Below are 121,083 nucleotides of genomic sequence, written 5' to 3'. Positions count from 1 at the left end.
AGGCGCCCCCAGAGTCTGTAGTTTAGATAGCAATATTATATCAATATTAAATTTTCTGATTGTGACCATTGTACCGTGGTTGTATAAGCAATGTTTCTTAACTGGAGGCAGTTCTGTTACCCCGCGGACATTATTCGTTGGGGGGGGGGGGGGGGGGGGTGTGCTACTGACATCTAGTGGGTGGAGGCCACAGATGCTAAAAATCTGACCATGCATTGGACAGTCGCCCACAGCAAAGAATTCTCCAGCCCAAATGTCAACAGTGACAAGGCAGAGAAACCCTTTGTAAGAGAGTGTCTTTCTTATCAGGGAATATAAATTGAAGTATTTAGGTATAGGATGGGTCATATCTGGGAGAAAAAAATAATCTCTCTCTCTCCCTCTCTCTCTCTCTCTCCATGGATCCTCTTTATGTTCCTCAAACACATCAGCCACGTTCCTGCCTCAGGGCCTCTGCACTGGAATGCTCTTCCCCCAGATATCTGCTTGACTTACTGCTCTACTTAAAATTGCAAGCATCCCTCTATTCCAATAATTCCCTTTTTGGATTTATTTTTCTCCTTAGTATTCATCACCATGTAATATGCTATATATTTCCCTTACTTGTATGTCCCTCAGACACTGTTACTGTGTCAGGTCCTTGTGTTAGGGCAAGGACCTTTGTCCCCATTGCGTGGCACAAAGTAGGTTTTCAATAAATGTTTGATGAATGGCCTAAAAGAAGGAGGAAGGGCAGAGAGGAGGAGGAAGAGGAAAGTTGCTACTCATCATCTCCACATCTCCCCCTTTGACTGCTCCTCTGAATCTCTCATCTCCTAGGCCAAGCCCCCGAGGCCTCCTTGGGTGCCCCGCTGCCTTCCCGAGTCGCGCACAAGGGGTGCCTGGAGCACCTCACCTCCCTCCCGGGTCTGGAGTAGCGGGAATGGAAAGCCTAAGGGCCGCTCTCGGATCTGCCACCAGGGGGCGGTGCGGCGCTTGTGCGCCGAGTATCTGCGAAGAAATTTTCCTTCGGAACAAAGAATGCCAACTTAAATTTTTCTTATTGTTATAAAAAACTAATCTCTAAAAATTAACATATTCATTATAGATATTTAAGAAGCTAAAGAGAAAAACAAAAATTGCTGCACCAGCCCTCCTGGGAACTCAAAAGGAGATCTACCAGCATATTTTACTTTGATCACCATTTGCTCACTCGAAATTTTTATTTTGACTTTTATTTTGGAGAATTTTAAAACCAAAAAAAAAAAAATAGAGAAGTGTACTTCATGCCACTAAACTACACTTAAAGTAGTTAAAATGGTAAATTTTATGATATATATCTTCTCCCACAATGAAAAAAATATGTATATATATATAACATAGACACGGGGTTATCAACCCAATCTTGCTTCATCTCCTCCCATTTTCCCACTTCCTTCCCAACTGGATTTTTTTTTTAAGATTTTATTTATTTGCAAGAGAGAGCAAAGCGAGCACAAGCAGGGGAGCAGCAGAGGGAGAGGGAGAAGCAGGCTTCCCACTGAGCAGGGAGCCCGATCTGGGGCTCCATCCCAGGACCCTGAGATCATGACCCCAGGGGAAAGCAGTTGCTTAACTTACTGAGCCACCCAGGAGCCTCTAGCCACTTTAATTTTAAAAGGCAAAGCAAAGAAGGTAAAATTTATTGTGATCATTTAATTTTAACCCAACATATCCGGAATTTGATTATTCCAACACACAATCAATGTTGAAAATTAGTCAGGGGCACCTGGGTGGCTCAGTCAGTTAAGTGTCTGCCTTCAGCTCAGGTCATGATCTTGGGGTCCTGGGATCGAGCCTCCCGTTGGGCTCCCTGCTCAGCGGGAAGTCTGCTTCTCCCTCTCCTCCCTGCTCGTGCTCTCTCTCACTATCACTCTCTCTCTCTCAAATAAATAAATACAATCTTTTTAAAAATTAGTCAAATATTTCACATTCCTTTCTTTTCTTTTCTTTTTTCAGCCAAGTCTTCCAAATCTGGCATCTTGTTTAGAGCACATCTCAACTTAGACTGGCCACATTTCAAGTGCTTGTAAGCCACAGGTAACTCATTGTTGTTGTTGTTGTTTTTAAAGATTTTATTTATTTATTTGACAGAGAGAGACACAGCGAGAGAGGGAACACAAGCAGGGGGAGTGGGAGAGGGAGAAGCAGGCTTCCCGCCGAGCAGGGAGCCAGATGTGGGGCTCGATCCCAGGACCCTGGGATCATGACCTGAGCCGAAGGCAGCCGCTTAACCGACTGAGCCACCCAGGTGCCCCTCATTGTTATTATTTTGAATGGTGAACTAATTCTAGACATTTTTTCAGCTTCAAGTTTGATTTTTCAGCAAGGCAACTTTATCAGTGGTGATGCACACTTCCATGAAGATGTCCATGGCTGGGGCGCCTGGGTGGCTCAGTTGGTTAAGCGACTGCCTTCGGCTCAGGTCATGATCCTGGAGTCCCGGGATCGAGTCCCGCATCGGGCTCCCTGCTCGGCCGGGCGTCTGCTTCTCCCTCTGACCCTCCCCCCTCTCATGTGCTTGCTCTCTCTCATTCTCTCTCTCTCAAATAAATAAATAAATAATCTTAAAAAAAAAAAAAAAAGATGTCCATGGCTTCCTCTCTTCTGTCAAACAGCATCAGTAATATCCTAGTGCATGAATGTGCCCACAGAAGCCCTGCCTGAGGTTATTCATCTGTTTGTGTGTCTCTCACCAGCTTCCTTTCTCATAAACATGCTTAAAAAGAGAAATTGGAATGCCACTGGTCACGCAGTTTGGATTTCTCATTTAACACACCCTATATTTTTCCCAGGTTACTAGCTGCTTCCTTAAACTAGCTTGCAGTTTGAAAGTATGTTGCACTCTAGGTCTTTTCCCTAATGTTGAAACACTTAGGTTTTTCCTGAGTGTTACTGTTGCAACAAATCATTGTTTAAGGAAGTGGTGTAACTAGTTCATTACAATGTTGTGGTTTAGGGGGCACCTGGCTCTCCCTCTTGGGAGCAACTTTCGCTCTTGGGATCGTGAGTTGGATCCCAACTCTACTTTGGGCATAGGGATTACTTTTTTAAAATGTTGTGGTTTGAATCAAATATTTATGCATAAAAATAAAACCATAAATGTTTAACAAAAAAAGAGAGAATTATCTTGCAAAAGATTTTCTGTGACTTAAAACCCAGAAGTAAAAAAAAAAAAAGTTTCTTCTTTCTCTCTCACACAGAAATAAAACTTCTCTATGGCAAAAATATATTCAGAGCAGGCAACAGCTCTTTCTGCCCACTGGTTCTGTCCCCATGCTTTAATAAAATCAAGTTTTTGCACCAAAATACACACACACACACACACACATATATATTCAGAACAAAGAGGCACCTGGCTGAGTCAGTCTGTAGAGGATACAATTCTTAATCTCAGGGTTGGGAGTTCAATCCCCACGTCGGGTGTGGAGCCTTCTTAAAATAAATTTATTTATTTATTTATTTATTTATTTATTTATTTATATTTTTTCAGTATATATACTGAAAAATTATATATTTACTTATATATAAGTGTATGTTAACATATAAATTTATTCTTTATATATTTATATGTTAAGTATAAATTTATATATATAAATGATATATATACACATGTATATTTCATATATATGCAATTATATATATATGTATATATATAAACTGAAAAAGGTTTGCAATTCATATCCCAGAAACAATCTGACTGATAAGGAGCTGCTAGAAATCAGTAAGAAAAAGAACATGCCAATTTCAAAAAAAAAAAAAAAAGGATAAAGGAAATAGAAATGGCTATTAAACATTTGAAAAGATAATCTTGTGCTAAGATGATAATTAAATGGTGAGATGCCGTTTTCTGCCTATCAGATTGGCAAAAGCCCTGAAGTTTAGTAAGACATTTTATTGGCAATGCTGAGGGAAAATAAGTGCTCTCATACATTGTTGGTGCCAACATACACTGGCCCAACTCCATGGAGGGCAGTTTGGTAATATTTATCAAAATTACTAATATACATGCCCTCTGACCCAGTAATTCCACTTTGGGAAATTCATTCTGAAGGTCTAATTGCAAAGTGCAACATGGCAACCTGCAAGGTTATTTATTACTGCATGGTTTGTGGTAGCAAAAGATTAGAGACCTGTTTAAATAAATTATAGTACAAACATAAATGGAATACTATACACCCATAAAAATAACTGATAAGAACTCTGAGATTTATGTCAAGTGAAAAAAGATACAAAACAGTGCATGCAATATACTATCTTCTGTGTAAAAAGGTCTTGGATGTATTGCTTATATCTGTCTAAATAAACACAAGAAGGATAGAGAAAGCACTCTTGACACTGATTTTATGCAGGGAACTGAGCAATAGGGAAGAGGAGTGCTAGGGAAATTAAAATTAAAATTTGAAATTAGGGGCATCTGGCTGGTTCAGTCAGTAGAGCATGTTACTCTTGGTCTTGGGGTCATGAGTTTGAGCCCCACATCGGGTGTAGAGATTACTTTAAAAATAATAATAAGTACATAAAAATAATTATAATGTGAAATTTAAAAAAAAGATTCCTGGGGGTGCCTGGGTGGCTCAGTCGTCAGATGTCTGCTTTCGGCTCAGGTCATGATCCCAGGGTCCTGGGATCGAGCCCTGCATCGGGCTCCCTGCTCAGCGGGAAGCCTGCTTCTCCCTCTCCCACTCCCCCTGCTTGTGTTCCTGCTGTCGCTACCTCTCTCTCTGTCAAATAAATAAATAAAATCTTAAAAAAAAAAAAAAAAAGATTCCTGGGACATCTGGCTGGCTCAGTCAGTAGAACATGTGACTCTTAATCTCAGGGTTGTAGGCTAGAGCCCCGTGTTAGGTGTAGACATTACTTAAAAATAAAATCTTTATGGGGCGCCTGGGTGGCTCAGTCGGTTAAGCGGCTGCCTTTGGCTCAGGTCATGATCCCAGGGTCCTGGGATCGAGCCCCACGTCGGGCTCCCTGCTCAGTGGAGAGTCTGCTTCTCCCTCTCCCTCTGCCTGCCTCTCTGCCTACTTGTGCTCTCTATCTATCTGTCAAATAAATAAATAAAATCTTTTTAAAAAATAAATAAAATAAAATAAAATCTTTAAAAAAACATTCCCCCAGGGGCACCTGGGTTGTTCAGTCAGTTGAGCATCTGCCTTGGGCTCAGGTCATGATCCTGGAGTCCTGGGATTGAGCCCTGCGTTGGGCTCCCTGCTCAGCGGGAGCCTGCTTCTCCCTCTCCCTCTGCCCCATCCCCCTCATGCACTCTCTCTCTCTCTCAAATAAATAAATAAAATATTTTTAAAAAATCCCCCAAAAGAGGGCGCCTGGGTGGCTCAGTCGTTAAGCGTCTGCCTTCCGCTCAGGTCATGATCCCAGGGTCCTGCGATCGAGCCCCTCATCAGGCTCCCTGCTCAGCGGGAAGCCTGCTTCTCCCTCTCCTACTCCCCCTGCTTGTGTTCTGTCTCTCACTGTGTTTCTCTCTGTCAAATAAATAAATAAAATCTTTAAAAATCCCCCAAAAGAAAGGAAAGCATTATCCATTCAAAATCTTGTACATGAATGTCCATAGCAACTTTATTTATTGGGAAACAACCCAAGTGTCCTTCAACAGATGAATGGATAAAGACACTGTGATTGATCCATATTATCATTAAAAATAAATATACTACTGATCTCCACCGGGGGTGAATCTCAAAGTAAACACGCTGGGTGAAAGAAGCCAGACAAAAAAAGAGGGCATTCTATCTGATGGCATTGGTATAAAATTCTAGAAAAGGCAACATACTCTGGAGTGACAGAAAGCAAGTCATGAGTACACAGGGAAGTGGGAGGAGCCAGTGGGAGGGGTTCCCAAGAAATGCAAAGAAGCTTGGATGCGGTAGAAGCGCAAGGAAGCGTGGGTGTGATGGATACGTCCATTACCTTGATTATGGTGATAGTTTCACAGACATATTCATATGTCACTGTCAATTACGTTGTGCCCTTGAAATGCGCCATGTTATGGCCATGTCGATTCGACTTTAACATGCTATATTAGTCATCTTCAGCTGCTATAACAAAATGCCACAGGCCGAGTGGCTTAAACAACAGACATTTATTTCTCACAGTTCTGGAGGCTGGGAAGTCCGAGATCAATGTGCTGGTAGATTTGGTTCCTGGGGAGAGCTCTCTTCCTGGCTTGTAAGCAGCCACCTTCCGGGGGCATCCTCATATATGTCTCTCTGTGTCTCTTTTTAAAAGGGCACCAATGCCATCATGGGGACCCCACCCTCATAACCTAATCACTTGCAAAAGCCCCCATCTCCAAATACCATCACATTGGGGGGTTAGGTTTTCCACATATGAATTGTAAGAGAATACAAACGTTCTGTCCATAACAATTTTTTATTTTATTTTCATTTATTTATTTATTTTTATTATGTTCAGTTAGCCAACATATGTTTTTGATTTTTTTAATTTTTTTAAAGATTTTTAAAGACAGAGAGAGAGCACAAGCAGGGCGAGTGGCAGGCAGAAGGGAGAAGCAGTCTCCCCGCTGAGCAAGGAGCCTGATTCGGGACTTGATCCCAGGACTCTGGGATCATGACCTGAGCCACAGGTAGACACTTAACCAACTGAACCACCCAGGAGTCCATGTCCATAACAATTTTTTTAAATGAGGGTATGTAAACATACAAAAAACCCCTCAGAAGTGATGAGTAGTAAACCTGGATAAACATTCTCAAAACAAAGTTTTGTGTAGACATATGATTAGGAAGGAGGGACTTCTCCAGCATCTCTTTTTAGACTTTTTGGATTTGGGGCAATGTAAATGCAGTACCCTTTCAAAACTGCCACTTACAAAAAAAATGGCAAGATTTAAAAAAAAAAAAAAAGATTCAGTGATTTGGAACTAGAAAGAACTAGATTAAAATCTTGGCTCTTCCAAGCTGTGTGACTTTGGCTAAGTATCTGAACATCTCTGAACCTCAGTCTTCCCAACAGTCAGAAAGGGAAAGGAACACTGTCCTTTCCAGGGCTTGTTTGAGATTGACGTAATATGGACCAGTCCTGATGGTACAAAGATGAGGACTAAATAAAGGTGCACTTTATGGTTATTACTCCTTCCTTAGTGAGTTGAGAGTTGTTGGCTGCCAGGTTCACATGCACACAAGCTCCCAGGCTGGGGGGACTCTGAGACAGGATGCAGATGGGGAACCTGCCCCATTCTTTTCTAGGGGCCAACCCACAATCTGATTCATCCTTTTTTCCCTGAGCCTCTGAGCCTCCTGCCCTATGGCTGACCTTTCCTGTCAACCTGGCTGTGACCAGAGGCTGGTAGGAAAGGGCATGAGCAGTGGCTGGAGGTGGTGGGGGCCATTCCCTGGACAGAAGCCAGCAGCCTCCCTTGGGGTGTCCGCATACACACCCCCGGTGTCCCTCTGGGCTTGCCTGGGATGGACTGGGCACATGTCCCGGGCTATGGTGCATTTTTCATGCTCTCCCTCCAACCTGGGCCATCCATTCCTTACCCTCTTCCTCTGGTTGATCTTGTGGGATTGTTCCCTTTCCTGGGCTCTCCTAGATTCACATGCTTCACATGACTGACCATCCAGGATTAAATTTAAAGTTAAAATAATCACTATCAATCAAACTTCCAGTTATAAAATAAATAAGTCCTGGGGATGTGTAACATACAGTTTGGTGACTACAGTTAATAACACTGTAGTGCCCATTTGAAAGCTGCTAAGAGAATAGATCTTAAAAGTTCTCATCACAAAAACAAAAACGTTTTGTAACTATGTAGAGTGACGGATGGTGATTAGACGTATGGTGGTGATCATTTTGCAACACATACAAGTATTGAATCATTATATTGTATACCTGAAACTAACATAATGTTATACGTCAATTATGCCTCAATAAAAAGATAAATTTTTAAAAATCACAACGAACAGTGCTGGCAAGGGACAGACGGACATCACATGCCTCCTGATATGCACAGAGGACAAAATATCACTGCCAAAAATTGTCTAATCGGGAGGAAACATCAGACAAATGCAAAGTGCAGGACGTTCTATAGATAACTGGTGTGTAGACTTCAGAAATGTCGATGCCATGAAGGACAAGATTGGTCCAGATTAAGGGGAGGCTAAAGAGACACAAACAAAACTCAGCATGTGATCCTGGATGGGATCCCAAGAGAAAACACAGCTATAAAGGACATGGTGGAATATGGACCGTAGATTAGATAATGGCAATGTGTCAGAGTCACATTTCCTGATGTTGTGAACCATGCTGCGGTGCCCAGGAGAGTGGCCTTGTTCTCAGCAGAAGTCAAAGGCACACATCGTGCCGGCAACATACACTCACACCGTTCAGAAAAAATCAATGCATGTGTGTATGTGTGTGAAAGAGTATATATCACTTTTCTTTTTCCCTCTGTGTGCATATTATATCCATATCTATATCTGTATCTGTATTTTCTATTTATGGGCATGTGTATTATATATCTCTGTGTATATATATGTGTGTGTCTCTGTACATAAATGTGGCTCTCTCCATATATGTGTGGAGTTTGTGTTATACATATGTATCTGTGTATATTAATATGTCCCTACAATTTGTGTATTATGTATATATTTATGTATATATGTGTATTATATATCTCTGTGTATATTATCTATATATGTAGCTCTCTACATATAAATATGTGTATTATACATATGTCTTTCTCCATAAATGTTTGATATATACATCTCTCAATATATTTGTGTGTATAGGGGCGCCCGGGTGGCTCAGTTGTTAAGGATCTGCCTTCAGCTCAGGTCATGATCCCAGGGAGCCCAATGCGGGGCTCGATCCCAGGACCCTGGGATCATGACCTGAGCTGAAGGCAGACGCTTAATGATTGAGCCACCCAGGCGCCCCTAAATAAATATTAAAAAAAAAATAGAAGCACAGCTCACCAAAGGCTCACCAGGCACAGTCCCATCCCCAGGCCCTTGCAGTGGCTGTCCCCTCTGCTGGGTACATGGGTGCTCAGAGAACATCTTCTCGGAATTTATAGATAGAATGATAAATCTAGTGGAACAAGTTAACAATTGGCAAATCTCTATGAAGACTATACAGGAAGCCTATGACCTCTTCTTGCAACATTTCTATAAGTTGAAGTTATTTCAAAATTAAAGATTAAAAAAAAAGAAATTGCAGCGTCATGTGGTCTGTCTCCCCGGGCAAGCTTTTCCAAAAAGAGCTTAAAGCGTAAGCTCTTTTCAAACCCCTACAAAAACATTCGGGATTTGAAAACAAAACATACTTTCTTGCAAATTTGGAAAGAAAAAAAAAGTCTGCAATACTAAAGTTAACACGTTTAATTAGATGTCTACAAAATGTCACATGATATCAACTTGACTGCAACTCAGCTCCATGTAGATAATTCACCCCAGGGCCCTGGTCCCCCCACCGATTTGTGAAGTCTTGAGGACAGGACTGTGTTGACATGCCCTGGGTTGTATCCCCACTGGATGGCACAGGGCCTTGGCACATGATAGGTAATTAAGTAACATTTGCAGAATGTATGAAGCGAGCCAGAGCTGGGTCTGACCCCCAGAGCTGGGATCTCCATGAGGGCCATTACAGGATCTCGATGTGTGTTGAGTCCCTGGTACAATGGAGAAGTCCCCTCCAACATTTGCAGGGCCAGGGCAAAAGTACTAGTGGAGATCCATATACCATATATCTAAATATGTGAAGTTCTACATCAAGTTAACTGTGGTAGGGTGTTCACTAATGGCCCCCAATCCTTCATGCCTAGTGATACCCATACCCTTGTGTAGCTTTGGCTGTTGGGGCATCAGCAAAGGAGATCCAAGCAGAGGCTTAAAACATGTTGGGTAGGGGCGCCTGGGTGGCTCAGTCATTGAGCGTCTACCTTCGGCTCAGGTCATGATCCCAGGGTCCTGGGATCAAGCCCCGCATCGGGCTCCCTGCTCAGCCAGGAGCCTGCTTCTCCCTCTTCCACTCCCCCTGCTTGTGTTTCCTCTCTAGCTGTCTCTCTCTCTGTGTCAAATAAATAAATCTTTCAAAAAAAAAAAAAAAAATGTCGGGTCTTTGGTCTTATTCTCTTGCAACACTGTCTTGTCCATGCAAGAAGTTCAGTCAATCCTGCTGGAAAGGCTCTATAGAGGAGGACCCAGGGGTCCTGTCCGACAGCCCCAGCTAACCACCAGACACAAAATGTTCACCTTGGATCATCCGTTCCCAGTGGAGGTCAGGCGAGTCTTGAGTGACACCAGCAACACGAACTGCCCCACCAAGTCCCCTGAATGTAGTTTTGAGCCCCTAAGTTCTGAGAATGTTTGTTACACAGCAATAATAAGGAAACAAATGAACTAATTAACTCCTGTCAAATAATAAAATATGACCTATCCTAGTTATTAAATATATTTATTAAATATATCTTCAAAACCATATGAAAGGCCAGGTTCAAGTTTCTTACTTCTTTTTTGTCTTATCAAGATTTCTTTTAGATTTTTTTTATTGTGGTGAAACACACATAATGGAAAATTGATCATTTTATTTATTTATTTATTTAAGATTTTATTTTATTTAGGGTACCTGGGTGGCCTGATTAAATTAATTAAATAAGTAATTAAATTAAATAAAGATTTTATTTATTAATTTGAGAGAGAGAGAGAGCGAGAGAGAGCACGAGCAGGGGGGAGGGGCAGAAGGAGAGGGAGAAACCAGCTCCCTGCTAAGCGGGGAGCCCGATGTGGGGCTCAGTCTCAGGACCCTGGGATCATGACCTGAGCTGAAGGCAGATGCTCAACCAACTGAGCCACCCAGGCGTCCCCATTTTAACCATTTTAAACTATACAATTCAGTTATGTACGTTCATGATGTATTACCAGCATCATTACATAGTTCCAGAACTTTTTCAGCACACTAAATGGAAACTCTGTACCCCTGGTCTAGAGGGGAGTCTGTAAGCTCCAGTAAATACATCCCTGCTTCCACAACTCCTCACCTGGTTGGGGGAGGTCACCCTTTAAGTGCAGTACCCTCCTAGGAGCCCCTCTTGCCCAGGTCTGAGACTGGCACTAGCAATGGAAAATCACCAGCCCAAAGGCAATGACCAAAGCCCTCAGGGATGTGCTAAAGACAGAGCACGGAAGGGACTGTGTCACACGGCAGCGACAGGGTTGGAAGGCTTGCCCTGGCCAAAAAGGCCGCTTCCCATCAGCTCCGGCCCATTGCAAACAAGCAGGACTGCAGACCACCCTTGCTGGTCCTTCCAATTTTGCAAGGGAAACCAAAAATCTAGATTTTCATTAGAAAGCTCCTGATATTCAAAATTCTGGGCAGACCAAAGCAAGCATATCTGTCTTCAGGCAGGGTTTGGCAGTGGGGCCCAGTATAGGATCATGCAAGGTCTGTGCCTAAAACATGGGCAAGGGGTGGAGTGGGTGCCAGAGGAGAAATGGCAGAGGGGGCTTGGCTTCTGCAAACGTGGACAGGTGACAGGACTGTGACTCATGAGAGTGGCATTAACTGTACCCGTTGTCAGCCCCTGGCAGAACTCAAAACAGAATACAGTTGCAGCAGGGTTAAGCCCAATAAAAGCTCCTAGTCTTCCTGGGAGACTAGCCCCCTCACACCTCCTCTTTCAGGTCACGTGACCTCTCTGTGCCTCAGTTTCCTCTTCTTTCTTTAATTTTTTAAAATTCTGCTTTAATTTTTTTTTTTTTTAAGATTTTATTTATTTTTATTTGAGAGAGAGAGAATGAGAGAGAGCGAGTACATGAGAGGGGGGAGGGTCAGAGGGAGAAGCAGACTCCCTGCCGAGCAGGGAGCCCGATGCGGGACTCGATCCAGGGACTCCAGGATCATGACCTGAGCCGAAGGCAGTCGCTTAACCAACTGAGCCACCCAGGCGCCCTCTGCTTTAATTTTTTTAAAACAAATTTCTGTTTTTTTTAATTTTTAAATATTTTATTTATTTGAGAGAGAGAGAGAGCACAAGCCAACAGAGCGGCAGGCAGAGGGAGAAGCAGACCCCCTGCTGAGCAAGGAGCCCAATGCGGGGCTCGATCCCAAGACCCTGGAATCATGACCTGAGCTGAAGGCAGAAGCTCAACCGACTGAGCCACCCAGGTGCCCCTGCTTTAATTGTTTTTAAGTAGACTCCACACCCAACGTGGGACTTGAGCCCACAACCCTGAGATCAAGAGTTGCGTCCTCTACCATCTGAGCCAGCCAGGCGCCCCTCCTCTTTTTTTTTAAAGATTTCATTTATTCATTTGAGAGAGAGAGACAGAGAGAGCACACATGCAGGGGGAGAGGCAGAGGGAGAGGGAGAAGCAGGCCTCCTGCCGAGCCATCCAGGAGCCTGATGTGGGGCTCGATCCCAGGACCCCAGGATCATCACCCGAGCAGAAGGCAGATAGATGCCCAACCATCTGAGCCACCCAGGCACCCCCTCTTTTTTAAAATGGAGATTAAAACAGTACCGTGCCAACCACATAAGGCATGCTAAGTGAATGAACGTATGTAAAATACTTAAAATAGTGCCCGTCACTATTTAATCATTGGCTATTGTATTAGTTATCTATAGTGTTAGCTGCATATTGATTCTGGCTTGGGGTCTCATGAGGTTGCTAACACATCTCAGCTGAGGCTGCATCATTTGGAAGCTTGACTGGGGCTGCAGGATCTGCTTCCAAAATAGTCCCTTGGGGGCGCCTGGGTGGCTCAGTTGGTTAAGCGTCAACTCTCTCTCTCTTTTTTTTAAAGATTTTATTTATTTATTTGACAGAGAGAGAGATAGTGAGAGCAGGAACACAAGCAGGGGGAGTAGGAGAGGGAGAAGCAGGCCCCCTGCCGAGCAGAGAGCCCAATGTGGGACTCGATCCCAGGACCCCGGGATCACGACCGGAGCCGAAGGCAGATGCCCAATGACTGAGCCACCCAGGCACCCAAGCGTCAACTCTTGATTTTGGCTCAGGTCATGATCTCAGGGTCATGAGATGGAGGCCCCATGTCAGGCTCTGCGCTCAGCGGGGAGTCTGCTTCATTCCCTCTCCCTTTGCCCCTCTCCCCCATCTTTCTCTAAAAATAAATAAATAAATCTTCAGAATAGTTCCCTTGCATAGTCGACAGGCTGATGTTGGTCGTTGTGGGGGGAAGGGTCCAGTTCTTCATCACACCGTGTGGATCTCTCCAAAGGGCTGCTTGAGTATCCTCACAGCATGGAGGCCGGCTTCTCCCAGAACAACTGATCTAATCAAGAACAAGACAGAAGCCACATGGTTTTTCATGAGCTAACCTAGGAAAGTTGCACACACTATCATTTCAAGAATATCCTCTTGGTTATACCACGGGGATGAACTATAGAAGGGCATGGGTGTCAGGAGGCAAGGACCACGGGGCTATTATGAACAAAGGCGGCATCCCTCGGCTGCCAGGAACACAGTTGTCAGTCAGCAAGCCTACTTTTTTTTTTTTTTTAAGATTTATTTATTTATTTATTTGAGACAGAGAGAATGAGAGAGCGAGCACATGAGAGTGGGGGAGGGTCAGAGGGAGAAGCAGAATCCCCGCCGAGCAGGGAGCCCGACGCGGGACTCGATCCCGGGACTCCAGGATCATGACCTGAGCCGAAGGCAGTCGCTTAACCAACTGAGCCACCCAGGCGCCCAAGCCTACTTTTGTAGTATGTTCAGAGCAGGTGCCTCTAAGAGCTTTGGCGTGTTTTATGCCCTCCACAACATGGCACAGAGGATGAAGTCCCTGAAAAGTGAATCGAGAGAAGGCCAGCATCAGGTTGAGAAAGTAACTGATCATTTCTCTCAGTGCCAGAAGCCAGGAAAGAAGACAGCACACCCTGATACTTAAATCACCCACTTGGAGAGAGGCCAGGGCCTGGGGGATGGACAGGCCGGCTGCCAGGGCAGATGGTGGCTGTCTGGATCTACTCCTTGCAAAGAGACTTTCCTTCCTGCCCTTCCCATCTGCCTGTCACGGCTTCCGGGATCAGCCATCCTGGCATCTGGCCCGGGCCAGGGCCAAGTGTATGAGTGGTGACCTGCACGTCAGCCCCGGGGCTCGAAGTTTCAGATTCCAGAGGCTGAGCTGGCTCTGAGCCCTGCTGAGTCAACTCTGTTCTTGTCTGTGCTCCAAGCCAGCCTGCCCAGGGTTCTTCCTGGCATGCAGACTTTTCTTTGCCAGCCTCAATTTCCTGACAGGGTATATAGTGGAGCTGGTGGGGAAGGAGGGGGAGGACTTGAGTCAAAATTTGTGGAATGAGGGGCGCCTGGGTGACTCAGTCGGTTAAGCAACCTACTCTTGGTCATAATCTTAGGGGTTGTGGGATCTATCCCTCCATTGGGCTCGTCGCCCATCAGGAAGTCTGCTTGAAAGACTCCCTCCCTTTGCCCCTCCCCTTACTTCAGCAGGGTCGTGCGCAGGAGCATGCTCTCTCTCTCTCTCAACATAAATAAATAAATCTTAAAAAAAAAAGTTTGTTGAATGAATGCTTAGACTTTTGGAACGAACATGGTCCAGCCCCACAGCCTCACTTAGTTCTTCCTTTGTCCCAGCCTTGCCCCTACCCCAGGCTGAGTGTTGGACTCTCTCCACTAGCCTGGGAATTACTACGGAGAACAGAGGACTGTTTGTTGAATGAATGAATGAATGAGGAGGAGGAGCCCTTCTTTCCTGTATCAGCTCTTGCTGTTCCGATGTGTCTGCTGTGACACAGGCCGAGACTGAAGACACTGCAGACCCTGGGGTAGAGGGTGGACATGGAGAGTGAGCCCCGAGCTGGAGTCTGAACAAGATAGACCCGGGGCCATCCCTAGGGCACTCAGTTGTGGGAAGTGGGATGAGAGAAGTCAGACGATCCCACAAACACATCTGCAGTGACGAATCCTTGAGCGGGAAGGAGGGTGGGAGCCCAGAGACGGCTCCCAAGGGGTCCAGCCCCGTCTTGGGCTGTTCTCCGGGAAGTCTCCGGAGGCGGGGGTGTTTGAGGTGTCCCGGGCTCCATGCCCGGCCTTGCTGGACTCAGCGCACCAGGGCCTTTGCTTATTCGTCTCTCCCCGCCTCGGGAGTAGGCGCCGGGCGGCCCTGCGCGCTCAGCAGCCCGGCGGTGGCCTCACACAGCATCAGGGCTGCCGAAGCTTCTGATTTGGGGAGCGGGGTCCGGAGTACCCCCAGCCCCGTGAGTCCCCGCTGAGCGTGGCGAGTGCGGCGTAGAGGGCTTGGGATTCCAGCGCTTGGAAGGGGGCCGCGGAGAGTCACGTCTTCCATGGTCGGCAGGGAAGACGCTCCAGGGCCTGGTGGGGAGGAGCTAGAGTTTTGCACCCCCAAGGCGCACCCCCCACCCCCATAACTACCCGGCCGCCTCGAGAGCACAGAACCCCACCCCCGGCCGCACGCCCCGCCCCCGGCACTCCCTGCGCCCCGCCTCCGAGGCTCCCCTTTCCCTCTCGCACCGGCCTTATAAAAGGGGGCGTCCCGGGGACAAGCCAAGCCCAAAGGGCTGGAGGCTGTGCTCCGAGGCTTCCTTGCGGCTTCTGCACGCGACTGAGTCTCCGCCAGGGCCCCCGCGTCTCCAGCCCTCGAATCTCGAGCCCCCGCGTCCGCCCCGCGCCTCCGCGTCCCCGAGTCCCCGAGTCCAGGCCACCCCCGGAAGGATGCGCCGTGCTCCGACGGCTTCGGCAGCCCTGATGCTGTGTGCGGCCACCGCCGGGCTGCTGAGCGCGCAGGGCCGCCCGGCGCCTCCTCCCGAGCCGCCGCGCTTCGCGTCCTGGGACGAGGTGAACGTGCTGGCGCACGGGCTCCTGCAGCTCGGCCACGGGCTGCGTGAGCACGTGGAGCGCACCCGGGGACAGCTGGGCGCGCTGGAGCGGCGTCTGGGCGCCTGCGGGGCAGCCTGCGGGGACTCTGGGAGGCCCGCCGCGCCCCCGCGCGCGCCCGAGGGTCTGGTTCCCAGTGGCGCAGCTGCCCCCGACAGCCTCCGCAGTCTGCAGGTACTGGTGCTCCTACTTCTCCCCTAAACAGTGTGGGCGGGACGGGGATGCATCCGGGGTTCCCTGGGAGGGAAAGCTGGAAGGAGGGACAAGTGCATCAGTGGAGAGGCTTGCCGTACAAGGCCGGGTCCTCCCCACTGTTTTCACGCTCTCCCAGACTCAGCTCAAGACTCAGAACAGCAGGATTGAGCAACTCTTCCACAAGGTAGCCCAGCAGCAGCGGCACCTGGAGAAGCAGCACATGAAAATACAGAATCTGCAAAGCCAGGTGCCTGGTGCTTGCCCGGGGTGGGGCAGGAGGTCGAAGCTCGACCTGTGGCTGTGGACTTAGAGCCAGGTTAAGCAGCGTGAGCCAGCCAGACCTGATATCCTCCTCCTGTCCTGTCCAGGTGGGCCTCCTGGCCGCCAAGCACCTGGGCCACGGGATGGCCAAGCCTGCCATGAAGAAGAGGCTACCCAAGATAGCGCAGCTCGTAGGCCCTGCTCACAACATCAGCCGCCTGCACAGTGAGTGTCCAGTCCTTTGCTGCCCTCTGGCAATCCCCTCCCCCCAACCACCGCACACACACTTGCCATTCCTGTTCCCCTCCTGGTCCGGTCCACCTTACTGGGAAGAAGAGAGACCCTGGCTCTGGGTTCCTGTGGGCTCATTTGTCTCTCCCGTGAAGGGCTGATGGGAGTACCTCCCACCTCATCCCTGCCCCTGAGCAGCTAGCCCACCCCATCCTTCTTCCTGGCAAGCCATTGGCTCTCCCCAAAGCCTCGCTGGCCACTAACTGGAGCAGGGCTTGGGCAAGAGGATCCAAGAGGAACTTGAGCTGCAGGAATGTGGGGAAGGGGGTGTTGCAGTGCAAGGACACCTTCCTGAAGGTTGGAACCTTCTCTGAGGGCACAATGGTGGACAAGAGGGTGCTAGCTAGGGATCTTGGAGTTCTGATTGGGTGAAGAGAGAGGGCTGCCTGGGAGGGGGGCTCTGAACTTGGGTGCCCCATGGTCTCTTGGAGTGTAGATCTAGGACGGGGGGTGAAGGCAGGGAACCCCCATCTCCCTGGCCAGACATACCACTCACTCTTGAATCTCTCACAAATCCAGGGCTCCTGACCCACACACCTGGTCCCTCACCTCTCTCTTGGTCCCAAAGTCCCTGATTATCCCCCTTCCCACTCCCCCATTCCTGAAGAGAATGGGCCTTTGCCACTGTCACACGTTCTGGGTCCTTTATTGTGCATCCCAGATTGCCCCAAATCTCCCGCAGCATGTCTCTGTGTGTCTGACACAGGCTCCTAGCTCCTGGTGTCTCTGTTCCCCCCACTAAGTTCAGGGCTCCAGATGCGGTTGGCTTCCCCATAGTCCCCCTACCCCATCACCCCAGCCTGGCATCAGTGGTCATGTGCAGCCAACTGGGTGAGAGTTCGGATTCCCTCCTTCACACCAGAGGCTGGTTGCTGGTTGTCAGCCCTCTGGTCTTAGGGCTCCTCCTCCCTCCCTCCCCCCACTTCCCTCCCCCACTCCTCCTCCGTGCCAGCCAGTAAGGGTCCAGTGCACCCTCCCAAGCCTCCCCCCTGGGATGAGGGGTCTTGGAACAGGCCAGCAGGCATGGGTCTGGGCTGGGGGATGTGAGGGTGGGGGGTGCGTGGGTTTGGGGACTCCCAGACTCGGGGCCTAGCCCTGCCAAGTAGGGGAAGGTTCAGAGCTGGAGAGACAAACAGCTGGTGTTAATGGAAGCCACATTGGTGGTTTGGCCGGGTGCCGTCCAGATTGGAAGAGAGGAAAGTAGGGGAAAGGGGAGCTGCTCCAGGGGCCGGAAAATGTCTCCAGTCGCTCTGGGCCCACTCCCAGCCCCCCAGCTGCCCCCCCTCGCCCCAGTATGGACTTCCCTTCCCTGGGGCAACCTTTCCCCTACTTTCCTGGCTGGGCTGGGGGCGGGGACTTCCCCAGCCTCTGGACCTGCCCAAGCCATCTCTCCCTCCTCCCCTCCTTCTTTTCCTCCTTGGTTCATCAATCCTTCCCCTCCTGGGACCCAGGGGGGGCCTCTGTCCCTGCAAGCCCCATCCAGGCCCTCGGCATCCCCTGCCTGACAAAGCAGAGCCACTTCTGCTCAGCTTCCCCCCACCTTCCCCACTCTGGCCCAGCTTCTCACTCACTCATTCCTCCAGTCTTTATTAAACACCTGCTGTGGGCCAGGATCAGCCTGGGCACTGGTGCCAGACTGTGGGCAAAGAGCCACTCTGTCCCTGGCCCCAAGGAATCCTTATTCAGTGGCAGAGAGACCACCAGATGACCCCCCAGTGTTGGGAGCGGGAAGTCCTCCGTGCTCCTTTTGGGAGGCTGGCCTGGTCTGGGAGTGAAAGAAGGTATCCCTTCCAGAAGCTGGGATCTTTAGAATGAGGCAACAAAGGTCTGAGGGAGGAGGGTCCTGGGCAGCATGACTGGCATGTGCCAAGTCCCTGTGGCAGGAGCGTGCGTGGCGCAGGGAAGGCTGTGTGGCTGGAGGTGGGAGTGCGGTGTGGGAGGATGGTGGATGGCACAGGGGCCATCCAGGAGGGGGCCCTGGTGAACCCAGGATTGCCCCCTCATGTTCCTGTCACCCACTGCCCAGCCCCTAACATGCCTGTTTCCTGAGAACCCTCCTGCCTCAATCTCCCCGCCCTTCTCTTTTTCTGCCCTTCAGGGCTGCCCAGGGACTGCCAAGAGCTGTTTGACGATGGAGAGAGGCAAAGTGGACTGTTCCAGATCCAGCCTCAGGGGTCCCCGCCTTTCCTGGTGAACTGCAAGATGACCTCAGGTAGGATTTGCTGGCCCCCTGGGGAGCCCTGCATCATGCATGGGCCTTGTCCTCTTCTATCAAATGCAGCTCCGCACCACCACACGTGGTTGAGCCAGGTTCCGTGGGCCCAGAGATCTCTAGATTTCTGCTGCCCCTTCCCTCCCTGCTGGGTCCTCGGGACAATGATCTAGGCTGAGCCCCTTGCCCACTGGCCAGCCCACCTTTGACCACCTTCCTCCAGTCCTGCTGGGATGAATGAGAGGAACATTGCCCTCTTCGGATCTGGAGGCAGTTTGGGGTTTGGGAGTCAGATGAGGAGTCCAGGTCCCCTGCAAGAAGGGTCCTCCTGACGACATTGCACCTCTCTGGGCAGATGGAGGCTGGACTGTAATTCAGAGGCGCCGGGATGGCTCTGTGGACTTTAACCAGCCCTGGGAAGCCTACAAGGCTGGCTTTGGAGACCCTCAAGGTGGGTGTTTCCAGTGGGGCCAGAGGCATTGGGGGAAGGAGGGGGCTTGGAGATGGGTCTGTCTCACTGATTGGCCTCTCCCCGGTAGGTGAGTTCTGGCTGGGCTTGGAGAAGGTGCACCGCATCCTGGGGGACCGTGGCAGCCGCCTCGCTGTGCAGCTGCAGGACTGGGAGGGCAATGCCGAGTCATTGCAGTTCCCTGTCCACCTGGGCGGTGAGGACACGGCCTATAGCCTACAGCTCACAGCTCCCGTGGCCAATGAACTGGGGGCCACCACTGCTGCGCCCAGTGGCCTCTCCCTGCCCTTCTCCACTTGGGATCAGGACCACGACCTCCGTGGGGACAAGAACTGTGCCAAGAGCCTCTCTGGTGAGCAAGCTCTGTCCCTTCCCTCCCTTGCACCACAAGGGCAAGACCTCCCCTGCCCGCCTTTCTGCATCCCTGTCCGCCTTCAAGGCCAAATTCCATCTCTTCTCTGCCTCCTTTTCTCCTTACTTGCTGTGTGCCTTTGGGCAACTGACTTACCCTCTCCCACCTTCAGTTTGCCTGTCTTTAAAATGGGTGTAAGCACAGTGCCCACTCCATAGGATTATTTCGAGATGACATTTGTGCTGTAGGGGCTGGCATGTGGCAAAGCCACCAAGATAAACCCTGTTTTGTTCTAATGAAATCCGAGGCAGAGCCTAGGCCCTGTGAAGTGAAGTCTATGAGGTTGCTTTTTGGTGGGTCAAAACTGATGGAAAACCAGTAATTCATTTGGGCCAGTCTAATATAAATTGATGAACCAGAGGATGATCATATCAAGTCTTTAATAAAAGTCGCCATGTGCCAGGTACAGAGAAGGAATGTGCCACAGTCACAGACGTGAAAGCTGTAGTTACTGGGAGGGGAGGGGGCCCAGAGCCCCTGAGACTCCTTTGTCACAGCCCGGGGTTCTTCAGGACGCAGTGTGACAATCACTAGAAACATCTTCCCCTCTAAAGTTTGTAAAGTCCGACACCTCGCCTCCTTCCCATCCCAGTCCCAGCGGAGGCACAGGGACCCCAGCCTGACCAGGTTCTGTTTTTTCCGACCCCGGCAGGTGGCTGGTGGTTTGGCACCTGCAGCCATTCCAACCTCAACGGCCAGTACTTCCGTTCCGTCCCACCCCAGCGGCAGCAGCGTAAGAAGGGCATCTTCTGGAAGACCTGGCGGGGCCGTTACTACCCACTGCAGGCCACCACAATGCTGATCCAGCCCACAGAGACTGAAGCAGCCTCCTAGCCTCCTCCCTGGGGCCTGGTCCCAGGCTCGTAGAGGACAGTGACTCTGACTCTGGCCCAGCATGTGGCCACTCCCGGCCTCGGCAGGGGCTCAAAACATATGAATAGCTGTTGACACACTCGCAAGAAGGGTGGGATTGACTGAGAAGGGGCATGAGGCAGCTTTCTCCAGTGATGGTGATGTTCTGAACCTTGATAGAGGTGGGTTACTCCTCCATATGCCAAACAGGGGCCATCTGGAGCCTCATGGACAGAGAAGACGCTCACAACTGGAGATGCCCCCCTTTCCGAGTGGGGGGCTGCAGGTGATGGCCTCTGAGGACAGAGCTGCAGGGCACAGACTCCTGGAAGCGTGAGACTGAGAGGCGTTGAGACCCACTCCTTGCCCGCCTGAGGTGTCGGGGACAGAGAGGGACCATTTGGGGGCAGCCAGGCCAGCCCTCGATGGCGGATTCAGTCACATTGACTGGCTGGGGGACCAGGGCTCCCGTGGGCCCCCAGTACCCTCACAGTGCTCTGGTGTGTGGGTGCTGTGGGATGAGCCGGCGCCAGTGGTGTCCGGGAGGAGCTTGCAGAATCCTTGCAATAAAAGCAACCTCAGAACATTTCATTCTTCTTTGTTCTTCAGTTTGTTTTTAAAAGAGTGGGCAGTTTCAAAGTCCACAGAAATATGTTCCCAGGGTGGAGGGTGAACACTCCCAGATCTTTTGAGGACAACACTGGTTAGTCCTACCACCTGACAACTGATTTTAATTTCCTTCATGATTTCACAATGTGTGTCTCAATTTTTATTTTCAAAAAACTGAAACCCTCATTCAATCCTTCTGGAAGCAGATAATGGAGACAATGAGAACCCTTCTTGATCATACTTACACACATGAATCACAGTGAACTTTTTAGCATCCGGACATCTCATAGAAATATAATGTGCGTCACATGTTTAATTTTATTTTATTTTTCTAATAGTCACATTAAACAAAAAGGAAAAATAAATATACACACACCAAAAAAGTTAAAAAAAGTCAGGGCGCTTGGGTGGCTCAGTGGGTAAAGCATCTGCCTTCGGCTCAGGTTATGATCCTGAGGGTCCTGGGATTGATCCCTGAGTCAGGCTCCTAGCTCAGTAGGGAGTCTGCTTCTCCCTCTCCCTCTGCCCCTCCCCCTGCTTGTGCTCTCTCTCTCTGTCAAATAAATGAATAAAATCTTAAAAAAAAAAAAAAAAGGTAAAAAGAGGGGCACCTGGGTGGCTCAGTCAGTTAAGGGTCAGACTCTTGATTTCAGCTCAGGTTATGATCTCAGGGTTGTAAAATCGAGCCCCACAGTGGGCCAAGCTGGGCATGGAGCCTGCCTAAAAGATTCTTTCTCTCTCTCTGCCCCTCCCTCCATCCCTCTCCAAAAAAAATAAAAGAAACATATGAAAAGAATTTTAGAAATGTATTTTTATCGGGGTGGCTCAGTAGCTCAGTTGGTTGAGCACCTGGCTCTTGAGTTCAGCTCAGGTCATAATCTCAGGGTCATGGGATTGAGCCCCTTGTTGGTTCCACGCTGAGCATGGTGCCTGCTTGGGGTTCTCTCTATCCCTCTCCCTCTGCCCTCCCCATCCCCCCACATGCTTGTTCTCTTTCTCTCTCTTTCTCTTGCTCAAAAAATAAATAAATAAAATAAATGTATTTTTATCAAACCCAGTATAACCAAAATATTACCATTTCAACATGTGAGTGACATACAGGTTATTAATGTATTAATGCAGGATATTAATATTAGTATTATATTAAAGCATATACACTGCTTTTTTTGTACTAAGTCTTTGGAACCCAGTGTTTGTTTTATGCTTAGGGCACATCTCAATTGGGACTGTCCATATTTCTTTTTCTTTTTTAACATTTTTTTAAAGATTTTATTTATTTGTCAGAGAGCATGAGCAGGGGGAGTGGCAGGGAGAGAGAGAAGCAGGCTCCCCACTGAGCAGGGAGTCCAATGCAGGACTCGGTCCCAGGACCCTGGGATCATGACCGGAGAGGAAGGCAGACGCTTAATGGACCAAGCCACCCAGGCGCCCCAGGACGGGCCATATTTCATGAGCTCAATAACCACAGGGGGTGATGACCACCGTACTGGACAGCCAACTCTAGTATATACATTCATGCAGTGTTTTGGGTAAATTCTTCACATTTTAACCACATCTGCATAAGTTATCCTTTAAGTTGGACATGAAAATATATCTATAAATTCAACTAATATTTACTGAGCTCCTACCACATCCCAAGCCGTTGTACTAAGTGCTTGGCATACTCTAGTGAACAAAAAGATTCCTACCCTCCCCTCACCAAGCTTACCTTCAAAGTCCCTCCTTATCACAGATATGTTGGCTTATAATTGATGGTCCAAAATGAGGCCATCACTTCGGGTGGGGGAAAAACATGAATAGCTGTTGACACACTCGCAAGAAGGGTGGGATTGACTGAGAAGGGGCATGAGGCAGCTTTCTCCAGTGATGGTGATGTTCTGAACCTTGATAGAGGTGGGTTACTCCTCCATATGCCTTTGTCTCTGTAAATGCACACTTAAGATTTGTATTTCATTGTATGTAAATTTCACCTTAGAAGGAAAAAAAGAAAAGAGCCATAAACAAATATTGAACTCTGGTTAATGATATGCATGCTGAAGTGTTTAGAGGGGAAGTAGACTGATGTCTTCAACTTTATTTTTTCCAGCTATATTGAGATACAACGGACATATGACATTGTGTCAGTTTAAGGTGTACGATGTGTTGATTTGATACATGTATATATTGTGAAATGGTTACCCCCATAGTGTTAGCTGTCACTTCCATCACATCACAGTTATTTCTTTTCTGTGGTGAGAACATTTAATCTCTATTCTTTTAGCAACTTTCAAGTACTAACTATAATCACCATGCTATATGCTAGATTCCTCCAAATTTTCAACTTTCTTTGAAATTCATCAAAGCGTTGGGTGGGTGGCTAGAGAGATGGATATGTGATAAAATAAAATGTTAATAGTGAAATCTAGATATTTTCTATAAAATTCTTTTCATTTTTCTAAATGTTAAAAAAAATTTCAGAATAAAATGGCAAGAAAAATTCTAGCCAGATCCTGTTGCCTTCTGAAGGCTCTCAGTCAGAGCTCTGTATAGAAAGGGAGATGGGGGGGCACCCAGGTGGCAGAGTCGGTCAAGCATCCAACTCTTGGTTTTGGCTCAGATGGTGATCTCGGGGTGGTGAGATCGAGCCCTACTTTGGGCTCTGCACTCAGTATGGAGGAGTCTGCTTAAGTCTCTCTCTTTCTCCCTCTGCCCCTTCCCCTCCCTGCTCTCTCTCTCTCTCAAATAAATAAATCTTTTTTCAAAAAATGAGGGGTGCTTGGGTGGCTCAGTTGGTTGAGCATCTGCCTTCGGCTCAGGTCATGACCACAGGTTCCTGGATTGGGCCCCGCGTCAGACTCCCTGCTCAGTGGTGAGTCTGCTTCTCCCTCTGCCTCTCCCCCTGGCTCATGCTCCCCCCCTACCCCCATGTCATATAATTAAATAAAATCTTTTTAAAAATTAAAAAACGAAAGGGAGATGAGGGAGAGAAAACTGTTCAAGAGGTATGAGCAAGGGGCACCTGGGTGGCTCAGTCGGTAAAGCGTCTGCCTTCGGCTCAGGTTATGGTCCCGGGGTCCTGGGATTGAGCCCCACATCAGGCTCCCTGCTCCGCGGGAGGCCTGCCTCTCCCTCTCCCACTCCCCCTGCTTGTGTTCCCTCTCTCGCTGTGTCTCTCTCTGTCATACAAATAAATAAAATCTTTAAAAAAAAAGAGGTATGGGCAAGAAAGAGTAAGTCTCTCTCCTTGGTAATAAAATACGTCAGAAATGGGACAAGGGTACAACTTTCTCAGCATGTGGTTCAGTGCTATTTAATGCACTGCCTAAAATTACCACTCATATCATGTGGTCTGGAATAATATGATGCCTTGTCTCCAGGACACATGTTTGGGAAAAACAACATCTGCGTGTGCCCTGGGTCCCAGCTGCTGTTTTAATAGGAAAACCTATCTTTCCAATATGCTTTTTAAGTGTTCTTAGGGAAGTGGTGGGGGCCTCCTTTGCTAGAGGAAAAGTCTGTGCTTTTCTGGTCCTGTGGCTCTTCCTGGTTGGTGCTGGGGACACAGTAACTTCGCTGGGGCCCTGGCTGAGTATGGGTGATGAACTCCTCAGCCAGAGGCCAGACTGGATTCTCCAGAATCCTTGTTTGGGGGTATCCTATCCCAGGCAGGCTTGCAGAGTCTCCCTTGAGCCCACTGTGGCTGGAACTGGTGGGAAGTGCTGCCTATGGAGGTTGGGGCAGTAGGGGGTTCCCTCACCTCTGCCCTCTTGATCCTCAAACTCTGTCAAGAGAGCTTATCTCCCCAACCCTGTCGCATCTCCTGTCATCACAGCCTCTCCCATCCCGGGGAACAACACAAAGAATAACCACTAGGGCTGGGAACCAAACGAGAGCCAGGATGTGAATCCAGACCCACCCAACTCTGGAGTCGGAGTCTTCAACCACATCATTCTCCCGGTTGACTAGAGATAGTCTGTTAAAGCTCTGTGGCTTCAGTTTCTGCATCTGGAAAATGGGGGGGTGGGGAGCCTCTGGTATCCCACCCTCCCATCCCTACCCCTTTCTGTTCTCCTGGTGCTGTGAGGAGTTCATGTGGCAGTAAATGAAAAGCACTCCAAACAGTGTCTGGCTCATAGCACACAATAAAAACATTAGTCAACATTACTAATATTACTATGAACTATCCTGGAGAAAAGGCTTCAGGGTGGAGGTGGCTTTTGAGTCAGTTTTCAAAGAAGACCGGGGGGGGGGGGGGGCATTCCAGGAAGAGCACACAGTGAGAGCGCTTGTGACCTTGGCAGGAAGTAAAGCTCACTGGGGAACCATTTAATAGCCCCACCTGGCTGCAGCATTTGGGCAGGAAGCTAGGATGGTGAACTGGGAGTTGGGGGAGAGGGCATTTGTAAGGGAATGTGCAAGGCTTCAAGCCAACTGCCTGGGAGTGTGCTGACAAGGCCCTGGAGGGTCCACTCTGGTCTGGCTTCCAGTCTTGCTTTTTTCAACTTGTCCAATCTCTTGGCTCCTGGACCCCACTCTCCAGCCACCATGGCTACCCGGCTGTTCAGATCCATCAGAGTCTCTCTCACTTGCTGTTGTGTCCCCCTGAAATGCTGTTCCCACCACCTCCTCCCCTCCCCCAAACAGTGCAAATGCCACCTCCCCCAGGATGCCTTCCCTGGGTCCCTAGCTAAGGAGCGCCACCATCATCACATAATCCAAGTTATTCCCCTCACTGCTCACTTCCCATTCTGAAATTATCTTGTGCAGATTGTTTACTGGCTTCTTGTGTGCCTGACCCCATTAGATGCCAGGTGTGAGGGCTTGGACTTTGTCTTATTCAATGCTGCATCCCCAGCACCTAGAGCACTGCCTGGTACTTAGTAGGTGCTCAGTAAATGTTTACAAAGGAAGAACTGAAAGATTTTTGAACAGGTGAGCGGGACAATCTGACTTATGTTTTAAAAGCCTCCTCTGGGGCTCCTGGCTGGCTCAGTCGGTGGAGCGTGTGACTCTTGATCTCGGGGTGGTGAGTTTGAGTCTCATGTTGGGCATAGAGTTTACCTAAAAAAAAAAAAAAAAGACTCCTCTGACTGCAGACTGTGTGGGGTGAGGGCAGAGCAGGGAGATCTGGGGATAGACAACAGCTCAGGTCCAGGGAGTGATGATGGGGCCAGGACTGAGATGGTGGCAGTGGTGGGGGTGAGAAGTGGTCAGAAATTGAGAAGGGAGGAGGAAAACAGTAAGACAACTGAGGGAAAGGAGGCAGGAAGAAGCAGGGGACTAAAGGATGAGGAGAGAGGAATCCATGACCTTTGGCTGTGAGCTGAGCAGGAGAGGAGGATTGAGGTGCGGGGTGGCGTGGGGGACACGGAGTCACAGGAGGAGTGGATATGGGAAAAGAGGCCAAATTAGTGTCTGGGATGCCTGTTGGACAATGCAGGGATGAGGTCCACGAGGCAATGATAATAATTATAATTATAGTAAAATAACTGCCACAGAGCTCTCTGGTTACATTATTCGTCACTCATCAAATATTTACTGAACACTGGGGACACAGCACCAGCAGAGACAGACAAGAGTCCTTGCCTTCACGGGGCTGATAATCTGTTGGCAGCGGACTAGAGAAATTAATGGATCAAGAAATACATATATATATATATATATATATATATATATATATATATATATAATTAGCTCTACGCCCAAATGGGGCCCGAACCCCTGAGATAAGGGTCGCATACTCCACCGACTGAGCCAGGCAGGCGCCCCCAGAAATACAGTCTAATATCAGGTAGTGGTAAATCCTCCGGGGGAGGAAGGTGGAATATAACAGGGCAAGGGGATAGAGAAGGGGAGATCACGTTGGAGAGAGTCTGACGTCCAGGAAGGACTTTATAAATATTTGTTAAAGCCTCAATGACAGAAAGTGGATGGTTGATTTAGTATGTCTTTAGGTCTCGAGATGATCTAGTTATCTTCCAAAGATTCCACAAAGTGAGTTTCTCCCGTCATGTAGCGGAGGAAACTGAGGTAGTGGGGTACCTTAACGACTCACAAATACAGCGATGGAAATCCAACAAAGAACCGAGAGGGAACCCCCAGGTGGGAGAAAACAAAAAACAAAAACCCGCTCAGAGGCCCGGAAACGGTCATTTACTGGGGAGGGCAGAAGGAGGCGGGGTTGGGGGGGAAGCAGAGCCGCGCGCATTGACCTATGACGTCATCGGGACGTTAGCTAGCGTAACATCACCTGGACGTAGCCCCATTTCCCTTCCCGGACAGGTCCTCTGGTACTCCCGGACCGTCTGAATCAAGCCTCTCATTGGTTACTCGTTCCATCAATCTGTTTCATTCTTACAGTCTTCCGCCCCGCCTTCGAGAGCCCACCTCTGATAGGCTGATGCAGCCGTCACTTCAGAAAGGTCCGCATTCCTTCCGCCTTTCTCCAGGAGACCGAAGGCGAGGAGGGTGGATCCCAGGAGGCGCCCACCCTTGAGGCTCTGCTTCTGCCTGTGATTGGCTGCCCTGGGTGCCGGTCGCTACGCCACCCACCTCTGATTGGTCATCCAGCCGCCGCTCTCCGCGGCGCCGGCTCCGCCCCCGTCGGGTGTTTGTGGTGGGGCTGCGGAGTCGCCGATCCCGCCGGAAGCGCCAGGACAATGGGGACCAGGGACGACGAGTACGACTATCTATTCAAAGGTGCGGTCTGTGGGACAGAGACGGGCGAGCGCACGGCGACAAGGCGGCGGGCAGGCGGGTTGAGGCTGCGCTCCAGGCCGCTAGGCCCAGGCCGGAGTCCGGGACTTGGGGCCCAGCGGGTTAGGCAGCGGGGAAGGCCGGGGCAGTTTGGGCTCGGTCAGCTTTGGGCTGGAGTGCGCGGCCGTGCGGAGCGGGCGTCCCAGAGAGGCCTGGGGGCCCTGGATGCGCCGAGGCGGGGCCGGGGCCCGGAGGGGGTGGGGCCCCAAGCGGTGGGAGAGGCCGTTAGGGGCGGGGCCTCCGGGGGCGGGGCCTCCCCAGCATTTGGCGGGCCGGCTGGGTGGAAAGCTCCATTCGTGGTGGGGGCGGGGCCATCAGAGGCGGGGCTAGGGCGTAGAGGGCGTGTCCAAGAAATGGGCTGGCTCTGGGCAGGTGGGGGTGATTCTCTCACGGAGTGGGAGGAGCCGGTCCTGATTGGCGGCGTCATGTCTGGGGGTGGTGCCTGGGAAGGCAGAGGACGCGAGGGGATGAGGCGTGTGGGGGGAGACCTTGGATTTGGGACCCTGGATTGGGGTGCTGACCCAGAATTGCGTGGAAGGGGCGCCTGGCGGGGGGACTGTGTGTGCTGGACCCAGGCTTGGTGGTTAACAGTAACCACCAGTTATTATCTTTGAACTCTTAGAACTCTTAATAGAACCACCAAAGTACCTGCCCTTCTCTAAGCACTTCACTAATTCATTGGAATGCTCACCCCAACCCTGTGAGGTCGTCGATAGTATCCAGCCTCTCTCTGTGGACCTGGAAACTGAGACCCAGAGAGACAGGGCACATTTGAAAAGTGTTGGAGCGGGATTTGAACCCAGGTCAGCTCTGGGCTTTACCACCTAAGGAGTATATGTGGGACTAAGCCTGTTAGACCACCTCCCCCAACACATGGGCACCGATGGGCTGGCCTTCGGCCAACCTGCTAGAGGATCGTCCCTGCCCAAGGGACAGAGGGTTCTAGGAGCCAGAAGTGCGGCCGTGGCAGGTCAGACAGCCACTGCCGGCCTAGCTCCCTCGCCCTGCCGCTCAAGCTGGGGAGACTCCCTCCACATCGCTGGGGGTGTGGACTGACCTAAGTCCCTGGCTTTAGGGGTGCCTGGCTGGCTCAGTCTAGCATGCAACGCTTGATCTGTGGGTTGTAAGTTCGAGCCCCACTTTGGGTGTAGAGATTACTTAAAAACAAAATCTTAAAAAAAAAGAAAAAAGAGTCACTGGCTTCACAGTGCCTTCTGTGCCAACCTGGGCTTTGGCCAGGCCCGGGGCCGTCTGTTTTGAGCTCCCTGGCTGACAATGGTGGCCCTTGATAGCTAACCCCGGGCCCGCATGAAGCACCTTTGTCCTGCTGCCTGCCGTGTGAGGGTCTGCCTCCCACACCAGCGGTTGACATCGTCCCCTCGTTGGGGAAGCCTGGCTATCTCTGGGAGTGCGGTCCGTGTCCGTCACTGACCGTTGTGTCTGTGTTATCATCCCACACATTGGGGCCGGAAGCCTGGGGACCTTGGGGATGTGGAGAGCGGGGTGGAGCACTCCCTACCTAGGATATCCATGTGGTGAAAGGCTTCTGGGCTGGGGGAGTGCCCACACAGAGGCCCAGAGTTGTCACGTGGCACCGTGGGCCCCGGGGAGCTGTGTGCAGGCTCATAAGTCACTGGCAGGTGAAGCCGTGTGGTCAGCAGGTATCAGGCCAAGGTCCTGGTGCCGACTTGCCCTGGGGTCTCACGTTAGAGGCAGGGGAAGCTCTTCTGTCAGTCCCCCAAAGGGACTGGCCACCGGTGGACGGGACTCCATCCTGCTGTGGCTGGGGCCCTGAGGCCTCTGCTCCCCAGGTCCTGGTTGCAGGGCAGGGGGTCTTAACCCCAGTCGTCAACCTCCAAGCTTCTGGGGCCATTGCCCACTTGTTATTTTCAGCCGCTTGCTGTTATAAATAACCCAGCTCGAGTGTTTGCACTAGTCATCTTTTGCCCTTTGGGTTATTTCCTTGAAGTATGTTCCCAGAAGTCCAGTTACTGGGTCAGGGGCAATGGAGCGACTGTGTGCTTCCCGGGACTCATCTCCAGAGTCCTCTTCCTGGAAGCCCAGATCTGGCTTCGGCGGCAACTGGCACAGGGCGGGGGTATGGGTGGGGGCTGCCTGCCCCGCTGCCCTCCCCCCTCAGCCTACTTTTCTGAGTCATTCAGGGTTAGGAGTAAAAGTTGAACCCACAAGGTCAGTATTTCCCAAACCGCGGGCATCCGAGACCTCACGTTCACACGTGTGTCTTGTTGGAGGTCTCCCTATTATCTCTGCATATTTCTCTTGAAATCCACTCCGTTTTTCACTCCAGCAGGAGAAGGAAACTGTGTGGGTCTGGCACATACTCCTTACCTCGAGGCTCCCCAGCCCCATCACCTAGTCTGAGGGGCCCTTCAGGAGGGGAGGGGCAGTGATCATCATGCCCCCAACCCTGTGCTCAGCCTCCCCCAGGCTTTAGTCACCTTCTGGCCCCTCCTTTGGCACGGAGGCGCCACACTTCTCACTTGGGACGCTGACTGCCCCCTGCTTAGCCCTCCCGCCACTGCCTTGGTTGGTTTGGCCGCCACATCACACGGTGGCTCCCCTGACCTCCCAAGACCAAGGCCAGCAGATCCCCCTGGGTGTTTTCCCCACGTGCTGTTTATTTTCCTCACTGCGCTTTCCCCCTTCCCCCAGGAGTAAGGTTGTTTATTTGTACCTAATGATAGATCCTTGTGTTCAGCCTGCTAACATTTTATCCTGACAGCTATGGGCCATTTTCCCAACCTGCAGATCAGCCCCTGGGGGCTGCCCTGATCTCTCTTGGCTTGGACCAGGCTGCGGGATCCACAGTGGGAGCAGCTATGTCCCCAAGGGCCACCAAGGACTTCCTGGAGCCCCCCAGCCACTCACCTGGCCTCTGAGGATGTGGGTTGAAGTGGGAAGCTGCTGTGGTAGCCCAGGACCTTGTTCCCTGGGCTTTGTCCACCCCTGTGCCATCCATGAGTCCTTTTGGGAAAGGGGGTGAGGAGAGAGTAGCAGCCAGCGCCCAGGGAACAGGCTAGCCCCATGCTCGCCCTCCTCTGCTGAGTGCTCCTGAGGTAGCCTCCTTGCTCTCCAGCCTGGGCAGGGCCCCCACCAGACCCCCCGGTAAGGACCCGAGCATGCCATCTTCCCCCATTGGCCCATGGTGGCCTTGTCTGTGCCCTGGCTTTGGGCCCCGATCTGTCCTCCGCTCTGATTCCCCGGGATATAACTGTGGCAGGATTGCCCTCAAGTGCCAGTCTCTGGGGCCTGGGATGGTCAGGGCTGGCTTCCTGGGGTTGGGGGGGAAGCAGGGGCCTGCTCTGCCTGGAGTAGGGGAGCCAGCACCCCCCCCCAAACGGCCACAGTCTACCTGAGTGTCAGCGTGCGGGCCCCAGGGGTGCCACACTGTCATGAGGCAGGTCGGAGGACCCAGGGCTTCAAGAGGTGCCAGCTCTTTGTTTTTGCCAACTGGGCTTGCCTGCTCTGCCAGCCAAGTGGCATGTCCGGGGGGGCCGTTTCCCAGCCAGTGATGCCACCGACTTCTGTGGAAATTCTAGGGGCTGTGTCCTCAAGGGCCCTTTATTTCCCCAAGACAACAGATCACTTGTGCCTTGGACAATGCTGTTCTCATTCCTAGCCCTCACATGGGGCCAGCCTGGCCACTGCCCCACTGGCCACCTCCCTGCATCAGGCACCATGGGCCAGGGGCGGGCCGGCAGTTCATCTGTGCAGTGGCTGGGGGCTCTCATCTTGCTCTGGCCTCCGCTTTCTCACTGGGTGACCCTGGGCCAGGAACTTGGTCACTCCGGGCCGAGTGGCCCCCAGCTGCACAAGGGGAAGGATAATACGAACATTTGCTCCTGGGATGGCCCTGAGAACGCAATCACAAAGCCTTCAGGGCTGGGCCTGGCCCGAGGTGCTGAGGAGATTGTTGGCTCGGCCAGGGCAGAGTTGAGGGGGCCAAGGCTGGCAAGGGAGGGAGGGGATGGGGGTGGCCATACAGGGCAGAGCCCAGAAGGGACCCTCCTGCTCATTTCCTGTTCCATTCCCGAGGGCATACGCATTGTGAGCCAGCCTCTCCAGCCTTGGCCAGGTCCCAGTGGCCACGTGGGAAGGAGGTGAGGGGTTGGGGGTGTGCGTGGTGGGCTCCACAGCGTGGGTGAGAGCCACAGGCCCTTGTCCATCTCCACCTCTTCCACCTTCTCCGAGGTCGGCTCGCAGTCTTCCGTTGGGCACCTACATTGTCAAGAGAACACCTGCCTTGTTATCCCAGGTCATGGAGGCCAGGTCACATGGTGGTTTGAGGGGAGAGGAGAGGCCTGACTTGAGGGGTTTTGAAGGATGAGCAGGAGTTTACCCACTACTCCGAGGGTCAGGATGCCCCAGATGGTGGGAGAGGAGGAGGCTGGACCCAGATCCCTGAGCTTAGCTCTGGATGCAGGAGACGTGGGTTCAGATCCTGACAAACCACTTTCCAGCCAGGTGGCCCTGGGCAAGTCACTGTCTGGTGAGCAGGGTTGGGAGGTAGGAGCAGGCCTGCAAACAGGCATGCGCTCACAGTGCCTTGGGCTCGGCATTCTCCTGCTTCCTCTTGTAAAGGTTACATGAGACTTGTGTGAGGTGGTGCACATCGAGGGCTTTCTTAGGACAGACTCATTAAACATTCTTCTTGTTCTTAGTCTTCTGGGGGCTGCCTTACCTGCCCTTTCCTCTTCTGTGGCCTGAGGATGGTAACCTGGGTGGGGGGAGCTGTGGAGGAAAGGCAGGCGGGGAGGGGAGTGGGCTTTTAAGAGGATGGCAGCGAGGGCCTGCCTCCTCGATCGAGTGGCATCTGAGGGACCACACCGAGGAGGGGAGGGCAGATGGCAGGCAGGTACCCGGGCAAGAATGTCCAGGCAAAGTGCAGCGTGGCCCTGTCTAGCTTCGAGTTCCAGTGAGGAGGCCCCTGTGGCTGGAGCAGAGTGGGCGAGGGGGAGAGAGGGAGGGCAGGGAGGGCATGGGGCAGGTGGTGCAAGGCTCTGTGGGCCGCTGGGAGGGTTTGGACTTTTACCTCTGGGAGGTGGGAGCCCTGGAGGGCTGTGGGCAGAGCGGCGGTGGGAGCCACTCAGGTGCTCACGGGCGCCCTCTGGTGGCCTCCAGGAGAACAGCCTGGTGGTTGGCTACGAGAGTAACCACAAGGACCCCAGGAGAGGTGCCGGCGGTATGGCCCCAGGTGGGGCAGTGAAGGTGGTCAGAAGCCGTGGGAACTTGGCCATGCACATATACAACTTTCCATCGAGGAAAAACTTAACTGGGGCTCTGGGTGACCAAACCTACAGCCCCCGTGGCTTTCCACTGGACAGACCCACCCTTGGGTGCCAGAGCCCAAGGTCCACACGTGGGGGTCCATGTGGTTTCTGCCTGGGGTGTCTGGTCAGACAGCCGTGTGTTGTTTCTTCTCCGCCGCACATATTCCCACGCGTACACGGGCAGCTCACACACTGTGCAGACACAGACGTGAGACTCCAGTGTGCGCTGGGTCTAAGGACAGCATCTTGGGCTCACACTCTTCCTGGACCAGCTCTCGTGGCCCTACCACAGAGCCTGGGGCACCTTGGCCCCTAGAGGCAGTGCTTCTCTGGCTGGGGCAGAGGGATGCAGGGAGAGACTGGAGGGGCCTGCCCTGCCCTGCTCAGGAGGACTCTGTGCTCTGGATGTCTCTGCAGGAAGGGCTGACTCTGGGGGCGTCGGGGTGGCAGGCTCTGTGCCTTTGCAGATGCATCTAGAGGGCACATTCCTGTTCCGCATGAGCCAGCTCTGACGATGCCGGGGCTGAATGTGGGTTTGCTTGCGGCAACCCTCCATGAGGAAGGAGCGGGTGGGCGTGGGGGGGAGGCTTCTCATTTCCTGTGACTTAGAGCTCCAGAGACAGACCCTTGTAGGTAAGAACCTAGCAATAACTGTTCCCTGCCTGCCTTAGCATGCTAGATGCTACTGGAGTTCTGATCCTGCCTTTTCTCCTCGAGTCCCCCTTCTGCAGAAAAGGCAGCCCAGAGAGGTTAAATGACTCGCCCAAGGTGGCCCAGCCCTGAAGCCTTCTTGGCCTCTAGGCTGCAGGGGAGGTTCAGGGGTTGATAGATCCCCACTCTGCCTGCCCGCCGGGATGTCTGGGTGCGTACATCGGCACTGGGGCAGCCCTGCTCTGAAGGACCAGAGACAGCGGGGTGTTGCACTGTCCACAGCGGCTGTGTTTCCGGAAGCCCTGAGCCTGTGCTTGCTTCTGCACCAGCAGATGTGGAGCCTCGGGCTCCAGGACAGCCCCGCTGCTCTGATGTTGGCTTTCAAGTTTGTGCAGCACCCAGGGTGCCGCTGGTGGTCCTGCAGGTGGGCATGGGTGCTGTATGGGCCTTGGCTTGGGGAGGCCGGCCTGCCGAGTCTCACCTGTCTCCCTCCTGCCCCCAAAGTGGTGCTCATTGGGGACTCGGGCGTGGGGAAGAGCAACCTGCTATCACGCTTCACCCGCAACGAGTTCAACCTGGAGAGCAAGAGCACCATCGGCGTGGAGTTTGCCACCCGCAGCATCCAGGTGGACGGCAAGACCATCAAGGCGCAGATCTGGGACACTGCCGGCCAGGAGCGCTACCGTGCCATCACCTCCGCGTGAGTGACGGGGCCGGGGCGATGCAGGAAGCCATGCATGTGGGGCCGCTGGGCCCAGAAGGGTGGGCAGGAGGTGGGCAGGCTCGGTGGGCAGCAGCTCCTCGGCCCAGGATGGAGGGACAGGACCTCCAGGAGCTATGGGACCGTTGGGAAGACCAGTGCCCAGTCCTGGCCATGCTGTGACCCTAGGGTAGACATGTCCTACGGTTCCTCTGAGCCCTGGAGTCCCTGTCCCTTAAGGCACTGTGGTTTCACCGACGCTGGCTGCACCGTGAGGGTTGTTACCCTGGACTGGGCCCCTCTGCCCGCTCCCCAGCCCTGCCTGCTCGCCTGCCCTGCCTGTCTTCCCTCAGCTTCCCTCTGCGCTTCAGCTCAGACCCTGTCCCACCCTCGCCCTGTCCTCCCACATAGGCCTGGCATCCCTTGCCTCCCTGTGGGCCCCCGCTACCAGGACCCACTGGGGCTGCCTCTCCCTAGACCCTCCCAGCATCCCGCCACTTCCAGTCAGTCACTTGTGCCCTCGGGACTCCCTCCACTGAGGCCTGGTCACCTTCTCATGTCCCTAATCCCTCGGGGTGGGTGGGTGTCTGTCAGTTGCCTTGGTGGTCAGACTGGCCAAGCCATGGTGGGCATCGGGGCTTTTGCCCAGCAGCAGCCCTTTCCTTCTTCCCTTTTGTGACTGACCCCGTGAGGGTCTGCTGACCCCAGGTCCCAAGCTCCTTGCTCTGGCCCCGTAGTCCTGAGCTGAACCCGGGGAGCAGAGCCAGAACTTGGGGACACACACCCCACCCTCGAGGCCGCAGTGGCCACCCCTCGGGCAGGCTCTGTGCCCCCTGCACCGTGTGTGGGGGCCGAGGAGCTGCTACCCACCGAGCCTGGGAAGCCCCTGTGGGTAGCTCACGCACTGCGCCCATAGGTACTACCGCGGCGCCGTGGGCGCGCTGCTCGTGTATGACATCGCCAAGCACCTGACCTACGAGAACGTGGAGCGCTGGCTGAAGGAGCTGCGGGACCACGCCGACAGCAACATCGTCATCATGCTGGTGGGCAACAAGAGTGACCTGCGCCACCTGCGGGCCGTGCCCACTGACGAGGCTCGTGCCTTTGCAGGTGAGTTGTGCCGGGCCGGAGCAGGTGTGGCTGGGGGGGTGGGGCGTGTGGGTGTCACACGGGGCTGCCTGCCCGGGCCTCCCCCGGGGGCCACATTCCTGAAAGTGGGACTGTGACTGAGGCATCGGAGAACCATCTGGAAGGCAGGCCCCTGCCAGCTTCCCCTTCCTGAGGTGTGGGCATTTCAGTCCTGTCTCTTTGGCTCCCACCATTCATTTCTTGGCCAGGAAAGCGGGCAAGGAAGCAGGGTCCCTGGGAGGATGCAGGGTAGCCCTCCCCCCCACCCCCACTGCTCACCTGGGCGATACTCTTTTTGTTCCAGAGAAGAACAACTTGTCTTTCATTGAGACCTCAGCCTTGGATTCCACCAACGTCGAGGAAGCTTTCAAGAACATCCTCACAGGTGGTCACTGGGCCTGGCTGGGGCCGTGGTAACCCCAACATGCCCACTGTGGGTGGGCCTGGGAAGGGCACCAGCCACCCCGGTTGCCTGCTCCAGAACACAGTCCCTGAAGCTTTATTCTTGAAACCCGAAAGCCGGTCTGGACATGAGGACAGACATGGCGTGCTTCCTGGGATCAGGCCGGATCCTGAGGACATAGAGACCCCCTCTGCCGTGGCCCCACCCGAGAACAGCCAGCTGGGTCAGCCGCGGGGCCATAGGGCCCCTGGGCTCCTGGGCTCCTGGGCGTTTATTCTGAGGAGGAGGGGCCTCTGATCTTACAGGAGAAGAGGCGGGGCTGGGGGGGGTAGCTCTGTGACCAGACACGGGTCCCGCCCTCGCTGAGCACCCAGCCAGCACTTGGTGACCGGGTGGGAGCCTCCAGGAGCCCAGCCCCTGCTGTCATTCCCCCCGACATGATGGGGGGGACACACGGGGCACAGAGGGGGGCCTTTGAGAGGGGTCTTGGGCTCAGAGGACACTGAGGTCCAGATGGGTCACCCCGCATTCCCCCACCTGCAGAGATCTACCGCATCGTGTCACAGAAGCAGATCGCAGACCGCGCAGCCCACGATGAGTCCCCCGGCAACAACGTGGTGGACATCAGCGTGCCGCCCACCACCGACGGACAGAAACCCAACAAGCTGCAGTGCTGCCAGAACCTGTGAGCGCCCTGCGCCCCGCCCGCGCGCGCGTGCGCGTGCGCGTCCTCGGCCTCCGCCCGCCCCGCCCCGCACCGCGCTGCGCTCCCCTGCCCCGCCCTCTCCGCCCCTCCCATCGAGCTCCGCATGGCTGGCTGCGGCCCCGGAAGAACAGGAGTCGTCGAGTGGCAACTGCTGTCCCCGCTCGAGGAAAGCCAGGCGCCCGGCTCGCCGCGCCTGCTCTTGGGTCCCAGTGTGCATCTCGGCGGGCCAGGGAGGGTGGCAGGCTGCACGGGGCCGGCCGGAGGCGAGGAGGAGGGGCGCGCCCAGCGGGCTTCTCCAGTTTTCCACGGCAGACTCCAGGGAGCGACGGCCTCCCTCCGTCTGTGGCCAGTTGGCCCCACTGACCCCCCTCCCCCCCAAGGCCCCACCCAGAACCCCCTTCCGAGCTGCTGCTCGAAGAGCAAGGCGCCTGGGGGCCGGGGCAGGCGGACACTCTGGGCTCCCGGCCCCCTTGCCCCCCCACGCACAGCCGGCACCGCACACGCCTTCGACCTCTCCCGTGCGTGCGCGACCAGCTCCTGCCTGTAGATTTGTGCTGGGAGAAGACCCCGATCCCCCGTCACCCTCCTTTTGCACGCAGCGCGCTCTCCAGCCCCTTCCTGGGCCCCTCTCTGTCTTGTCTCCCGTCTGGTCAGGAACCTGTTTGCAAGTGAAGCAATATCTCCGTGTTTTGTATATACAACCGCTCTTGTAGCCTTTGGTTTTTTTGTTATTGTAGAGAAACACAGATTCTTTATACACTTTGTAAGATTGACGCCAAACCCCAGCTCTCGACCTCTTATTCTCCCTGTGGCCCCCGCACTGTTGCCCCGATGCCTCATTTCTTCCGCCCGTTACTAAAATGTATAATCCGACTTCCTGTACAGAAACCTGCCGCTGCGCCTTTGTCTTCATTCTCTCCGCCAGGCGGCCACGGCTGGGCCAGGGCTTCGCGAGGCACACGTCCCGCTGCGGGCTGCGTCGGCCCGGCTCAGCCCCGCAGGGAGCTAGAAGAGCAGGGCCAAGCGCCACCCGGGACAGTGCGGAGGCCCACGAGCTGACCACGGGGGCCTTGGCCTGCGGGGGAGGGGTGGGTGCCCTCTCCAAGCTGCCCCTGTGGCTGGGGGATGTACTCTACTTCTTCTCGGCCCGGGAGCTGAGGGTGCCTCCTAGCAGGGGCTGACCTGTGCCCGCTGCTCCCCATTCCCAGCCCTGGGGTTGGACTGTCCTCGCTTCCGTCTGCTGCCCACGGCCTCCGCCTCCCCTGGGGTCTCGTCAAGGACACGCAAGAGGGACTCGACCAGGGGATGTTGGTGATACGGGCGCCACCCCAGCTCTCCCCATCCCAGGCTGCCCTTTAAGGAGGGCCCAGTGGGAGGACGCTGGTGCCAGAGGGGAGGCAGGCGGCCTGGAGTTCCTCTGCCTCTCCCCAGGATCCAGCTTCTCCCCTGGCCTGAGGGCCATTTGCCACTATGGTGGAAGTGTTGCTATCCCCCTCGCCTCCCACCCCCATCCCTGCCCTGACCATGTGACCCAGTAACTCCTGTCTCACCTGAGTGCCTGCAGCTGTTCTAGAAGCTCTACCCTCTGGCTGAAGCCACTTATGCCCTTGACCCCTTGAAGAGCCACCAGAGACGGGGGTCTGCTTCTCCCAATGCCAGGCTTTGGCCGCTCTGCCTGGAGAGCTGGGCAAACCCAGGCAGTCTTTCCAGAAGGGCCCTGAGCCACAGGGGGCTGTTCCCATAGGGGAGTTGGAGTGAGGCAGGGTGTGTGCTCCAGGCCAGGGGGCGTCCTGAGCCAAGGCCAGCAACAGGACAGCGGCAGATGTGGTGGGGCCACAAACACTCCAGGGACCATTCACTCAGACCCTGGGGGTGCCGAATCTGGATTTGGGCAAGGTGGGCGTGGGGAGGTCAGAGGGTGGGCAGAGGCTTCAGGCAGGCTGGGTGAAGTAATGAGGCACCCTGGAAGGTTTCAGGTAGTCCAAAGATCAGATCTTTCCTGAGCCTCCATGGACTGGCCGGGCCCGAGGCACATACCAGGGAACGAGACTGAGATGACATTGTCCCCTTGGGGGTTCCAGTCCAGCGATGCTGTTTCAGTTACTCTGATTTCAGTGATGTAGTAAGCCCAGCATGTACACTCGGTGCCAGGCACTGTTCTTAAGTCTTTTTTTTTTTTTTTTAATGGTGATAAAATACACAACATTAAATTGGCCATCTTGACCACTTTTCTGTGTACAGCTCAGTGGCATTAAGTATATTCAGTGTTGAGCAACCATGCCCACCGTCCGTCTCCAGAACTCTTCATCTTGCAAAACTGAGACTCTGTCCCCGTGAAGCACCATCTCCCCACCCCCTGCCCCATCCCAGGCTCCCACCATCTACTTCCTGTCTGTGAATTTGACTCCTCTAGGGACCTATAAGTGGAATCCTACAGTATTTGTTCTTTTGTGACTGGCTTATTTCACTTAGTATAATGTCTTCAAGGTTCATCCACGTTGTAGCAGGTGTTAGAAGTTCCTTTTTAATAAAAGGCTGAATGATCGTCCATTGTATGGATAGTCCACTTCTTGTTTATCCATTCATCCATCGATGGATATTTGGGTCGCTTCCACTTGCTGGCCATTGTGGATCATGCTGCTGTGAACACGGGTGTGCAGATAGAGGTGTTCGGGTCCCTGCTTTCAGTTCTTCTGGGTAGATAGCCAGAGATGGAATCGCTGGGTTCTAGGGTGACTCTGTGTTTAATTTTTCCACAAACTGTGTTAACCTAAATAAATTATGTCATTTAAAAGTGGAGAGAGGGGCGCCTGGGTGGCTCAGTTGGTTAAGCGTCTGCCTTCGGCTCAGGTCATGATCTCAGGGTCCCAAGTTGGGCTCCCTACTCAGCGAGGAGTCTGCTTCTCTCTCTCCCACTGCTCCTCCCCCTGCCACTTGTGTTCTCTCTCTCTCTCTCAAATAAATAAAATCTTTTTTTTGTTTTTGTTTTTTTTAAAGATTTCATTTATTTTTTTTTTTTTAAGATTTTATTTATTTATTTGACAGAGAGACAGCGAGAGAGGGAACACAAGCAGGGGGAGTGGGAGAGGGAGAAGCAGGCTTCCCACCGAGCAGGGAGCCCGATGCAGGGCTCGATCCCAGGACCCTAGGATCATGACCTGAGCCGAAGGCAGCCTCCTAACAACTGAGCCACCCAGGTGCCCCTCAAATAAATAAAATATTTAAAAAATAAATAAAAGTGGAGGGCGCCTGGGTGGCTCAGTCGGTTAAGCGACTGCCTTCAGCTCAGGTCATGATCCTGGAGTCCCGGGATCGAGTCCCACATCGGGCTCCCTGCTCAGCCGGGGAGTCTGCTTCTCCCTCTGACCCTCCTCCCTCTCGTGCTCTCTGTCTCTCACTCTCTCTCTCAAATAAATAAAAAAAATAAAAATAAAAAAAATAAAAGTGGAGAGAATAGTCTAACTCCCATAAGCCCACTACCCAACTTCAACCAATCTGGTTTCACCCCATTCTCTTCCTGTGTGCAAATCCTGGACATATTCCCCCTCTAAATATTTCTCTCTTTTTTTAAGATTTTATTTATTGATTTGACAGAGAGAGCACAAGCGGGGAGGGGGGGAGTGGCAGGCAGAGGGAGAGGGAGAAGCAGGCTCCCTGCTGAGCAAGGAGCCTGATGTGGGGCTTGATCCCAGGACCCCGGGATCATGACCTGAGGCGAAGGCAGACACTTAACCGACTGAGCCACCCAGGCACTCTCTTTTTTTAAGGAGATTTTTTAAAAGATTTTATTTATTTGAGAGAGAGAGAGAACAAGCAGGGGGAGGGGCAAAGGGAGAGGGAGAAGCAGGCTCCCAGCTGAGCAGGGAGCCCCACACAGGGCTGGATCCTAGGACCCTAGGATCATGACCTGAGCCAAAGGCAGACGCCCAACTGACTGAGCCACCCAGGCACCCCATTCATTTAAAAATGTACATCCAGTGGTTTTAGTACATGCACAAGGTTGTGCAAACACCACACTGTAATTCAGAATTTTTTTTCATCACTCCAAAAAGAAACCTCATATCCATTAAGCAGTTCCTCCCCATTTCCCCTTCTCCGGTCCCTGGCAACCACCAATCTGCTTTTTGTCTCTTTGGACCATGGTGTTATTTCCCATGTGCCTTTGTCCCCTGCATTTCCTGTAAATGAATAGTTAGATCTAGAGATTGATCAGATTTAGGGCTGAGTGCTCCGTAGGTGGTGTGTGCACACACCAGGAGACAAATGATGTCAGCGTGTCTCTCATTTGTGATGTTTGCAGCTGCTGCAAAGCATCACCTAGATTCACAGTCCATTAGGGGTTATGAAATTCAAAATCTAGCCTTCTGCATTTATTTCTGGAATACATCCATAAAGAGAAGTTTCCCTTCATTTAATGTGGTTACCCTGAGGTACAGATTGTAAAGGTCAGCATAAATACTTAATTCTTTTTGTCAATTTCCGAATTTCATAATTTTCAAGATTTTGAGTTGGTTCCCGAGAAGCCTTCAAAAGTGACTGATTATTTTTTTAGTAAAATGCATGGATTCAGCTCCTTTGTTGGGGCCAAGCTTTCAACCAGTGTGTCCAATGGGAGTGGAATTGGTTAGGAGGTTTTTATCTGGGACTGAGTTTTGACTAGTGTATCTAGGAGTTAGGTTTCACATGGGGTGGGGGGAGTGGAAAAACGAGTAAATGCATTTGGGAATCCGGGAGTCAGGGAAGGAAGTTAGAAATATGAAGTGTCTGGGATAAACTTTGGTGTTGGTTTAGAATTAGGGGTATTGGTGTGCACTCATGGTTTTAAAGACGGATGGATGATGGATGGATGGACAGATAGATGATAGCTAGATAAATGTCTATATATAGGTACATACATACATATGTATTAGAATGAGAAAAGTAAGAATTGATAACATGATAGCTGTGAGCACACCTAGCACCCAGATCTTGGTTTTTAAATATCGTTCCCCATTAAAACCAGGGCTCCTTAGAGAAATGGTTGCTTCCAGAACTGAGGCAGGTAAAAATACAAGAAAAAGCCACCTTGGAACATTTTGTTGAGCCAGTATAAAAGGAAAAAAATCATCTTTTGACAACCATTATCTGATTAAAAAAAAAAAAAAAGACAGCCATGGCTAACACCTCCACGCCACTCCCTTCTTCCTGACTTGATTGAGGATGTGATGCCCGGAATCATAGCAGCCATCTCACTACCATGAGGAAAAGGCCAAGAGACTCTCAGGGTCATCATTTGACAAAGCCAATGCCAGCAGCCGTCCTCCTCCAGAATTCTTGTAAGTAAAAATAAAACCCTCTTTGCCAAAGTAATCACAACAACAATAAAATTAAAACAAAACATTGATTCAGTCAAGTGTCATCAATGGTTAATAAACCTAGTGGGTGAAGGTTTGTTGAGGAACCAGATATTTAATTTCAAAGTATTTTCCCATAAAGCACTATTGACAAGTACAACATACTATCTCAGGGTGGAGACCTGGCAGACACCATTTTATTTTATTTTTTATTTTTAAAGATTTTATTTATTTGTCAGAGAGAGAGAGCATGTGAGCACAAGCAGGGGGAACGGCAGGCAGAGAGAAGCAGGCTCCTTGCTGAGCAAGAAGCCTGATGCAGGATTCGATCCCAGGGTCCTGGGATCGTGACCTGAGCCGAAGGCAGACACTTAACCGACTGAGCCACCCAGGCATCCTGGCAAACACCATTTTAACCAGGCTAGCATACTCAGCAATGGAAGAAATCAACATTCTATTCTTCCTTGCATATGCACTGAGAACTCGTTATCACTTCTGCAGTTCCTGTTCCAAATGCACAAATCCTGACAAAACATTAGACAAACACAAACTGAGGAACTTTCTACAAAATAACTAGCTCATACTCTTCAAAAGTATCAAGGTCATGAAAGACAAGTAAAGATTGACGAACTATTGCAGCATGAATGACACTGGGAGTAGAAAAATACAAAGTGTGATTGGGAATGAATGCTGGAGCTTTAAAGGACTTTATTGGAAACTTTGAATGGGATTTGGGAACTACGTGGTAATATTGGATCAATAATAATTTCCTGATTTTGAAGGTGGTACTGTGGTTATGTGGAAGAGTGTGCTTATACTTGAGAAATATACACTGAAAAACAAAGAAAAATATACAGTGAAGGGGTGCCTGCCTGGCTCACTTGGCAGAGTATGCAACTCTTGATCTTGAAGTCCTGAGTTCAAGCCCCACATTGGGGGTAGAGATTACTTAAAAATAAACAAACAAACAAACAAACAAATAAACTTAAGAAAAAAGAAAATATTTAAAAAAATAAAGGGGGACGCCTGGGTGCCTCAGTCGGTTAAATGTCTGCCTTCGGCTCAGGTCATGATCCCAGGGTCCTGGGATGGAGTCCTGCATCTGGCTCCTTGTTCGGCAGGGAGCCTGCTTCTCCCTCGCCTGCCGCTCCCACTGCTTGTGCTCTCTCTCTCTCTCTCTCTCCGACAAATAAATAAAATCTTAAAAAAAACAAATAAATAAATAAATAAATAAAGGATTCGGGGTTCCTGGCTGGCTCAGTCCACAGAGCTTGTGACTCTTGGTCTTAGGGTTGTGAATTCGAGCCCTACATTAGTGTGGAGCCTACTTAAAGATTAAAAAAAAATTTTTTAATAAAAATAAAAATAAAGGATTCAGAAATACTAACAATTGGGGCATCTGGGCAAAGGGTCTATGGGAGCTCTGCGTATTACTTCTGCAACTTTTATGATGTAAATTTGACATTTTTTATTTTTTATTTATTTTATTTATTTATTTTTTAAAGATTTTATTTATTTGAGAGAGAGAGAATGAGAGAGAGCATGAGAGGGGAGAGGGTCAGAGGGAGAAGCAGACTCCCCACTGAGCGGGGAGCCCGATGTGGGACTCGATCCTGGGACTCCAGGATCATGACCTGAGCTGAAGGCAGTCGCTTAACCAACTGGAGCCACCCAGGCGCCCTTGACATTTTTTAAAAAACTAAACTCTATGCCCAATGTGGGACTTGAACTCACGACCCCAAGATCAAGAGTGACATGCTCTACCAACTGAGTCAGCCAGGCGCCCCGACATTATTTAAAGAATTTTTAAAAACCCCGGTAAATGGATTTTTTTTAAGGTTTTATTTTATTTTTTTAAGGAATCTCTATACCCAACGTGGGTCTTGAACTTGTAACCCTGAGATCAAGATTCGCATGCTCTACCAGCTGAGCCAGCCAGGCTCCCCCCAGTAAATGGATTTAAACATTTGATGGGTTTATTTATTTATGTATTTATTTCTTTACTAAGATTTTATTTACTTATTTGACAGAGAGGGACACAGCGAAAGAGAGAACACAAGCAGGGGGAGTGGGAGAGGGAGAAGCAGGCTTCCCGCAGAGCAGGGACCCCGATGTGGGGCTTGATCCCAGGACCCTGAGATCATGACCTGAGCCGAAGGCAGACGCTTAACGACTGAGCCACTCAGGCTCCCCTTAACATTTGATGTATTTAGATCTACTGCACCCATTACCCTTACTGAAGGGCAAATTATCCCACTTGTGGCCAGTGAGAGCTTTTTCTAGTTGACTCCCACTGACACTACCTTACTAGGTAATGTCTTTGAGAACGCCTGCGCTTTCTGGTATATCAGATTGTGTCAGGTTCATCTTGTACATTTCCTGCCCCAGACCCAGAATCAGGTATTTCCCCAGCGTTCCCTGGTTCGTTCAATTGGAAGTAGCGATATTTAGAGACTATGATCTGGGTTTAAGGAGTGCTGATGGCAACAAAGTCAGTCTTTGTTTCAGACCTTTTCAGTGGACAGAGCTAGGAAATGTTTGCTTTTTTGCAAAGATAAAATATATTGTGACGCTCCCAATTCAAGTTCAAGACTATAAGGTTTTTTTTTTTTTTTTTTTTTTAAATTTTATTTATTTATTTGAGACAGAGAGAATGAGAGAGAGAGAGCACATGAGAGGGGTGAGGGTCATAGGGAGAAGCAGGCTCCCTGCCGAGCAGGGAGCCCGATGCAGGACTCGATCCAGGGACTCCAGGATCATGACCTGAGCCGAAGGCAGCCGCTTAACCAACTGAGCCACCCAGGCGGCCAAGACTATAAGGTTTTTATTAGCATAATCAACCTTATGTCTGTACCTCCTTCACTCCCTCTGAAAATCCCAGTCCTTGACATGAACGTATTACTTTGTTTTTGCTTTATGCAAAACTAAATATGCAACAGACTCAGAATAACAATTGCAACATCACTATCAACAATATAATAGTGGTATGTAGGGTTAAATTGTCGTTTTAAAGTCACTAGACATTCATCTCTCTGTTGTTTTGTCACCAACTGGATACAGAAGTTTCTCTGTTTTATTTTCGTTTTTAGGGCTACCTTTACACTTTAAAATTTGTTTTATAATTATATGCAATATTTTACATGGTTGTAAAGCCAAATATATAAAACAAGGTATATTTTTAAAAGTCTAACTTGTATCTCTGTCCCCTTCCTCCTTCTTCTAACCTTTTAAACAATGTTATGATTTATCTTTTCACTTCTGAAAAATAAAGCTAGTACAACACAACAGAATGTAACTGAGGTAATCGAATTGCTCCATATATTTCATAAAGGCAGGGCAGGAGGGGAGAGGAGTACTGAGGCAATTCTCCATCCTACCTCAGGCCCTTTGCATGTGCCTGAACCCTCTGCCTGGGATTCTTCTCCCCTCTTTTCTCTTAGTTCCCCTCTGCTCTGTATCAGTTGTCAGTTCAATTGCTTCTTCCTTAAGGCAGTATTTTTGGACTTTCCAAATTATTCCATGATATGTCCCCCTCACTTGCTACAATTTATTACTTTTGTAATTAAGAATTACACAATTGGTTAATTCCCTAGGTTAAGGTCCATGAAGGCAACAGTATTTGTCTTAACCCTGTGTCCCCAGAGCCTATACAGTGCCTGGCTCATAACAGGCCCTCTTACTGATGTTTATTACATCTAGTGAATGAACCTATTGCATGAATGAATAAGTGAATGATGAATAAATGGCGTTGGCTTTAGGCTCTTCCACGGCCCCCTAACCTCTCTAGGCTGCCGTTTTCCCTCTGTAAAGTGTGATCATACGGTTCGTCTCTCTTTCCCTCCCAGAATTAATGAGAAGCATATGGGAGGTGATGAACACTTACAAATCCCTTAGCTGGGTGTCACGTTCAAGTTTGTAACGGTTAGCTAAGCACTGGTCGTCGGCAGGTGGCGCCACCAACCCCGCTCGTGCCCCCTGCCGGGATGGGGCGGGGTCAGGGTTGGGGGTGGAGCCGGAGCTGGGGGCGGAGTTAAGACGCGGTGGGGGCGGAGCCAGCAGCTGCGGCGCTGCGGGGCCTGTGCGGCCCAGGACGTCCCTGTCGCCTCCGGCCCCGCCTCCTAGGGCGGGACGTGCGCGGGGATTGGCTAGTGCGGGCGAGAGGCAGTCGCCATTGGACCGTGGCACCGTCGGCTCGGCGGGCGGTGTCCGGACGCAGGTGCCGGCCGGAGCCGAGCTGGCGGCGCTGACGGGACCGGCCGGGCCGGGACCGGGGCCGGGGCTAGTGGAGGGGCCTGCGCGGCCGCCCGGCCCGGCCGCGGGTCAGGTAGGCACGGGCGGGCTGATGGGGTGGGGTGGGGGGGGCGCGGGTCCGCGGGCCGGCGCCGGGTTCGAGGCCCTAGCCTGGCTCCCGAGCGGGACGATCAGGCTCAGACCCTCGGCCTCAGCCTTCTCCGGAACGAGGTATCGCAGTCCCCGTCTCGAGGGCGGCGGGAGGTCCCCGGGACCCGGCACACAGTAGGTGCCTCTCCGAGCCTCGGTTTCCTCAGCTGTGAAACCGGGTCATCCCAGCGCCAACCTCATGGGGCTTGTTGGGAGAATTCAGAAGGTGGCGGATGAGGAAAGACCCTTGCACACAGTAGGCTGTCAATAAGCGCCTTCCTCTACCTCCTTCCAGCGGGGCTCTGCCTGGAAGATAGTAAATATTATAATGACCCAGGCACTGTCTACAAAGGACTTGCTTAGCAGAGTGCCTGGCTGTTAGTGGGTGCTCAAAACGGGGTAGCCAGAATTTATATGATTCTCTTATTTAGTCCTCTAGGGACCTTAATAGGTGGAAGTACTAGAAATGTTCCCTGTTAGATGAAGGAATTGAGGCTCAGAGAAGTCTTTTCTCTTGGGGCCATACATCGAACGAGAGCAGAGCTGGGCTTAAACCTGGCCTCCAATGCAGGGCCGTGCAAGGACTGCAGGACACACAGGAGCCTCTCTCTGGCGAGCGAAGAGGAATGAATGCATTTTACAGGCTCCACATTTCTTCTAAAAATAAGAGCAGCATTTAGTGCACACTTACTGTGCCAGATTCTGGCTGTGCCTTGTCTCATCAAACCCTCTAACAGCTCTGTAAGCTGATGACAGTAATCGTTAAGAAGAGCTAATATTTACTGACTTCTTAATAATTAGGGGCGTATGAGCTGGGTATTGTTATGACCTTCATTTTACAGACGAGAAAACTGAGGCCCAGAGAGTGAAGCAGTTTGCCCGAATGGGCACCCTTAGGGCCCTCTGACTCCTCTTCCTGTAGTTTCTTGCCCTCAGGGAAAGGACGCTGGACAGGTTGCTTTGCCTCAGCGCCACCCCAAGTGGGCCTAGACAAGGACAAGCTTTGCCGGAGGAATTGAGCCTGGGGGCTCCTTCTCAAGAGTCCCTCAGCAAAGTCCATCAGCTCCATCAACTTACTTGACAAAAGAGAAGGATGAGGCCCAGAGAGGCAAAGTGGCTTGTTCCTGGACACACAGCATCAGTGACAGAGTCAAGATTTTAAAAAATCCAGGTCTTCTGAGTCCTAGACCCACTCACTGGACTAAGTTGAAATCTTGGTCCTGTCCCTTCTTAGCTGTGTGATCTTGGGCAAATAGCTGCCCCTCTCTGAGCCTCAGTCTCCTCACCTGTCAAATGAGGGTAATTATTAGATTTATGTCATAGATTTGTTGTGAAGACTCAGTGAAATCTATTCCCCAGGCATTGGGCCAAGTTCACTTGAGGCATCGGCTCACTCGCCCAGCCCAGCAGCCCCAGAGCTGAGTCCAGCCTTGAGTTTAGCCCCTTCCAAGCCCAGGCTTCTGTGGTTTGCACAAGCCTCTAGCCTCTAGACATCCCTGATTCCCACCACGGGCCCTGGCAGACCAAGGTATGGGGGTCAGGAGGGTTCTTCTCCCCCCCTTGCTCTTACACAGAGTAGGGGCTGAGAAATGAAACGCAGCAACTTTGTGCCCAACACAGGGCAGGCGCCAGGGACGACAGAGTGCATGTCCAACCTGGTCCCCCCTTCCCAGAGCTCACCGAGAGTGAAGAAATAAGAGCACTTCAGGGAGGGGTACATTCCATGAACACAATAATGTGGTCACGAACGGCACTTTGGCCAGGATGGTCAGGGAAGGCCTCTCCAGGCAGGTGATCTTTGAAGGGGACGCTTAGGGCAACTGTTTAGAGTTCAGCGAGCTTCTCAGTACCCAGCATGCGGTAGGTCCTTAACGAACTGTAGCTGCTGTCATAATTTTGTGATTTTCAGGCCTTGCTTTAGCAGATTTACTGATGAATCTCCCCCCCCCCACCCAATAGTAACAGAAATGGCAGAACATAATATATGGGAGCTCTGATGATTCTTGGAGCGCCCAATTCCTTGCAGGAATGTTAAGGCTGATGCTTGGAGGGGTGGGAAGAATGGATTCCCCTCTATGTGCATTCTCTCGGAGAGCCCAGAGGCTTCCCTGTTGACCTCTGAGCCGGAAGTTCCTCGGGAGGGATAGGAGCGCACACAACGTGCCAGGCCCCCCGCCACCGCTGCCCTGAGGATGTTATCTGGGCCAAGCAGTCTTCCTCCCTGCTTCTCCTGCCTCTGGGCTGATATTTGCTTATCTGGCTGGCAGCGGCCCAACTGTGGAGGCTCCGAAGGGCACGGTGGGCCAGGAAGGCTTCTGGCTGAACTGTTCAGAGGGTGCTGATCCGTGGGCAGATGATGGCCTTGGTGCAAAGCGTTAGTCAATCACTTACTCTGGCTTTTCCCCTTCTGTCTTAGGTGTCAGATTTGGCCGGCAGGGGTTGATAAAAGCTGCCTAGGGGGTGCCTCAGTGAGTGTTTCTGGCGTCTCTGGACTGCAGCTCCTGGAGACAGAGGCCTGAGGACAAGACCTCGGGGACCCCTGGCTCCAGGGTTCCTGTGTTGCCTCTGTTACTTCCAGGAAGTTCTCAGGGGAAACACACAAGGTCTCACTGGCTCCTTCTGGGACGGGGGTGAAGGCTGCCAAGGGTTCCTTTTGGTGGAACAGACCCGAGGGTAGGGGGGAGAATAGTGCTGAAGCCCCCCACCCAGAGCAGACTTGAGGTCGCTGCCTAAGTCTCCGGCCATCTCCCACTGCTTCTCCTCGAGGACACGGGCATGGCTTGGATCACCTGCTCCAGTAGGAACAGAGGCTGCCCGAGTCCTTCCCAGCCTGCGTCGTTTTCCTGAAGGCCTGAGGTGTCCAGGAGGTATCAAACGATGCCCCATCCTGGTCTGTTCGCCCCAGGTTTCTAGCTCAGTTCTGCCCAACTCCAAGGCAGGCTCACGTGCTGTGAGCGCAGCCCCGGAAATCCAGTCCATGGAGAACAAGTGTCTAGGTGGTCGGCGGGCAGGGTTCCAGCCCACGGAAGCCCCAAGCACAAGGCCTGGCCCACAGCAGGCTCTCAGTAACTGTTCGGGGCCCTTCCCGGGTCTGGAGAGGTGATGCTGGGGGTGGCCTGCAGGCCTTGAGGGCTGGACCTGGCTGGCCTTTCTCAGGAGGGTTAGAGATAATAAAACCAAGCCCCTACTGTGCGTCAGGCCTGGGCTGAGTTACAAGTGGCATCTCATTGAATCCCCCATTTTACAGATTGGGCGACTGAGGCTCCGAGAGCTGGATTCAAGCCCTGGTCAGTGTTTGGCTCGATATCCTTGCCCTTAACCTCCCTGCCGGCCTCTCCCCAGGCTCCTGGGACCATGGGCCTCAGGCCCTGAGGACACAGGGCTCCCTGTGGCCATGACGACGGGTGACTGCTGCCACCTCCCTGGCTCCCTGTGTGACTGCTCGGGCAGCCCTGCCTTCTCCAAGGTCGTGGAGGCCACTGGCCTCGGGCCACCCCAGTACGTGGCGCAGGTGACTTCAAGGGATGGCCGGCTCCTCTCAACCGTCATCCGAGCCTTGGACACGTCAAGGTGAGTGGCGCCCGAGCAGGGGTCTTTGCCTTCACTCGCTTTACTCTCTGGGCCAAGTGATTTTCTCCCAGTCTGGGGTCAGAAATCCAATCATCTAGAGGGACCGGGTGGGCGAATAAACCAGGGAAGGGGCCCCAGTCATAACTGCGGTGTAGATACAGAGGCCCCGGCCGGCCAGGTCTGGTTCTCCAGGAAAAGCGGAAATTCCAGATTGTCAGGTGAAATCTGAAGATTAGATGGTGGGGAGTAGCTCATGGTTTGGAGAGGCATGATAAGGAAGTGGCTCACAGTACAGGCCGTGGATTCACAGCACCTGGGCTCAATCCTGCCCTGCAGCCCCTCTCCCTCAGGGACCAGGGACAACTTACTTTACCCTCGTCTCTCGGAGATGGGGACACCTTCCTCATCGCATTGTTCCGAGAGGCTCTTGCTGTGGTCCACATACGGTGTCTGCCCGCGGGTTTGCCACCTCGTATGCATTCAATAAAAGTATTTAAGCCCCGGTGCGGGCCTTCCAGACCCCCATGTGAGCTCCCCTGCCTCGTTTGCCAATTTGTCATCATTTTCAAGGAAAAGAGTTTGAGGTAAACCCTTCAAATCTGAATCTGAATCCATTTTCACTCATTTGGATTTAAAACAGCCACCAGGTTGGCTAAGGGAACAAGACTCTGAGTGATATCTTTTTCTTTTTAATTTTTCAAGTTTTTCGCATTGTCGTCAGGTTTATCTACTAAGATTTCATTCCTAAGTTCTTTTCCAGTTTTTTTTTTTCATTGTGGTAAAATAGAGATAACCTAAAATGTGCCATTGTAACACTTTTTAAGTATACAGTTAGTTCAGTGCTACACTCACACTGTGGTGCAACCACCCCCACCACCCGTCTCTAGAACTTTCTTCCCAAACTGAACCTCTGTCCCCATGAAACACGGACTCCCCGCCCCCTCCCCCACCCTGCGCCCACCATCTCCTCTCTGTCTCAGCAAATGTGACTCCTCCAGGGAGCTCCTAGAAGTGCAATTGCATGGTATTCATCTTTCTGTGACTGGCTCGTTTCACTGAGCTCCATGTCATCAGGATTTATCCGTGTTGTGGCCTGTGTCAGAATTAATTCATAAGCTGTTCATTCCAACATCCAAAGAAGCAGATGGGAGGCCTTGCAGTGCTTTGGAGGGAGCTCACTGCCATTCACCCTCCGAGTCTTTGCTTGGCGTCACTTCCGGGCAGGAAGCCTCGCTCAAGCCCAGATGATATGGAGAGTTCTCCTGGGCCTCCTCCGGGGTGTGGGTTTTTATACTCGCATCTCCATCAGCCCCCTTGAAGGCAGGACAGAGTCTGTGCCGGGCAAGCCAGGCTGGGAGCAAGGGGACATTTGGTGGGGTAGGGGGCCTGGGAAGAGGCTGACCAAGGCTAGGGGGTCCCTACCTGGGGTGCCTGAGGGGCAGTGAGTGAGCTGACCCCGCTTTGCCCCAGCCTCCCTCCTGACACCTGAGAACACCGAGGCCCAGAGGGAGGCGGACACCTGCCAGTGTCAATGAGCATTGCTGAAGCTTGAACCCAGGGCTCCTGCTTGGGTTGGAAGGGGAGAAGCTCGTTCAGTCCCACCAGCCAGTCTTGCAGTCCTCAGAGGCAGGGCAAGAGGCAGGGAGCAGAGAGTCCCTCAGTGACCCCCGCTGATGGTAAGGACAGCCATGCCCGCAAGACCACTAGGCCCTCTTGATTTGCTCCTTGGCCTCTTTGCTCATGGCTTCTCCCCTCTGATTTTTTTTTTTTTTAAGTCATCTCTATACCCAACGTGGGGCTCAAACTCATGACCTTGAGATCAAGAGTCACAGGCTCCACTGACTGAGCCCGCCACGTGCCCCTCCCCTCTGAGTTTTGATACAACTCATCCCAAACCTGCCCAGGCTGGGGACCAGGGCAGAACCACCCTCCCAGAGAGAAGGCTGCTGTTTGTCCAAAGGGTTCTCATCCTCTTGAGCCTTCGGCGCTCTGCCCACCAGTCCGTGAGCGAGCCCAGGCCGTCCTCGAAGCTTCCCAGGGCATATCTGCACCCCCGGCCCTTCCTCCTGGCCTTCCCCTGCTGCCCCTTCGACGTGGCTTCTGCCGGCTTCCTTGCCCACACTCTCCCCTCTCTTGCTCTTGGAGTGTGCCCTGGGCAGCCCCACTGAGGCTCCCCCCCCGCCAACCCCTGGTCCATTTCCTTCTCAACTGTGCCATTTGCGTTATTTTCCTGCCAGAACTTCATGAGCGAAGCCCATTTCTCTTGTCCTGCCGTCTGGAACGGTGTAGGCAGTGTAGCATGGCCACTAAGGGGGGCCTGGGCCCCGGCTTCGCAGGCTACTAGCCATGTGAGTTCACGCAAACGGGGTCACCCCTTGCTGCCTCAGTTTCCCCATCTGTGAAAGGAGGGCAAAATAGCCCCTTCCTCGCAGGTTCCCTGGGAGAATAACAGATTCATCCACGTGCTGCCCTTGGAACAGGGCACGGTCCTTAATCAGTGCTTGGCAAAAAGTCAGGTTTCATTTTGTTTTCTTTTCTCCGAAGTGGCTTTTCCAAAAAAGTAGGGTTCCCCGGGACAAACCCCAAACTGACGTGGCTCTTCCTCAAGGTTCTGGTCCCTTCCACTTCCTGGGGTTGGCTTCCGGAGCAGGGATTCCTTTCCTGTTAACTCTGGGCAGGGGCGCTGTGGGATCAGGGTGGAGCCCGGTACAGCCTTTTGACATCGTAGGGGACGGCAGCAGCCCCGGCACAGGACTGAGAAGAAAGTAGCCATGAGGGGTCCGCTCAAGGTTTTGGCTTCAAAGCAGCCAGGCTCTGCCCCACAGCAGGAGACGCTGAGGAGAGGATAGCAAACAGTTTCTGAGGGGAAACTGGTGTTATCTGGAAAACGGCCCTCCTGCTCCGCCTCCTTCGTGTGTTCCTGCGGTCCACTCTCCGGGCAGAAATGTTTGGAAAACAATGACTCATGTGCTGGACAGCCTCTGCGCCCACCAAGGCCACACCTCCAGCCCTGAGCTGCCCCAGGAAGGACCCAGTATCCCCAGAGACCAGGCTGGGGCTGAGGCTTCCCTCAAGTGGCTTCCTGTGGACGCTTGTTATGTCTGTCTTCTGAGCCTACCTAGGACACAGGAGCAGGGGAACTACTCTCCCTGGATGCACAGGTTTCTCAAGTAGCGTGGCCTTCAGGTGAGACTAGATCCAGGGCCTCTGATGGTGTCCTTGAGAATCTGTCTTTCCCTGTTGCTTGGCTCTGCTTTCCTCTGTTTGGCATCATTCACGGACTCCACATGGGGACCAGACTGCTGCCATCAGCTCCAGACTTACATCAGCCTTGCTGTCTCTAGTTCTGGAGTTGAGGGGGTGGGGAGAATTTCAGGAATTAATCACAGTGACTCTGATTGCTTCACACATGCCTTTCCCTGAATCAGTCCTGGTGACCAGGGGTGTGTGGTGTTCTAATCGGTCAGGCCTGAGGTCATCAGGGGTGTTGTCAGCTCTGCTCTAGTCCTTGAGGACCGAGACTTGAGAGTGGGTTGGTTGCCCGGGACGGTTAGGGGAGTATTGCAGGGAAAGGAGGAACAGATGCTAGATGGGCAGCTGTAAGAGATGCTCACCCTGGGCCTAAAATTGTGCCACAGGAACCCTGGGGAGGGAGCACACTGCTGCACTTCCGGGAATTTGGGAAAGCTTTACAAAGGAAAGGAGGTCTGGAGCTGGGTGTTGAAGGATGAGTAGGAGTTTGCCAAGTGGCAGCGCAGGGGCAATGCTGACCTTATGATCCAGTGGGCAGCAAAGCAGGCGTAGGCAAGAAGATTGGTTGTTGCTCATGCGCTCTATCTCTGTGTCTAGCGATGGTCCCTTCTGCCGGATCTGCCACGAGGGAGCAAATGGGGAGAGCCTGCTGTCCCCATGCGGCTGCACTGGTACGCTGGGGGCCGTTCACAAGAGCTGTCTGGAGAGGTGGCTTTCCTCGTCCAACACCAGCTACTGTGAGCTGTGCCACACGGAGTTTGCAGTGGAGAAGCGGCCCCGGCCCCTCACAGAGGTATGCTTGGGAGCCCCAGGTTGGAGCGGGCAGGGGGCAGGCAGACAGGCCTGGGGCCGGAGGAGGGAACTGCCCAGGAGGATCCTTCTCTATGGAGTGGACCTCCTTCTCCCCCACCCCCATGGTAGAGTCTGTGGATGGGGGTGGGGAACCAGGCCCGAGACCCCGTGCCCCCTCCCTGTTCGGTCACCCCTGAAGCTGAGACCTGAAGAATGAGGAGCCAGCAATGCCAAGGACCCAAGCTGGGGAAGGACAGTCCTGGCAGAGGGCACAACAAGTGCAAAGGCCCTGAGGCCAGGAAGAGTTCGGTGTGCTTGATGAAGCCTGGGTGGCTGGAGTGGAGCGAGTTACAGGAGGGGGAGAGTGGCCCGGAGGAGGTATTGGCAGCTACTCCGGGCTTTGTGGGCTGTGCCCAGGAGCTTAGACTTTAGCCTGAGCGGCGTGGGTCAGGCCCGAGATGAGCATTCTCGGGCGTGGTGGCTGCCGCACTGCTCTCCGGAGCCCTGCTGGCTGCACGGGTGCCCCCCGGACTCCTCCGGGCCTGCTTGGAGGGGGCAGCTGAGCGCTGTACAGTCATGTTGCTGGGCTGGGGGTGGGCTCTTGGAAAGGCCCCTGGCCCGCCCGGGGTGGCTGGGCGTTCAGAAGAACAGTACGGTAGGAGAGGCAGCACCCGCCTGCACCCCTCTCCCTTTGCCCTCGCCCTCCAGCCACATGGGCCTCCTCCCTGCTGTACTTTGCCCAGGCCACATACTCCCATATCAGGGCCCCACATTTGCTGTTCTGCAGCCTGGGGTGCTGTCTTCCCTGTTCTTCACATGGCTGCTTCTGCTCATTCCGTTCAACTCACGGTCCCCTCCTCAACAAGGCCGTCCCCTCCCCGACCATCCACCCCATTTCATACCTCTTGTACTAGCGTGGGAGCTCCGGGAGGGCAGGGACCCTTCTGTTCCATTGACCGGAATTACCATGAGCGAAGCCCACTTCTCTCGCCCCTTCATCTGCGGGGGCCCTGCGACAAGACCCCCAGCCAGACCCCCCCCCCCCAGCTTGCAGTCCTGGCTCTGTGGGTGACCAGTTGTGTGAGTTTGCACAAATGAGTCCATCCCTCTGTGCCCTCAGTATCCCCCGTCTGCACAATGGGGGCACCTAGCAGGGCCCGGGAGCTCATCGTAGGCTCAGTAAGTATGGGAGGGAAGGAAAGTACAGAGGGTGGCGCCCGGCCAGAGGCTGGTCCTGCGGGGCCCGCCCATCCACATGGGTGTCTGCAGGCAGAGGCGTGAGGCCTGGAGGTCCCGCACCCCCATCCCCAGGCCGGGGCTCGTGGGAGGGCGTTATGAAGCCCGCCTCAGCTGCTCCTCCCCCCACCCCCGCAGTGGCTGAAGGACCCGGGGCCTCGGACAGAGAAGCGGACGCTGTGCTGTGACATGGTATGCTTCCTGTTCATCACGCCACTGGCTGCCATCTCAGGCTGGCTGTGCCTGCGCGGGGCCCAGGACCACCTCCGGCTGCACAGCCGGCTCGAGGCCGTGGGGCTCATCGCACTCACCATTGCTCTGTTCACCATCTACGTCCTCTGGACGCTGGTGAGTGGCTGCCAGCTGGAGGCATCTGGGGGTCTCTGGTTCAGAGCAGGCTGGCCAGGGCTTTGGACAGTGGCTTGGGGGCCTCCCTGCCTGCCTCTGCCCGGGTGGAAGTGATTCCCAGCATCTCACGGAGCTCCAGATTCTGAGCCCAGCCAAGGCCCAGGGAAGCCGTGAGTCAGGGGTGAGCCTCCACTCCCGAGAGATGAGGACACCTGACTGGCAGTATTGAATGGAGGCCCGCCATCCACAAGCTCAGCAAGACTAGCTGGGGTCAGGGGATAGAGAGGGCGGGAGGGTGAGAGGAAGAGCAAGACCAGAAGACTGGGAGAGAAAGAGCAGGAGAATGAGAGGGACAGACAGACAGGAAGCTGAAGAGCTGGAGAGGGAAGGCCACTGGGATTGAGAGGGACTGGACTGGCAGCCATTAGGACCCTCGCCCAGAGAGGAGCCCCCCAGTGTCACCTCTTAGGTCTAACCACTGTTGTCTAGCTGTGGGAGCATTCCCTTCTCAAAAAGGATTGGCATCCACTAGCAGGTTTTTTCTTTTCTTTTCTTTTCTTTTTTTTTTTAAGCACATAGTATGAAACCATAGGTACTGCTTCGTAGTCTGCTTGCTTTCGCTTTGCTGATGTCCTTTAAAAAAAAAGGCAGCCACCCAACAGTTATTCATGGTCTGGATGTACCATATTTATTTAACTAATCCCTTTTGATGGACACCGGGACTCTTTCCAATGTTTTCTTTCCCTTCCTTTTTTTTTTTTTTTTCCTGTTATGAACAGTGCTTTGAGCACCACCTGTGCAAATGCCTTCTTGGAACTTCCTTGATCAAAGACTATGAACCATTGACATTGGTTTTAAAAAAAATTTTTTATAGACTTTATTTATTGGGTCAGTTTCAGGTTCACAGCAAAATTGAGCAGAAGATACAGAGAGTTCTTGCATATCCCCATCCCGATCCCCGGCCTCCCCCGCCATCAACGCGGGATCAGAGGGGCACCTCCATTACAGACGAGATCGGGCGCATTCAGGGGGGTATGGCCGTAGACGGGGCACCTCCGTTAAAATAGAGGAAACCTACATCGACACGTCACGATCCTCCAGAGCCTCTGTGGCTTACAGTAGGGTTCACACTTGCTGCTGTACGTTCTGTGGGGTTTGGACAGATGGATGATGAATGTACCCACCATTATGGTATCATACAGAGTAGTTACACTGCCCTAAAAGTCCTCTGGCTCCGTCTGTTCATCCCTGCCCCCCCGCCCCCCAGCTCCTGGCACCACCGATCCTTGTACCCTCTCCATAGTTTCATCCTTACAGAATGTCACAGAGCTGGAATCATGCAGTCTGGAGCCTTGCAGCCTGGGTCCTTTCCCTTAGTGACCTGCATTTGAGGCTCTTCCATGTCTTTTCATGGCCGGAGAGCTCATTTCTTTTTTTAGCACTAATACTCCCTTGTCTGGATGTCCCGCCATTTATTTGTCCACTCACCTTCCGAAGAACATCTTGCTGGCTTCCGAGTTTGGGCAATTCTCTGACCCGGTGACATTTAATCCCTTCCAAGAGGCTGTACTACTTCGGTCCCATCCTGGGAGAAACAGAAAGGGAGCTCCTTGCTCCCTGCCGCCGACCCCTGCACTTTGCAGGGTCCTGAATGCCGGTGGGGAGTTTTCCCAGGAGAGTGAATGGGTGTGTGTACACAGTCCGTGTGAGAGATGTATGAATGCTGTCTCTGCTTCTAGAAGCATGAGCCTGGCCCTGGTTTGGGCCAGAGCAGGTGCCACCTGGGCTCAGTGTCCCTCCCCTGGGGTGGAGACCAGCGGCTGGCATTCCCACCCACCCCCACCCTGCCCTGCAGGTCTCCTTCCGCTACCACTGCCAGCTCTACTCTGAGTGGAGAAGGACCAACCAGAAAGTTCGCCTGAAGATCCGGGATGCAGATGGCTCGGAGGACGCCCAGCACTCCTCACTGGCAGCAGGACTCCTGAAGAAGGTGGCAGAGGAGACACCTGTGTGAAGGCCGGGCCAGCAGGGCCAGAGGCAGCTGGTGACGCCCTGGTATTTGGAAGGACAAAACCACCCGACCCTTCCTGCCCGGCCGGAATGCTTCTTAGACCAAGAGACACCAAGCGGAGCTGTTTTCTGTGATCCCACGTGAAGATATTTTCCAGCTGTTTTGCACACTGTGGTACATGAGGACAGATGGACGTGGCCCTGAGCTTCGGACAGAGCAGGCACCCTGATCTCATTCTGAGGCCCACCCGGCCCCCTTGGGGGCCAGCAGCCACGGCCGTAGGTGAACCAGGGCGCCCACGGAGCTGGGAGGTTCCGCAAGCTTCTTGCACTTCTCTGCACCTGACAGGCTTGCTTTCCTGGCACCCCTCGACTTTATAAAGTTGCACTGCGTTTCAAAAAACCCACCCCGAATGAATAAAAGGAGCCCTTGCTGGACAAAACGGACTTGTCAGTTACATTTCTGAACCGAGGCCTCAAAGGGAAGCACCTGAGACCTGAAGGGAGTCAGGTTAAAAAAAACAAAACCAGCCCCTCAGCTGGTTTTGAGGGATCTGTTGTAGAAGTCTGGAAGAAGCAAAGCCTGGGTTTTTGAGTGAAGAGCAGGTAGCAGGGTTATATAATAAATGATTTAAAGTAAGTACACGTAAGAAGAACAGTTTCCATTTACTTTGCATCTAGAGTGGGCCAGGTATCATGCTGGGCCCTTTATACTCCTAGTCACTATACTTAGCAAGGGTTCCCTGGTTCTGAGCCTTCGCAGGTGCCCTCCCTCTGCCCATCCTCAGTGGCAGGAATGGCTCTTACCTCCAATTTACAGAGAAGATTGAGGCTCAGAGCAGGGAAGCCTTTGTCTGAGGCCCCACGACCCCAGGAGGCAGAGATAGGGTTGACCCCCTGGTCCACATGGCTCCAGTGTGGAGCGTTCTGTGTCCCCTTCCGGGAGGACTCAGGAAAAGAAGCAGAATATGGTCATGCTAGTAACAGCATCTACTTCTTGAGCTCTTTCTGAGCTTTGTACATTTGAGGGTTCCCTGCATTGAGCCACATTTATTACTCAGAGCAGATCCAAAAGGTGGGTTCCGGGGTTCTCTTATGAATCCCATTTGCAGATGAGCAAACAGAGGCTCAGAGCACTGGGGTTACTCACCCAAGATTCCACATCCTGGATGGGTCTAGCACAGTGTCTGGCATGTTCTCTTGTTTACCGCATGAATGCCCGTCTGCTGTGTGGCTCACCCAGAGAGGGAGAAAAACCCTTTCTGCCCTAGATGAAGAACATGGGAGAAGCCAGCCTGGCCACAGCGGGGCGGGGGGTGGGGGGGGGAGAGCAAAGGGCAAAGGCCTGGAGGCTGGAAACTACGTGGCCTGTGGGAGGAGCAGCAGGGCAGCTGGGCCATGCTTGGAGCCCTGAGATTCAGGGGCAGAGGGGCAGGAGAGAGGAAGCTGAAGAGATGAGCAGGCGTCTGCAGAACAGGATCATACCTAGTGCCCCGGCTCAGCTGGCACTCAGGGCCCTTCTCATGCTTGTGGCTTTTTACGCTGTACAGGCCTGGCACCCACCTCTCCAGGCCGACTTTGGAATGTGCTGTCCCTGAAGAGAGTGCAGAGGCCCCAGGATGTGCCATCATGAAAAGAGAAAGCTTTTTCCTTTGCAGATCTCTTCTAACACTCTTATTTTATTTATTTTTAAAGATTTTATCTATTTATTTGACAGAGAGATACAGCGAGAGAGGGAACACAAGCAGGGGGAGTGGGAGAGGGAGAAGCAGGCTTCCCGCCGAGCAGGGAGCCCGATGCGGGGTTTGATCCCAGGATCCCGGGATCATGACCTGAGCCGAAGGCAGACGCTTAACGACTGAGCCACCCAGGCGCCCCCAACACTTTTATTTTTTAAAGATTTATTTATTTGAGAGAGAAAGAATGCATGTGCATGCAAGCTGGGGAGAAGCAGAATGAGGGAATCCTCATGCAGACTCCCCTCTGAGTGAGGAGCCCCGATGCAGGGCTGGATCCCAGGACCCTGAGATCATGACCTGAGCCAAAACCAAGGGCTGGACACTTAACCACTTAACCGACTGAGCCACACAGGTGCCCCTCTTCTGACACTTTCAATTACAGTGAGGAGAAAGTTATAGGTTGGTGCTAGGCAGTCTTTAATGACCCTTAACCCTAGCAAAAGAGAGAACAAGTCTTGGGTTCAGAGCTGTTGGCTGTGTACACAACTGAATGGCATCATCCTCTTATTTTTTACAAGAAACTATTTACAGCAAGTTTTCGATACGTAGTGTTATGTAAGGCAAAATTTAAAAACATATTTCTTTAAAGGAAAAAAAAATGTGTGTCAAAGGAGAGTATGAAGAAAATCATAGTTCAGGAGATGGCAAAACCCAGGAATGTGGGCAGTGTTGGGTTAAGTCAACCAGCCCATAGGAACCTAGCCTGGAAGTTTGTCTCCTCAACCAGGGCCTGGCTTGTTCCTGATTTCCAGTCACACTCACTGCAGGGGAAGGGACTGGAGAGACAGGTGGCTTCATGTCTCCACTGCTTTGCATTTGGACTCTTTTCCCTCATTCTGACAGACTGTTGTGGCCTCTTCCATCATCTCTGAGCCTTGCTGAGCAAGGGGATTCAGAGGTTTGGTGAGGCTCCTTCTGCCCCAGGGACCCCTCCAGTCTAGGAGAGGTCTAAGGGAGAGGAAAGTAAGCTTAGATACCAGTGCAGCCCCAGGAGAAGAGCTGGTGTGCACAGGGGAGGGGTTGTGGGAGGAGGAGGGCCTTGGAGATGGTTGATAGAAGGAAATTCTATGAGACAGAGGAGTTTGGGGAGTATGTGGGAATGGGGGCCTAGCCCCCGTGTCAGGCTGGGCTACTGGATTTCTTCTCTGGGCCTGGAATTCTCAGCCTGGGTCAGAATCGCCAGGCTGAATTAAGCAGCTAGGACAGTGTGGCAGATGAGATATTCCCCCAGAGCCTGATGATATGCAGCCATTCTGTGGGAGAGGGGGTAAAGAAAACTTTCCTTTTGTATACCTAGAGAGAGTTCAGTGGTTGGATGGGAACTTCTCCAAGATTCAGTGAAGCCTTTCAAAGTTCCAGAGACACTGGGGAGCGGGGTGCTGTGGGGAAAGGGAGCTGGAGGCCTCTGAAGGCTTTCCTGGGCTCTGGCTTCTTCCCAAGGCCAACCTGGTTGCCCCAGGACACAACCTGTAACAGCCCTTGAAAACCTGTTTCTGGACAGAGCCAGTTCTTCAGGACAAAGGGATCCAGGGGCAGACAGAAAGGAGCCCCCGTTAAGGTTAATGGGCTCTCCTGGCCTGTGACTCATTTCTTCTATCCTGTTGGGATTATTGCTTGTTCATTCACTCAAGAAACATCCGTGAGCACATACTAAGTCCCCAGCTTCATGTTTCGGTTGTTGGTTAATGGGTTCAGTGAGAGGAACTTAGGCCATGAGCTCTGCACTCAGGAGGTCCCAAACTGGTGGGGAGACAGGCCAGACAGAGCCCAGGTATTCTTGGTGCAGGATGATACTTGCTTAGCGAGACAGCATTTTGTACAGCAGTCCTGTCAAGCCCGGCCAGTGTCCTGCCTTCCTTGTCTAGCTAACTCCTTTATATCATAGTAAACAAAACTTTCGCAGCCTCTCTGCGCCGGCTCTGATTACAGGAAGCTGGGAGTGAGTAGGTCCGTGTAGGGAGGTGGGGAGGTGCGTCCCCTCCCCGACTTCGAGTGGGTGGAGAATCCAGTAGGTGCCTAACGCAAGTTCGTTGCGGTAATGAATGAATAACAGCTGCGGGTCCGCGCTTGCGCGCGGCGGGGGCGTGGCCCCGAGCAGGGGCGTGGCCCGTGGCGGGAGGGGACGAGGCGGGAGCGGGCCGCGGCGCGCGCAGGCGTTACTGGTCGCGCCGAGTCACGTGAGCGCGCAGGCGCAGCGGCTCGCATCCCGCTCCCTCACACAAAGCCCAGACGCGGAGAAAATGGCGGCAGGGGTCGAAGCGGCGGCCGAGGTGGCGACGACGGAGACCAAAATGGAGGAGGAGAGCGGCGCGCCCGGCGTGCCAAGCGGCAACGGGGCTCCGGGCCCGAAGGGGTGAGTATTCCACGGCTCCTTGTCCCGGGTCGGGCACCTTCGCGGCGGCCGCCTGCAGCTCCGTTAGGTCTGTTGGCGGCCTCCCACCGGCGCGGCCTCGGCCTGGGCCTTCCCCGCCTGTCCTGCCGAGGGTGGGGGCGGCCGAAGCCGTGAGGAGTGAAGCCGGGTGGCCCCTTGAGCGCCTCAAGGATCGCCGCCTCCTCCCAGGCCGCGGACCTCAGCCCCGCCGGCGCCTGCAGGCCGGGCCCGACGCCGAGGCCTGAGGCCGGGCCCCTGCGCACGGGGATGATGGCGCGGGCCGGGGAGTCGCCGAGTCCGCCGCCCGCCAGCCTGTCGGGTGACCTTGGGTTGAGTGGTTTCACAACCCCCCTCCTCTACCACCCGGGGTCTCAGTTTCGCGATCCGTAAAGTGGGGGGAGGGGAGAGAGTGCGCGCGCAGAGCTTCGCGCGCGGTGAGCCCCGGTAAACGGCAGCCGAGGCAGGCGGGTAGGTTTCGGCGGGGACCGCGAGGCCCGTTCGGGGCGCCTCCTCTTCCTTTTCCCCTTCCCCCGCCTCGCGGGGAGTGCCTCGGTCGGAACCGCCGCTAGCCCTACGCTCTGGCCCCGGCTCGAGTCCCTCGCGGCGTCCCTCGCTCCTCCCAGGTGCGCAGTACGTAACTGTAGAGAGTTCGGATCTGCTGCTCAGTGTTCACCCTTAGAAACAAGCAAACAAAGAGGGCGGGGGGTGGGGGGGAGAAAGCTCCTCTTCCGTGTTCCAGGGGAAGATTTTTCCTTCCTTAGGCGGGCTCGCCGACTTGCGAACTTCGTCACCTGTTCTAGTCCAGCCTGGGGCTCTGTCTTGGGGTTCTTGGTTTTTCAAGTTTAATTAAAGCTTTAACGCATCATCTTGTGTCCCCATGAAACCCAGCCATTCTGATAGCAGTCACTTGAAAGACGCGGAGAGACGTTGTGTCTACAACCAACAGCTGGGAGGAGAGGGGACTTCTGGGCGCACATTTGATTTCTTACAAATTTTTTAAAAATTGTGGTAACATACATAACCTACGATTTACAGTTTTAACCATTTTTGAGTGTGCGATTCAATGACATTAAGCGCATTCACAGTGTTGTGCTACTATCATCCTATGTTCACGTCCAGAACTTTATCACCTTCCCAAACTGGAGCGATTGATTGATTACATAGGAGTTTACTCTGCCTCATTCCTCAGCTGCTGGTTACCTCTCTTACAGGTTTCTGTCTCTTATGAATTTGCCTTCCCACGAATTTTTTAATATGCATAACTAGAGTTTGTGGAGATTGAAAATGAGTGCAGTTAAATTGGCTTTATGTGAATGAGCATTCAATAAATACTGGCTTTGTTAAACTTTCTCTCCTTAGGTGGGGAGGAACAAAATACCATGGTTACTGGTCCTGAGAAATCAACAGAAAGGCATCCTGGAAGTGTTCCCAACACTTTGCTATTGAAAACTGGAAAGAGATGTGCTCATTTGGACTTTTTTCATCATCTTTTGGGGAGCCTAGTAGGATTTCTAAGGGCCATATTTGGGGGCGTTTAAGACACATTTCTTTTTTTCTTTTTTTTTCTTTTAAAGCATCACAGGATGAAATGCTGCTAGAACTGTTAGGTGAGAAGTTTGGTTATAGATTATAGCAGCTGGGGTACATTTTTCAAATTTCCCATTTTCCACTATTCATTTTCAAGTAGTAATTTTGTGGCTGATTTATTTAACATGTGGACTATTAGGAAGAACCTGAAGGTTTTAGAGATAAAACAGCCCTTGTTGGAATAAACCCAGAGTCTAGGACTGCTTAATTGTGGATATTTTGGGGAGGTAGCAACAGATCTATTTTGTAGGGCCTGTGGAAATTTTTTTCTTTTCTTTCCTTCATTCCTTTTTTCTTTTCTTTTCTTTCGTATGAGGAAGCTCTTGAAACAGAGCTCTTTAGAATAAAGCCCTTGCCCAGAGGAGGAAGCACTTTACATTTCTGTAGTAGGGTAATTAGGCTGTGTTAGAAGTAAAAGGAGTTACCTGGTGGGGAGCTTGCAAGGGGCCACCCTCCCTCCAGCCTAACCTGCTGGGGGCAGGGAGATGTATCTTTGGTTGGAGAGGGAAAGATGATGATTGGGGAGAGGCTGAGAGGAGAGTGTCCAAAGACTAGGGATTTGGGTGTATGCTTTGCATATTTGTAAAAAATTGAAGCTGCTGTGGCACTTACTGCTAAAACACTGGGGGCCAGCTGGTGGGGCAATGAATTCCAGGCTAAGGAATCTAGATTTTTATCTTGAAAGCCTTTGAAGGATGGGAATTGAGTGAAACTTCATTCTTCTGACCTGTCTGTACCAGGAGTGGAGTGTGCTGTAAACCAAAAAGGCAGTGAGCAAGCAAGCTTGATTGAGGACCCCAGATAGGAAAGCTTATTTTTCAGTTCCTTTTCTTCTGGGTGTGGGAGGAGGATTTGTTTTATTTTGATGAAAAATCTTCCATCTAAAGGCAATCAAGATTCAGAGTTAAGAGTATATTTAGTCAGGGAAGAAGTGTTTATTTTAGAGGACTATATAAGGGTTTAGGTGTGTGCCCGTCCCCCCCCCCCCTTAAGTAAAGGTTGTACCATATATTTAAAATCAGTGACTTAACCTATTCCTTTTCTAAATCTTGTGGCTGAATCAGAAAATTGAGAGATGGAGATTATTTAAAAATAAAAAATTATACTTAGTATAGATTGGCAGGGAGGTAGCATTGTGGTAACTCTTTTTAGAACTGAGAAAAAAAATTTTTTTAAGCAATTGAGGAAACTCCAGTTAAGGAAATTGACCCAGAGACTAGGGATGACTATCTAGACTCCAAGGCCCTATTTGCTTCCACAGTACTACCCTGGTAACCTCTCTAAACACAGTCATTGAAAGTGTTTTATTTAAACCACATTCTCTGGTTTGCAGTGATTTGAGTGTTTGCTGTACTTTAAAAAGTGACTGTATACTTGATAAAAAGGATTTTTTGAGGCACATTAGATTGTGAGCTCAACTTTAGAGGGGGTTCTGGATTATTTGAATGCATGCTGCCAGCTCTTGACTTTCACTTTGCTCTTTGGTTTTATTCATGGCTAGGCAAAGAGATACTAGTCTGCAAAGAATAGGTTGTTTCTTTTTGGGGTTCTCAGATGGACTCCCCGTGATCATGTTTTACAGTCATGGAGTTGAAAGCTGAATCACTCCTTTGGGTAGTCTGTAATGAGTACAGTGCCTAAGCATGCTCAGCCACCACCCTGGTGGGCTTGTTTTAATCACTATGTAACGGTAGAAGGCTAGGAGTGAATCAGTCCCTCTCAAGAAAATTATTGGTACAGAAATATATCAGTGCGACAGTTATTGTGTGCCAAATCTTCTTTAAACCTGTAAGTGTGGATGGTAATACCCTTTTACAAAGGAAGGAGCTGAGCCCTAGCAAAGACCCTGGCGTTGTGTTTCAGACCTAGATGTGTGGTGCTTAGTCACCTGTAGTGCTGCTCCTTTGGATATTGTACTGGACATTTACCAAGCTGCTTTTTGTTAGGTGGTTTGTTGATTCTCACAGCATCCCTGTGGCCTACTCTGGATACAGGTTATGCTGGTTTTGCTGGTAAAGAAACAGAGGTAGAGAGCTTGAGTTGCAAGGATAGTTGACAGGTGGATCTGGAGCTAGAATAGTGCTATGAGTAGTGCTCTGTGCGCTAAATATATTAGAGGAGCTCAGGCCCTAACATAAGGGATGATTCTCAAGGGGCTTGTGGGGGGAGGAGGAGTCTTCTCCCTCAGAGACGTGATCAGGATTTCAGGGTGTTGGAGTTGCCATTTCAAACTACACTCTGAAAAACTGAAAGTAATGAGGGTATTGAATGCTGTGAAGCGTAAGAGAGGGTAGGGATTCGGCAAATGTAGCAGGCTCTTTTTAGTTGTGGTGTTTAGGTACAGTATAATTCTCGTTTGGTGGAGCAGTGACATGAAAAATGATAATTCTCAAAGAATACAGTGAGTGAAACAGTTCCCAAGCCGTATTAGACATACTTCATTTTCATGACTTGGAAGGTACTTACAGATATTTTAGGCTTGTTTTTTGATGTATCGTGAAATAGGTTGATAGAATGTTAGAAAAAATTTTTATTTATATTGGGTCTATTTAGACCGTAAGGTGGATGATTGGGTGCCAGAATAGACAGTGTTCATTGGCAACCTCAGCACTACCTGGGAATTGAGAGCCAGTTAGCAAGGAGAATATTAGTAAGATATTTAGCTGGCCTAAATAGGTCTCTTATTGTGGTTTCCATTTCTTTGAAAGATTCCATATTTGATACTTTATGTTGGAGTTACAAGTAAGTTACTGGAGTTAGATTTGAAATTTAACAAACATAAGTAGGAACTTAATTATATTGCATTATTGGCACAGTAAGCTGCACATATTAGAAATGTGCAGCATAAGTGTCAGTATTATGAATCCCTCACTGAGTCAAGGTAACAAATACGTCCATGACCCCCAGCAATTTTTTTCTCACCTCTGTAATCTTCTAAGTCCTCCCTTTCTCCACCCCCAGGCAACATTTCTGTCCAGGGGACATTTGGAAGTGTCTTGAAGATATTTTTGATTTTTACATTCAAGACTGAGGGATTGGGTTGCTGCTGAGATCTCTTGGGGAGAGGTCAGGGATGCATGTGGCAGCCCCACATAACAGAGCTTTTGTCCCAGAATGTCACTAGTGCTGAGGTTGAGAAACCCTGCTATGGATTAGTTTGCCAGATTAGATTTTCTCAAATATAAAATTCTATATGATGGAATCATACTGTATTGTAACCGTTTGGTTTCTTCGAGTGTTTCTTGTTGCATGTCGTTCATTACTTTTTGTTGCTGAGTACTATTTCAATTTATGGATCTACTACAGTTTGGTTTTTCATTTACCTGTTAGTAGATAAATTTCCGGTTTTGGGACATTACAAATAGTGTTGCTGTGAACACTTAGGTACAGATTTTTATATGGATATATGCTTTACTTTCTCTTGGAAAAGTATTGGCTGTGGACGATTGGGTCATATGGTAGATGTGTGTTTAACATTTTTAACGTCTATAAATTTGGGGTATTTGGGATTAAGCAATTTTGTCAGTGTTGTCAAAATACAATCCATTTATAAAAACGTACTTCTAAAAAGTTTTTGAAGGTAAGTGTTTACAAATATCTTAGGGCTAGAGAAGACTACTCCCCTAATTTTATCCTGAAGATAAGTGAAAAAATGGGATTGGACATTTTAAAAATGAGCTTTTCAGGATACCACTCTTAAAACTCTCACATTAGCTATACCTGAATATGTACCTTGAGTGAGATTTCTTTGAGGGTGGTCTACAATTTTAAGAAGCGTTGATGGTGTAGAGATTATTTAAGAAAAAATAAAATTTTAGAAGGGGGCCCTGGCTGGCTCAGTCGGTAGAGCATGTGATTCTTTTTTTTTTTTTTTTTTTTTAAAGATTTTATTTATTTATTTGAGAGAGAGAGAATGAGAGAGAGCACATGAGAGGGGTTAGGGTCAGAGGGAGAAGCAGACTCCCTGCTGAGCAGGGAGCCCGATGCGGGGCTCGATCCAGGGACTCCAGGATCATGACCTGAGCCGAAGGCAGTAGCTTAACCAACTGAGCCACCCAGGCGCCCAGAGCATGTGATTCTTGATCTCAGTGTTGTGAGTTCAAGCCCCACGTTGGGCATAGAGATTACTTAAAAAAATAAAAAAAGGGTTGCTGGTGGTCATTGGATTTATGAAAATGTCAATTTTTAAAGTGACGAGATAGTTCTAAGCCCATTTACTTAGGATGAAACTTCTCAGAGAGTGGAAATGATTAGCCAGAGAAGGATTTGGGTAGAGTGCTGTGCTCACATCTTGGACATAATCCATATGAGCTGCTTTCTTGATGGTGAGCCATGTGATGTGGATTAACCCCAAACCAAATACCCAGCTTCTGTGGTTCGACTGGGTAGCTAGCCTATTCTTAGCCATAATCATCTGCAGAATATGGGCTGGACACTTTGTTACCTGCTTTGACTGTAATTAGTTATTTATACATTTTTTAACTAATAGATGAGCTAAGCAGGTCTGTGAAAACACAGACTGGAACTATTACTGTGTCATGGACCTTGTGTCAGAATAATGTTTTTTAATGTAAATTATAGAGTGTGTGGGTTTCAAAAGAAACCAGTTATATTAAAATACGTTTCTATCCGCAGACCCTGTCTGGAGGTCCATGAATGGTGCTCTACATTTTATGAAGTTTTACTAACATTTGCCTTCTTAACTGCCAGGAGCAAGAGACACGTTGGCAAATACACTGTTTGGCAGACTGGTGTGGGACTTTCATATGGAATAGACAGGTGGCCTCTGTGATGGTTGAGGGTTTCCTTTGAGATCTGCTTGTGGTGTGCAGCCAGCTTCTGGAGGATCTGTTATTAACTTGGGGTAGACAGTAGAATTCTAGGAATTTTGCGGATTAGAGTGGCTATACTCCTCCATATCTGCTAGCTTCTGTGAAGGAAGTCTGTTTATTGCCTGTTGGTATATTTGAAATCATGGAGGAAACTGCTTTTCTTACTTTTGCCGAGGAGGATACCTTCACTGGGTTACCACTTGGCACCCTTGTGTTTGGATAGGAGGGACCAGCAGGGAAAAAAAAGAAACAACTTTGGGGCTTCAAAAAGTTGCTAAAATTTTCCGAGTGGAGTGGCTGGCTGACTCAGTTGGTAGAGCATGTGACTCTTGATCTCAGGGTCGTGAGGTAAAGCCCCACATTAGGTGTATAGCTTACTTAAATTATTTTTTAATTCCAAGTAAATATGTTATAAGAACAAAAGTCCTCTAGCTGTCATCTGGTATTTGAACCTTACGTCTTCCACAGAAGGAAGACATATCCTAGAATAAATATCAGCCCTTTAATTAAAGGTAGGTTTATAAATCATTAATACCATAATCTTGGCTTTTTGTTTTTTCCATTTTTGTCATGGATCACAAAGTCTCTGCTAGACCGTGTGGTTTGGGAGTTGCTGGATTTTCACTGGTGGGAAGCATAGGGCTCGGTAAGCAGAAAGTGCGGGACACAGTACAGGAAGTAGAGGAACTTCCTGTCTGCCGGATCCCAGTTGTTCATGGTCACCTCTCACAGGTGTCTGCCTGTGGTCACAGGGGGCTGATATTTGATATATGAGTGGGCAGCTCATGGAGTAGCTTCACTTGGCCAATGCATGGCGTCCTGGCACACACCGGTCTGTTTCTCTTTGCTGTGGCCAAGGCTTCCAGCCTGATGTCTGGTTCTGTGCTTTTGGAAGTTTGCTTTTCTTCTGAAACTTATGTCATGTCCTAATCTAAGCCGAATTTGTGTCTGTAGAGTTTAGAAATGAAGTGTTACAGTGTGGAGATGCCTGACACACAAGGGTAAAGAATATTATAGGAAAAGCCATGCCAAAAAAGCATTCACCCTTTGCTGAAGGTGGGATCTTTTCCTGTATTGTCTTTTACCTACCTGGGTTGCTCAGACTTCGGTTTTCCTAGGGCTGTATAGAAAATGGCTTTTTTCCGGTTTAAAAAAAAAATTTTTTTTTTAATTGTGAAATATATGTAAAATTTGTCATTTTAACCATTTTAAGTGTATAGTTTAGTGGCACTAAGTGCTATGTTGTGCATTATACCACTATCCATTTTCAGAACTTTATCATCCCAAACAGAAACTCGCATCCATGAAACAATAACTCCCCATTGCCACCTCCCCCCAGCTTCTGGTAACCTCTCTTCTGTCTCTGTGCCTGGCTTATTTTGCTTAGCATCATGTTTTCAGACTTCATCTGTGTTGCAGCATCTATCAGCATTTCATGCCTTTTATGGCTGAATAATATTCCATTGTATGGCTATACCACATTTTGTTTATTCCATTCATCTGTTGGTGGACACTTGGGTTGTTTCCACCTCTTGGCTATTATGAATAATGCTGCTATTTGGTGTACAAGTATCTGCTCCTTCCTTTCACTTCTTTTGGATCTGTACCCAGGAGTGGAATTGTTGGGTCATATGGTAATTATGTGTTTTAACTTTTCGAATGACTGCCAAAATTTTCTATAGTGGCTGCACCATTTTATATTCCTACTTAAAAAAAATTTTTTTCCCCCACAACAAAAAGATAGTTTTCTTTATGAAGTTAAAGTTGATTGGGCCTACGTGCACCAGCTCATTTCTGTTCCATGAAGTCTTGCAAATCTTCTCTTTTCCTGTTTCTGGCGAAATTGAAGCACCTTGGGCAGGGAGTTGGCCTCTTGCTCCCATCTCTGTTAAAGCTCCTAGGAATGTATGAAGGCATAGGAGAGCACAGTTTCTTGGGAATGGCTTCTTGATAGGTGGGTTTTAAGGAGGGCACTACTGTACCTTTCTGTTCTACGAGCACTTAAGTTTGAATGTGTCAGATCAAAGTCAATATTAGTCTTGTGTTAGATGTAACTGTGTGGAATTGTAAACCTGGCAAATCAAATACTGTCTTTCATATTGTGCTAACATATGGACCCTTTTTTTCCCTTCGAATTCAGTGAAGGAGAGCGACCTACTCAGAATGAGAAGAGGAAGGAGAAAAACATAAAAAGAGGAGGCAATCGCTTTGAGCCATATGCCAATCCAACTAAAAGATACAGAGCCTTCATTACAAACATACCTTTTGATGTGAAATGGCAGTCACTTAAAGACCTGGTTAAAGAAAAAGGTAATGGTACTGGTGGTCGAGTAGGGTAAGAAGGTTGATGTGTCATCTTTTCTGTGGCTAATTCCTTGGTTATTTTTTTGTCAGTGGAAGTTGATCTGGGTAGAGCATGTATTCTGTCCAGGCTTGAGAGTTAAGCCGCTTTACCCACCCTACTTTTTTGTGTGGTCATGCACCTGTGTGTCAAACAGGGTGGTTTGTATGGTCTTTTGGCCTACAAATGATTTTACTGGCTTAATATGGTTAATAGGGCTTTGATTAAGCTTGAGGGGAGCCTCTTTGTGTTGAGGAAATTTTTTGATTTCTTCATACTAGGTGGGAGAGGTTTTTCCTTTTCTTTAAAAAAATTTTTTAAGCTTTTTAATTCTGGAGGGAAGGTAGTTTGTTTAAATTTTGTGGATGTCTTCCTGGGATCAAAATTTGGTAGTTGGAACTTGTGCTGCTCAGATTCTAAATTCTAAAACATTAGTTTGTTATTTAAACTGTTAGGCTTTTTTCCCCCTGGGAAGAAACCGGGGTTAGATTGGCAATCGGAGAGCTCACAATAAGGCATCTGCTACATAATGCTGTGCTTTCAGGCGCACTTCAGTGGCGCCCAGTGTCCAGATTCTGGCCTAGGGCAGGGGAAGCAACTGAAGCTCTGCTGCCACCAGGAGGTCCTAGGAGGCTGGTTGTCCCCATGGTCCTCTGCCTCACCCCCCTGTGCACACCATATGTATCCTCTTTCTTTCCACATCCTTGTTCTGTGCTTTTGTCTTCCTTTCTTTTCTGATTCTTGGCCCTGCTGGTGGCACTCAGGGCTAAAGAGATTGCTCAGCCCTGGTTTAGACAAAACTACTGATAGAGAACAATGTGTCTGATGCCTTGAGGTCTCCCCCAAGGGAAACCTAGAATCAAATTACCCTTAAATGGAGTCTTTTTGAAGGACTGAAAGGTATTGGTTTTCTGGAGCATTCATAATGAAAAGAGATTCAAGCTTGAATTGTCAAATGATAAACATTTCAGTGGCAGAGATGCCACTTGGATAGGCCATTTTGGTATGTGTACTGGTGCTCCCAGCATTGGGTTTTGAAATTATGACTGGCCCACTGCCATCATTGTCCCATCACTTAATTTGACCATGACATGCCAGAAGCACTAGGCACCGTGAACTTCTCTGTACATTCATGTAGGCTGCTCCCATGTAGTAGTTCTCCAGATAACATGGATGGAAAAACGTTCGGTGTGAGATTTGTTTTCCTGCCTTGATCAGCCAAATCATTCCTGCCAATGCTCCTAGGGCAAGAGTGAAGTTTCTTCTTTTTGTCTGAGGGGCGTGTCACGTGGCATCCCAGATGCAGTGTTCTTGGTTTTTGGGACTGCTGCTTCAATACAAGCTTAGAATTTCTGTACAGTACAGTTGGGTCTCATTCGAATTAGTTTTTGGAATAACCCCCAAATTTGTGTTCTCGTGATTTGGTTGAACCGCTGAATTGATACTTCCATTGATAATAAGGTATAGTAGTTCCAAGAACCAGGAATGTGGCTTTGAAAACGCAATTGTTAGAATTTTGTAAGAGATTGCAGGCCAAATTATTTTTTTATTTTTAGGAGTGTGTGAACCAGTTTTGGGACATGATGGATAAAGTAGGTGACATTTTTACTGCTTTACCATTCAGTAATTCAGTTTTGGAAGCCTTAAAGCTGGTAGCAGCAGCAGCCATGACGTTTCTGGATGTAGAAGCAGTTCACCTCAATTTCCTATTTTGCACTGTATTAAGTGTGGGGCCAGCCTGGTGGTTTATTTGGATACTTCCAAACTGGTTCTCATATTCCCCTGGCATACTGCTACGAATGCCCTGGCTCAGCCCTTTCAGTGTATTTTTTTGGTGGTGTAATTTAGAATTACAGGTGTGCAGTAAATAAGTTATTTTAAACAAATCTTAAAATGTTCTTGTTTAGAGCTCCCCTGTATAGGTTAAATTAATTATTTTTCTGTTTAAATTACTTGTATTGTGGGTGAAAGGGTTTCATAAGAGGAAGATAATTTTTTTTTATGGTAATGCTTCTGTTCAGCATGTGAGGTCTGAAGAAATTTACTGTTCACATATATAGGTCTCAAAAATGTTATTTTTATTATGAGGTTTAAAATGGCGTTTTTATTCATGTCTTGGTATACTGATAATATGTTTAGGTGGTTATTTGAAATCTGAAGTATTGACTTGAAACCTGTTGCGAGTAAGTTTTCGTTTTTTGAAGACTTGTTACTGCAGCTAGGGGCACTTAACACCCTAAAAGCATCAGTCTCGAGGTCACCTCCAGAGTGGGCCAACTGTGGAGACCTGGCTTATTACAACTCTGCCACTCTTTACTGGTCTGCATTTTAAGAGTTTTGTTGTTTCAGGAAACCAACGGAATAAGCTAGAATTAGTTGTCTTCAACTTAAAGGTCTGGAAAATGTCCTGTCACTGCCACACTGTCTAACTGCCGCCTCTCAGAAGTGGACTAGTAACTTTGAAGTGGCAAGACAGGAGCTTTTCTAAGGCTAATCATGTGTCAGATGCTTCATGCACCCCTCCCTAATTCCTGATCTTTCCCCCCTTCTTGGCCACCAAGTGTATATACTCTGTCTTAAATTTGAGCATTTAGCAGCATTCTAGGAGATCCTGTTAATGATACATGTATTATGTGAATTGGTCACTTTGCTTTTTTCCCCTGGATGGGATCCCAAAGCTTGTTTGGTGCCCAGCTGTTTGGTGGCACTATCATGAAATCAGCATTGCTGAATTTAAGGAAAATGTATTGAGAGCTTTGCTTTGTTCTGAGCCAGGCTGCCCCCCCCCCCCCCCAAGTTTGGGATGTGGATTAAACAGTTTTCACAGCCTGTAGAATCGTCTGGTGAACTTTCCCCTTTCTGCTCTAAGTGTCCTGATGGAACAAAGGAGAGGTTTCTGTTGTCCTTTTGATCATGCTGATTTTTTAACGGCGATAGTACATGGAACAAAATGGCTTCTATGAACACCACAAAGAGTTGCTGAATTGAAAAAAAAAATTGAGAGCCAGTGTAATAGGAGATCAGAATCGGAGATTATCACATAAGTTTGCAGATGCTTTCACAGTCTCACAACCTACCTGATTTTCATCACTGGGGACAGATTGGGATCACATGAAAAGTGTTTTGACCATAAGGACTGGGTGAAAAAGGTGACCTTGGGAATTTTAAACTTAAATAGCGTTGTGCTACATTACTGCGAAGTCCTGTGTGGATGAAGAAAGCTCGTTATTGGGCTGCTTGTTCTCCTGGCCTAACCAGGGAGTTGGCACCATTGAGGTGGGGCATTTGTAAAGAGACAGGCCTGAGCTGAACCTGCAGTGAGTGAACATGGAGCACAGTTTGAGGAATAAAAGAACGTCAGTGATGGAGTTTACTCTCAATCAATCCCAAGTTTACCAACAGTCAGTTTAACTTGTGTAAGCAAAGATTTCTTTAAGCACTTAATCCTCTGTCTTCATTTAATGGATCGCTTTTTTTTTTTTTTTTTAAGATATATTTATTTTGAGAGAGAGCGCTCGCTGGGGCAGAGGCAGTGGGAGAGAGAATTTCAAGTGGACTACACATGCTGAGTGTGGAATACTAATGTGGGGCCTGGTCCCACAACCCTGAGATCATGACCTGAGCTAAAATCAAGAGTTGGATAGATACTTAACAGTCTGGAGCCACCCAGGTGCTCCTGATGGATTGTTTTAAGTAAATTTCAAATTCCAGCTGACTGAAAACTGAGGCCCGGAGGGCAAGCGTAGTCCAAAAGAGTCTCCGTTGGCTCTTGAACACAACCTACATTGTGGGTTTTATGCAGCCAAACTTTATTTTCAATTTAAGTAAAAATCCATATCCAGTCTATTTGTTCCTTCGTATTTTCCTTTTTTGGGGAAATTCAGCCTGCTTTTTGTGAAGACCTGTTAGGCTAATGCATTTGTGTCTGTGGGCAAATTGGGTTGAACCCTGACAGTGTAGCCTGCCTTCACTTTATGTTTGCCAGTTTTTGGTTCAGTTAGAGAAGGTAGTGATCTCTCTCTCTCTCTCTCTCTTTTTTTTTTTTTTTTTAAGATTTTTAAAATTTATTAGAGAGAGAGTACAGAGGGAGAGTGTGAGGGAGGAGCAGGCTCCCTGCTGAGCAGAGAGCCCGATGCAGGACTCGATCCCGGGACCCTGGGATCATGACCTGAGCTGAAGGCAGATGCTTACCCGACTGAGCCACCCAGGTTCCCCGAGAAGTAGTGATCTGTTGCTGTGGAAGTAGGAGCAAGAATGGGCTCAATAATTTTCTAACTCGTCCATAAATCAAGTCGTCCTTCTGTAGAATAATTATTTTACCAGGTTTCAAGTTGTCTGTATATTAAAGGCACAAGCTTTCCAAATTAAAATATGCATCTGTTCTCTGTACGAGTGGCCACCTGAGGGGTGAGTGTGTTTGATAACGTGCCTGCTCTTTGGAGCCTTCCCCTTCCACCCTCGCCTTTAAATTACAGGCCTTTTCACATATGAATTCTCTTCAGTGAAGCTTTGGCCTCTGTCGTCCCCGCCCCTCCTTTTTTGGTCCATTTCAAAGTAAATGAGAATACAGACATAAGTACTGTTCGTGATAAAAAAATACGTGCAGGTGTGCCTGACTTCTTTTTGGGTTGCTTGTTCATTCTGCTTATCCTCTTGATGTGTTTTATGCTTGAGGCAATGTTTATCATGTAAAAGTTGGTTAAAGGTGATTTGTTGAAGCATTTTAAAATAAAGGTAGGTGAAAACATTGGGCATTAGATGTTTCAGTCTTAGTTTTTTCATTTAGATGTTCTGATATTTAAAGCTGCAGTAGAATTACCTAGCACCTCCTTTTGGGATTCCATGGATCCCATCCATGTTCAGGAAGGGAGAGGAGCAGCAGTGTTTTCCATCAATAACCTGCGAGTTCCATTTGGGCAAGACTGTTGCAGCTGCCAATTTATTAACTCTGCCTCTCAGTCCTAACTCATCTGCTCTGGTTGATTTGGTCTTTTAAACTTCATTTCTTTGGATGTGACCAGACTATGCATAGGTGGCAAATTTTACCTTCAATGTTTTGTTGCTAGTTGTACTGACTACACTAAACGGGTCTTTGTTTTAATATTGTAGAACTAAAAGAGAGGTGGTCTACTATTATCTTCCTGTAGGGAAGTATGAACTAGCACCTCTTGCAGATCCTGTAATCCTGATTTGCTTACATCTTTGAATTGATGTGGAATCTCAGGGTAGAGGTTGGGAATGTATGAGGGATGTGGTTTATTACTGATGCTCCCTTGGGAACAACACTACTCATGCTAGAGCCACAGCGGCTGCCTAACCTCTGGCTAAACTGATAGGATGGAGGGTTTTTTTAATGTAATTTTTTTGCTTTTACTAAACAACTATACCATTTGGGGAAAAACAAAAAGGGGTATTTTAAGCAAAGTTTTGGTGCTTAAGGATTGAAGTTGGATGTGTGCCATCACTAGAATGTTTACGTGGAAAAAGTCCTAAATTTTAAACCTAGCTTTTTGGGAAAAAAGTTTGGTTTGGACTTGCTTGGTTTCTAGGTTGCAGTGACAGTTTTTTGATAAAGTGTCTTTATGGACACAGACTAGAAACTTACTAAATGCAACAGTATTTGAATTCCAACAACATAGTTGCAGTTGTCTTGAGTTAGATATTGTGATTTATTTTTAAGGTTACTAGATGGTAGTTAAAGCTTGTAGAAAATAAATTTGAGGTCTCTTCACTGTCTTGACACTATCTGGCATTTTTATCAAAGTGGAGATAAGGCTGTTGGTCCTCAAATGGCTGCTGCTGTTGAAATGAATGGCTTTTTAAAAACATGGCCTCAGGAATGGCCACACCTTTTTTGGAATTGCTTTACTTTTGTAAGGGTAAAATAAAGCCAAATTGTTTGACTGTACCTTGGCTGTGATCATTTTCAGTTTGCCCCACTGGAGTGCATACTCCAAAAGTTAAATTATACCAGTCCCTTTTTCTTCATTTCTTTGCACTGATTCTCTCGCCTTCCTGTTTTGTGCAAAGTGCTGGTTTGGTTCTCTAACATTCCAAGAAAAGACAAGGGGAGGTGACTTTGAACACTTGGCCTTCTTGTTGTCAACTGCTATGCAAATACATTACTAATAAATTTGCCCTTCAAATCGTTAATTTTTATTTTAAAAGTTATTTTATCTTCTATTTAAATCTTTCTTTGCTATTATTTTAAAATCCTTATAATTTGAATATCCTTTGAGCAAAGGAATTAGCATAGGCAGGACTTGTTGAGGCCAGTAAGAGGTTTACTTTTACCCTTGTACTGTTAAACCAAACTTGATCACAGAATTGGAGAAGGCTTTACTATCATAAAAATAATCCTTTAAAAAAAAAAAAAAAAAGATATTCCTGAGGACAAAAGCACTTCCTTGACTTTGGAGAGCCTGCTTAAGAGATTGTTTTCTCCAATTTTAAATTTCTGTTCTCCTTGTGCCATCTTCAAGTTCAGCAGCCATTTTGGTGGTTGTCTTCCTGATGGGTTCTAACATCTGGTCATGGTGTTCATGAATTGGCAATCCAAACCTTGAGGAAAATCTGCGGAATCTTTTGAAATGCTTTGTTTTCTGTCCCCCTTTGTGTAGTTCAGAATCACGTGAGTCTTCTGAGCTTGTTTAGTTGCAAACTGAGCTCTCAATTTTTCATTTATCTGTGTCTTTCAATGGGAAGGTTGAGAAAGCAGGAAGAATAAAGCTTGGCTTAATTCACTGAAGAGAATCCAGATGCTCTGGTTTATGATCGGATACTCGAACATCCTACTTCTGACAATTCTGGAGCCTAGTGCCATGTGCAGGACCAGCTACAGATTTTGTGGGGCCCCGTGCAAAATGAAAACAGGAGGCCTCTTGTTAAAATATTAAGAATTTCAAGATTAACATCAGAGCATTAAACTAAGCGCGCGGCCCTCCTGAGTGCAGGGCCTTGTGCGATTGCACAGGTTGCACCTATGTGGCCGGCCACACCGTGTGTGTGCCTTTGAGCATATACACACTTGCACGTCCTTGTAGTTAGCATTTGAGCTCAGTTCAGTGGCATTGCAGCTTGTGCGCTGTTTACCTGCTTTCACCTGTGAGAGTGTATTGTGTAAAACTGTTTGCCTCCCTTCCCCAAAAAAGTGAAGCACGCAGACTTCTTTCCTATAGATTTGGATTGCCTCTAGTCATGAGTGAGTATTCCAGACAGGGAAATTGATACGGAAATCTGTGGAAATAGTTTGTTTGTGGTGGGAGGAAAATCAAGGACATAATTGTTAACGAGTCTCACCTACTTTTACTGCACACCTGTAATGCCTAGTTTGGTGGTTTAGAGAATATGGAGTGTTTCTGGGCTTTCTTATAAGGCAGAGGCTCCATACAAGGTTGCTGATGATTGTTCTAAATTCCCATTGTTTTCTTGGCTTTTCTCCCTTGGTTTATGTGTCGTCTGGAAACTGATTTGTAGTTGGTGAGGTAACATACGTGGAGCTCTTAATGGACGCTGAAGGAAAGTCAAGGGTAAGTGTCTGAGAGAATTTCTTCTGTGGATTTACTACTTGAAAAATGTAACTGTATGGTGGCGTGGAATCGAATGAAATCAGGAAGGCAGTGAGTGCTCATGTTATAGTAGCTATGTTTGATTTTGCCAAACATTTGAGTGGGGTGGGAGGGGATTTGCAAACGGGAGTCCCGCTTTTCCAAATGGCTGGCCAAAGAGCTTTTTGGTATTCTGTTTGGATGCCCAATTTGGATAACTGGGGACCAATAGCAGCATTGTCTCTTTGTTAACAGAGGAATTGGCTGTGTGTGAATTATGCATGGAATTTTAGCGGTGGTATATTAATGTAAAACGTGTGTTCTTGTCTAGAAAATGTTACTCTTGGTCGTTTGCTGAATTTGAAAGTTGTGTGAACCAAAGATTCCGCAAAGTTGCCTTTGTGCCAGTAAATTGTAAAACAAATATTAAAACCTGAACGTTTAAAATTGGCCTAGTTTAAAGAGAAAATAAATTATTTTGTTGTGCAATAGAATGGCTTAGAATAATCAAAGGATGAGCTTTAATTTATGGAAGGGATGGATTTAGGAGGAGTATGATAAGGAATTGACTTGAGTACAGAGAGAAGCAGATCTAAAGTTTGTGTGATTTCTTGGAGAACCTGAATTTAGGTCTGCTTATTATAACTTCAGTAACTATAGTGCAATGCTGGTAATGCGCAGGCAGAGGAGATAATAAGGAGCCCAGCTTTTAATAAGGAAGGCTAGGCAAGACATTCCTGTGAGCTTCCCCTTAGAAGGGTTAATTTAAAAACTAACTTTGTTACATAAATCATATTTGTAATTTATATAACTGTCATTGATATTTACTATGTTTTTCTTTTCTTTTTTCCCCCTTTCCTTGCTCTTCTGACTGGTCTGTGGCTTCCTTCAAAGGGATGTGCGTAAGTATTGTCTAGTTACTTATTGGCAATTGAGCCTTCTAAATTGTAGGACTGGTTTCACTCATCTCCTTTTGACTCTTCATAGCGTTGTTGAATTCAAGATGGAAGAAAGCATGAAAAAAGCTGCCGAAGTTCTAAACAAGCATAGTCTGAGTGGAAGACCACTGAAAGTCAAAGAAGTAAGCTCTTGAAACAATGTGGATACCATTTATAATTGTCGAGTTGTCCCTGTTTGGAATTAGGAAAAGACAGAAATAGTCCTTGGCTACATTTTACGGAGCAGACCAACCTGTTGTTTTTAATGAAGAGGGTCGGTCACAGGCTTCAGTAGTCACTCCTGTAAGAACTTTGGAATAGTGGCTGAGCACATCCTGAGCAACTGCTGACTGCCTTCCTAACATCTGTGATTTGTCTTAGAGCAGCCTGCCTTGTTTTTTTCAGGGGTACTCAGACCGAGCCCATGGGGTGTGCGTGTGCGCATGTGTGTTAAGGGAATCTACGCATACAGTCTTACCCGTCCTGAATCCTATTCTTACTCAGCCCACCCTTTTTCTTTTATAAAGTGAATTTATCATTAATCTACTTTCAAATCTAATCCAAACCAGATATCTTTTCTCCCTTGAGGAAGAGGGAGGTTTTTGTTGATTAGACTTCTCCCTGACTTATTTTGACTTCTTAGAGGAAGATCAATATATTCAGAACTCAGAGAGGAGAGCATGGTAGGGTTTAAGGTTTCTGTGTGTTGAAGAGACACATGAAAGGGCAAAGAGTTCAAGACTAGTGTCAATGCCAGAGTTTCACAAACCTCTCCAGACCTTAACACGAGTCAAACGCCTGAATAACGTGAAGGACCGGAGTACCTCGGTGATCTAGAACTGCGTTTTCAAACTTTTGGAAAAAATCACTGATGGGGTTATCAGAAATTACAAAACCCCATTGAAAATTAGTGAGATTCAACTATACCAAGCCTGTGAAGATCTTATTTCCGTCTGGAAGTGTTCTATGTTATATCAACTAATTCTGTCATCAAACCCCCCCCCCTTTTTTTTTTAGTTGAGAGCTAAATTTTACGCTGTTTCTTTCTTCCTCATTCCTTTGGCTGGAATTCTTCCTAGCCTGATGGTTGAGTTCATTTGAATTTCTTGTTATAGATTTCGAGACATGCTTTCCAAACAACCTCTCAATTTCTGGAGTTTTGGGAATATCACTTTTTGTGAGATCATGGTTTTAGTTGTCACTGGGTCAGTTAAATGTAACACTTCTGTGCTTGTTTTAGGATCCTGATGGTGAACATGCCAGGAGAGCAATGCAAAAGGTGATGGCTACGACCGGTGGGATGGGTATGGGACCAGGTGGCCCAGGAATGATTAATATCCCACCCAGTATCCTAAATAATCCTAACATCCCAAATGAGATTATCCATGCATTACAGGCTGGAAGACTTGGAAGCACAGTATTTGTAGCAAATGTAAGTAAACGGAAACATTGTCTAAAGTAGAAAGTCAGAACTTTATGAAATAGTCTTGTTAATGTCATAAAAGTAATTCTGATGTTTGAGAAGAAAAAATTTTAAAAAGAGGGTTATGCTTGGGGCTCCTGGGTGGCTCAGTTGGTTAAGCATCTGACTTTCGATTTTGGCTCAGGTCATGATCTCAGGGTCCTGGGATCAAGCCCCGTGTCGGGCTCCCTGCTTAGTGGGGAGTCTGCTTCTCCCTCTCCCTCTCTCTCTCCCCCTTTGTGCTCTCCCTCCCCCCCCACTCTCTAAATAAATAAATAAATAAATAAATAAATAAAATAGAAGGTTATGTTCTCTTTTTGATCTGTTTGAAAAAATAACTTTGAAGTTGGACTTTGTTCCATGGTGACCACTGCAGTGATAAATCATAGGCCTGACCATAGTCTTATTGGGGCCACATTTACTGACTTTGCTGGTTACAGAAGTGGCAGCTGAGTCTGCATTCCCTGTGGGTTTATTTAGGTGCAGGTCAAAAAAGTCTGTGAACAGGGCTGACATTGCCCTCCATCTTGTTGTGTCTGGGATGAAAGATAATACCCTTGCCATTTGCAAGGGGAAATATTTTTAAAGGAAAGTGAGTTGGGGAGGATGATGGTAAACCAAGGAACAAAAAGTTTTTTTTTTTTTTAAATGTTCACAAAGTAAGCATAAATTTGAAATGTATGAGGTGACTTAACCTGTTCTTTCAGAGAAAAGAGTGAATAGCAGTTAAGGCCAGGCTTCGTAATCCTATCTGAAAAATTCTACTGCAGGTGATAAATTTTTGTGACATATTTATTTATTTATATTTTATTTATTTGCAAGAGCGTGATTGGGGGAGGGGAGGGACAGAAAGAAGCAGACTCCCCGCTGAGCAGAGAGCCTTACAAGGGCCTCAGATCCCAGGATTCTGAGACCATGACCTGAGCGGAAGGCGCAGATGCTTAACTGACTGAGCCACTGAGGCACCCCTATTTATTTATATTTATTTATTATATATTATTATTTTTTTAGATTTTTGTTTTTATTAACTACACTCTACACCCAGCATGGGGCTTGAACTCACGACCCCAAGATTAAAAGCTGCATGCTCTGTTGACTGAGCCTGCTGGGTGCCTAGTACAATAAAAATAACCTGACGTTATTTTTAAATGTTTGTTTCCAGCCAAAGCATATTGTACTAATATAGTGAAAATGTTTTTTCTAAAGATGTCTGCATTGAGATTTTTCTCTACTTTCTCTTGATTAGCTGGATTATAAAGTTGGCTGGAAGAAACTGAAGGAAGTTTTTAGTATGGCTGGTGTGGTGGTCCGAGCAGACATTCTTGAGGATAAAGATGGAAAAAGTCGTGGAATAGGCACTGTTACTTTTGAACAGTCCATTGAAGCTGTGCAAGCTATATGTATCCTTTTATCAGAATTCAACTCTTGGTGAACAATTTGGCCTAAAGGTTGTATTAATAATACAGGTTTTTTGGGGGAAGTGGTAACTTTGTGTGTTAATATTTTCCTAAGTGACTGGAGGGAATGCATTATTGTGGAGTTTAAAAGTTAGTTCTCTGTGATGGAATTGATTCAGTACTGCATAGAGAGAGAAGAGGCACACGCCCATGCGTGGTCTTTTCCAGCCTTCTCTCTCAGAGAAGTTTGGTCTGAAGGGAGAAGTCTATAAAGAATGTGCCTCTGGAGAGAAAATCCATTGTTATTTCATATATAATCTTTGGCCCTATTTCTCCAATGGGTTGACCTCATTCTAGAAGAAGCACTTCTCTCTGATCCTAGAGTAATATCTTTGTAGTCACAGTGGAGAATGCCACACATGAACACGGTGACTAAACTCAGATAAGGCTGTTACTGTGTCTGTTACGCAGAAAACATAGTACTTCAAAAAATGGTGGGATACCTGGTCCAATGGACTCCTACAGAAAACTCATGCCAGTACTTAGGAGGATGGTCTGGTGAGAAGTTAGGGTTATACGAATGAAGCTCTACACCTGAGGAATAAGCTGACATTTACTCCCCTACCTACCCCTGAGTTCTATTTATTGTTGCTTTTATGCTTATTGTAGAAACAAATATTTTAAAAGTATAATGAAAAATCAAAATGGTTCATAAGTTCACTAGGGGCCCTGGTAGTAGTTGGAGTATTTTTCTTCTGTATTTCTCTCCTGCTGTGCGTGTTTTTAGAATTGCAAGAAATAACCTTAATTGTAATATCAGCTATGTTTAATGGTCAACTGCTATTTGATAGACCAATGCATGTGAAAATGGTAAGTTAATAGGATCTCTTTCTGCATAATATATTCAAATAAGTCTAGCAAAAACATGGGATTATTAAAAGTATACTTTTAATAGGCACTCTATTGTATTTATGGATCAGTCTACATTAAATGGGGTGCAGTATGTTGAGCAAATTTATGACAGAAAAAACTTTTTGCTCACATGTGCAGCTCTTCAGATATTTATCCTTTACGCAGTTGCCTCTTTTTGGCATGGTCTGGTGGTCAGTTGAGTATCCTGCTTTAAGCAAATGATCAGTTTCAAAGATGGTTATGTACATGGGTTTCCACTTTTCATAGTATTGCATTAGAACGTTTAGCCAGTGTCATATCTGTTGTGAACATACGAAGTCTGATTCAGAGAGCCTTTAAACTTCTTCTGAAGCACTTCAGTGATGAACTTTAGCCCTGCTGTGGCTCTGCCATGGGTAATAATGAATTAATACAAGCATGACTGTAACATGCTGAGGACAATCTAGGTAGGGCTCAAATTAACAAGAAAATAAAAGGAACTGTAAAAGGGGGTATCATAGTTACCTTAAACATTCAGTTTGTGTTTTTGAGTAGATAATTGCTTAAGTGACTTAAAAGTCAAAAAGCATGAAAAAGATGCAGTGTGAGAGTCTTGCCCTTACTTCATATCCAGGTCCCATTCATTCCCCATAGCAACATGGATGTATATTTTTATTCTTCTGTCCTTTACACAAAAGGTATTTCTCCGTAATTTTTTTTTTTTACACTTGTGTGTTACTCCATGGCATAGGTGGGTTGTAATTTTCTAGCCAGTCCTCTATTGTTGGGAGTTGTTTCCATCTTCTGCTGTTGCAAAGCTGTGCTTCAAGGAAGGAATACTGAGATTTAGTCACTTTCTTTTTCAGGATGAAAGGGCCTTACCAAAGGGAGATTTTTTTCCTCCTGAGCGTCCACAGCAACTTCCCCGTAAGTATTCTCAATTTGGCTTAGGTTTTGAATTTGATCAGTACTAACCAGAAAAGGACACCTGGGTGGCTCATTCGCTTAAGCTTTGCTTTCGGCTCAGGTCATGGTCCCAGGGTCCTGGGATCAAGCCCTGCATCGGGCTCTCTGCTCATTGGGGAGCCTGCTTCTCCCTCTCCTCCCTGCTTGTGCTCTCTTTCGCTCTCTCTCAAATAAATAAAATCTTAAAAAAAAAAAATCTGAACAGAAAACTACACTTACCCTTGAGCTTGTGCCATGTTATTCTGCAGTTCCCTTGATCGTTCTTAAGGGAAAGCTTCAGAAAGGGTTTGTTTTTTGTTTGTTTTTTATAGATTTTTCAGGGTGAAAAATGAACAGATTCACAACTTAGGAGAGGTTGTTAGGATTACTTTGTGGTGAGGCAGACTACATCTTAGAGGATGTAGTTGGGCGTTTTGAAAGTATCCTGTGGAAGGAAGAACCAGAAACTGCAAAGGGAATTAAAACCAGGTTGCACTTGGGTTCAGAAGAGATTGGTTAGTACTGTATGGCCCAACAGTGCCACTCTTAGGTATACCCCAAAGACCCGAAAACAATGTCCACAGAGAAACTTACATACGGATGTTCCTAGTAGCATGATTTCAGTTAATAAATGAATAAATGTGGTAAATTTATAGAATGGGGTATTAACTCATATAAAGGAACGAAGTACTGATAACTGCCACAGCATGGATGAACCTTGATTCCATCTGTAGGTAATGTCCAGAGTAGGTGAATCCCATAGACAGAAAGTAGATTAGTGGTTGCCTGGAGAGAGGGGTAAGTGGAGAATTGTTCTTGAGGTGATGACAGTGTTTCGGAATTAGATGGTGGAGATAGTTGTAATGCAACTCCAGCTAAGCTAAAACTCAGTGAACTATACACTTTGGATGCATCTTATGGTATGTGAAGTACAACAATCCAAATTTTTATATAGGGTCTCTTGAAACATCCAGGTGAAAGTCTGTCCGACAGGGAAGGCTAAGTGACTGGTCACCTCACAGATGGAAATGGTGCATATCAGCGAAGCCCTAGGCACATTTTCTGGCAAGCACACAGGGCTGAGTGAAGCCTGAGCATAGGCAGCGGTGAGAGTGAGGGCTTCTAGCAGCGGGAGGGTGGGGAGTCAGAAGGAAGACTGGGGGTTGAGTGGCAGGAGAGGAGGGCTTGCTTGTGCTATGTTGGGAGAACTGCCTACCAGGTGGGGCAGTTGGGGAGGATCTGTTCGGAGGACCGGGGACTGTCTCTGCTCTGGAGAGGGACTCAGGCCTGAGGCCCATTAGATTGAATTGAATGGGAGCCTAGACTAGAACAGAAACACAAATGCCGTTGTGGTTTAATATTACGAAAGCATAATGGAGGCAGGTTTTGAGGGGAGGTCAGTGGCTTCAAGAGTAGAAGATGGCTTATCTGTTGAAAATAAACATTTTTTAGAGAAGGACCACATTTCTTTGTCCTAGTCAGTGTGGCCACTTGGCAGTGATCACTCAGGATCAGGGCGATGGCTCTTGTTGACTTTTGTGCCTAGAGGAGGTGGGACGAGGGCTATTTGGGAGCCTTGGCTGGCACACACTAGGCCCTAGGGATCCCATTATCCATGACTTTTGGTCTCCTAGCACATTTCAGAGACTGCTTTGGGGAGTAAGTAACCTTGGTGATGTCTTGCTGCTGTTTCTGTCAATTTAAAACACAGGGCTGTTAAATAGATAAAATATTTGGGAACTGGTATCGGGGTTTGTTGTTGTTGTTGTTTTTAATGAGCTTCGTTTCCATTTAAAAATGTCTCACCTGGTCGTGGTTTAAACCTCAGACCAGGGTCACTCAGAGCATCACAGGTGTCTTACACTATCAGGTTTTGTTGGCTGTTTTGAGACTAGTCTGTATTCTTACATCCCTGCTTGTTTGTGGAGCATGGAGTTGAGAGTGGACTGGGTATTGATCCACAGGTAGGAAGATTTCTGGGCAGAAGATACACTAGCTTCACTGTTAGGAAAATGGCCCACAGTGGACTCAGAGAATAGTGTATGCCAGTGTGTTAATTGGCTGTTTTATGGCATTGTTTTTTCTTGGGGAAAGTCCTTTGGGCTACCAGGTTGGGAGGTGGAGGTTGGGCATATTTGCGCTGCTGGCCACCCAATGTCCTTCATTGCCTGTTCTATATTATTTTATTTTATTTTATTTATTTATTTATTTTTAAAATATTAAAAAAAAATTTTTTTTTTTTAAAGATTTTATTTATTTATTTGACAGAGACACAGCGAGAGAGGGAACACAAGCAGGGGGAGTGGGAGAGGGAGAAGCAGGCTTCCCGCTGAGCAGGGAGCCCGATGCGGGGCTCGATCCCAGAATCCTGGGATCATGACCTGAGCTGAAGGCAGACGCTTAATGACTGAGCCACCCAGGCGCCCCTATTTTATTTTATTTTATTTTATTTTTTTTAAAGATTTTATTTATTTGAGAGAGAGAATGAGAGAGAGAGCACAGGAGAGGGGGGAGGGTCAGAGGGAGAAGCAGACTCCCCGCCGAGCAGGGAGCCCGATGCGGGACTCGATCCCAGGACTCCAGGATCATGACCTGAGCCGAAGGCAGTCGCTTAACGAACTGAGCCACCCAGGCGCCCCCCTATTTTATTTTATTTTATTTTTTAAAGATTTTATTTATTTGTCAGAGTGAGAGAGCCGTGAGCACAAGCAGGGGGAGCAGGCTCCTTGCCAAGCAAGGAGCCCGAAACGGGACTCAATCCCAGGACTCTGCGATCATGACCTGAGCCGAAGGCAGACGCTTAACTGACTGAGCCATCCAGGCTCCCCTTAATTGCCTTTTTTAATCAAGCGTTTCTCAATTCGAGATTTAGGGAAACATATCTGTGATTCTTACATGTGGGTTCATAATTCTTCTCTGTAATTTTCAAGTAACTGATTTTCACTTGTGCTTGTTTTGTATATACCACAAACTCCAATCTGTAATTGCATATGAAAAGTTATGCCTTGAAAGGGATAGCTCCCAGGTGTACCAGTGTCGAATTATGAATTAGGCCCTGGGTTTGCCCGTGGAGGTGGGTGGATGGGCATGGAGTGTGACTTACAGCACAGTAAACAAAGACTCTTTTTCCCTTGGAAGGTTATGGTTTTCTAAGTGGACTCTACACTTACAACTTTCTCTTTTCTTTTCAGATGGACTTGGTGGTATTGGCATGGGGTTAGGCCCAGGAGGACAGCCTATTGATGCCAATCACCTGAATAAAGGCATTGGCATGGGAAACATAGGACCCGCAGGTGAGAACTACAGTGTACTTTGACTGGAGATGTCTGGGGAAGTTAGTTACTCAAGTGAACTATTGGGATAATTGGACATTGAGTACTTCAAATGGAATAAAGATTTAACGGGGGCAAAATTCCCTCCTTACTCATCTCTGATTCATTTTGATAAAAATAATATTTTGTGTTTTTACTGAATTGAATCCTTTTTTCGAAAATTGTTATACTTTGCATTTTATCCTTTCATGACCTTCCAAGCTGAGGTAGTTAAGCTATTTGATAAAAGGAGGCAAGCCGGAGAGTTGGTCTTGCTCAAGGTCACACTATCAGTTAGTGACAGAGACTATAGGTCTCCTGACCATGGGACCACAGCACTGCCACAGTCTTATTACCCAGACACCCGTTGGGCTCTCGCCTGGTGTTGATATGGCGTCTAGACTACGGTAGGGGCATTGATGGATACAGAAAGGCATGGAGGGCCTCATTACATGACAACATCGCCATCACGGGCCTCAGAGACATGGTGTTCAGTGTTGTCTTTGTTCAAGAAGATAAGAAATAGCTGCTGAATGAAAGCTTTGTGAAGAATATGTTTTAAACTCTGTTTAGCATTTTCATTCTGTGCGATGAGGCATTTATATACTATTAAGAACTATTTCATTTTTATGACCACAGTCTTAGGTCTCTCTTGAAATCCTTTGAATTGCAGGATGGATGTCCCTTCACCCTGCTACTGTTAGTTCTGCATATCCCTTGTCTCCCTCCCAGATTAAACTCTGGGCTTCATCTCAATGCCCTGGACCATCACCTCACATGGCCCTATCAGTTTGACTGCCACCCCCCCCCCCCCGCCCCCCGACTAATGCCTAAGAAGAAAGGGGTGGCGGGGAGGGAAGCCTCAGTGTTTTTAGGAACTGCTATTTAGAGAATTTTATCTTTTTAAACCTGTGTTCCCTGAAATAAGCTTCTAAAAAAGTGAGCTCCAGTTTGTACTGGCTGATTATATATCATGTTTAAAATGGTGTGACTTAGTTATTTATTAAAACTGTATGTGTAAAGAATTTTGAGTCATGTGGTGATTATTTTGTTAAAGACTTGTTAAAGACATAGTTTCCTGGAATGTGATAGTTTGACAGGTGAGATGGTAGAGCCCCCTCTGTCCTCCTTTTCCTTGACAATTAAAATATATTCATAACCAGGGATATTTTTTGTTCATTTGCTGGTTTGGAATTACTTGTGCTTTTTAAGTTCAAACATTACTGCTTTGACATAATTTTAGTTTGCATTGACTTTTTCTTTTTAAGGAATGGGAATGGAAGGCATAGGATTTGGAATAAATAAAATGGGAGGTAAGAGATTTAAAATGAAGTACAAATGTAATCACTTTTAGGTATGGTTTTCTCTCACCTTTCCTCTTTCTTTTCCCTTAAGCCTTGCATGAATTCTCACTTTGGTTTCCAAAAACTCTGAATCTAGAAATTAATTTTTCCCATCAGTCTTTCCAGTGGGTATCTTGGCTTTTGGTTCTGGCTTTCTCACTAACTAGCTCTGTGACCTTGGGCAAATCACTCCATCTCTCTGGGCCTCTCTTTGCTTGTCTGTTAAGGGGGTTGGATCAGATTAGCTTTTTGAAGATGGTGATTTTTAGGCAAGGGCACTAGCACTTTTTCCCCAAAAGCCCTTACACTTGGTAAGGAAGTTCTTGGCAGAAATACCCAGGGTGAAACTTGTGAAAAAATCTTTCTTTTCCTGATGAGTATAAGCAGTCTCGTTGGAATGAAGCTCAAATGGGAATGTCGAATGTCTCTTGCAGGCATGGAGGGACCTTTTGGTGGTGGTATGGAAAACATGGGTCGATTTGGATCTGGGATGAACATGGGCAGAATAAACGGTAAGACTCATGCTTCCTTCCTGCTTCCACCTGCCCCCTGCTAGCTGTTGGCTCTTGGGTGACCTTGAGGCAGCACACCCATTTTTAATGAATAATTGCCCCTTCCACTTTTCTATTGAATTCGATGTTTTTGAATTGCCTTAAATGTTATTAAAATCACAAGTTTGTATTCCAGAAGCTAGACTTCCTAGTAGGTGTTAATCCCGTTAGTCACTAAACTGTGTGTTGTGTTCTGAATCTCCCTGATAATTACCCAATAAAAATAGTAAAGCTTTTTATTGTCTCCAGCACTAGCAAGCATCCTGTAGATACCTGTGGTTATGCTTTGCTCATTTTAAAATTGTCTTCAAGTGTAAGGGATTAGTTTTAGTTTCTTTGGAGTTTTTGATCAAATTTATATCTTCCCTGGAGTGCTGGAGTGCATCAGTTCTTGATCATCTGCTCTGATAAAACTCTGAGTTGTGAACAGAGACATTGATTTAATTTAGCATTTACATAGTGCAAATTTTGGTGTACTATCACTTGAAGCTTTCATCCCCTTAATAGAAATATACTATCATAGTAACAGTGTGTTTTTTCATTTAGTCCTTGCAAGAACCACATGATTTGTAGGTACTTTTATCACCATTTCGTCAGAAACTGAGGCCCAGAGAGTGACTTGCCTAAGGTCACATGGCTAGTAATAATGGGATATATATGGATCCCGGCTATCTGGCTCCAGAGCCTGGCTCTTAGTCACACTGTGATCCTACTTTTCAGAACGGACTCCAGCATGGGCATCATCCCCTTCTCAGTGGGCCTGTAGAGTGTGCTTTGAGAAACCCTGCAGACTGTATTTCTGAAATCCTTTGGGGGTTGGTTGACTCTTTGAACCCCACCTGTGGGGATGTTGCTTCCCTTAAACACATAAACTTCCCTGGGATGGAAAGTCATTAAAGATTTGCATTTAAATGTTTCTTTGCTGACCTGCAGTATCCTTTAATGTGAAGATAGACTAGAGCAAGCGAGTATCTTCCTAGGATAACTGTCAAACTGGAAAGAAAGAAAATTCTCATGAATAAACTGCCCTTCTTCATGGGTTTGCCTTGTTCTAGATGATGATAAAAAGATAGAAGGAAGTCCTCACCGTTAGGAATGAAGGGACAAAGGTCTGCATTTCCAGTGTACTTTCAGGCTAGCCCATAGCTCATAGTGTGTATAGGAATTCTAATAAAAGGTGAGGACTCTGGCTTGGTAAAGTGTTTGCTCAAAGCAGATGAGTCATTAGGAAATGGGGTTTTTGCTCTGAGGAGTGGAGTGATGTCATTTAGAAGTGGATGGAGAGGGGTGGGGCTGTGCTGAGGAGTGTGAGCAAAGTCCTTGGTAATCTGGCAGGTGGAATGCCGCAGTCACAGTTCTGGGCCTGGTGATCAAAGGTTCGCAGTGCTGATTCTCCTGGAGAGCAACAGTGGGAGGATGTGTTCTGATGGAGTGTTCTTAGATGTTCTGAGATAAAGGTACTTCAAGTCCTCCCTCATCATCCTCTGCAGTAGACAACAGAGAATGCTTTACTTCCACTTGAGCTGTGTTCTGAGCTTTGAGTGCAGTCAACTTTATCAGGGGAAAAGTTGATAAAGATGTTTTGGATTTAATTTAATGTTTAGTTGGTGACCGTAATTCATCCACCAAGGTCGTGGGTGCTGACATCAGACTGATGAGAAGTCAGTCCCGGCCAGTCAGTCAGCAGTACAGGTCAAGTCCTGATAGAGTGGGTATTAAAAATTACAAATTAAAAAATCATCAAATGCCAAACAATGATATGATACAATATTTGGCAAGGAAAACTCTTTTTGGGTAGTTCATTGGAATTCACAGAGGGCGTCCTGAACTGTAGAGCCTGTTGACAGTTGGGAAGATGAGTTCTGTTTGGTTTTCTTTTTGTTTTTGTTTGGGAAGATGAGTTCTGAGGCCTTTGCTGACAAATTAATACCTACATATGACTTCCTTATCTCAAGGGGGCACAGTGCTGCCTTTTTTATGCCTTTATGATAGGGATTAAAGGAGTACAGCAGAGCATTGTCCATTACAGTGCCGCTCTGGGATTTCCCTTCTGCCTACCACATGCAAGCTTGCGCAAGTTAGTTATATTTTCAGCAGATGGCATGCCACCAACCTATGAGATTCAGTTGGGTCGATTCAAACTATGAATAGCAAGTTCACCATTGCTAAAATCTGTTTTCTTTTTTTTTTTTCTTCTTCTTTTTTTTTTTTTTTTAATTAGAGTGAGCGTGAAGGGGGTTGGTGGAGAGGCAGACAGGGAGAAACAGAATACCCGCTGAGCAGGGAGCCTGATCTGATGTAGGGCTTGATCCCAGGACCCCGAGATCATGACCTGAGCCAAAGGCAGACAGTTAAGAAACTGAACCACCAGGGCGCCCCTCTGCTGCATTTTCTAATTAATTCATAATGGCTAGCCTGCTTCCACCCCTTTGGTAAGCTTGTTCACTTCATTGAAAGTATAGGGACTTGAGCTGCATATAACTATTTTTGGTAGTTATGCGATAAAAGGTGATCATTATATAGCACCTGATTTTTAAGGAGCAACATTAACTAGATTTTTCAAGGACCTCTCAGTATGGGAGGGAGACACAGTGTGATACACATCTTACGTCTTGCTTTAGAGGAAAGAAGTAGCCAATGATGGGGATCATCAAAGGCTTTCTCTAGCAGTTGACAGCTGTGGGAAGGCTTTCCCCATAGAAGCTAAGACCTTTGTCTTTAAAAGATTGTTGCAAAACATAAGTCTTGGCTGTCAGCATAGAAAAAAATAATGAAGTTACCAACATCCTTGTGTAGATGAAACTACCTGTGTTAGTGGAGACGTCCCGTTACATACAGGCATGTTTCTATATTGTGTGTGGATGTGCTTTTGTTAGTAGAGCATGGATTTTTGCATCGGGTTTAGGTTCCAGCCTTTGCCTCACCCCTTAACCGGGCATGTGACCTTGGTCAAGTTACTAAGGCATTGGAGCCTCTTTCTTGGTAAAGGGGCAGTGATGTTGCAGGCTGTTGTGAGGAGTCCATGAGCTGCTAGCACACGTAGAGCCCTGGGTGGGGCGGGGCACGTGGGAAGTACCCGGCAGGTGGTAGCTGCTGCCGCAGCCTGCCTTTGGCTCAGCGTGTGCCCACGCCGGTTGCTGTAGGAGCAGGTGCTTGGTGTACCTTACGGCGGGCTTTACTGAAAGTTGTCAATTAGTCCTTAATGGATTAAAGGTAGGTAGTTTTCACGGATTCACTTGAGGTGACTTTTAAGGAAAAAAGGACGAATGATAGTTTCTCTGTAGAAAGAGTGGACATGCTGACTTGGTGGCGGCTGTTGTGTGCCTGTAGTGAATCTGTCATGTCTAAACACAGTGGTGTTCCTGGAAAGGCCTAGGGTAATATTTTTCTCCACAGAGATGGAGCGTGGCATGGGTGGAGGATTTGAGAGAGACTTTGCCAGAAACAAGATGGGAATGTCTCGAAGCTTTGGCGAGCCCCTTGGCAGAGGAATGGGTAAGAAGGCCCCACGTGGGCGGGGGCTCACCCCCTGGGGTGCAGGCTCATTCTCAGGTCCGAGGTTCTTTCTTAGGCAAAGTCAGCTCTTTTCCCATAGTCTTAAAAAACTGAACATTTTCTAGACCTAGGTAAAAACTTTTGGTCCTTGAATTTTTTAGTGGTATCAATAGAACCATTTTTCTTCAGTCTTTTCAGGTGGCTTCTTTGGTTGCATTGGTATAAGATGTTGGCTTGCTGTGGGAGTTAGAACCGCTGCGTTCCCCAGCACCGGCTCTCTGGAGTGGTAGAGGTTTCAGAGACCCTGCTGAGAGAGGTGTGAGTTCCCTTGTCCAGGGCGCTGTGGTGGTCTAGTTAACGGATGGCAGGGTGTGCTTGCTGGTACCTTTAAAAGAGGCCTCAGGGAACTGGAGTTTTCTGATGCTGGAAGGCCTGGCGTATTGGGCCGAAGTGCAGAGAAACTCTTGTTTCAGTTTTGGTTAGATTGCAAAAAAAGTTTCTTTACTTCTCGGTGAGTGTTTCTCCCCTCTCCCGTTTTCAGTTTAGCTGTTTCTGAGAATCCGCCAGCTTAATTCTTCATTAGTATGGTGCAAAAGAGATTGTCCAGTTTGGGGCTCTTAAGTTTGTGTCTGTCAGAGGCGATTTGGAGCGTGGATCTGTACTCTCCCCCCATCTTCACCTGCTTCTCATTCTGTGCAGATGTGAGGCTTCTAGGTGACCGCCTCAGAGTGCTCAGCATCTGTCTTTGGGGGACCCATTGAGTTAGGTGGGAGGATTTTAAGCCCTTTTGTGTAAGTTTGTATTAGATACATTCTTAGAATTTATGAAGGTCCTAGAAAGATTCATCATCCAGCTCATCAGTGAGACCAGATTCTTCTGCAGATTATTTCTAGGACTCCCATCCTCTTCGTGTTGTGTCCTCCATGAAAACCAGGAACTATTAGAAACTTTCCCTCAGAGTGGAGGGAAACAGTTGTTTGGTGGAGACTTGTTTCTCTTTTTCCCTACTGGCAGTTAAGTAGCTGGAAGGACTTTCTTGTGTCTTACTAGGCTGGTAGTGAAGATTTCTTTTTTTTTTCCTTGTACTTGTCTGATATGACTGATTGTAGTTTTATTGTAGTTAATTCCAAAGCTTTAGGATTTTGGGGATGAGTTCATAATCTTTATGTGACTAGGTTAGCTAAAAGTTTCTCATTATCTATGACTGACTGTGTTTTTGTGTCCTGGAACAGCAGGATTTTTTTTTTTTTTTTTAAGATTTTTTATTTTTTTATTAGACAGGGAGAGAGTACAAGCAGGGGAAGCGTCAGGCAGAGGGAGAGGGAGAAGCAGGCTCCCCGCTCAGCAGGGAGCCCTACGTGGGGCTGGATCCCAGGACCCTGGAATCATGACCTGGGCCGAAGGCAGCCACTTAACCGACTGAGCCACCCAGGCGCCCCAGCAGCAGGATATTTTTTAAAATATTTAAAAACTTTTCATTTGGCTGCAAACAGCAGTTTGAGGGTGAGAAGAACAAGATGGCACATGACTTCGCTTCCATAGGCTCTTCTTCCTGCCTTAGGCCTTTAATTCTTTGCCACACTGTGGTGCCTCTCAACCTCTGTGATGAGGCTGGTGGCCTTGTCCTGGTTCGTGGAGAAGGGGTAGAGCTAGTGAGGTCATTATTTTTCATGGCAACAGGGAACTCCTCCAGTCCCGACCTGAATAGAAATGTCGTCTATCTCCTGCTGCTTTGCCACCTTCTCTCTGATTGAGACTCTCTTGTCTCTTTGTCCTGAGACCTCCCAAAGTGACATGAGCAAGAGCTTTAAAGGGCTTTGTTCTGGAATTCCCTGCTGCTACTTGTGATCAGACCCAATTTAGTAAAAAGGTGTCTAAGTTTAAGTTGGGATTTCAGACTAGTTGGCCTGGGTGGGTTTTTTGTTTTGTTTTGTTTTGTTTATTCAGTTCTTGATTTCTCTCTCCTTTCTGGTTTTCACTTGAAAGTTGAATCGTTTCGGTGCTACTTTCTGTTGTGTCTCCCCATTCAGTGTCCCTTCTCTACTATCAAGGCAGTAGATCTTTGCCCTTGTTTCTGCAAACCACTGTACTTGGTGGTGCAGGGATGTAGACATGTGGTCCTTGATCTTGAAGGAGGTGGTGCAGCTGAGGAGACGATGCGCAGTGACTCAGGGCAGCACCAGAGGTCCGTACATAGAAGTGGCCTCGTGAGGGTGCCAGTGAAGATCTTGGTTCCTAGGCCCTTGGCAGACGGGTGAGCAACACACAAAGGTGATCATTTCCTACGTGGCTGATAGAAGTTTCCTGCTGAGAGCACTGGATCTGAGCAGAAGTGCAAGACCGTGCAGGAGATGTAGTTTAAGCTGGAGGGGCTGGGTGTCTGAGAGAGTCCAGTGTAACTAGAGGGCGTACTGGCAGGATAGAGAGGGCTGACAGCATCAGGTGCAGAGGCTTGGAGGTGAGGGTCTACCTGGGGTCGGAAGAACAGATTCAAGTTCAGAGTCAGAGCAGGGAGGTCTGTGAATGCCCATGAAAAGAATTTTTCCTTTTTCTTCAAATCAGTGGTGTGCCGATTGTGAAGCTTTTGCAAGGAATATTTTGATCTAAGTGCCGATTTAGGAACGTGAAGCTAGGCCTGTGTATGCTGAGCAGGATCGCAGGTGTCACGGAATAAGTAAGCCCTACTTGTTTGCAGGCCGGAGGTCTGTTGTTTCTTGGTATGCTTTCCCACGTCCTTCCTGTAGCAGGTAGTTATAGTACCAGAAACAGCTGTGTGGTTAGGGATCATCTCTGTGGTCTCAGTCATGAAATGAGATATGCTCTGTGGCTATTGGTCCACGTTGCTGAGCACACTTTGTGACCAGAGAAGGGGGGTGGGTACAAATCTCTTTACAGGGTGAAGAGCTGAGAAGAAACTTTTAAAAGCTAGTACTAACCCTATAGCATTAGACAAACTTTAAAGAGGTTTGGATGAATCGTTGGCAAACAAGCAACAGTGTTTTCTGTTTTCGACGGGGTGTTGGATGTGGTTTGGATGTGTTGGGGTTTTTATTTTCCTGAAGCTTTGTCTGTCACTTAATCATCACCACACCCAGCTCCTTCCAGGTGGGGCTGGTGGGCTTAGCTTGCTGGAGTCTTTCCATGCACGACTTGTTAATGAGGTCATACTTCAGCTCGGCATGCAGTTGCTGCTGGTTTTCAGGGTTTTGGCAGTAAGTATAGCCACAGCTTTAGTTTGCTAAAGGATAACTGTGAGGTGTTGATTGGATCTGGTGGGTGAGTGCAGGCTTCAGCCGGAGTGCTGAGGCTCTGGACCAGCTTTAGGAAACTGTGCCACTGGCCCCGTTCTTGCTCTGATTTTCTAAGTTCACTTCATTGGTGCACACTGGCTCTTACTTAGCTCTGCTGGGCGCATTCCCAGATGGTCTTGCCAACTGGGCTCAGACTCTGGAGCTACATGGGATCCTAGTATCATGACCCATCATCAAGGACTCTTAGAGTTTTCTAGTAAAATGATCCTGTCTGTGTGTGTATTTCTTAACCCCTCCCCCCCTTTCCTTGTTTTATTTTTAAATTAGTAATATTCTTATTCTAGAATCTGTAATAAACAAATTTCTGTTATCATAGAGAAATTTGGCTAATTTTTTTTTCTTCCTGATTTCCTTAGAAATCCTAAGTAATGCACTGAAGAGAGGAGAGATCATTGCAAAGCAGGGAGGAGGTAGGAAACGCTTAGTTTTGATGTTTTGATTTTTAGAATAGGCTGTTATTACTGGGGATAGTAGAGTGTAGTGGTGGAAAGTATGGGCTCTAAAATAGACTGCCTGGGTGGGAACCAGCTCTGTCTCTTCCTAGCTGTGTGACATTTGGCAAGTTACTGAACCTCTCTGTTTTCCATACTATAAATGGGGATATAATGGTATCTACCTCATAGGGTTGTTGTGCAGAATACATGAGTTAACGCATAGAAGAGAATACATACATAAGTGCTATGTAAGCGTTAGCCATTGTCATTATTATAATATCCATGTAATTGGGGGACTTTGTTGTTTTAAATACCATAAAATTGTGAATTTCTGAAAGTAAATAACCTGATTATAAAAGTATACTAGCTCCATTCCTAACAAATGCTTACTAAACTGTACATTTGTACTGATAAATATTCAGAAAATTATTTTTTAAAAAATTAAATATCTGCAATCTCACTGCCCAGTGATGAGTGCTGTAAACATTTTGGACTATATCCTTCCATTAATACACACTTTTTTTTAATGGGTACTTAAAACTAAATGAACTTCTTTTGTCAGCTTGATCTCCCCTCCCCGCCCAATGGCTCTGAGTGCCTTGGCATTTCCTTGGTAACTCCACTTGCTGGTTATTTCTGTGGTGCGCTGATTCTAAAACTCCACATGGGCACCGTTTTTCCCTTGTTCTCTGCTGCTTTTGGCATCCGGGGGGCCAGCCTGATTTCTGATGTTCTTGAGCTTGCTACCTGCCCTTTTCTAGTTATCTTGCTCTTTTTTTTTTTTTTTTTTAGTAGTTTCTGAGAAATTTCTGCTCTCAGAGCAGAACTTGTGTTTCTTAAATTGTGTTTATATTTTGCCACTTGGTGTGCTATTATTCAGCATGACTAAGGAAATAGTCCTGGAGAAGTGGAGTGATATGTGAGGTCAGAGACTCACAGAAACTTCTGAGTCTCCTTTTCTTGAATTTACATCTTGGACTGGGCCGCTTGGGTCAGGAATGGGCTGGCTGTGGGCTCAGCTGACCTTTTTCAGAGGCAGGTGGTGGTGGTGGTGGTGGTGAAGCTTGAGTGAGCGGGACCTTGATGCTCTGCATGGTGGAAGAGTGGTGGGTGGTGGCCTTGCAGCTGGAGCCAGACCCTCCTTGTCCAGAGTTACCAGGTTCACAGGGTCACTGCATTGCTGACATGCCAGCATGTGTTGAGAACTGATCTTAGGCCTCTTCTGGGATCTACTCTGCAGTGCCATCGACTTCTTTTCCCTCCAAAGCCAGCAGAGTTATGCACAGCTCATTTGGGGGTTTTCCTCACAGAGTAAGGCTCCCTGGAAGTAGCTGTCTGTCCATCTAGATATAGAGGATCTATATTGGTGTTTGTTTCCTTTATCTCCTCTTAATTGCGTGGCTGTATACTAGCTGCTTTTTGCCTGGGGTGCTAAGGAAATGCAGCCATACTGGCTGTCAGCAGGGCATCTGAGAGGGACAAGCTGAGAGAAGGGTAAAGGTTGTGAGTGATTGGAATTGTCACATATAATCCATGTAATCCATCACACAGACTGACCAACTGAGGGTGGGGTTTCCGAGCTTCCTTCATTGAGAGCATTTCTCAGTTAAATTTGGTGGGGAGACCTCAGAGTTCTCAGGAACTGACAACCATGGCTCACAAAGCTAGTTACAAGTACTAGCGCTTCTGAAATAACATGGAGAACATTGTTGACACAAGTCCTCCAGGGTGGATTTTCTCCCTTTTAAAATTTTACTATGGAAATTTTAGCTGTTGCACAGATATAGGAAGAATGATGTCCTCACTACCCCGCCTTAACAATTGTCTCTCGACATTTGAGGGATGTCTAATGATAAATTGTTGTGGGATTTAATTCCTGAACTGGGGTTGAGCTTGTGAAGTGCCCAAGCCTCTGCACCCAGGTCACCCTCCTGGCATGGTGTGCACACAGGTGTGCAAGTCCCTGATATCTGCCTGTGTTTTGTGTCCCTGTTCCAGGTGGAGGTGGAGGCAGTGTCCCTGGGATCGAGAGGATGGGCCCTGGCATTGACCGCATTGGGGGTGCCGGCATGGAGCGCATGGGCGCAGGCCTGGGCCATGGCATGGATCGTGTGGGCTCCGAGATTGAGCGCATGGGCCTGGTCATGGACCGCATGGGCTCAGTTGAGCGCATGGGCTCCGGCATCGAGCGCATGGGCCCACTGGGCCTCGACCACATGGCCTCCAGCATCGAGCGCATGGGCCAGACCATGGAGCGCATCGGCTCTGGCGTGGAGCGCATGGGTGCCGGCATGGGCTTTGGCCTTGAGCGCATGGCCGCGCCCATCGACCGCGTAGGCCAGACCATTGAGCGTATGGGCTCTGGTGTGGAGCGAATGGGCCCTGCCATCGAGCGCATGGGCCTGAGCATGGAGCGCATGGTGCCCGCAGGCATGGGGGCTGGCCTGGAGCGCATGGGCCCCGTGATGGATCGCATGGCCACCGGCCTGGAGCGCATGGGCGCCAACAACCTGGAGCGCATGGGCCTGGAGCGAATGGGCGCCAACAGTCTCGAGCGCATGGGCCTGGAGCGCATGGGCGCCAACAGCCTGGAGCGCATGGGTCCTGCCATGGGTCCAGCCCTAGGCGCCGGCATTGAGCGCATGGGCCTGGCCATGGGTGGCGGTGGCGGTGCCAGCTTTGACCGCGCCATCGAGATGGAGCGTGGCAACTTTGGAGGAAGCTTCGCAGGTTCCTTTGGCGGAGCCGGAGGCCATGCTCCTGGGGTGGCCAGGAAGGCCTGCCAGATATTTGTGAGAAATGTAAGTGGTTCTTCAGCAACTTGGTGGTGGTGGTGGTGGTGGTAGGCACAAAGGGAGGAGGGGGCAGGTTGGCGTCAGAGTTGGTGCCCTCAGTAGGGAGGCAGAGTAGCAGCACTTAAGGCCACCTTGCTACTGTCCCCAAAGTCTGGTGCTGGTAGGATAAGGAGGGGATGGGAGAGCATAACGAACTCTGTGCAGCAGGAGCCCCAGGTTTTTGTACTGCTAGGCGGAAACCAACAGTGAGCTCAGGAACCCAGCTTCTTGATTCCCTTGGCTTGAAGAACCACTACACCTGGGCATGACAGAGACAAAGGGCTATATCTGCCTTATCTTTATACCAAGTTGACCACCTTCAGTTACTGTTGAATGGTCTGTGGGCTGCTTACCGTAGGCTCCTGTCGTCTGCATGATTCTCCCTTAGACAGTTAGTGCCACAAAGGGAGTGCGCTTGGTGTGCCGTTTGCGAACCTCATCCCAGACCGGTGTGTTTTGTTCTCTGCTGGTATCTCAGTTTGAAGGGTACCCTATTTCTTGGTGTTACAAGAAGTCCTGAAAGTTCCTCTCAGAGAGACCCTGGTGTTTATGCATTAGGACATTAGGATTTGGTTGTATCACTCATCAGTTTCTCCTTTTCCATTTAGCTCCCATTTGATTTTACATGGAAGATGCTAAAAGACAAATTCAACGAATGTGGTAAGTGTTTGGGAAAGGCTTTCTAGGTGCTTCCATGTGTTGTGGCTTCAGAAGTCTTAGCTTGTTAGTGATGCATTTGCGGGGTGCAATGAAGCTCCCATCCTGGTCTTCACAGCCACTTGCCATGACTCGAGGACCAATGGGACTTGCCATTTTTCTGCCTGTGCAAGTATTCAAGCCAGTTGTTGAGTTTCCTCTTATGTGTCAGACACTTCTCACCTGTGTTCTCATTTCAACCCCATCCTTCTCCTTTTACGGTTTTTGAAAGGAGGTGATGTCCCCATTTTGCAGATGAGTCAGGCAAAGTCACGTTGCCAAGGTCACATGGCTTCTACGTGACAAAGCTGAATAAAAACATGTACGATGAGGTTGCTTTCTACCACCGCACTGTTGGTTCATGCCTCAGAGAGCACTTCCTCGGAAGTTCCCAGGGGTGAGCTTCTGTGTGAATGAGGCTGAGCGGCTCTGGTTGTGGTTTCCTGGCACACCAGGCCACCATTCTGAAAGGCTCATTGTGTGGCTGAAAGGAAGTGAAGTTGTCCCCGGGTGAATCCCTGCCCCTCACTCCCACCACCTCTGTTCTTTTAACCACGTCAAGTGGGAGCCCGGGACCTAAGCCAGAAGTCTGGGTGGCTTGCTGGGTCAAGGCCTCCTCACTGTTTCTCATTTCCTGTTTCACTGGTAGTTCAGATTGCGCCACTTTGCTGCTTCTCCTGGTTCTTCTCTTGGGGCAGCTGTTGAGCCATAGTGTGCCTTTTTGCCCTCGCCCCACTCCTTAGTTTCCACATTGTAGTAGGTATTCTGAAAAGTCAGGTTGGATCAGGCTGCTCCCCTGCCTCAGGTGCCTGGAGGTGCCCATCTGCCAACGAGAGAAACTCACTAGCCCCTTTGTAACTTAGTCCCTCCTCTTTCATCTCCCTCCTGTCCCTGAACCCTGAGTTGCAAGTGTCATTCTCCAGAAGTGCTTTATTTCATGCTATTATAGTAAGAGTTTACCTTCTGGTGGACTTTAGTATTTCAGATCTGTCCCATGAGAAGCCCTCTAGATGTTGCCCTTCCCTTGGGCTGAGTTAATGGCTTTAGAAACGAGGGCCCCCTAGCATAGGCTACACGGTCATGTCCTTAGCTCTTCCCCTATAGACTTGTTTCATGGTGGTGCTTGACACATACCTGGATGCTTAACCAGTATTTGAATGAATATGTGAAACCCACTTGTGAGATAGGACGCAGCCTGTGTGTGGACAGTACAGAAGTGTCCATTATATCACGATGGCCTCGTAAATGCTGTGGTGTGGGGTCTGGAAGATGAAGCCTCTGTAAAACTCACCTATAAGGTTGGCTTCACACAGCCCCCTTTATAACTTCCTTGAGTGTATGAGTATGCATTTGAAGCTGCCAGGAAGGCTTATCATGGGTCGATTGTTGTCCTCTTGGCAGAAGAATGGCAACATGGCTGAGGGCCATAGTCGCTGGATCCCGGCTATTGTGTTCTGAGCATTCGTGTGCCAGGGCCGCTCTCCCTTTTGACTCTGTCCACCGAAATCCAACAGGTGATCTGGACTGAGTGGAGCCCAGACTGAGGCTGAGCTCTGGGTTTGCCTGATGAGTTGTGGTCTCTTCTTCCCTCCCTGTGCCCAGGCCACGTGCTGTATGCCGACATCAAGATGGAGAACGGGAAGTCCAAGGGGTGCGGTGTGGTTAAGTTTGAGTCGCCAGAGGTGGCTGAGAGAGCCTGCCGGATGATGAATGGGATGAAGCTGAGTGGCCGAGAGATTGATGTTCGAATCGATAGAAATGCTTAAGCAGTTGCCTTTTTTAAACATCGATACCAGACCTCTGAATTTGTATTTTTTCTTGTTAACCATTTTAATTTGTTGGCTGGATGTATAAAGATGTTTAAAAAATTCAGTTGCTTTTTGGGGTAATTTGAATTACTTTTTTAATGACTGGGGTTCCATTTGACTGTTTGCATTGAGATTGCAATGTGCGCAATTTTTTTTGTAGTTGTGGCATCTTGTTGACATCGAATATGACTTTGATAATAAATACCAGTTCCTGAAAAGATGCTTGCTTTTTGCCTGTGTGTTGTGGGGCACCCACCTCCGGTTTGGGGAGCTAGAGCCAGTCTTCTTTCTGCCCTTGGAGCTGTGACCACTGGAGGTCTCATCCCTATTCTTGCTTTGTCTGTGGACCCCGAGGGTGGAGGGCATGGACCCTGGCCACTTCAGGAGAACTCTTTATGGAAACTGAGTCCTGAGTGGACTTGAATTTTCCAGTGCTGGTGACAAAGCACTTGGATATTAGCGGTCCCGAGAGCCGTTCTCTCTTCCTCCTGTGCCGTTGCTCTTCGGGGCACAGACATTGTGTCAGGCTCATTTCCAGTTTGGCTTTTGTCATAGTCCACTTTGGCTGCTATAACAAAAGTACCATAAGCTGGGCAGCTTATAAACAACAGACATGTATTTCTCACGGTTCTGGAGGCTGGGACATCCAAGATCAAAACACTGGCTGATTCCATGTCTGGTGAGGGAACCTGATCTTGGTTTATAGATGGTACTTCCTAGCTGTGATCTCACATGGTGGGAGTGGCAGGGGAACTTTCTTGGGCCTCTTTTATAAAGGCAGTAATCACCCCCCAGACAGCATCACACTGGGCGTTAGGCTTTCAACATAGGAATTGTGGTGTGTGCTTGTGGGGGGTGGGGGGCATATATACTTTCAGTCCATAGCAGCTTTTCTTTGCTACAGTAACAGACTGAGGAGGGTGCGAGTTTCTGAGCATATTTAGTCCTCTAGCGGTTTAGGCTGAACGTGATACCTGGGCTCTGTCGGAACTGGGTCACCCCTCCCTTTTCTCCCCCAAGATGTGATCTCATTCATACGTAGGTCCGCTTGGGCTACACAGCTATTTGCAGCTTGTGCGGAGCTGCCGCCACTGCTTGTCATGTTTGGTTGTGGGGTCCTAGCCTTGCCACCTTCTCCCTGCCACACTTTCCTCCTCCTGGTGTTTCTCCCTGAGGGGGAGACCGTGGAGGGATGGGGTCGACCTCGCAGACCCCCAAGTGTTTGATCATGACTCCACTGTGTGCCAATCAGGAGGGAAAGAAAAGACAAGAAGCAGGAATCACTTTCAGTAGGAGCTTTATGTGGTTCATGTATGTAGGCAGGCATGAGCCTGGGTGGTTCTGTGACTGCCAATCTGGGATCCAAGACTCCTGGGTTAGTGGGTGGCTGGGCTGGCCGGTTGTCCTGGGTACCCACACCTGTGGGCCTTACCGTTCCCGGGGGGATGGTCGGCTCTCCAGAGGGTCTGCCGAGGAAGGGTGATTTGCAGTGACTCCTCTCCCCGTAAACGGATAATGAGCAGCCCTCAGGGAAACGGGGTGAGGGGTTTACCTCCTTCCAGCCTACCTCTGGTCCCTTCCAGCCTACCCAGAGCATCTACATACCCCAGAAGCCAACATCGTCATACACCTCCGTTTCCCTGGCAGAGAGCACAGTTGGGTCAGTAAGAGTCACCTTGGCCCACTGACCACCCCGCCCTCCCCATCACCCCCAGTCAGGGCCAGCACTCACAGGGGCAGTAGAGCTGTTCTGGGCACGTAGCCATCTGCAAAGAAAGTGGGATAGGTAAGCTCCCAGCCTTGGTGGTAGCCTGTTTCCCTAGGACTTTCTGGTCTGTCTGACTTACATTTGCCCTTGGTGTCCCGGCACAGCATCTCATCCTTGTTGGTGAACTCGATCACCTCCAGGATCTCCCCACGCCGGATCCCCAGGTGCTTGCCACCCCCACGACGTGTCTTGGCGTTGGGATCGATCATCATCCTTGTCTGAATCACTATCTCCCCCTCAAACTGGGGAGGGATATGTTAGAGCTTTTGTTTTGTGCTTTCACCCCAGGAACCCCATCTTTCTGAGGATGGAATATGTGGGGCCTTGGTCAATTGGGGCTGTGCCCAAAACTCCAGGGCTCTTGTTTCGAGGATTCTGGTGTTCACACCTTGAACTTTTTCCGGAACTCCCTCTCGGCCTTCTCTGCCTTCCGGATCTGCTTCAGGGTCTTTGGGTCTGCGGGTGGCAACTGCTGTGGCTGGGGGGCCTTCTCCTTCCTGAGGAATTGGATGCTCCTGAGGAAGATGTGCTCCTCAGGGGCCCCCTCCGTGTCCTTCCAGAGCTCAGCCCCTCCGTGTTACATGCCCTTTGCCCTGTGGTACCTGAGTTCTGGATCTTGTGGTGGCCTGGGGGGTTGCTGGGTAGGTGGCACGTCATCTGGGAGCAGTCAGAACGCTGAGTTAGGGCAGGGACCGTTGGCTCAGCCTCCCTCTCGACACTGGTGGCTTGATCTTGAATGAGCTTTCCCTGGGTCAGTTCTCAGGACATCCACCCCCTCCCAAACCCCACCCTGCCCACCTGCCCATCTTCTCCCTAGGCCTTTCTCCTGGGTTGTGAGTTCTAGTGGATTGGCTCTTGTTTTCGTAACTCCTACTGCATGGCAGGCATGGCAGAAACTGTTTACTAGAGTAACTCATTTCAGCCCTCACAGCAACCTTATTACTTAGAGTAGTAGGCAATACTGTCATTCCCAGCTCATTGATGAGGGAAATAAAGGCTCTTGAGTGGTAAAGCAATTCTGCCCCAAGGTCATCTGGCTGGAAATGATACAGGCAGGATTTATTTGCAGGCTTTTGAGGCCATTTCATGTCTGTCTCCTAGAGTAGGTTGGCTTCTGGGAATTGTCATGGGATCTGGGTCAAAAATAAGGCAAAAGCATTTCTTAGAGCAGATGAAATGGGCGTCTGAGAAGGGGCTGGTGGGGCGGGGTTCCTGGACTGGCCTGGCTGGTGCTGAGACCAAATTGTGAGGGGTCTGCCTGGTGAGGGCTGACTTCCTGGCAAACTGCCAGCGTTCCAGGGAGGATTCTGCTGGCCAGGGTTTGGCTTATGGAGAGAGCCTCGTGAATACCAGTTGAGTGAAGGACCCAGAACCTGAAGCCCTCAGCTTTTTGCGCCAGACTCCAGCCTCGGCCTGGTGCTCAGATGTGACGATGCCATCTACAGTCTCACCCAGGACATTCCCTCCGGCTGCTTCCCCTTCTCCCAGAGGCACCCTAGGGCCCCTGGAAACCCAGCACAGTGTAGAGCACGCCCCCGGGCGCCGTGGTGCAGGGCAGACTTGGCATACCTGCGGCCCAGACTTCTGGCAGTGTGACCCTAATCAGGCCACGCAGGTAAGGCAGGCTCTGAGGGGGACCTGTTGAAATCCTGGGTAAGAGCTAGGTCTGGTGGCCTTAGCCCTTTCCAGGGGAGCCCCCAGCAGTGCAAAGAACCTCTGGAGTGGGGCTGAGTGGGCGTTTAGACTTGAAAAGGGCAAACTTTGGGACAATCCGTACTACCAGTGAGGGCCCACATAGTGTTTCAAGAAGGGAGAGATTTGAGAAGTGTATTTGATTGGAGTCTTGCAGAATGACTGGCATGGAATGGGGAGACGACTGTCCATGGGCAGGGACAGTGAGCAGAGGTGGGGATGTTCCTGGTCTGTTTGGGATTGGGGAAGGGGTGGGCCAGTTACTGCCTTTCTCCATGTCTGTGGCCCCAAGAGTGGCCCCCAGACCCCAGCCACAAGAGCCTCACCAGAGCGGAAGCAGGAGGAGCCCTGTCAGGAAGCTCTGCTAACAGAGGGTGTTGCAAGCAGCCCCTGAGGAAAGCCCAGGAGAAGCAGAAGGGGTTCAGGAAGGAGTAGTAGAGGCAGCAGATCTGGTGCAGGGGTGGGGGGTGGGTGGTTGGGGGGGAAGCGGGAGCATCCCAAAGGCACCCTTAATAAAAGGTTACCCTGTAGGAAGCCCTTCCAGAGATGGGGCCAGGAAACAGTCTGGGAGCACAGGGCTTGGGCAAGTTGCTTCTTGGGTCCTCAGGCTTCCACCGGAAGCCTGTCGGGGACAAGGGGTCAGCTGTTGTCGTGGGGGCGGGGGCAGTTGTACATGTTCAGTGATGGTCACGTACAGGGCTTGCGTAAAAGTCACTTTTTTTTTTTCCCACTCAAAATTGGTAAAGGCATTAACCCTGCAGCTGGGCTGGAGACATGTCTGCTTTGCCACTGCCCTGCTCTCCAGGAGCAGATGCTTGGAAGAAGAGAGGGAAAAAAAGGGTCCTTAGGAACCCCAGAGCACAGAGTGTCTAGGACTACAGGCTCAGGGGTCTTTGTCTCCACCCCATGCCTGAGTTCAGGCCCCAGTCCGACCTGGACATCCAGCAAGCACCTCCAACACAACAGGTCTGCTATGGAAGCTGAAACCTTGTCCCCGACTCAGGGATACGCCCAGTCTGCGCCCAGGGGTTAGGCTTGAAACTTGGGCCTCATCCATGTCATGAGCTGGCTTGCTCCCACTCACCCCTGCATCACATGCCACCAAGTCCACTTCCTGATTCTTCCACTGCTCTTTCACACATTCTCCCACCACCCTGCCCCCTCCCCCCCGCCCAGGCCATACCATGCTCACTGGCTGTTGGCCTTTAGGGTGCCCTACCTCCTCCTGTTCTGCCCATCAGGAGCTGGTAGGACTTTTCTGAAAGGCCCTTCCTGCCCTCTACTTTCTCCTCTGGCACTGCCAGGGACATGGATTGTCCCTTGGCTTCACACCAGCAGCATGGCAGAATATGCCCTTGCAATGAATTGTCCCGAGGGGCCTGGGCAGGATGGTCTGACTGAGAGCTCAGCCCCACCACCAACAAACCTCTGCCCTTGGGGCTGGGGCTGTCCGTGGGCTCCACGTCGTCATACAGCTCGTAGGCCTCGTCCTGGTCCCTGCGGGAATACCCGAGATAGGGGCCTCTTCCAAGCCTTCAACCTGTGCCAGGGCCCGCTTACTCCCCACACTCACTGCGGGATGTCTTCAGTCTGTCGGGCCTGGGAGTGGATCCCAGCAGAAGAACGGGTCCTCCTCAGAGCTGTAGAGGGATGAGAGCAGGAGGGAGGCAGGCCCTGCCAGGGAGCCTCTTACCCAGCTTTCTGCCTGGGTTGCCCTGACCCACCTGTGGCTGCGGCTGTGGCTCTCCAGAAGTTCTGGACATCCCTGGGGCCAGGAGGCAGCGGCGGCTTGGCTGGAGGGGGTCCCAGGCTGCTGACTGGGGGCAGAGGCCTCCGCCGGGGTGGGTAGCTGGGTTTGAGGCCCAGCCTCGACCCTCCACTGTGAGTGGGAGCTCCTGACCTCTGCTGCCTGGCTCCAAAGCCAGGGCTGAGTGGGAGCCTGGGGCGGGAGGCTGTGACAGCAGTGGGGAGTGAGCTCTCTGAAACAGAGCCAGGAAGGGGGGGCTTTTTAGGGAGATCACCAAAGAACTCAGCGTGCAGGTGCTTCTTGGGCAGAGCACTGGACTCGGGCTGCAGAAACTTCTTGGGGAGCAGGCCAAACTCGGGCTCCGAGGACACTCTGGGGAGGCTCCCCAGCTCAGGCTGCAGGGGCTTCTTGGAGGGTGCTTTGAATTCAGACTGCCGTGGCCGCTTGGGAAACACACTGACTTCAGGCTCTGAGGACCTCCTGGTGAGGTCACCAAAATCAGGGTGCAGGAGCTTCTTGGGGAGGTCATTCAGCTGAGGGGCTGGGATCTTTTTGGGAAATGCATTGAAATTGGGCTGTGAGGAGTGGGGGTGGGGCTCACTGGACTCAGGCTTCCAGGGGGGTGTCTGAGGGACCTCACTAAACTCAGGCTGTGGCAGAGATTTCTTAGGGAGGCCACCAACCTGAGGCTGCGGGGGTTTTCTGGGGTGCACAGTGAACTCGGGCTGTGGGGGCTTCTTGGGGAGTGTACTGAAGTCGGGCTGGGAGGAGTGGGGGTGGGGCTCACTGGACTCAGGCTTCCAGGGGGGTGTCTGAGGGACCTCACTAAACTCAGGCTGTGGCAGAGATTTCTTAGGGAGGCCACCAACCTGAGGCTGTGGGGGCTTTCTGGGGTGCACAGTGAACTCGGGCTGCGGGGGCTTCTTGGGAAAGATACCGAAGTCAGGCTGGGAGGGGTTTGGGGTAGCCTCATTGGGCTCAGGCTGCTGGGGCTTCTTGGGGAAGGCGCTGGATTGGGGCTCTGGCGGGGGCTTGGCAGGGTGGCCAGGCTCAGGCTGCAAAGCTTTCTGAGGGGCCTCGAGCTGTGGGAACTTCTTGGAGGGTTCACTTGGCACAGGTTTGGGGGGCTTCCTGGGCAGATCAGTGCAGCTGGGCTGCAGGGGCTTCCTGGGGTGCTCGCTTAGCTCAGGTGGTGGAAACTTCTTTAGAAGTTTGTTGAACTCAGGCTTCGGGGGTTTTTTGGGGTGTTCGCTGGTCTCAAGCTGAGAGGCCTGGAACTTTGCTTGAAGGCTCCGGAAGTCCTGATGGCTCCCCTAAGGGACATGGAGCCAGTCAGGCAGAGACTCACACAAGGGTTCTCCTAGCTCCTCTTTGCCACCCTTTGTCATTGGCTCCCTCTCCTGTTGGCTGGGGCCTTCCACATTTGTCTCCAGGCTCCCTGGAGTCCTGACCTCTCCACTTAGGCACTGCATATGCCCCCAACCTCACCCCCATCAGGACCCAGGCTCCCAATGCTCCCCCATAGCCTCTGCTCCCACAGTTCGTGGTGCCTTCTAAGTGTCCTTGAGATACCTATTTGTGCTTTCATGCTCCACATCCCTAGTGCCTTCTGTTCTGATTTAAAAATACATCCAGGGGGCGCCTGGGTGGCTCAGTCGTTAAGCGTCTGCCTTCAGCTCAGGTCATGATCCCAGCGTCCTGGGATCGAGCCCCGCGTCGGGCTCCCTGCTCCGCGGGAAGCCTGCTTCTCCCTCTCCCACTCCCCCTGCTTGTGTTTCCTCTCTCACTGTGTCTCTCTCTGTCAAATAAATAAATAAAATCTTTAAAAAAAAAAAATAAATAAAAAAAATAAAAATAAAAATAAAAATACATCCAGAATCCAGCCACTTCTCACTGCCTGTACCACTGTCATGCTGGCTGGAGGAACCCAGGCTCCTCCCCGGTCTCCTGCCTCCCCCGTCTTCTGCCTCCCCCTCTGCCCCCTGCACCCCCATCTCTGGCCAGGACCCTCCCCCACAGCAGCTGGAGGAAGCCCCTCTGCTCAAAATGTGGCAATGCTTCATTTCCCCATGGTAAAAGCTAAAGATCTCATGAAGGCCTGAAACCATCAATCTGCCTCCCTTACCCAGTTACCTGGGCCTGGCCTCCGCCTCTCCCCTGCTCTCCCCCCGCCCCCAACCCCTCTTTCTTGGGCCTTTGTCCGGCCCTTGCCTCTTCCACCTCCAGGTCTCTGCTGATATTTTCTTATTAGAGAGGCCTTCCTCCCAGACCACCCTCATTTAGAAAAATTGATTTCCGCTTCGCAGAACTCCATTCTCCCCAACCTACTTTTTTTCTCTCAGTACCTGCCACTATGTATCATACAGTTTATTTTATATTGTTTCACAAATGTGCCTTGGCTTGTTTGTTCTCTCTGCCCCCCTCGCCCCTGTGGAAGGTCAGCGACTTGGCTCACTCATTGCTGTCCTCCCAGTGCATGGCACACTGTTGGTGCTCAGTAGATACTTGCTGAAATATACAGGATACAAAGGCGTATACTCAGCCACGTCCAGTCTGATTGTCACAGACTCATGTAGAAAGACGTGGAGAGACACAGACCTGGAGGCAGATGTGGGCTCAGAGTCTCATGGTTCCAGACACCCTTGTTGACGGTCAGGGCACTCACAGTCGACAACACCCAGGAGAAGAGGCAGCAAGCCGGCCCAAGCAGCGGCCCGGTCAGGCCCGTGCACCGTCTGTGGCGCACCTAGTCCGTCCCAGGTACCGTCTCGACCGGCCCCATGCTCTCCGTAACAGACACGGGCGGGTGCACAAGTAGGCCAGGCCTGCTCTGATCAGGGGGCCCCACTGCAGGCCCCCAAGCCTTGCTTCACCTGGACCCTAGGAGACTGGGGAGGGGGAAAGGGCAGAACCGTGGAGACTGTGCTCCTGTCTGTGCCCCACCCAGAGAACGAGGAAAGGTAGTGATCCCCGCCTGGGGCCTGAAATGCCTCTATTAAAGCCCCGCTCCAGGTGGGTTGGGGGAAGGATTCCCGGGTCACCCACAGGACCAGAGAAATCAGGGTCAGCAGGTCATGTCGTGGGTGACTACTGGGGTGGGGGGTGGGTGGCGGGTACATGACCCACTTTGTCACCGCAGGAAGCCCCTCTGTTCACCCTGGCCTCCTGTCCCCAGGTTGCTGTTCATGCTGACCTGGGAGGAGAGTAGTCTGGGCCATCTGCCTGTTCCCCCTATTAAAGTCCCAGCCCCAGCCTGGGCCACAGGCCCTTTGGGGCCCCAGCTGTCCCAGTGATGCATCCTGGCTGCTTCCCACCTCTGGGCCTTTGTGATGGTCCTTGCCATTTCCCGGGGGATGAGGGGGCTCTCCTAGGGTTGGGGGTTCACTCACCATGCCTGCAGGCGGGTGATGGGCCACAGGGCAAGTGGGACCTGAGCTGGGCCGGTGCCTTCAGGAAGTGACTGTGGCTTCTGCTCCCCGGGCCCCACGGGGGTGGGGGATGCTGGCGGGGTGGGGAGGACACAGGAGGAAGAAAAGGAGGCGGAGACAGCCCTTGCCTGTCCCCAGATCCTGCCTGGCACTTGAGTTCCTGTCCTGCCTGCTACTGTCTCCATGGTCTCCATGCTTCGTGCATCGGCTGTCAGCATATGCCCAATGTGGCCACCAGTTGTTTGACTCTGTTTCTGGGGGCTGGCTGACTTCTGGTCTCCAGGGAGGACTCCGTGCCAGGCCCTGAGGGCCTCCTTGGGAGGGGGAGTTCTCGGGGGGTAAGGGGCATGGTCAGCTCTGGGCCAGGAGACTAAGGAGTTCGGAGAGCGTGATGGGTGAGGCCCTTCTGCCGGCTCGTTGCCTCATCCGCCTCCCTCATTTCCACACTTCCCCACTGTCAGATTCTCAGCTCTGAGCAGGACTTCCCTATTATAGGGGCAGATGTCACATGGGTCGTGGACAGCTGTGGGGGACAGAGGGCCCAGCTGGGATGGCAGATTTGGGGGTGGGTGGGTAGTAGCTAAGGCCTTGCCCTCCCCCACCCTGGGGAGGGAGGGAGTCTGAGGGCCAGGGGAGAAAATGGAGACAGCAGGGAGAGCAGTGAAGAGGGGGTGAAGGGGGTGGGCCGAACTAGCGTTGTGGGGGTGTGAGGCCCAGCCAGATAGAGGCGAGCCCTAACCACAGGGCTTGGTCTGCAGGAGGTCAGTGACTTTGGACACACAGACAAAGGGAGAGTGCAGAGCCCTGATGCTCAAGTTTTAGCTATATGTGGAAATAGCTTTAGGAGTTTACGAAAAGATGGAAGGAAGCTCCTGGAGATTCTGACTTAATTGGCCCGAGCCTGGGGATTTCTTTTTTTTTTTTTTTTTAAGTGACCTCTACACCCAACTCGGGGCTTGAACTCATAACCCTGAGATCAAGACTCCTACTCCTCTGAGCCAGCCAGGTGCCCTGAGCCTGGGGATTTCTTAAACACTCAGGGTGATACTCGTGCCCACGAGTCACCCTGAGACCCCGTTAAAGTGCAGGTTCTGCCTCAGGTCTGTGGTGGAGCCTCAGATTTCTAAAGATCCCAGGTGATGCCCTGGAGTAGCGAGGGTGTAGAAGGATCCAGTCTGTCTTGAGGACACTGCATTCCCAGCTGGAGCCGTTCATTACCACCCTGCCATGGAGGCCACAGACCGCACAGTCGGAAAGGACTCCGCCTGTTTGCGTCCACTTTTAAGAGGCACAGGTTGAGGATTCTGGAGCCTCTGTGCCTGCCCATCCCCATCCCTGTACTAGCAGGCATGCACCCTGGGTCACATTCGCAGATGTGGGTTCCCCTTGGAACAGGAGTCCTGGGAGACCAGGGATGATGAGAGTGGGTCCTCCCTGAGTCTTTGGGACCAGCCAGCATAGGCTGGTCACAGGCTGACTGACCCAGTGTTTGGTGAATGAGGGAAATGAATGAATGAAGTGATTATTGGCCAAGAGCATACAGTAGGTGCCCAATCAAGGTAAGCTAAAGGACTGAACGCTGGTGACAAGCTGGTGACTTCCCAGGCTCCAAGGCCAGCCACCCCGTGTGAACCACCCCCCCATGGCCTGGAACTCGCAGTTTGGAGGGTCCCACCTTGGCAAGCCCTATTCCCCCACAGTCCCCAGGAGGCATTCCCTCCCCCCCCCCCCCCCCCCCCCCCCCCCGGGGGGGCTCCCCCCCCCCCCCCCCCCCCCAACTCCCCTTTGTGTTTGGAGCCTTCCAGGTGGCTCTGGGCTGGACTGCAAAGCGCGGCCATGAACTTGGGCAGGAGGTTCCACAGATGGAGTTGAGGAACCTGAAGCCCAAAGTGAGCCCGGGCCAGGGTCTGCCTTGGGGTTTCAGTGGTGGTGGTGGTGGGGAGTGTGGAGAGGTGTTCGCTTCGGGAGCCTGTGGAACAATGGGCTAAGGAGGGGTCCCGGGGTTCTGAGCACATGGGGGGCTGGTGAGCCAGAGCAGGCGCAAGAGCAGGGGCATGGACCTGGTTGCCCTGGTCATGGTTGGGGGACAGACACGGTGGTGGTCTCCACGCTCAGCCACATGTGGTCCAAGTGCACGCAGTCGAGGACTGAGCACGTGGGTGGCCAATCCTGGGGGTCAAGGGGCGCACAGAGGAGCTGGGGGCCTGGGATGGGGGTGCTCGCGTCCAGGTCAAAGACAGGGCTCTGGGACGTGCATCCAGGAGCCTTATTTCCCCTCTCCCGGTCTGGTGGTGATGGGGCTGGTGCTGGACAACTGCCGGACGGGTACATGGCTGGACTCAGCTGATGTAAGCTGCCTGGAGAGGCTCGGCCTCTTCAGCGCAAACCTGCAGTTTCTTATCAACCAGCCCCCCATTGGGCCAGCTGGGCAAAGTAGATGACTGCCCTGATCCGCTGGCCAGTCCTTCCATCTCCCTTCAAGACTGACACTCCTGGGCGCCCTCTGCTGGGCGGAGCTGGGGCCGAAAGAAGACTTGGCGGTCAGGCTTTTTGCAGTCAGGGGAAGGGGGGCCCTCTGAGGGATCACTTTGGCCAGAGGGAGGGCAGGGGCTGCAGAAGCCCGGGAGAGACACTGGGAGCAGATTTCCCAGTTAAGCTGAAAAAGTTGGACATGAGTTGGGAGGGGGCAAGGGTAGGAAGTTGCTTTTGTAGTGAGCAGGGTGCCTAGGCCAGGTCATGATCCAGCTCCTTAGGCCTCTGGGCAGTTTCAGGTTGCTGGGCCGGGGGAGGGCAGGGGACACTGTCCCCTTGGTAGAAGCTGTTGCATGGGTGATGGGGTGGGGTGGGGTACCTGGGCCAAGATACTGGCTCTGGGACTCTCTGGAAAGGTCCCGAGAGACTGGGAAGTGGCATTGCCTGGATTTGGGGGTGGCTGAATGAGGGGGCCTGATGGGGGAAGGGCCTCTGACACCTTGGAGACAGGTTGGGGTCCTGGGGGAGAGGGAACCCTGAACCCTGTCCCTGGAGATGTGGGAAAAGGGGAGGTGCCGTTTGGGCCTCACTGCCTGGGTTTTCTTATAGATGGGAACCTTTCCCAGCTTCTAGGGTGGTACAGAATCAGTGAGGGAACTGGAGCTGGGCTTGGCTCAGTCATCCTACCCTCCTAGCCTCACCTTCTCTAGCTGTAAAATGGGCCCCTTGATCCCACCCCACTTCCTTCCTGGGTTCTTTGTTGGGGGGTGTTCCAGGCAGCCATGGGCTTGGTAGCCAGAGGGATGTGAATCACTCACAAACATTTCTCAAGCCCCCACCCTCTCTCCCCAGTCCCTGTTTGAATCTTCACAAGGACTCCAGAGGGTAAGCATCCTGACACCCATCTTAAGGACTAGCAAAGTGAGATGTAGGGAGGTTGAGTCTTCTCCAGAGTTACAAAGTCCTAGCTCCAAGGCTCCTGGCTGGGAAGAGAAAAGCTCAGGGGGCCTGAAGCCCCAAGGTCCCCTGATGGCCCCGTTGGCCCGATAGCAGGTGCTGAGCAATACCTGCCTCAGCACGGGCCCGGAGGTGCTGGCAGAACAGACACCTGGCCTGAGCCAGCTGAGTCTCAGCTACGACTCGGCAATGACACTGCAGTCCTGAAGCCCCGCGGGTGGGCCCCTGGGTGCAGGTGGGCCGGTCCTAAGGGCACTCAGATCAGCGCCCCCCTTTCAGGAAAAGCAGAAGGGCCTCTGGAGCTTGGAGCTGTTCAACTGCAAGGAGGCTGGGGAGTTCTTGCTCCTAGACGGTCTGTGTTCCCCAGGAAGAGGATGATGAGGAGAGGGATGAGGGAGAGGGGGTGGGGATGTTCAAGATGGAGCCTTGTAGGTTATTAGAACAAGGTCTCCACTACCAGGCAGTAATGAGAACAGACCCATTTTCTGTGGTGGTCAAATTGGGGGGAAGGGCAGGAAGGGTTGCTTCAGGTACCTGAGGAGGGGGAAGAGGGTCCGGGGCCTAGGCTAGGGGACCCTGGGGCTGGAAGGGAGCAAGATGCAGGAGGTAAAACTAGCTTCCAAGGGCTGGCTGCCAACAGCACGCGTAGACTTCCATGTTCAGGAGGCTTGGCCCACTGGGTTTGGTGACAACAGGGCTGAGACAGCAGTGTGGCCCCAAATTTTGAACCCTGACCCAGGACCGATTTCCCATGACAGAAGGGAAAAGGAGATCCTCATGGCTGGAAGACAGAGAGGGGAGGAGTGAGGAGGGAGGGAGCCCAGGCTCCCTAGGGCTGGCTTTGACCCACCCTCCTCCTCAGAGCCAACATAGCGACAGAAGTGAAAGGAGGCAGCCAAAGATGAAGGTCTGGAAGACAGTGACGAAGACAAAACCAGAGCCCCTGGGGGCCCTGGCACCAGCACCTCAACCCTGTCACCTGCGAGTCTGCACTGGCTTCAGGATTACGGGGGGGGGGGGGCTCCAGCAGGGTCAGCCCCAGCACTTTCTCAGGACCCCCTGTCTTACTGACTCCTGGGACTCCTTAAAAGCGATGTTTCCATCCCATCTGGTCTCTGGAAATGGGCCAAGAGGCACTGGCAGCCCCAGCTACAGCTGGATAGGGTAGCACTGGGCTGGACACCTGGGTCCCAGTTAAAGTGACAGGGGAGTAGTGAGGTTGAGGGGAGGCTTGTCCCCTCTCAGGGTGCGAGCACCCCAGGACTGCTAGACCGGCCGGCTGTGCATCGGAGGGGCAAGGGACCCAGACACAGCACGGGCTGGCTCATCGCGCCTCCTTTATTGCCTCCCCACCCCCTCCATCTTAAGCCCCATTAAAATTACAAAACTACCCGCATCCTACAGTCCAGTCCCCCCCCTCCTCCCCCCACCCCCCGCGGCGGGATTCAGAACGGCGAGAAAACCGGACACTCCCCCTCTGACAGCAGCGGAGACACCTTGGGTGCAAGCGGGACCGGGTCTGGGTGGGGCAGAGGAGGGGGCGCCTGAGCCTCGGCCCCGCCCCTCGCCTCGGGGCCCCCGCCCTCCCCACCGGAGCGCTCCTCCGCCTTACCCGCCGGCGCGTCGGGGCGCGGCTGCCCGGGCCCCGGGGCCGCGGGGGCGATGGGCCGGTGGTCCTCCAGATGCAGTGTCATGGCGGGCCGCGAGGCCGTGGAGAAGGCGCACTGCATGCACGAGTAGCGGCCGCGCGTGTGCTCCCACACGATGCGGCTCGGGGCCGCGTGCCCTGCGGGCAGGCGGGACCCCGTCAGTCCCGGCCACTCCCAGGGACGGTGGACGTGGACGAGTGCGGGTCAGACCTTTCCCCGCCTCCCCATCAGCTCCCGAGCACCTGGCTGGTCTGGCCTGGCTGATCCATTGCTCCCGAGCGTGTTCCCTCCTGTAATTGGGGGGGCACTAAACTTGACTTATCCGAATCCCCCACTCCTATCCCTGGAACCACCGCAGGGGGAAAGGACTTGTGAAGCGGGCGCGGGTTTTACACGGAAACGCCGGCGCAGATGAAGGCTCAGGGGCCAACAATTTTTAAGGCAAAAATCGTGTATTTCGGGGGTGGCAGCTCTGGCCACCTGGGAAGGGGCGGGCAACGCTGCCTCCCAGCATCCCCTGGGCCCAGCAGGGCGCAGGACAGAAAAATCCCCTCCACCCCTCCCTGGTGGTCACCTGCACGCACCTGAGGGCGCGTCGGAGCCGCCCTGGGGTCTTCGCGGGCTGCCGCCGGCACCTGAGATAAACGGGCGGGTGAAGGTCAGAAGTCTGGGTGAGCCCAGCTCACCCTTCGGGCGGCCCTGCTCCCACACTCACCTTGGCTCTTTTTCCAGATTGCGGCGCTGGAGGCGGGCGGCCCGGGCGCCGCGGCCAGGAAGGGGCGCAGGCGTGGGGGACTTAGGCCAAAGGGCGCGGGGTTCAAGTAGGGCAGAAAGGGCCCGGTGGGGGCAGGGGCGGGGGTCGTGAAGGGCTCGAGCAGCGGGAACGGCAGGCCCGGCGCCGACACAGTGTCGGACTCCGGGGGACGCTCGGGCGCCGGTGGCTCCTTGTCTAGGGCTGGGGGTGGCGGCGCGGCTGGGCTCTGCGCATGCTCGGCGCAAACATGCAGATGCTTGAAGAGCGAGCGGTGCGTGCGGAAGCGCAGGAGGCAGTTCTCACACCTGGGGGCAGGCACAGGGCTGGGCTGGGTCTCTTGGGGGACGAGGGTAGGGCCTATCCGATGCTACCTGGGGAGGCGCGGCGCGAGGGTGGTAAGTAAGGGAGCCTAAGGCCCAAATCACAGATTCCCCACTTGCGGGGGGGGGGAGGCTTGCTCTAAGCGCCCCCAAATGTGGCAGCGACCCTTCCGGACCCCTCCGGGTCCTTGCCCTGGGAAAACGAGGAAGGAAGTCTCAATTTTGACTTAGACGGCCAGTTTTCTTCTAGGGAGGTCAGGAGGGACTGGGCGGAGACGCACCACGTGTGCCCCGCCCTTTCCGAGCTCCGCCCTCCGGGTCTCTGGGACTCGTTCCAGTAACCAATCTCTCTTTTTGGGCAGGTAAGGGCAAGGCTTGCCCGAGGCCACGCCCACTGCCAGACTCACCACCTCCCCCCCCCCCCCCCCCCCGGAAGGACCCCCCAGGTAGTGGCGATCAAATCAGGGGTGGGAGGAGCTGCCAGAGGCCTGATCACGGAGCACCAGTGGAAGTCGGGATGGTAAGGGTCTCACTTGAAGTAGCGGTTGGGTTTGTAGTGCAGCTTGCCATGTGCCACCAGTTCCTGCATGCTGGGGAAGGTCTCGGTGCAGCTTAGGGCGGAACAGCGGAAGAGCTTGCCTGGCAGGGCAGGGATGAAGCACAGAGTGGAGAGGGGTGGCCAAGGCCGGCCTGGAGGCTCTGCCTGCCTCCCACCCCAAACTGCCTCCGCACCACCTACTCTGGCCCTACCTTCCAGGGACTGTGTGGGTGGGCAGTGGGTACGCAGATGCTGTGCCAGATCACGAACACTGGGGAAACTGAGACAGCAGCCAGGGCTGGAGCAGGGTATCTGCTTCCCTGCAGGATGCACAGAAAGGGGGGTGTCACCCACTCTTCCCCCATCCACGCTGTCCAGAGTTCTGCCCCAGAGAGGCATATATGAGGCTGGAATTACTCTACTGGTTTCTTACCAGGGCCTTTACCATCTTCTTCCCCCACCAGACAGCGCTGCCAGAGGACAGGGGCTGGCTTGGCTGGCTCATCACTGTAGCCACAGCCTGGCATACACTTGGTGCTCAGTAAATGGTGATTCCCTCTTGATGGGGCCCAAGTTTGGAGATACTCTGTACTCCTCTCAATTGTTCCAAGGCCTGTGACCACCCCCAGAAGGCTCCATCACATATCACCTGGTTGTTGGCGTCGTCTGGGAGGCCTCAGGTCCTCGCTGGTCCCAGAGACTGTGCTGGTGGGGCCAAGGCTGGATCCGGGACCAGGCTGAACACTGTCTGGGGCAGAGGGGGCACCCTGCTGGGTCCCTCCAGGCCCTCCTCGGTCCCACGATGGGGGTGTGGCTGCCCGTTCAGGGCCTGGCTCCTCCCCCATGGAAGAGGAGGTGGCTGCTGCGGCCACAACTGGGGACAACACCTCCTTGTCAGTCTCACTGAAGCTGGGCTCTGCAGCGGCCGGCATGTCCGGGCTGGGCCCCGAGGGTTCCTCCTCCTAGTGGAAGGAAAAGGCAGGGAGAACCCCTCTGGGCCCAGGTCGGCCTGGGCCAGCCAGGGGAACCCCTCCCACCCCGCCAACACCTTTGGACATTCCTGAAGCAGCGAATGCCTTTGAGAAATCACCTGGTCAGCCCCCATCCTAAGGAGTCACCATCAGGGGAGGGCAGGGGATAAGGGTGGATTGAGCCTCCTGTGTTCCAATCTCTGGGAGGGAGCCGGGAAGTGTCCCAATTGCAGAAGGGGGTATCTGTCAGGAATTACTCCTACGAAAGTAGCAGTCCTTCGTCCCTAACTTGGGACAGTGGGACGCCCCTTACACGGCAGGGGCGTGGCCTATGGGGTGTGGGCGGGACGAAGGTTACAAAGACGGGGCTCCGAACAGGGCGCCGCTGGGAACATGCTGGAGGGGCCAGAGGGATCAAGTGGACTGTTTGCGGACGGAAATACATACACCGGCCCGGCTCGAGCTGTGAAAAGGCAGGGAGGGGCTAAGGGCCCCGATGTGTAAGGAACAGGGGCGGAGCCCGAGTCCTGTAGGCGTGGCCCAGTCGAAGCCGGGCCAGGAAGCCGGGGGTGGGGTGTTCCCCAAGTGACAGCCAGCGACGGGAGAGTGCCCGGATGTGGGGGCGGGGTCGGCCGGAGGGTGCGCGTGCGACAGGGCCGCGCCCCGCCAGTACCCGCTGGTTCGCCGCGCCCGCATCCCCGACGCCGCGCTCACCATCCTCGACCCGGCTCAGCCTCTTATTCCTGCGGCTCCGGCGGCTCCGGCTGAGACTGCGGCGACTCCCTGGGCGGCCGCGGGCTCGCGCTCACGTCGACGCCATTTTCCGCCTCCCAGATCTCGCGAGAGCGCGGGCAGGGCCTGCACACAGCGCCCCTCGAGGGGGCGGGGCCCGAGATCTGGGTCCTCCAGGAGGAGAGCTCTGTAGGCGGTGCTGCAGGTTTGCAAGCCCAGACCTATCAAAGAGTGCACCTTTAAAGACCCTGTGCTCAGAGATCCTGGCGAAAAGTCCTTCGGGGCCTCTGTTCTCGCCTGCTAAGTGGGTATCTTTATCCCCTCCCGTCCCATCACCAGCTCTCAGCCGCTCTCCTTTTTGAAGAGGTGATGTTGATTGGGCCGCCTTTTTGGAGAGAAATTGGCAGTGATCGTCAACATTGTCAATGCACGGAGTTCTGAAGTTGCAATAGGCTCCCTGTGATAGCCGGGGGCAGGAAGCAAGCTGTCTGTCCTCCGGACAGGTGTAGCCTAAGGATGGAGACCCCTGGGTGGACCCGCGTGGAATAAGTCACCTATCCATCCGACATTCCTTGAGCGCCTACTGTGTGCGAGGCGTTGGGGACCCAGAGGGGAACAGGACGAACATCCTTGCCCTCAGGGGCCTGCTCACATTTTAAAATGGGGGAAACAGACAATGAGTCAACAAGTTCAGAAAACCACCTTAGGGATATTAAGTGCTACAAAGGAAAACACACACAGAAGGGAGAGAAGTCTCTCTTGAGTTGACTTTTGAACTGTTACCTGATGGTCAGGAAGGAGTGAGCAAATGGAAGGTCAGGGGACTCTGGAAAGTGGATAGCTGTGCAAATGTCCTGAGGTGGGGAGGGACAAGCTTCTCAAGGACCAGTAAGGAGATCAGCTCACTGCTGGAACAGAGTGGAGGCAGAGTGTGGAGGTCAGTAAGTGAACTTGGTGCAGGGAGGGTCACACAGGACCTCATGAACCATAGAGAGGAGTGCGGTTTCTATTCACATCATTGATGTATTTTTAGCAGGGGTAGGTCCACCATCTGATTCTTGGCTGTTGTTTGGAGGATGGGCAGTTGGGGGGATGGTAAAGTGGATCTTTGATCTCAGGTCTCTATAATACATTATTTAACATTCAAGAGGTGTCTGTTGAGTTCTGAGCAAGTATAGACTTTATGTGCAGTGTATTTCCATCTGTGTACATAAGATATACCTATGTGCCTTTATATGTGGAGAATAGCATTAGAAGGAGACATTTAAAAAGTGGGGAGGGGAACAGAGATTTTCAAGTGAGGGAGAGACTGTCTTTTCATACTTTGTGCTGTTTGAATTTAAAAAAACATGGTTTTGATTATCATTAATACAGTTAAAAACTCATTAATCTAAAAAAAAAAAATGGATCGTTTGACGCAGGGTGGAGGTGTGTTTGTGTGTGGAGGGGAGGTTGGTGCAATCTGGGGAAGGGTGGGGTGAGGCCTCAGAAGGACATGGACCCAAGGAAGGGAGAGGAGGGGCCAGGCTTAAGAAATTCTATAAGTCAACAGGATGTGGGGCTGTGGAGTAGGCAGGGCCAAGGTGATTCTGAGGTTTGCAGTCTGAAGATGCTGTAACCTAGATGTGAGGCCCAGAAAGCCCTACTTCCTGTAAATGGGGTGACCGCCATGGCAGTGGGGCCCTGGGACTGTACCCCAAAATGTCAGGGGGCAGGCAGTGTGCATGGTGAGTTCAAGGAGAGAGGAAGGAGGTGGAAGCCCCAATTCCTCTTCAGCACCAGGAAATGCCCAGTTGATGAGAGTGGTGGCTCATGCACTTCCTCCCCAGCCTGTCCTAATGTCTAAGTGTTGCAGAGAGAGACATGCACAGTGGTGGTTGGGCAGTGCAGGGGTGAAAATCAGAGATGGAGGAAACCAGGGACATTCAAGGGACTGGTTAAATGCTTTTGTGTAATGATTGGCTAATAAAAGAGTTGTTGAGACCCAGTTGCAACCTTGGGATTTTTTTTCGGCCACGCTCAGCTTCCCAAAGCAGGGACAGAAGAGAGAGGATCCTGCAGAAGGTGCTGCTGGCCAGTCTTTCTCTGATACCTCATCTCCCATCCTCCAGTTGGGTAGGTGTCCTCTGCCTGGAGTTCTCCTGTCACAGCGTGGATCGCTGTATGTGGTGTTTGCCGAGTCAAGATCTGCTGACCCCAAACCCTTTTCTTCCTTCTTTGCTCCTCCAGCCTGGAGTTCTACTGTCACAGCGTGGATCGCTGTATGTGGTGTTTGCCGGTCAAGATCTGCTGACCCCAAATCCTTTTCTTCCTTCTTGGCTCCTCCAGCAATGCCCACTCTCTCTCTGCATCCCCTTCCCCTGCCCAGCCCCTGTCCCTTCTCTGGCCCAGTCCTGACCCCACCAATTTGGCTGTGTCTCTCCCAGACTGGCTGCTCTTTGAGGGTCTGAGCCCAGAGTGGGTGTCTGTTTGGAAAGTCGGAATACTTAGGCTCAGACCATGGCGGGATCCGCAGCAGTTCCAGCT

General features: G+C 50.4%; 6 protein-coding genes and 1 long non-coding RNA gene across 17 annotated transcripts; 4 read left to right on the top strand and 3 right to left on the bottom strand.

The window, feature by feature from the left end:
• The first annotated feature begins 15,488 nt into the window (after nucleotides 1-15,488).
• Nucleotides 15,489-21,583, top strand: ANGPTL4 (angiopoietin like 4). Its single transcript, XM_032394630.1, has 7 exons — nucleotides 15,489-16,034; nucleotides 16,192-16,302; nucleotides 16,424-16,541; nucleotides 18,706-18,819; nucleotides 19,175-19,270; nucleotides 19,359-19,640; nucleotides 20,353-21,583. Exons 1-7 carry the CDS (start codon nucleotides 15,699-15,701, stop codon nucleotides 20,532-20,534), a joined length of 1,239 nt encoding a protein of 412 aa, XP_032250521.1. The 5' UTR covers nucleotides 15,489-15,698; the 3' UTR covers nucleotides 20,535-21,583.
• A 6,009-nt stretch (nucleotides 21,584-27,592) lies between these two features.
• RAB11B (RAB11B, member RAS oncogene family) lies at nucleotides 27,593-39,341 on the top strand. The gene is made up of 5 exons (XM_032394791.1): nucleotides 27,593-27,839; nucleotides 34,343-34,538; nucleotides 35,455-35,648; nucleotides 35,971-36,051; nucleotides 36,613-39,341. The coding sequence occupies exons 1-5, from the start codon at nucleotides 27,800-27,802 to the stop codon at nucleotides 36,756-36,758; spliced, it is 657 nt and encodes a 218-aa protein (XP_032250682.1). The 5' UTR covers nucleotides 27,593-27,799; the 3' UTR covers nucleotides 36,759-39,341.
• Nucleotides 39,342-46,318: 6,977 nt separating this feature from the next.
• Nucleotides 46,319-58,340, top strand: MARCHF2 (membrane associated ring-CH-type finger 2). Of its 2 annotated transcripts, XM_032394888.1 has the most exons (5): nucleotides 46,320-46,432; nucleotides 49,831-50,058; nucleotides 53,908-54,103; nucleotides 55,477-55,686; nucleotides 57,542-58,340. In XM_032394888.1, the coding sequence occupies exons 2-5, from the start codon at nucleotides 49,883-49,885 to the stop codon at nucleotides 57,698-57,700; spliced, it is 741 nt and encodes a 246-aa protein (XP_032250779.1). In that variant the 5' UTR covers nucleotides 46,320-46,432; nucleotides 49,831-49,882; the 3' UTR covers nucleotides 57,701-58,340. The 2 variants fall into 2 exon arrangements, with proteins under 2 accessions (XP_032250780.1, XP_032250779.1); XM_032394889.1 differs by lacking the exon at nucleotides 55,477-55,686 and having other exon boundaries at nucleotides 46,319-46,432.
• On the bottom strand, nucleotides 56,641-57,615 carry LOC116625917. The gene is made up of 3 exons (XR_004298138.1): nucleotides 57,593-57,615; nucleotides 57,175-57,271; nucleotides 56,641-56,832 (listed from the first exon to the last, which is right to left on the bottom strand). It is a non-coding gene; the product is annotated as an uncharacterized LOC116625917 (long non-coding RNA).
• A 3,271-nt stretch (nucleotides 58,341-61,611) lies between the features above and the next one.
• Nucleotides 61,612-101,751, top strand: HNRNPM (heterogeneous nuclear ribonucleoprotein M). Of its 9 annotated transcripts, XM_032394479.1 has the most exons (18): nucleotides 61,612-61,788; nucleotides 70,366-70,535; nucleotides 78,043-78,095; nucleotides 79,008-79,015; nucleotides 79,101-79,194; nucleotides 80,292-80,330; nucleotides 80,448-80,483; nucleotides 81,760-81,913; nucleotides 82,731-82,780; nucleotides 83,668-83,728; nucleotides 86,938-87,039; nucleotides 88,326-88,370; nucleotides 88,835-88,912; nucleotides 92,348-92,446; nucleotides 96,114-96,167; nucleotides 98,190-98,992; nucleotides 99,634-99,685; nucleotides 101,324-101,751. In XM_032394479.1, the coding sequence occupies exons 1-18, from the start codon at nucleotides 61,676-61,678 to the stop codon at nucleotides 101,485-101,487; spliced, it is 2,175 nt and encodes a 724-aa protein (XP_032250370.1). In that variant the 5' UTR covers nucleotides 61,612-61,675; the 3' UTR covers nucleotides 101,488-101,751. The 9 variants fall into 9 exon arrangements, with proteins under 9 accessions (XP_032250370.1, XP_032250366.1, XP_032250368.1 ...); XM_032394475.1 differs by having other exon boundaries at nucleotides 80,292-80,483; nucleotides 101,324-101,749; XM_032394484.1 differs by lacking the exon at nucleotides 92,348-92,446 and having other exon boundaries at nucleotides 61,613-61,788.
• Nucleotides 101,752-101,839: 88 nt separating this feature from the next.
• PRAM1 (PML-RARA regulated adaptor molecule 1) lies at nucleotides 101,840-110,713 on the bottom strand. 2 transcript variants are annotated; one of them, XM_032394486.1, is made up of 10 exons: nucleotides 110,126-110,713; nucleotides 106,714-108,049; nucleotides 106,563-106,629; nucleotides 106,416-106,486; nucleotides 103,900-103,954; nucleotides 103,686-103,812; nucleotides 103,377-103,539; nucleotides 103,262-103,295; nucleotides 103,097-103,169; nucleotides 101,840-102,995 (listed from the first exon to the last, which is right to left on the bottom strand). In XM_032394486.1, exons 1-9 carry the CDS (start codon nucleotides 110,126-110,128, stop codon nucleotides 103,127-103,129), a joined length of 1,899 nt encoding a protein of 632 aa, XP_032250377.1. In that variant the 5' UTR covers nucleotides 110,129-110,713; the 3' UTR covers nucleotides 101,840-102,995; nucleotides 103,097-103,126. The 2 variants fall into 2 exon arrangements, with proteins under 2 accessions (XP_032250377.1, XP_032250376.1); XM_032394485.1 differs by having other exon boundaries at nucleotides 103,135-103,169; nucleotides 103,686-103,794.
• A 3,922-nt stretch (nucleotides 110,714-114,635) lies between these two features.
• Nucleotides 114,636-118,657, bottom strand: ZNF414 (zinc finger protein 414). Its single transcript, XM_032394487.1, has 8 exons — nucleotides 118,540-118,657; nucleotides 117,504-117,816; nucleotides 117,067-117,174; nucleotides 116,850-116,955; nucleotides 115,958-116,301; nucleotides 115,827-115,877; nucleotides 115,206-115,379; nucleotides 114,636-115,112 (listed from the first exon to the last, which is right to left on the bottom strand). Exons 1-8 carry the CDS (start codon nucleotides 118,540-118,542, stop codon nucleotides 115,039-115,041), a joined length of 1,173 nt encoding a protein of 390 aa, XP_032250378.1. The 5' UTR covers nucleotides 118,543-118,657; the 3' UTR covers nucleotides 114,636-115,038.
• Nucleotides 118,658-121,083: the final 2,426 nt, after the last annotated feature.

Source organism: Phoca vitulina, unplaced genomic scaffold (genome assembly GCF_004348235.1).
Source record: "Phoca vitulina isolate PV1807 unplaced genomic scaffold, GSC_HSeal_1.0 scaffold81, whole genome shotgun sequence".
Classification (NCBI taxonomy): domain Eukaryota; kingdom Metazoa; phylum Chordata; class Mammalia; order Carnivora; family Phocidae; genus Phoca; species Phoca vitulina.
Note: the sequence above shows the minus strand (reverse complement) of the source record. Positions and strands in the feature narration are given on the sequence as shown.

Bases quoted from the DNA above. Each gene is read 5' to 3' on its own strand.
- ANGPTL4 (XM_032394630.1), top strand. From the start codon at position 15,699: ATGCGCCGTGCTCCGACGGCTTCGGCAGCCCTGATGCTGTGTGCGGCC. The intron at 16,035-16,191 runs GTACTGGTGCTC...ACGCTCTCCCAG, and splicing joins ACAGCCTCCGCAGTCTGCAG to ACTCAGCTCAAGACTCAGAA. The intron at 18,820-19,174 runs GTAGGATTTGCT...CTCTCTGGGCAG, and splicing joins GAACTGCAAGATGACCTCAG to ATGGAGGCTGGACTGTAATT.
- RAB11B (XM_032394791.1), top strand. From the start codon at position 27,800: ATGGGGACCAGGGACGACGAGTACGACTATCTATTCAAAG. The intron at 27,840-34,342 runs GTGCGGTCTGTG...CTGCCCCCAAAG, and splicing joins GTACGACTATCTATTCAAAG to TGGTGCTCATTGGGGACTCG. The intron at 35,649-35,970 runs GTGAGTTGTGCC...TTTTTGTTCCAG, and splicing joins CGAGGCTCGTGCCTTTGCAG to AGAAGAACAACTTGTCTTTC.
- MARCHF2 (XM_032394888.1), top strand. From the start codon at position 49,883: ATGACGACGGGTGACTGCTGCCACCTCCCTGGCTCCCTGTGTGACTGC. The intron at 54,104-55,476 runs GTATGCTTGGGA...CCACCCCCGCAG, and splicing joins GGCCCCGGCCCCTCACAGAG to TGGCTGAAGGACCCGGGGCC. The intron at 55,687-57,541 runs GTGAGTGGCTGC...CCTGCCCTGCAG, and splicing joins TCTACGTCCTCTGGACGCTG to GTCTCCTTCCGCTACCACTG.
- HNRNPM (XM_032394475.1), top strand. From the start codon at position 61,676: ATGGCGGCAGGGGTCGAAGCGGCGGCCGAGGTGGCGACGACGGAGACC. The intron at 79,195-80,291 runs GTAAGCTCTTGA...TGCTTGTTTTAG, and splicing joins GACCACTGAAAGTCAAAGAA to GATCCTGATGGTGAACATGC. The intron at 80,484-81,759 runs GTAAGTAAACGG...TCTCTTGATTAG, and splicing joins GCACAGTATTTGTAGCAAAT to CTGGATTATAAAGTTGGCTG.
- PRAM1 (XM_032394485.1), bottom strand. The intron at 106,630-106,713 runs GTGGGTCAGGGC...ATCCCTCTACAG, and splicing joins AGCCACAGCCGCAGCCACAG to CTCTGAGGAGGACCCGTTCT. The intron at 103,955-106,415 runs GTTTGTTGGTGG...GACTGCTCCCAG, and splicing joins CCCCAGCCCCAAGGGCAGAG to ATGACGTGCCACCTACCCAG.
- ZNF414 (XM_032394487.1), bottom strand. The intron at 117,175-117,503 runs GTGATATGTGAT...TGCATCCTGCAG, and splicing joins CAGACGACGCCAACAACCAG to GGAAGCAGATACCCTGCTCC. The intron at 116,956-117,066 runs GTAGGGCCAGAG...CTGCCCTGCCAG, and splicing joins ACCCACACAGTCCCTGGAAG to GCAAGCTCTTCCGCTGTTCC.